Here is a 121896-nt window from a genome sequence, read left to right as displayed (position 1 = left end):
GATAATCAAATTGAGCATCTTCAAACTCTGGAAAGTGAACATGTGATGTATCTATAACACTTGCTTGTGGTTTTACAGGAAACCTGTGAGAGTCAAGCTTTCATTTTTATTTCTTAACTGCCAATGCAAACGTCCGCATTCCTGATGAGACAAAAATTGCAATTCTTGCACACTCCCCATCCCAGCAGCACTGAATTTCCCAAAAAAACCCCAAGATACACCAGGGATGACTATAAGAAAAGTGACAAGTGGCACTGTTTAATTTGGAGAGAGAGAAAAAAGAAAGACTGTAAGAAAAGCAAATGAGAGAACCCATCAGAATTCCTTTACCCTGGTTGAGCAAGTTTGCTGCTGGGCTCATTAGGGATGTTAATGCCCAACATCATGCACAGCTTTGGAGCAGACACAGGGCCTGGATCTCCCCGGCAGGAGGAACCAGGCACGTGCTCTTTATTTTTGATCTGTTTTCCTGCTCTTGTCTCCTCTTTAACCCAGCTGAGCTGGCACTGAGCAGGGACAGCTGGACCAGATCACCTCCAGGAATCCCTTCCAGCCCAGTTTTGCTGAATTTCTGCAGTGATGTTTCTGCTCTGTAGATCTTGGCATGAATTGGAAACCAAGGCTTTGAAAACCAGACACATTTTAGCTCTGCCCCAAAGACTCTCAACCGCAGAGGAAAATGGTCTTGACTGTGGAGGGAGATCTTCTGTCACAAAAAAATGTGACAAAGGAAGCAAAGTATGAGGTTGCTTCCACATAGAAATTTGTGCCTCTTCACCAGCAAAGGGCAGCCAAAGCTGACAAAAACTCACACAGAAATTCCTTTACAACAAACTCAGCTAAAACTCACCCCAAGCACAAATCTCCTTGGCTGTAAAGCACATTTCCCACTTACTAACTGACAAGCTGCCACAATATGAAATTCTGCATTTAACAGGAAAAAATATTAAATCAGTAAATAAGTGTATGCAAACAGTCTTAAATAAAGAGATGTTCTGTAATTTCAAGTTTATTCATTAATTTATGAATAAACATCTACAAAGTCTCTTTGTTCAGGTTTCTACTTTCCCATGTTGACATCTTTTTTCTCCTGCTGAATCCATGACTCCTCCTTTTAGTTTTGCATCACTCTCTATGATGCCCAAAACACCATAATATTATAAGTTTAGTCCTATAGTTATTTAGAAAATCCAAGAAAACAAGAGCACTGGAACAAGTGAAAATTTGATTACCCACAGAGATCTGCAAGAGGAGGCAAAATGTTGAGCTGCTGCCATTATCAAGCTTGACACAGATTTGTGAGTGTTTATATAATTAATAATATATTAAAATACCAATTCTTTTTTCTCCTGAAATTGCTTGTCACAGGGCCTTGTCAGCAATAACACAAAACTGTATTTCTAGTCCCTTAATGAATATTCTTTATCAGCTGTGCTTTCTGTGTTGAAAACAAACACCTACAAAAAGTTTAATTTGCATGATTTTTTATGTATAAGAAAACAGAAGAGCTTTTGTATTAGGTTTAGTTTTATGTCTCAGCCTTTAATGTGGTAATCCCCTTAGATCAGTTAATTATGTTTTATGTATCACTGAAATTTAATATTTTAAGAGGAGAAATTAGTTTAGTTTCAACCTCTTTAGAGCCAGCTGCTCCCCAAAATTTAAGATTCTGTTACAATAAATGAGTTAATTTTCAGATTAAGGAGAGAATGGACAAAATCCCTGTTCAGAGGGGGAATGAGGCTCCCAGAAAGAATCTCTTGGGCTTCATAAACTGCACAAGGATACAGAAAAATGCAGGGCTTGGATGATTCTTAATTAATTTCAACCATTTTCTTGCTTCTAATTTTCGTCTCTATGAAGAATTTTGTAACAGCTTCAAGGCCTTGTACACAATTCAATATTCTTGCTCAAATGATGTTTCCTCAATGAAACAGGGACTGTTTATTCAGAGTGATTGTTGCAAAATTGTTTTTGCACACACAGTTTGGGGATGTTTGCTGTTCCTGTCCCCCAATTTCAAGGCTGTTATTACCTCAGGTTTTGTGGTGAAAGAAATCCCTATTTTTTTTTTTTTTTTGTTTTCCTGTAAGTGAGAAGTGTTCATAAAATCATAGAACTGAATTCCTCCTTTGCATTTTCTGGTTTATTTCATCTAGCTTTTATTTTCCATTATTTATACTTTGCCATAAGGTATTTTCATTAATCATAATTTAGGATAGAAAAAAGTAAAAGCACATTTGTTGTCTCAGCTATCAGTGGATGTGCTCAGGATGAAGGGATTCACTCAGGACAGGGACACACAAAAAAGAATTTGGAATTTGCTCAGAAGCAGTGGAAAGCAGAGATGCTATTTTGAACACCAACAGAGCTCTTGAAAGAGGTTGTTGCTCCAGATTTCCATTAAAAGGTCAAGATATTTAAGCATGGAAAAGATTTTTATCATGGTCTCCATTTCTTAGCTACTCTTGGTAAAACACTTTCAAGACTGAAGCCCTGAAGAGGTTCGTTTATCCCTCAAAAAATTCTGCACATCACAAACTTTGACGTTTTTCCCTCTGTGGTTTTGCCGAGGAAAATTAAAATGAATATAAAAGCCTCTAACGTTTCACAAAGGCTGAAAAAATCCATCCCAGATAAACAAATGTTGTGAAAGTTTTGCTTCAAACATTCAAATCACATTGGCTGGAGCAATCTGTTTCCAAACACTCAGGAATGAAGAGAACTGGGGAAAGAAACTTTGTTTTGCTTTTCTTTTAGGACAAACAGTTTTCACAAAGAATTTTCCCAAAAAGAGTTAAAGTAGATGAAGAATAAAATTAAATTATATTATAAACCAAGCAGCTGCCCTTGGCATCGTTGCTGTTCCTGGTGAGGACACAGGGTTTGGGAGACAGAAATAGGCTGGAGGAATAAATTAGGCATTGGGAAAGCAGGTGGGGGTAGCAGAGGTGGGAGTGCTTGGGAAGTGGGCAGGGAAAAGGGGAAAAACCAGCCTTGGACATTTGGCAGTGAAGGCAGAGAAGGGTCGTGGGGGAAGGAAGGATGTGGCCACAATCTACAGGTTTTAGATACTCTGGTGCACCTCAGGACTGTGAAAACAGATGGGTTTAGCTGGGCCCATTTCATATTTTCCCTCATTTTCAGATCTTCTCCTGGGAATTTCCTTTGTACTTAATATTTACAGCAAATATTAAGTTTTCCAACACTTACAAAACCCTTCCTGGGGAGTTTAATGCCTTTATGCACGACCTCTACTTCTAATATAACATTTGCCTTTCCTTCCCCCTCCCCACTTCTTGTAGTCTTCCTAATTTCAGCTTCCATCTCATCTTCTTCCCAGCAGTTATTCCTCCCCAGAGGATTCACAGATTTCTATGTTACTCATTTTGCAAAGCAATGTCAGGCTGTATTTTCCCATGAGGTTATTTAATCTCCAAACTGGCCCTCACTTATCCCTCGGCCTGTCTCCTGCTTTTCCTGGAATTCCAAAGACGATGCTTTAAACTCCAAAGCTGAGCTCTCAACTTGATGCTGGGGTGGCAACGACTTTGTAATTTTGTGGGGGAAGAGAGACAGGAGTGTTGGGATCATCAGGCATTTGCATTTTTCATTCTTTCACCCACGATTTTGTTCTGTCTCTCCCTTTTCCCTAAGCAGTGTTTGCTCCAGCTGCAGCTGTAACTTCTGGAATTATGTCACTTTTTACACTGCAGGGAATTCATGGCAGTGAAATGTGAAATATTCTGTGGGTGTATGTGTTTGAAGGAGTCCTCTCACATCAGAGCTGGTGCAGAACTGCAGCCCTGTTTTGGTTAACAATGTTTTTTTCACTCCTCTTTAACCTGTCAGGTTCATGCCCCGTCACTGAACCTCATTTTTTATTTTTTTTTTCTGTTCCTCCCACCTCATCTTCATCATAACTGTTCAGAACAACACCATCACCTGCAAATTCTCTCATGGAGCTTTGCACTTCTTTTTTTCCAGGTTATTTGGGAATATTTTAAGCCCCACAAAATCTCAGCAGACCCCCACAAAGGTCACCCCAGCACATTCACCTTCTATTTCCTCTTTCAACCAAATATTCATCCATGCCAAGAGAGATTTTCTGTCCATATTCAGGATTTCAGTGGAAATTTGCTTCCTTTAAAACCTGGTGAGGAAGAATCTTGCCCAAAGCTCTTCCTGCTCACCCAAGCAAACCATCAGCCCAGTTTCCCCAGTAAACCTTAACACAAAAACCAGTATGGACCAGCGGGGGAAAAAAAACAGCACTGCAGCTTTGTGGACAGAGAGGTTCCTGCTAGGAGTGGATGGTGAGGAAAAAATGTCCCTCTCCATGACCTGTTCCTCCATTTCTCCTGCTTTATATGCAGCATTTCTCATGCATGCCTAGGAAGAGGTGTCAGCAGAACACATCACTGCACCCAGCTGTGCTCCTGTCAGCAGCTGGATTAGCTCCTGCTTGTTGCATGGATGCTGAAAGACCTTTGATCTTCTGAAGTCAGGGCAGGAGCTTTAGTCTTGGGGTTTGGGCGGATTTTTCTTTTTCTCCTTTTTCAAAGTTTTCACCCAAAAATAAATGCTGCATTATTGGCTGCATAAATTGGGGTTTTTTCTCTGAGAAGCTCAGAGGCTTGTGTCAACTACACTGTGTAGCCCGGAGTAAACATGGAAAACATGTACAAGCTGGAGTTTGAGCTGATTCCATTTAATTCCATGTAAAACCAACAGAATCCGTTCCAATCAAAATTCTAACTCAGGGCAGCTCTGCCTGCTGGCATTAGGAATCAAAAACAGGTGAAATTCCGTGTTGACATGTATTGTAGTCTGACATTTCCAAAGAAAAACTAAAACAAACCGAAGTCAAACAGCCCCTGAGCTTGGTTTTTGGTGTGTCTGATGTTTCTGCACTGAACCCATCCCTGCTCTCTGAATCAGCCAACCAAAAGGGGTTTTTTGTTGTTGTTGTTTTTTTCTTTCCTGTTTTGTTTTGGGGTATTTTTTTTTTTGTTTTTTTAACATCCTCATCTTACGACTGTGCTGAGTAATAATAAGATTCCCAAATCCATTTCTCAGATCAAATAAAGGTAATTACAGAGCTTACTGTGGGCGATTCCCAGTGGGAGGGTGGGAGTGGCCACGGGTGGGGCTGTACATGCACAACAGAGAAAATGGGAATGTACCACACCCGTCATAAAACATGCTGCCACAGCCAGCAACAGAAACCATTAGGGTGGATCATCCTCCACACCTTCTCATAAAGACAGAAAGATGGCATGAGATCCCAAGATGAACTCTCAAGTCCCAGGGAGATGAGCGTGACTCACCCGGGGAGAAAAAGGAACCTAAAACAAATTAGGAGGCTCCCAAAAGTCCTTCCCCTGTGTGTCCCCCCCCTACACCATGGTCCCCAGAGAGGATTAATGGGGTGCACGGTGGCACTCAGAGCCCTTGAGCTATCAATAGGCAATTCATGGGAACTGCTGCTCATTAATCATCTTTTATTATGCACAAGGAGCAGGGCCACAGCTTGTTGTGTTTTGGGGCTGGAGGAGCTGACAATCCCTGACCCACATTATTTGTGATATCATTCAGCGCTCCTCACATTTTTGGAAACGTTAACCAGTGTCCACTCTCGGTCCAAAACCAACTGGTATTTGCATTTTCATTCAAATAGTGGTGGACTCTAAAAAAATAACCTTATCCATGATATTATGGATATAGAAAACATTGTGGCTAGCCCATAAACTGCTTTGGAAACTGGGAACCAAAACAGACACAGAAAGGAAAGTGATAGACTGGAATACATTAAAAACCTTTATAATGTGGTAGAAGAAAGCAAAGTGACCCAGACTGTCATTGCAGGGAGAGGAAGGGAAAGGATGGATGAAGGAATACGTGGGAGACAGCACACATAATTATAGGAGAAAGGGACACTGAGGCTCACAAATGATGCTGTGAAACAGGGCTGTAAAAAAGGTAAGAGTGAAGCACAGGTGCAGGGGCTGTGAGGGAGGCCTGGAGAAGGACAAGGTGCTGCACTCTCCCAGCTTTCAGCAATCTGCAGGTGATGAATTTCTCAGCCACAGGAGGCACCTCCTTATCTCCCGTCCCATTTTTTGGCTGTAGCTGCTTTTAGCCTTACTTCTTCCTAGGAATTGTTTTTATAGGTCACGTGGTTGTGGTGATGGCTTTGCTCTGTCTGTGGTATCTCCTCACTGGCACTCCCCAGACCCAGAGTAAAACTCTGAACTCAGCCCAGAGGATGCAGTTACAGATTTGCTGCCATCAGCCAGAGAACGCCGTTATCTCCTGTGCTGGTTTTTCCTGCCAACCCAGCTGGTTATTCATGACAGAATCACACAGTTTCTGTATCACATTAACTGCTCCCAGCCCTTGGAACCGTGTCTGACTTCGTGCTTAGATGTCTGCAAGAAAGCAATGAAATTTCACACCCCTCCTTCAGGAAGCAGCAGAAGCATTCATCCAGAAAACAGGACAGGCTATGCAAAGGATTGGGTTTGAAAATACTGCCAGAGCTGCAGGGCTGGCAGGGAGAGCTGACATCTATTTTACAGGTTAACTGGTGGAGTTGGAAAGGTGTTTTAGTGTTTGGGATGAGGAGAAAAAAGGTGAGGGGAAAACCAAGTGCACCTGACAAACTCATTCCCCTTCTCGGCTCCATTTTTCCATGCTTGGTTTCTGTTCAGTGCTGAGTTCCCTCTTTGCTGGGCTAATTGTGCAAGTTCAGCACCTGTCAGGGACTTTTCTCTACTTATAACTCCCCAGATGATGAGGCTGCCCAGTCTAGAAGTCCTTAGAGTGTTATTTCAGCCATAGTGTGAATTTTTGTCAGGCTTTCTACTTCTGCATAAATTAACACTTTAGAACTAGAGGTTAAATCCATTCCCAGAACAAACAGAAGCTGAGAAGAAGCCCTATAATCTGCTTTTCTCTATTTCGAGGGAATTTCTGTGTGCCTGGAGAGCAACCACCACGGTGTGCCTACATCTCAAACACCACAGCTGGTTTTGCCTTTCCAACCCAAAAAGATGTCAGCAGAGCTAGAAATCCTTCAGGAAAGGACAAAAGTATAGTCTAAGGTGTGGAATGGCTCCAGAATGAGAAATTACTGCATTTCATCTGGGAAAAAAAGAAAAATTTAATCATTCATAACGTTCTCTGCAGGGACAGACTGTCCTCACTGTTGGTGTCAGAAGTAAAAGGTGCAGGATAAAATACAAGTAAAGATGCTGATGTAAGGATGGGAATCTGGACCAAATATCACAGTGAAACATCACCTTTATATTTTCTGCAATGTGAAAAAATAATCCTGGTTCTGCCTCTAAAAACTTTTTTTTTTCCCATAAAATAGACTTGGGATAAATACCTTTTGAGGGTTTATTTTTTACAGAGAGTTGTAGTTTTTTATAAATGTGTTCCTAGAGCAGATTAAAAACCTGCTGCAAACACTGTCCCCACCTCATCCTGGAGGCACCTGGATGTTCCAGAGTTCCCAACCCCTCCTGCTGGACAGCACACCTGGACGTGGTGGCAATTAGTCCCCAGTGCTCACCTGGTATTCAGCCTTGCCTACAGGTAGCTCTTAATGAACAAACCCTGATAATTCAGGAATGATTTAATTAAAAATGGCATCCTTCTCTTAGAGGAATTCAGTACTTTGCTACTTAGCTGGCAGCAAACACATCCCGTGTCACTGGATGCAGAAAGGGCCTTTTAATTGCAAATTTTCTTTACTCATCCTTGAGTTTGTCACATTAAACTTATTTTTCTCTGAATGTGCAGAAGGTAAATAAATATCTAAATATCCAGAGGTAGTGAATTATGGCCAGCAATCACAGCTAACTGTGGGAGAATTGAGCTCAGAACCCTTGAATAAGAAAGCAAAACCAGCACAGTTAAATTAAACAATTTCACAGGCAGATTTAAACCCAGAAGAAAAGAAATTACAGTCCTTGGAAGCTGTGTAAAGTTATTCAAGTTATCCTGTAATCAAGGTCCTGTACGTCCTGTAAAGAGGAGCAAGGAAGCAATGAGGGATTCATGTGGCCAAACCAGAGTTTAGTGCTGGGCTGTGCAGGTTCCAATCCTGTTCCTGAAAATGTCTCCTAAAAACAGGGCAAGCCTTGGTGGCAGGAATGTCAGGGATCAACAAAGCAGTGACAGCTCTGATGAGCCACCACAACCTCCAGTGTCAACCTGGCAGAAATAACCTTAGAAAAGTCTTGAAATCATTAAAAGCCTTTTAAAAAAATGCTGATTCTTATTAAAAATCCCTTTTCTGAACGTTTTCCATAATTAATTATGTGTAGAAATATTCCTGTCTCCATGACAAGTGCCAGTCACAACATTCTGGGCACTTTGTGATATTTGGCACACGACATCATTGACTGGCACGCGATGGATTTTTAACTGTAAAAGGAAAAATGGAATTCTGAGACCTCGTGGTTCCTATTTTCATAAAAACTTGAGGGGGGGAAAAGACCCCATGGGGTTATTTGGGAAACAGCAGATGTGGAGAGGAGAGTGATGATTTAGGGCTCTGGGCAGAGATGGGAGCAGGTCACACAAGCTGGGGTCGAACCGAGCTCAGGGAGCTGCCTGGAGCAGGCACGGAGGATGGATTGGGAACTGAGGAACATCCAAACACCTCTTGTGAAAACCAATCCCAGCCCCAGGGGCTGCGCAGGGCACTCCCAGCAGCAGCCAGCCAGTTCAGGTGGCTGCGAGAGGCAGAGGAGACACAAACCCAGGATTGTTCAAGCCGTGGATTCCTGCCACGGGGCTCAGTCATGCAGAGCTAATAGATCAGCTGTGCTGCCTTGCTTACCCCAACACCCAGCTGAGGTTACAGTTTCTCACTCTTTTCTGATTTTCGAGGTAGTTATCTTATCACAGGAGCCTGCATGGTCACGCAACATTTACAGCAGCCAAAATGACCTGAAATGGTTCCAGCTGCAGCTGGGAGAATCAGATACCTCTCTCCAAATCAAAGCAGCATTGTTTGCTTTAGCACATCCTACATCCAGGCAACCCACAACTTCCTTAAGCTCTGTCTCCCAGGAACATGATTTATTGTAATCCTGATTATTGGCAACCTCCCCTGGCTGTAATTTCTGCTCCTTAAGAAGATTTGTCAGTGAGTGTTGTGATTTCTCTTTGCTAAAATCTATGTTAACAATGCAAAGTGGTTTTGAGTTGGGTTTTTGTTTTGGTTTGGAGGTTTTTGTTGCTGTTATTTTTTGGGGTTTTTTGTGGGTTTTGGTTTGTTGGTTGGTTTTTTGTTATATGTTCTTTTAACAAAATAGAATGTCTCTAAGGGACATTAAAAGAAGATTTAATGAACAGTGGCAGCAAAAAGATTTTTCAGAGTGTTGATTTGGCAGTTTAAACTGATCTGCACTTGCAGCCTGCTGTGAGACACATCAGCGAGGCTGAAGTTGCAAATGGCTTCTGAAGAGAAGTTTGGACTCTAAGAATAAAATGAAGATCAGGAGTACGTGGCCAGACGTTTTTCTCTCACAGCAAGACACATCCACAATGTGCCAGGATGAGCAGAACCTGGAGCTGCAGCTCTAACTGAGCTGCTGGTGCCAGTGTGAAAACTGAAAGCAGCACTGGGATTGAAGCCTTGGGATTTGTCCCCTTATGGGAGACCCTCCAGGATGGATTCTTGACAAAGGCATTCCATAACCACCACTGAACACAGACACCAGCCCAACATTGTTAAGGTGTAAGGCTGCTTCTCATTTAACAGTAAAAAAAGAAAAATACTTCCCCTATGGCTGCTTTTCATTGAGTAAAAAGAACACAGTTTCCCTACCCAGGGGGAAATTTTTATAGTGTAAAATGTGACTAAGACTCCTCCTTTCCTACCAAAATGCAATTTATCAACAGAGCCTGGCAAAGGTCTCAGAATTATTTGGTTTTCTGAACTTTTTGTATTGATTTTCCAAAGAACCCTGACAAATTCACTTTGCTTTCAGAAAGGATTTGTGAAAATTTCTCACAATGCAGAAGCCACCGGGCAAGAACTGTACCTGTGCAAAAGCTTTTCATAAAACTCTAATGCTCCAGACCACAAATGAGGCAGCTGGGCTGAAAAATTGCAGTATGAAAGAGAGGTCAGAGACAGCTTTGTGTAACCTGGAGATAAGTGGGGAAGCAGCCCTGGGAGGGCAGCCAGTGTGCAGCACTCACAAATTACAAAGAGACACTCACATCTCTTTCCCTGCTGACATTTTTCACACCTGCTTCTTTCAAGATGAGGAATCTCTCTCCTCATCAGCCTCCAGTTAAGCCACTGGGAGAAGAGCCCGTGCCTGAGACATTTCTGAACTCTATCTCACATCATTTTTTTTCCCCTGATGTACTACTACAGGTCTCCTGCTTGATTTCCAAGCCCCATTGTGCTCCATCCCCCCGAGCAGTGCAGTTTTACTCATCATAAATACAGATTTCTCTTTGAACTAGAAAGGCAAAAAAAAAAGGTTTCCACATTTTTGGGTGATGTATCTTTGTTAAGCAAACCTTACAAACCCCTTAGATATTTACCTAACAGCTATTTCAACACGTGGCAAAGACCTGGCAGATTAACTCTTGAATTAAAGTGGCTTTTTTCCCCCTGATTTGTTCACCTGAAATCGAAATTATGAGCATGAACACCTTCCTGTAGCTGCCAACTTGGTGCATGACATCAAAGGATGAGTGTTCTGCTTTTGTTTTACTCTAAGGTTACAGGGAACAAGGAAAACAAAAGACCAGTAAATTAAATTTCTTCCTTTTAATCCAAAGAGCACCATCAGATATGGCTCCTATATCCAAAGATCAAAGATTGGGAACTTGAGAGGAGATCCAACTAACAAAACCAGGGATGGAATGATGAAGTCATTTACATATCTCAGATACATTTAAGTCATGCAAAAGAGAACAGAAAGGCTGAAGGGATTGGGACTAATAAAAAACAAAAGTGAAAATACAAGTGTGTTGTAACCATCAGTCTGAGTAATGATAGAAAAATATCCTTTTTTTAATATAGTCCCTCTGAAAACAGCTGGGCTGCATTTATATCCCAATCTCTCAATAAAGTGGCATTGCTGGATCTGCATAACCACCAAACAATACATTTTCATTAATTTATGATTCTGTAGAAAACAAAGAAAGTGCTTTTTTTTTATAAAAATTATGTGGTGAATCCATAGAAACCCCATACCACATCTTTATTGGAATTGCATCTCCAGAACCTTTCTTCAAGAGCTAAAAAATAATTCCACTTTATCAGGAATTCCCTCAGGATGGCTCCAGCCACGCATCCAAGCCTGTGCAGTCACCTGCACCCAGCAAGGGCTTTGTTCCACAGTTCAAGTATTAAAAAGTGCTTATTGTAATTTGATTTTTGCCCTGGCAGGATTTCTGTCTGACGTGGGTTTGGTGATGGTTTCGCTACTCCAGGACCAGTCCAACATTAAATTTTCTCCTTCGGACACTCTGGAAAGGGACCAGCAGGACCTGATGAAGGCACAGGGGGATTCAATATCCCCAGTTCAGCAGAGTGTGAGTAAAACTGGCCCAGGCCTGTTCTCTTTCTTTAAAAATCAGAATCAACATCCAGCACTTGCTGAATCTCACCAAACCTACTGGTGACAGAGCAAACACTGCAGCTTTTATTCCTGAAGGGTAGAAAGCTGAGTTATCCTGCCCAGCTAATCTTAAACTCCAGCTGAATGTTCTGTTCCATTCCTTAAAATGACTGGGGAAGCTGGGCTGTGCTCCCCTGCAGAAGGAACTGGGTTTATCCTGATTTTCCTTGTGGGATTTCAGGCTGGTGCCCCAGTGTTGGCCAGCGCGTGTGGCTGCCAATTGAGACCATTTTCCATGGAGAAGTCATTCCCCAGGGTCTGGGTGTCAGAGGTGGCACTTGGGGCTGCAAGGTCATGCTCAGTTCCCCTTGCTGGAAGCATTCGTTTTGGAGAAATCCAGCAAAGTTTGGAAATTTTCTGCTTGGTACCCCAGGGTCAGCCAGTGGGTGTGGCTGCATGTGGAGACCATTTTCCATGGTTAAAAGAAGTCCTTCTGCAGGGTCTGGGCATCAGCTCAGAGGTGGCATTTGGGGATCTGAGGGCTTGCAGGGTCCTAGTTGCTGGTAGCTTTAGTTTCAGAGAAATCCAGCAAAGTTTGCACATTTCCAGCTTGGCTTCCCACTGTCTACCAGGGCAAGAGGCCTTAAAAGGGGGGTATTTGTTGCCTTTCTGGCATTTCCCTTGGGAAAAAGAAATCATTTCCTCAGGGTCTGGGCATCAGCTCGGAGGTGGCCAGGTTTGGAGAGGGAAGGGAGCACTCGATAACCTGCTCTGCCTTTTTGTGGAGCACAGGGCATTCCATCTGCCCCCTCCCTGAGCACAGCACCCTGCTCCAGCCTGATGCCTGTCCTCTCAAAGGCTTCCCAGTAATTACCCGTCCCTGAAGTCAGGGAAATATGCATATTTTCAGTGCCAGGACCAGACTGCAGCCCTGCTCCAGCCTTTCCCCTCCAGATGAAAGAGTATTTCAGGAGCTGCTGGTTTCCCTTTGCTGAGGAGCAGAAGGGAGGGGAGGAGATGACACAGGGAGCTTGGGGTGTCTGCCCAGAGCCTGTCTTGTGTCTCCAAATGAGCGCGGCCACCTTAATGAAGGGAAGTGATGTAACCACCGACAAATCTGGAAGCCCAGCAGGGGATGAGATCAAGCTGCTTTGACTAAACTCGCAGGCGACAGGACTTGCACTTATCACATTCCTGTCATTTAATCTTTCATCGCTTGATCTTCCTCAGCTTTTCCCTGAAATGGGCCGAGCAGAGAGTCAAGGTGTCCTTGTTTTTCAAGGACAGTTCAGTTTTCCCAGTGGTTTGGGTGGGAAGGGACTTAAAGATCATCGAGTTCCGTGCCACTGACTGCACCGGGCTGCTCACAGCCCAGTCCAACCTGGCCTTGCTTTTATTAATTAATTGCTGATTAGTTTTGGACACCAAGCAACCAGAAGACCCTTGAGATCTTTTTAGGGCTTCTCTGCATGAAGGTGGTTAGAACTGGTCATTTCATACTTACCCTTGAGATCTTTTTAGGGCTTCTCTGCATGAAGGTGGTTAGAACTGGTCATTTCATACTTACCATTAAAAATGTATTTTTAATGTAATTAAAATATCATTTTTACACTTTAAAATTTCTATAAAAAATAACTTAGACAATGAAAATAATAAAATATTTGCTCAAACTTAAATAAAATTCTAACCTTAAATAAATAAATGTCAATATACACTGCATATTACATTTATATTTTAGTGCCATTAAAATATATATTTAAAATTTATATTTAAATTTAATTAAAATATAAATGTTATATTTTAAAATTTCTATAAATAAATAACTCAGGTAATGAAAATAATAAAATATTTTCTCAAACTTAAATAAATATCAATATTCCATCGCAGCTTTTAGTGTAATTAAAATATAAATTTTATCTTTTAAAATTTCTGTAAATAAATAACTTAGACAATGAAAATAATGAAATATTTTCTCAAATTTAAATAAATAAATATCAATATTCCATCGCAGCTTTTAATGTAATTAAAATATAAATTTTATCTTTTAAAATTTCTGTAAATAAATAACTTAGATAAGGAAAATAATGAAATATTTGCTCAAACTTAAATCCTAACCTTAAATAAATAAATGCCAATATTCCATTGCATATTACATTTATATTTTAATGTAATTAAGATATAAATTTTATCTTTTAAAATTTCTATGAATAAATAACTTAGACAATGAAAATAATAAAATAACTTAGACAATGAAAATAATAAAATAACTTAGACAGTAATAAAATAACTTAGACAATGAAAATAACTTAGACAGTAATAAAATAACTTAGACAATGAAAATTACTTAGACAATAAGAAAATAACTTAGGCAATGACAATAAGAAAATATTTGCTCAAACTTCAATCCTGCCCTTAAATAAGTAACTCTCAGCATCCCATCGCAGGATAACCCCAGCTACAGCTGCCAGCCCTACGAGCCAGACACCAGGCCGGAAAGGACGAGCTCAGAATCCTCTCCCAGCCCCAGCCCTGCTTCCCCATGCCAGGACCCCATCCAGGGGAGGTTCCCCGGCAGCCAAGGCATCCCCTGTGGCAAGAACAAGTTCAGGGCATCCTTCAGCACGGAGAAATTCCGGCGGTGCAGCTACGAGGAGAACGCCGCCGGCAGCTACGAGCGCTTCCTCAGGAGCAGCAGGAACCCCTTCCACCCCTACAAGAGGCAGATCGGCGAGGATGTTTTCCAGGAAGCTCACCAGGCCCTGCCACCAGAAGCTTCTCCCTTCAAAAGTCACAGGAGCATCGATGGCTTCGAGGCCCTGCCGGGATCTGCGGGTGCAGAGGAGCCGGAGGCGTTTCCCACCCACATCCCAAACATCTCCGCGGAGCAGCCGTGGTGTAACAGCCTCCAGTACGGCACCACGGGGCAGGAGCACGGCTCTCAGGTCATGGTCAGTGGGCTTTTGGTGTTGTTTGCCCTGTTTTCAATGGGAGAAATCTGCTTTTGGAAGGATTTTCTTATTGGAGGGACTGTATTGGTGTTTCTCGCTCTGTCAAGATACAGGCGAGAGCTCGGGGAAAGCAGATTTAGACATATCTGTGTTTATTTGTCCAAATTCTCTGTTTTCTGGTCTTTTCCTCAAACAATCCTCAGAAAGAGGCACAGGGACAAATGATCTTCCATCAGACGGGGTACACGAATCCCAAATATCCAAATGCTCCCTGACAACAAGATTTGTCATCAGCTGGCGTTTTCTAGAGACAAAAGTTCACAAAACTATAATAATAATAATAATAATAATAATAATAATAATAATAACATTTTCAAGCATGAGGATGTGGAGCAGATTTGGTCCAACAGCTCACCTGCACTTTTCTCAGTGCAAATAGAAGAGAAACTCCAAGACATCAGTGCCACCACAAATAAATACCAGCTCTGATATTTATACGTGCACTGCAAAGTTACCTGGGCTGATTTCAATACTAGATAGAGGCAACTGCCTATTTAGGGCAGCAGAGATCCCTGAAAAGCAAATTAAATTACCCTCCAGTGTCTCCACAATATCTCTGCTGTGATCCAAGGTGTAAAGTGCATCTTGATCATCTCCTGCAGCCAAAAAGAACAGCTCCACCTGCCAGAGGAGAGCCCTGAGCTGGTTCTAAATGGCTGGGAAAGAAAGAAATCAGGGCTACCAAATGAAAAAAAAAAAAAAAAGTCTTAATGTCTTAATTGGATTAAGACCAGGGGAATGGAGAGATGTTGTCAGGGAACATACCTGGGGCTTGAAGCCATCCAGGTTAAGGAGGAAATTGATCTAAATCTCTTATTTCCTGGATAAACACTCATCTAGGTCAGAGGAGTTCAGTGCTGCAAAACCTATGAGCAGCTGATGGGAAAAAAAAAATAATTTCCCGTTTTCTTCCCAAATCCCTGGGCTGCAGGATGCAAAGGGAGCCCTTTACAAGCACTTGTAGCTACTCCCTGTTGGGTCCTGCCAGTACCCAACTTCCCACTTTTAAATCACTTCCATGCTGCTGGGAAGTTGGAATTTCAGAAAATCTTCATCTGGTGGTCACCAAGATGACCCTGATGTTTATTAGTGGTGGATGTCAAACCAAGTCTAATTTGTGCTTCTAATGATATAACATAAAAATACTGAATGTTTTTATATTTATTAGATATATTGCATGCATGATATATAAAATGTATATAATATAAGAAATAATGTGTGCATATATTTATTTATTAATATTTTTAGGCAGATTAAAATGCCATAAAAACTCACCATGTTTTATAGCAGAAGGATAAGTGCTATTGGATTATTGGGAAAAGTTTCTCACTGAATTCCTCCATTTTTACATATTTCCTGCACCTTGGTTGGACCCAGTAGCCAGCCCAGTGTGATTTTTTTCTGCCACCTCTTTCCTGTACATTACAGACCTCACCCTCCAGCTAATGCCAAAATTCCAGAGGCAGCTGGAGGCACTGCCAGCCTGCCAGATAAAATCAGGGAGAGTGAAAAACGAGGGAGACACTTGTGCACACTGGGGAATGAAAGCTGGAGTGTGTGGTTTGTGAAAAAAAATAAAAATATAAGCAGAGCCTGAGGTTTTCTGAGTTGCTCTGTGCATGGAATGTGGGCTGGGATTCCCTTTTTCCAGGCTGTAATTGTGGAAATGCAGGAATTGGTTCGTGTCTCGTGGAATCACGGAGTGGTTTGGGGTGGAAGGGACCTTGGAGATGATCCAGTGTCACCTCCTGCCATGGCAGGGACACCTCCCTCTGTCCCAGGTGCTCCAGCCTGGCTTTGGCTGCTCCCAGGGATGGCTCACCCCCAGACTTGCACCATTAAAACATAAACTCCTATTAACCCCTACCAAAACACAACCAAGCCCCAAAAAACTCCACATAACGAAGGCAAACTCAGGCAGTGGCTAATTATCCTGTTTTAAATTCGGCTGCTTTCTCTAATTGCTCCTTCCCTGGCTGTTTTGCAGCAGGATTCAGACATGAAGCTCAGGACATCCCCCCTGGAAGGGCAGCCTGGTTTGTATTGCTACCAGCCCCAGGTGCAGCAGATGTATTGCTCCTCACACCCTTTCCAGCAGGTCAGTACAGCTGGATTTTAAACCCCGGGACTTTTAGCACTCAAATGGTACAAAAATTGTGGTAATAATAATTTTTTGAAAGGATTTTAAAATATCTTTAGATTTACAGATTTACAGGGCCGTGTTTATGTGCCTACATTCTGTTTATGAGAATAAGACCTGAAAAGAACCACAGCTAAATGCAATTTAAGATGGTCATTAAGAAAAAGAAGGGCAAAAAAAACCAACCAAAACTTGTGGAAGTGGAATCTTAGTACTGGATATTTACATTTTCACTGGATATTTATATTTTCACCATTACACTCAAGAAAATTTGCTTTGGAGCCAGATAAATGATTAACATAAGTCTTGATATTTCAGGATCTTAATTAACTGTGTGTCCTAGGGTGACACACTAACTTCCTTTAACTTAAGTTCCTTTAACTTCAGGAAATAAAAACCTAAATAGATTGTTAAAATTAAGACCAAACGTAGAAAAATATTTTAAAGTAAAATTGGAACAGCAAAATTATGTTCACTTTCCTTGTGCTTGATGGCACACACATCTCTTTTGAAACCTTTTGCCTCTTACATCATCCCCAGAGAAAGATTATTCAGCTGAGGCAGAATTGACAATAATAAAAATTAAGATAACTGAAAAATTAAAAAAAAACTGTAAGTCTAAATATAAATAATATAAATATAAATATACTTTAAATAGAATAAAAGGAAAGGTGATATTGCACTACTATCCTAACTTACAAATCCATTATTTTTATTTTAGAAGAAAATGGTCCCAAAATGGTGCCAAAAAAAAGCTCTGCTGCAGATATAAACTATTGTGGATATGTCACAGCTCCATATATCCCAGTCACTATAAAAATGCCATTTCTGCTTGCAGAAACCCCACTTAGCTTGTGAATTCATGGAATATTCCTGATTTCTTTATCCATTCTGCAGCAGGCACCTTTCCCCTGTCCCTGCTGATTTGATGGCAGTGCTGTTTCTGTGCTGATCACATTCCAAACACCTCCAGATTTAAAGCTCCTGGGAGCTGCCAGGCAAGATCCAACAGGCACCAAGAGGAAAATCCTCCATCCACCTGCAGCCTGGCACTGGGACAAATCCCTGAAGCGCAGCAGGTTTCTGTCAGACTTTTCAATACCTGGGCTTCATGTTAATATAGGAAAAGTCTGGCAACGTGTTCTAATGCTCAGGAATAAAATAAAATAAAAAAAGAATTTTAAAAGCTCTAATAGGTAAAAGAGGTAGAATTGCAATCCCTGTGCCATAATCACACGCTGGAAAATGGAAAGAGCTGAGATGCAGCTGAGAAAAGTGGAATAACCTCTCCTGCATGGAGCAGCCCCATGATTAGCACTTTACATTCCCAGCTGGAATGGGGCAGTGCAAGTTCAATCACTCCCAGGAAGTTCCACGCTGGAGAAGGGGCCCTGGAGTGAGGGATGTTCCAGCTGAGCCCCAGTTTTCATTAGAGGGATGAGAGGATTCAGCCCCTTCATTAATTTTGTGCAGATGATAAAACAGCCTCACCTTCCCCTTGGCTGGACACAACAGAAGTGGTGACTCAGAGGAAAAATGAGTTATTACTGACCCTGAAGAGCAGCAGGCACTGGCTGGAGTCACTCACCCACCCACCATAAAACACCTTTCATGCCATGGGAGACTGTAAAAGCAGCTCCAGCCTGTCATTCCAGCCCAGTCCCCAGCCTCCCTTCCCTCAAAAAGGACTCATGAAACCAATAAAACAGAAATAATCCCTAAAACAGCCCGCTCTGGCCTTTCATGGTGACATCAAAACCAGCCCTATCTTAGGGTTGTTTCCTTTCAAAGAGCCACCAAAACCAATAAAAATCAGAATTATTGTAGGAATTGCCTGGTTTTCTGCTCTTGGGGGGAAATCTGCAGCCAGTGTACAAGGCAGGGAGCACCACAGTGCACACAAAAATTAGTTCACAGCTGCTCTGGAGACTCTAATTGTGCCCAATATTTAGTTTAACGAGGCAGCACATGATTAATTATGTACATTTCATTTCTTTCACCATGCAAACAACTGAGTCTATTCAGTCTGGTTTTCCACATTCCATTTCAGGCAGTTCAGTGTTAGGAGGATAAAAGCAAACAGGCAAGAGAAACTCCAGCAGCCAGCATAAAATTACTGAGAAAATGACATCAATTATTCAGAGTACAGAATAAATAAATAAACTGTGAATATTTTGCTGTTTTAAGGGGACAAAGACCTAGAGCAATCAAAACTATTGATCCAAAAAAAAGAAAGGAATTAGAATTAGAAGCTAAGGAGATGTCCAAGGGATTTTTCCCAATGAGTCTTGAGAGCTACAGGATAATTTTCCAGAGGAACCACACAAACCTCGTGGCACAGAGCTGCTGGAGCTGAGCAGTGAAACACCAGGACAGGGCTCAGCAACCTTTGAGTACCAGGGAAGGCATCCAGGTAGATTTTTTAATAGCATGTGACAGGACTTCTAATTTTGGCCATGTCCTCACCCCTGGCATCTGCAAAGATTCAGCTGGAAGAGGCAGAAATTCCTCTCTCCCAGAGAGCCAGCTGATGTTATCTCACCTAAGCTGCATCGTGTTCCTTTGCTCCTGAAAGTCTCTTTGCAGCAGGTTTAAACTGCAACTTGAGGAAGAAAAAAGTGGAATATTCAAAAAAGAAAAAGACCAAGTGCTGTGTTAAAAAATTGAGCACAAATCTATGGAAGCTCTGGTGCAATCCAGGCTGTCTGTGTGGATGATCTAACCTTTACTTGGTCTTTTATCCTGGCAATCCCATCCCAGTAGTGTGTCTTGGGACAGGCTTAGAGATCTCCTGGAGAGATAGGTCAGCATTCCTCAGGGAGCTTCTGTGGCTGGTCCCAGGGCCAGAGTGGCATAAATGTTGTCTGATTTTTGGGGTCTTGGCTATTCTTTTCAGCTTTCTGATAGAGAAAAGGGAGTGGAAAAGTCACTTGAGGTGGTGGTTAACAGCACGTGTGCTCCTGGCCCTGTGGAGAAGCCTTTTCCTTGGATTTGACTGTGAGGGAACAGACAGGGAGCAGCCCAAGAGCTTCAGCACGAGGCAGGCAGTGTGAAACCACCTCAGAAATGTCTCCTATGCTGCTCTCCTGAGCCCTGGAATGACATCACTGACTTATTCCATAATAATACATTTATCTGAAATCTATTCTGGTGCATCCATTAAAGTTCTTGTTGTTTGTTGGGTTTTTCCCTGCCTTGCACAGTAACAGTGATTTTAACAGAGATTTTGGGATGCTATTCCCTTAGCAGCAAATGTGATATGCTTTCAATTTTTGCCTTTCTGTATCCTCTCCACCTAAAGAAAAAAAAGCAAAAAGAAAATAGCACAGAAACCCAAACAAGGCTCAGGCAAAACTTCCCTGTTTCTTCCTACACTTTTAGCAGCTTTGCTTCCTCAGCTGGTTTTTATAAGGTGAACACTGAAGTTTTTTATTCTGGTGGTTTGGGGTTTTAATGTCAATAAAATGACATCATTCACTATTTGTGTGCATGTCCAGGGGAGGCTGAGCAGGCTGAAATACTTCAAAAGGGATGGCTGCAGGGAGATAAGCTTTAGTTTATAAAATTAAAAATTATCTGGAGACAGTTAATAGGTCACAGCTCCTCACAGCAGGCAATAAAGAAGAAAATACTTTTTCCCATACAATATCCTCAGAAATAATGCTGTTATTAGGGAATATTTCTGGGAGTTTGTTGCTAAAGCAAATAACTTTTCTGCTTTCCCCCCAGTACCCCTCAGGGAGCAGCTACCCCGTGACTTACATCGCTTCCTCGCACTACCCCTACCAAAGGATTGCTCCTCAAAGCAGCCAAGAATCTCAGCAGCCTCTGTTCCCCAAACCCATCTACTCCTACAGGTAATCCAATATTTTTCCAAGCCCTCACCTTACAGGAAATACCCTGCTCACCCCTGGCCTGTTGCCAGCATCGTTTGCAGCAACACGTTCGCTCTATTTGTCTTGTTCCCGGGGTGTTCTGTCCTGTCCCTGTGGATCACAAAACGTTCCGGGCTCTGGGGCCAGGCAAGGCACAGAGAAATTAAGTGTTGTAAAGCAGGGGAATAGTCTTGATCACTCCCCAAAGGAAAAAAAAAAAAGTGAGACGTTTCTCTAAGGAAAAATTTAAGTGTCGCTTAACGATAAAATTTCATCAGCACAAGAGTGGTGTTACTTAGTTGTCTATTCTGTATTAAAACTGATTTTTTCCTCAGTTACTTGAGCAAGGAAATGCCTTGAAAACCTATCAGCTATGGCAGCCACCACATGGGTTTAGCCCCCAAAGTAGATCAGACAATTACATTTTAATTATTCCTCTGTCACTGCCAGTTTGATTCCCTTTGTGGCCTCCACCAGTCACACAAAACCTTCAATAACTACACACCAGCAGGATTTGAAGGTGTTGATTCTACTTCCTATGTTCTTTTGTTTTAAACCCAGGTTGGACCTTCTAGATGAGCTTGGAGAATTAACCTGTATGGGTTGAGGACATTGTTGTAAACAACTGAGCGGAAACATAAAATCATCTTTGTTTTTGTGCTATGACAGTGGAAGTCAGAATAATTACACACAGTGCAACAAATGATCTATTTTTGGTTGTGAGGAGTCAGGCAGAAGAGGCTAAAATGCTTTTTTTCTCTCCCTAAAGCATCCTGATCTTCATGGCTCTCAAAAACAGCAAGACAGGGAGTTTGCCAGTCAGTGAGATTTACAATTTCATGACAGAACACTTCCCTTACTTTAAGGTGAGTTCCACAGGGATGGGGAGGGGAATCTCCCTCTAAGCTTGTCTGTCAGCTGAGGGAGTAAGGGATGGGATTCCAGCTATGAAAAGGGATTATTTCTTAGGAGATTAATACCAAATTGATTACACACCACATACTCCCATGATCACAAGCTACCCAGCCTTTTGCACCGAGGCAGAAATGTGAAATGTGGTAATATTTAACTCAAGAAGATATTCAGAACTGTTCCAGCTGTGAGCTTGGGTGTATAACAGTGACCATTCCTCACCAGCAGCCCATAAAAAGGGTAAATTATTTTAAAAAACACATTCACTGCTTCCTCTCAGATCTCAAATACAGGCAGAACTGGTCTTGTAGCTTCCTCTGCCACCAGCAGCACCTCCAGACTGGTGTGGAAGCAGAGAATTCCAGGTTATCTCACTCCATCCTGGAGCTGGGATATTCATCTTGGGCAACAGCATCCCCTGCATGCCCTGCACAAAGAAAAGTGTCAGGTGTGATAATGGCACTAAGCTGATAATGACAAGGTGAGCTGGGCAGGGAAAGGGTGGATGGTTTGCAGCAGCACTGCTGAAATTTGGATCCCTGCTAGCAGGGAATGGCTCCTCACACTTGGAAAGGCAGTGGGAAACGCTCAGTCAGCACGGGCACCCAGGAGCAGGAGGATTAGTTAAGGTTTTTGAAAGAGCTGTGATGGAATCATCAAGTGCTGCTCCACTCAGGGCTTTTTTTTTCTGCTGATTCTTCAAAAGCACCTCACTGAAGCCCACAGTGGGTGAGCTCAGCTGTGAGCAAGGCCCAAAAATGAAAATAAAGCCAGTGAGTCTGTCCTGTTTCCTATTGCAAACAGCCCTGCAGCAGTCAAGGCAAATTTAAAACAGCCACAGCAAGGCAGTTCAAACATTTGTAATAAAGGAACACTGAGAATAATGAAAAATAAATGTTCCAATACAATTTTACAGTGGTTTTGGACACTGAGGATAAATACAGAACACGCACACGCAGAAAAAGAAGATTGAATATGTCAGTAACCAGACAAAAATACACATTATCACACAGGAAGAACTGTCAGGATCCATCACACTCCTGCACTCCCAGATTTCCTCCCAAAGGAATCACTAACTACTCCATCATTTGTTACAAGCTAGAAAAGGGAGAAAAAAAAAATAAATCTACCATTAGAAATCCCAGGGGAATCCACAGGAAAATAGCAAGAGCTTCAAGCAGAGAGGTGGGAATATTATTGATAATTTTTACATGTGCGTGTTTTTTCATCAGATCGAACTGGAATTAATTCTTTGTTGTCTTACGGTACAATTTATTATAAAATTAATCAGCAGCTCTAAACCAAATGCTGCTGCTGCCAGAATCCCTTGGACTCAGGACTGTGGCTCTGGCAGGTGTCACCACCCTGGCCCTCTCTGGTTTTTCAGAACCTCGTGTCTTTTTTTAAAATTCATTTAAAAACTGATGAGGATGAGGTTACTGCTGTAGGAAAAGAATAGAGCAGGGGGTGCTACCCAAACATTCCCTATTTTGCAGCAGCTTTATTTTTGCATTTTACATACAAAAGCAGCCAAAGGTATTTGACTGTAACATCCTTAAAATAACCAGGGGAGAATGAGCAATCAGATATTACATTTACAGTCATCAATCCCTGTCTGCTTCTGGTCTTCACGGCAGAGAATTACCAATATATGGCAAAAATTTAATATCCTCCATCCTCCCTGCTTTTGGAGAGTCTTCAGCAAAATAAAACCACATAAAAACCAGCAAAGAACATTTTGCTGCTGCTACCAGTGCTCACTAAAAAGCAGAATACAACAGGGAGAGGAGAGGGGAAGCAATTTAGGTTGGAGAAAAAGAGAGAGCAAGTGCACACAGAGCCTTGCTGGGAGACATGGGATGATACAAGCAGAGTCAAATTAACTGGGATTCGCTGCCACAGCAAATTTAGTTTCTATGATGCAACAATCTCATTTCTAGTTGAAACAGAGCAATCCAACTCCTACGTCCTAAAAAAAAAAAAAAAAATCTACACAGCTAAAGTTGAATTAGTCTTTGATGTACCTCTCCCTTCTCTTGAGACCTAGATTTAAAGAGGAAGGGTTTTGCAAGATCACTGAACTCTTTAAACTTCAAGAGCTGGTCAGGATCAGTGGGGCTGGACAATAATTTTCTCTCTGTTTTTTGTAGTGATTAGTGAGTCTAACAAAAAGCTTTAATCTTTTTAATTGGGGTTCTTGCCAGTGGGCTGAGAGGGTGGAAAGGTCTGTGGGGTGATGGAAGGGCTCAGGTGTTGTAGATGTGGCACCTGGGGACATGGATTGGTGGTGGCCTTGGCGGCGTCAGTGGTTGGACTGGGTGACCTCAGAGGGCTTTTCCCACCTCAGTGGTTCTGGGATTCCCCAGCTGATTTTGTGATTCTCCACTTGCATCCCCACTGTGCTGAAAGCAGTGATTACCAAAATCAGCCACAGCAAGGAGATTCCAGCTACTCAAGAGCAACCCCAGCAGCCAAAGTTTGTTCATTTATCAATCCCACCTGCTTTTAAAATTGGTGTTTTTTCTCTTGTTACACTCAGGGTGTTAAGCCCTACCTGGGCAAATAAATTCTCACAGCTCAGCAATCCCAAATTTAATGCAAGAACCTGCTCAGCTCCTGGCAGCAGCCTCCAAAATCAATCCGTGTACTTTTTGCTTGTACAGTTTCTAAAACCATCTCCTAATTTACACCCCCACACGTTCTGAAAGCCTCTGAGCAGCCCATGCCGCTCCCATCTGAGCAGAAACACCAATTATCCTGTCTGGGTACACAGGGGTGTGTGGAGCCTGTGTGCAGGGCAAGAAACAGGAATATTCTTCCAGGTCAGCTTGTTCAGTAGCTAAATACACAATTTACCTGGGAGGAACAGCTTTGTTCACTTTTGGAACTCCCAGAAAGTTACTTGAATATTATCTGCAAGGGAGAAAAAACTGATTTGTTGTGTTTAGTTTGACCCCGTGGCAGAAAAGGCTTTAAAGGTTTGGGGTTTTCTCTTCTCTTCTCTTCTCTTCTCTTCTCTTCTCTTCTCTTCTCTTCTCTTCTCTTCTCTTCTCTTCTTCTTCCCTTCTGTTACAATTTGTGTTGTCTCACCCACGAGACAGAATAGTGAAATGCTGACATCAGGTGGGCCAAAATGGAAGAAGCTCTGCTGCTCTGAAGGGAAAATAGTTTCTCTTTCGTTAAATAATATGTATTTAATTCCACACCTATTTATTTTTAATGACGAAAGTGAGTATTAAATTTGACCCTCATCTCGTCAACAAAGCTTTGAATGCCTTAATCCACACAAAAGTTCTTTACAAGCCACTGAACAACAGGTTTTACATTCCTTACAAAAGCAGGTGCAAAAAATTAAATCCTGATAAAATAATGTCATCAAAGTATGTTCAAAATTCACAGTCTGCCTTTTGAAAGCCAAAATGCGCTCAGATCCATTTATGAAAGATGGTCTAAGAGGAAGTCTGGTGGACTAGCTAACAGTTAAAGAAATTATCAAACTATCAAAAATCTGGCTTTTTGTGAGAGAAGGATCCTATTAATAAAAAAAAATTTAAATGGGAAAACAAATTTAATGAACCTAAGAGGGAAATTCTAATTTTTAACTTTTTAAAAAAAGACTGTGGAAATCCATTTTATTTCTCACTCAATAATTCTCTGCTTGATATAAACAGTTATGATGACAAATATTTGCATCCATGAATATGAATCAAGAGCCACGGACAACCTCCCCCCATTTCAGAGAGCTGTTTCATTTCCTGCAATCCCTATGAGAAATTGAAAAGAAAATATAAAGATTTTTTGACCAAAAAAAAAAAAAAAAATCATTATAATGATCCGGTTTAAAGAACCTTGCAGCTTCTACTGCTGAGTTAAAAGTAAATGCAAAGCACAGAGATGAGTGATCAGCTGTGGAAAGCTGTATCTCATCTGGAGGGCTGGTGATTAAACCATTTGGTTACGTAATTGGCCAGCACACGGAGTTACACCTACAGCAGCATGAGAAATGCCTTTGAAGTCTGCCTGGACACTGAATTTTAGCCCAGGTAGTACTTTAATGAAGAATTGGAAATATTTCTAGGTGTTCTAAAATAGAATCTGATTTCATATTAGTTCTAGAGCATTGATTTTTGCACTCCTAATTCTTGTGATGCGCAAATTCACTCTTAAAAATCCAGCAGGTCTCTGACAACCTTTTTGCTTGGAAGATCAGTTACTATTTTATCTGATCCCTCTCTTCCCACACAACATGACTGTAACATTTTTGTGGCTTCCCTCTAACGTACAAGTTTCTCACTGCAGAAGGCACAAACTTAAACAGCATTTCTTGTAACCTCACCAGTCAAAACACAGTTATATATACACACAAACGTTTTTAATTTTTTAATTTTTTTTTTTTTAGCTTTTAATTTATTTTTTTTTTAGCTTGCTCTTACATTGGGTTTGTTTCTCCAGACAGCTCCAGATGGTTGGAAGAATTCCGTGCGCCACAACTTATCTTTGAACAAGTGCTTTGAGAAAGTTGAGAACAAGTCAGGGAATTCTTCTCGGAAGGGCTGTCTGTGGGCTCTGAACCCAGCCAAGATTGACAAGATGCAGGAGGAGCTTCAGAAATGGAAGAGGAAAGACCCAGTTGCCGTGAGGAAGAGTATGGCAAAGCCAGGTCAGTCATTTGTCGGTGTTTTAGCTCTCAAACAGCTCTCCCCTGGATTTTTCTTTTCACCAAGATCCGTAAGAGAATTTAAACCTGATTTAGGAAAGTATTTAAGGGTCTTTCCTGGTTGGCAAAACAAGTAAAAAAATTAAAAAGCAGAATTAAAATAGACCTGGTTTTGTAGGTGTTTGCAGATAAGCTCAAACAAGCTTCCCCAAGAAAATATTCTCTCTTGATATCTCTCTAAACTTTAAGATAAAAAGCAGGGTTGGATGGGGATTGAAACCTGGTGTGGTGGGAGGTGTCCCTGTCCATGGCAGGGGGGATGAGATGATCTTCAACACCCCTTCCAATCCAAACCACTCTGTGACAGAAAGAACGCTGAAATGCGAAATATCAAAAAAAAATCTGAGATTACTGCTGAGTATCCAACCTTTAAACCTAAAAGTGGAATTTATTACATACTCACTTGGCAACAATAATTTAAAAGCAAACATCTCAGTTGATTGCAGCATGGTGCTAATATCACTGAGGTTGTGAGTTCAATCCCTCTATGGGCCACTTACTTAAGAATTGGACTTGATGATCCTTGTGGGTCCCTTCCAACTAAGAATTTCAGGCTCTGGAGGTTTTCACATGCAAGAACTAGCACTTCTCTTGGCCATTTCCTGAATGACACCGTAATTCCTGCTGCAAGCTCTGCAGGGATAAGTCAGCCGTGGATTTTCCCTTGCCATTTCCTGAGTAACGCCACAATTCCTGCTGCAAGCAACGCAGAATAAATCAGCCGCGGATTTTCATTTTCCCCTTGTTTTCCAGAAGAGCTTGACAGCTTGATAGGCGACAAGAGCGAGAAGCTGCGCTCGTCCCTGGTGTCGTGCAGCCCGACGGGCGCTGCAGGTGCCTCCCTCTCCAGGCAGATGGCAGCGCAGCCCCATCCCTTGTGCGAGCCCTCGCTGTCCTCGGGCATCCCGCAGGGATTACACGGCATCCACGCCCCGGCAGCCCTGCACGCCAAGAGCCCCCTGGGGGGGCTGGGGGGGCAGCAGCCCGGCTGCTACACATCCCCCCAGGGCTTCCCCCCCATCCCCACCGCGCTGCTGCAGCACACGCCCGACGCTCCGAGCCTCTTCCCTGCTGGGGAGGCTCAAAGCCAGCTCCGGACTCAGCCCAGCATCCCTCAGGATTCCCCCGTGCCGGCTCAGAGCCCCCCGAGCTGCGGGATGAAGATGCTGCCCGAGCATTCTCCTGCCAGGACGGTGCAGGACACGCTGCTGCAGGAGGGAGACCTCAGCAATGACATCGATGCTCTTAATCCGTCCCTCACCGATTTTGATCTCCAAGGTAGGTGTTGGAGGTGTTTTTATCTTGGAGAGTCAGGTTTGTTACCCCCCATCCCATCCCATCCCAACCCCTGGATCCCATCCCACCCCATCCCATCCCATCTCATGGATCCCATCCCATCCCATCCCATGGATCCCTTCCCATCCCATCCCATCCCATCCCAATCCATCCCATGGATCCCATCCCATCCCATCTCATGGATCCCTTCCCATCCCATCCCATGGATCCCTTCCCATCCCATCCCATCCCATCCCATCCCATCCCATCCCATCCCATCCCATCCCATCCCATCCCATCCCATCCCATCCCATCCCATGGATCCCATCCCATCCCATCCCATCCCATCCCATCCCATCCCATCCCATCCCATCCCATCCCATCCCATCCCATGGATCCCATCCCATCCCATGGATCCCATCCCATGGATCCCATCCCATGGATCCCATCCCATGGATCCCATCCCATCCCATCCCATCCCATCCCATCCCATGGATCCCATCCCATGGATCCCATCCCATCCCATCCCATCCCATCCCATCCCATCCCATCCCATCCCATCCCATGGATCCCATCCCATGGATCCCATCCCATCCCATCCCATCCCATCCCATCCCATCCCATCCCATGGATCCCATCCCATGGATCCCATCCCATCTCATGGATCCCTTCCCATCCCATCCCGTCCCAAGCTCCACAAGATCCATTTCTCTCCATTTTCCCTCATCTCCACGCCGCTGTCCCAACCCCGCCTTCCCGGGTTACATTTTCTATAAACACCGTGCAATTTTGTGCTAAATCTTTTAAAAGTTTCCCAGGGAAGCTACAGATTTGCACCCGGGAATGTAAAAAACATTCCTACTGCCCCCCTGGCTACAATTCCTGGTATTTAATACTGTAATACATTTTTTAGAATGTGTTCTTTAAATTCAGACCTATTTTCAACTGGGAGCTACTCAAGCACAACTATTTAGTGCCATTCCTACAAAGGAATTGTCGAGTGAAAGGCACCAAGAGAAATAAATTTGATTGAATTAACATGTTAGCATTTTTTATCAATATTTATTCCACATCTCTGCTAAAAAGGATGCTCTTTCCCTCTTCCCAAGGCAGTAATAGCATCTACACCCCAAACAATTACATTTTCTGAGGTGTCTCCTTATATTGTTCATAAACATACATCTCTAACAGAATTTTAGAAAGAATTTTCTCAAGTTAACATTGTTTCCTCCCAGATTTAAATTTATGGAGACAGACAAATAATAACCATCTAAACAACCTCCTCCCTTCCTCACTTCCAAGAGATTAGGATCACCTCCGCACAAATGTTTAATAACCAGCATCTCCTGCAACACAATGATTCAAAAAAACAAATATTAAAAAACATATGGAGAGAAAATATAAAGAAATCTGAATCAATCTGTGTCGATTTTTTAACTTCTTTCCTGCCTCTGTCAAGGTCAGGATTGAAGATGGTATTTTGTGTTCAGGCTCAAATGTTTATTTCTCATCTCTACAAGTTGTGAGTTCCACAGCATTCTACTAACAAGCTACAAAATGCCTCACTATCTTTCTCTACAAGGTCTTTTAAGGCCAAATTATCCAATTAGGAAATGACACCTAAATTATTTTTTACTTTTAACCCAATAACCAACCACCCGAAATCCGCGATGCAGAGACTTTTCTGTCCAATTACACAATACCACCCAAAGCCATGGAGAAGAAGGTGAAGGTGAAGAAGAACAACCAGCCACCACCCTAAAACCTCCATCTTACCATATTTATATTTATATTTATATTTATATTTATATTTATATTTATATTTATATTTATATTTATATTTATATTTATATTTATATTTATATTTGTGTTTATATTTCTGTTTATCTATATCTATATCTATATCTATATCTATATCTGTATTTCTGTTTATATTTATATTTATATTTATATTTAATGCTATATATATTGCTATATTTAATGCTATATATATTGCTATATTGCTCTATTGCTATATATATAGCAATATAGCAATATAGCAATACATATATATAGCTATATTATAATATTATAGCAATATAATATAGCTGTAATTAGATATAGATATAGATAGATATAGATATAGATATATAGATTTAGATTTAGATTTAGATATAAGACATATAGTTTATAGATATAGATATAGATATAGATATAGATATAGATATATAGATATAGATTTAGATTTAGATTTAGATTTAGATTTAGATATAAGACATATAGTTTATAGATGTAGATATAGATATATAGCTATATTATAAACCTTAAACTCTAAGTTTAAGGTAGCATCACCCTGTGATATTACACACTTCTATTCAAGCTCCACACCCACATCTCATTTCTATCACTCAGTTTTGGAAGCCTTCTCCGGTCAAAGGCAGTGTTCTTCTCGGGTGGGTCTGTGCCTTTCAGCACAGAAAGCTGGGAATTCTCAGCATCCAGGGTCCCACCAAACGCGTAAACCAACGTGCGGGTTTTTGTTCTTGTTGTAGGGAATCTCTGGGAGGAGCTGAAAGACGACAGCCTGGCCGTGGATCCCCTGGTCCTCATCTCATCGTCCCCGCAGTGTTTTCCCTCGCCCTGCCAGCTGGAGAGCGGCGGCCCCGGCGCGCACGGGAGCGCGCACGGGAGCGCGCACGGGGCCGCGCACGGGGGCGCGCCGGAGCTGCAGCTCACCACGCTCTACTCCGCCTTCATGGAGCTGGACACGGTGTCCCCTTCCTACCTGAGCAACCCCGGCTCCAAACCCATCGCCCTGATGTGAACCGCGGCCCGAAGGCGTCGCCCCGACGCCGCTCCCCGCCCTGGCTCAGGGACGGCAGCGCCCACGGGAACAGGAATTTTATCTCTTTTTTTTTTTTCCCAGAACTCACCCGCAGGATATGTAGCTTTACCACGATGATTTTCTACAGACTGATATTAAAAGAAAAAAAAAAATAGAAAAAAAAATGTAAAATATTATTTAAAGAGAATATGGTTAACAGCTGAACTTGTCAGCACCATTTTGTCAAGCCACTCATCTTCGTCTTCCAGAAATAAGAGGAAAACAAATTCTTGACCTTTTTTTTTTCCATTCCCTTCTTTTTTTTCTTTAACAAAAGCTGCTCGCAAATGAACACAGAATTCACAGCACACAACAATTTAACTTATTTCTTGGAGCCACTGATGGCAACAACATCCACCACAGAGCACTCAAAATACAAAATCTACCTATTAAAACATTTATAGACCCCTTGAAAGAAGTTCTGAGTTTTGGTAAACTTGAACTGAAAATTCTGCAAGTATTAGAAGATAGAGGACAAGCTGCTGACAGACTAAACCAAAGCAACAAATATACTTCAGTGGAAAATATCAAAATTTTACTGTATTTAAAAAGAAATTTTAAACTCTGCTTTTTTAATAAAAAATAACAAAACTATTTAGTAGAATTTTTACTTGGCTGGAAATTATTCCCATTCATGCCTCTTATCTTTTATCTCATAAACCAAGCATTAATGTGAATTATTAAGCCATATTTTTGTAATGGTAATAAAAAAAGAAGAGAGAAATTGCAGTTGGCCAAATGCAGAGAGCATCTGTGTTCTAACTGATCCCTCCAGTGGGGTTTCTTGTGATGCTGAACCAAATCTTGCAGCAGGTTCCCACTGTGAGCTAAACTTCAGGCCAGTTTTTCAGGAACAACCTTCTTCCTCTGATTTTCCACCAAGCTGGAATAAAAAAGTAGAAAAAATAGAATAAAATAGCATAAAACAATTTTGGTTTAAGTGATGCAATATAAACCCAGAGTGAGCTGGAGAAGGAACTTAACAGCACTATGGAAATAGTCTAGAAACCCCAAAAAAAATCAGGTAGCCTGGAGAAGCTGTGGCTGCCCCATCCCTGGAAGTGGCCAAGGCCAGGATGGATGGGGCTTGGGACAATCTGGGGCAATCTGAAGGTGACCCTGCCCATGGCAGGGGGTGGCACTGGGTGATCTTCAAGGTCCTTTCCACCCCAGCCCATTGTGGGATTCTCTGATCTCTATTCACAGGTGATGTAAACTCAGACTAAACCAAGGAGGTTAAAACTTGAGTCAGCTTGGGTGATTGAGCCATGAAAAAGCAAGGATGGAACAAAGGAGATGGAATTGTTGAAATAAAGACACAGAGGTTTAACTGGCCGCTGTCTCCCAGCAAGGAGGGAGCTCTCCCCAAAGCAAGGCCTAAAGCTACACCCTCACCCTTTCCTACTAGTCCAGACTTAAAATCAGATTAGGGGCAGACGGATGAAGGCGACTTAGGAGGAACACACGTGATGCAGCTTTGTAATCCCTCACGCAAGCACCAAGAAATCCTCACTTGACTCCGACTCCTCTTCCTGCAAAGAGAATAAGGAGCAGAAGAAATGCAGCCAGGAAAAAAAAAAAACAACCCAGCAGGATGAGAGTTATGCAAACATATTAGAGCTGGGGGAATCAGGGGTTGGCCGTCTTAAGGTTTGGATAAAGACCTGAAGAAAAAGTTAAGTGTGACACATTATTAGAAATGTGAATATTATGGTAAGTCTAAAGCATGTAGTGAGTATAAAGCTGCTAAACAGTATAGAAATAGAAATAGAAATAGAAATAGAAATAGAAATAGAAATAGAAATAGAAATAGAAATAGAAATAGAAATAGAAATAGAAATAGCTCTAAATATTTCTATAAATATAAAGCTAAATAGAAAGCTAAATACATAGAAATATTGAAATAGAAATAGAAATAGAAATAGAAATAGAAATAGAAATAGAAATAGAAATAGAAATAGAAACAGAAATATAGTGTGTGTATATATTTGTGTGTAATATATATACAATGTATATAAAGCACAGTATTTGTATATAAAACACTGTATTTGAACAGGATATTATATGTACATATAACATTGTATGTACGTATAAAATACTATTTATAAGCAGTGTATGTGCATATATATAACACTAAATATATATTAAAAGCACAGTATAAATGCACATTTATATTTTAATGCAATTTAAGAGTCACCAACTTATGACTAAATACACAGTATTTAGAGTAGATATTATGAGAAGGATATTATTACCCTAAGTGCTTTCTTAAAAAAAAAAATCACATTTTAGTCAAATAAATACACATTTTAATACAGACATGCATTGAGGAAAAGCAAAACCAGAGCAGCCCCTGCCCTGAGCTCAGGCGCTGTTTTTGTGCCCCTGTGGCTCTTGAGCACACTGCTACTCTAATGCCTTAAAAATGTGTCACCACCACTCTTACGCCAAAAATAATAATTGGTAAATATTGTTCTCTAAGAATATAGACACAGTCTGGCTCATGGGAGAGGTGGGGTCCCTCGGCTCTGTGTGTTCGTGAGCTCTGACTTCAACAGAAGATCCCAGTCTCAGACCAGGACTCCCAGTGCTGGGCAGGACCAGGTGTCCCAACCCTCCAAACCCCTCCAATTCATTTCAGTTCCAGTGGGAATTCTGCACACCTCCGTCCTCAAGGAATTTCCGGATAAAACTCTCCTTTTCAAAGCTTTTCTCTGCAAACACCAAAGAGTTGGCACATGGATCTTCTGAAACATTTTCAGCACCCCGAGGGAGTGAGATGCTCAGTTCTCCATGACTTTCAATCACTATTTGCACCAAAATCTTATTAAATCCTTTTTAAACTCCTTACAAATTCCCCTCCTGAGTCACACACAGTGAACCACACCATGGCCAGAACACCACGGGCCTTTGCAAGATATTCCTGGCAGAATGAGCAGCATTGCCAGTGTTTTATAGCTGGTAGAGGGAGACAACAAAAAAAATGCATGAGAACACACCAGAGGAAGTGCAGTGGGATGGCTCGTTGCTCTAAAAACACAACAGAAATGTAATAAAATATTTATGATTAAAGCACATCCATGGCACGTGAAAAAAAATCCATCAAAACTGACAGCAGGAATCTGGACAACATCATCAAGCTGAGTTAAATATCTGTGAAACTCCAAATTCACAGCTTTGAAAGCGAGAAAAGCAAAACTGCTTTTTCTGGGTCAAAGATGTATAATTTATGGGCACAACAACCTATCCATGATTTGTTAATTCCTGTGTGTCACTTGTGTCCTCTGTGGCCTCAGGCTCAGCCATTCCCTCGGAGGCACCAATATATTCCATGCTTGTGACCACACACATGATCACAGGCTGGAGGGGGAGGAAGAAATAGAGAAGAAATCAAATTGTCAGACTTTATTCTATTTTTTTTTTTTTTGGTAGTGAGTCTTTGAAGAATGATCAGACATAAAGAACAAAAGGGGGAAAAAAGCACTTTAACATGTTTTTTCTTGTGCTTTCTGGAGTTTTTTGTATCCACACCAGAGGTTTGTGCTCCTCTTATGAAGTTCTTTATTCAAAGCACCTAAAAGTGTTTTCTCCAATGCATTCCATATTTAATAGAATGAAATTAATGGTTGGACATTTCACAGAAGTTATAAGAAAAGTCCTGTAATAACTTTTATTAAAAAGAGTTCTGATTAAGATAAACAAACAAACAACACTGCAAGTTATTAACTAATATAAATTGTCTGAGTTTGGGTTTCCCTTCCTGCTCTACTTCAGGCTCCTACATCTGAAATTTTGTTATCTTGCTTCAGTTTAGCATTAGTGGTTCTGATAGACACAAAACCAACTCATTGAAATATGGGTTCATGAGGAAAGAGTTATATTATAAATTACAATTCCAGAACAATTACTAAAAAAAAGTTTGAAATTATGTTTATTTAACTACTTGTACCAAAGTTTATATACAAGAATGACCCTCAGCTTGTGCAATCCTTATTTTTGACTTTTGAAATAACTTGACATACTGATAGCACATAAGCATTTCCTTAGAGCTGGTGACACCTGATTTCATACCTACCATAAAATCAGTATTTTGCACACACTGCAAATCTATTTCAGATACATTAGCATTAAATTCCATTTTAAGCAGCACTCTGAAAAAAGGGGGAGAAAGAAAGGAAAGAATGAAGTTTTCCCAGTCCAAGGCTAATGCTGTCTGCTTAATCAGCCTCTTCCAAAGAGATTATGCAAACCTGTCTAGGAAAAAAATAACCTTAAGTGTAATTACCATAAAAATATCTTATTACCAAATAGAAAAAAGTGCTCACAGCTGCCCTCTCCAACATATGATTAGGAAAAATTTGCACTCTAAAGTTTAGGATTTATTAGCTTAACCTTTTTTTTATTGCAGGTTTCATTTAAACTTCAAAACATTCAAATAACCATTTATATTGGAATTATGTTTTGAAGCTCTTTTCTCTTCTCATGGGGCCAAATAATTACAAGATTTCTGCCTCCCATATTTGCATGTTCTTGGTATAAAAGCATCACCCCTGAACATTCCCTTGCTTTTGTTGAGATAGGAACAGATCTGAGGAGAATTGTCTCTGCACAATCTTTCAAACCCCTGGCACAGCACTGAGCTATTTAAACCCAGCAGTGATTAACTGGAATTATGGAACAGATAAAACACTGAATATCACAGCAGCTTTATTGCACACAAAGCTTCAGAAGTGCAACTGACTTAGTGGCACTTTCAAACAAATTTAAACTACTGGAATAAATATTTGGATCCCAGAATTTAGTTTACCAGGGCTGCTGCTCCATTTTTGTGCTTCAAGCTTCCAGATTTGTGTGTAAATGTTTGTGTTTAGGCTATTGAATATCAAAACCAGCAAACACTTTTACATGAGCTTTTCCTGACCTCCTAATTCATTCCCAGTCTTACACAAACAAACCCAAAACCCTCAGTAGTGGAAGATTAACTCTCTGGTTCACTGTGCATTCCCTCCCTGCAATGACATAAATGGAAACTTTAAAGAAGAATTTTCCATCTGCAGTCACAGCAAAAATTGAATTGAGAGCTACTAAAATAATGAATTATGGAGTTGTCATAAAACAGGATTTAAATGCAGTCTGTGTAGAAGCAGAAAAAGGCTATTTTTTTAGTTCAAAGAAATAAACACACACAAAGAATATTTGTTTGCATGGAAAATACTGAAATTACTGAAAATTACAGCAGTGGGAAGATCATTAATGCACATGGCATTTATTTCACCCAGGGGCTCTTATTCAAGCAGCACATTGATGACAAATACCAGGTATTGGGTATAATCATAATATATATATATACTGACTGAAGTATGAAACTGATGATTTTTAGGTCTTTTTTTACTCATAAAACCACAGAATGGTTTGGGTGGGAAGGGGCCTTCAAGACCATTTTGTCCAGCACCTTCCTCTTGACCAGGTTGCTCCAAGACTGACGCTGAGCCACAACTTCCATGTGCTTCACCACCCTCACAGCCAAAAATTTCTCCCTCATATCCCATCTAAGCCTCTCCTCTCTCAGTTTGAAGCCATTTCCCCTTGTCCTGACTTCCCAAAATCCCCATCCCAGCCCTTTTGGAGGCCCTTTGGACGCGTCAAGGCCCCGATAAATTCCCCCCGGAGCCATTTTGCTGCTTGGATGAATGGGAGCATCGTGCTCTGGATCGATCCAGCTGTGACCTGGGCACAGGAGAGGACAGAGAAACCATTAAAGATTTATTCCTGACAAAACTAATTGGGCCTGGCTGTGCAGCAAAGGCCCTCGTTAGTCACAGGAATTAATTCCTTACTCACGCCATCGGCACCAGGAAACTCATTCCAGCAGCCCAGGCTGGGTGGGTGAGGGAAGAAAACCCACTGAGAGCTCAGGCAGAAGCACATCTGTCCCAAAAAACCACTGGAGAAGGGAATTCACATGATTTGAACATAGAATTCAAGATCTTGCCTGTCCAGGAAGCTGCTGGAATTTAATTTCAAGCAGATGAATAAGCCCAGCGTGTTCAGGCCTGCTGGAGGCACCAGGCCCGAACGATCTCTTAAGGCTTTTATTTTACTGGCCTTTCCCTCTATACTTGCCTTTCCCCCTAGAACTACTTCAGAACATTAAAAAAAAAAACCTCCTAAAATATACAGAACATACAGAAAAACCTACAGAAAAATATTTTCTACCAAATATCCTGTTGATCTAGGAGAAAACTGCAATGCTTAGCTGGCGTTAAAGGCATGAAAAGTGCAAATTTTTGCTTTGACTGGAAATTATCTTTCTCATCTTAATATATCTTACAGAAATTTAACTATTGGCTGAAATAACAGCTCTTAAAATTATCTGAGTGGTGACACTTGTGCTTGTTTCCTCCAAGCATCTCTTGCCACACAGCCACAGGAAGCACAGCCCTGTGTTTGTCAGCTGCAAGGAGTATTTCTGCACTGTTATTTCAAATTTAGGTGATGAGCAATGCCAGCTGCTGAATTCCAGTGGGGAAATATCTTTAAAAATCTGACATCTCAGTGCTGAAGAGCCTTGGTGTGTCTGGAGCAATGTTGTTCCTCTGAACTTTGTGCTCAGGCCTCTGTGCACACTTTAATTTTAAGGGTTACAGTGAACCCTCTGTTCTCCTGATTTAGGAACCTGTGCAGACATCAAAGCAGGCAGCAGGTTTAATTAGACACTTAATTATAGATCAGGCTGGTAAGGAATGCATTTGGGAAATAAAAACATGATTTTCAACCCCAGTCAAATGCCAGTGGACAGAGTAACACTGGCACAACATTGGCGCACTGTGCCCTTCAAGCAACTCATGAAAAACAAAGTTTGAGTTGGAGTTTTGGGTTTGGAGCTTGGCTGTTTTTTGGGTTGTTTTTTTACCAAAATAGATTCTAAATATTTTTAGCTTTCAGGTCTGGCACATGTAGTTCTCTGGGCAACCTCTGTGAGGGACTCACCGCCCTCACAGGGAAGTATTTCTTTCTCATATCTAATTTAATCCCAATTGTTATTCCCCTCTCATGGATTTATCCTCTCATTCCACAGGAAAGGAAGAACTGAAGGTGTTTGGAACTCTTCTCTCCTGTCTGTGTTATCTCCCTTTCATAAAGTAAATTTAATTATGTGTTTTCTCTATTGCTGTTTATAAATTCCCTGCCTGTTTTTATTTCTTGCTACAGATTACTTTCATATGCAGCTTCATTACCATGGTTTACGCCCTCCACTAGAATAATTAAATTATTATTAAATAAAACAGGCCTTTGTTTTATAAGGTCCCAAGTCAGTTTTCAAAATAAGGGCTGGGAATCATCCAACTGCAATTATGTTCTACCTACCTAAATTCTCTTTGTAGTTTTAATTAAAATACATTATCCAGGATGATTTCACCTCCTATTTTAAGTTCTTGTACAGCACTGATGAAGGGGAAAAAAATCATCTCTGTAAATGAATTGCTCTATTTTGTGGACTCAAATAGGGAGAATAAATGGTTTTGGGTTATCCTAGCAGGCAATGAGAGATTTCAGTAATCTCTAAAATTATCTTTAAAGTAAGATCCATTGCGTTAGAGGGAGAAACTGGGAGATCTGGAGTACTTCATCACTGAGAAGTGATCATCCTACAAGTGAATAATGTTAAGGGAATGCGAGTCAGAGATAGATGAATGCCCTTGAACAATGACAAATAAAATAGAAACATGGGGTGAACACATAAGACTTGCCACAATAACTCAGCAGCTGAGAAATGCCAAAGGAAATAAGAATGTGAGGAGAAGCAGAGAACATCTCCAGAATGATTAGGCATATTTATTAATAAATGAGACTGACAAGCCAGCTAAAGGTGAGGGGAGCACTGGTAATGCAGGGTATTTTTGGCAGACATTTAACACTGTGGAGTTTTCTTGGGAATAAAATGGTTTGTTTATTTTCTTTTAAGGTTCTTTGCAATCTCAGAAGATTTCTAAGCAAGTCCAGGTAATCAGAGAGGCTGTTTAACCTGCTTTATTAGTTATTAGCACTGATTTTGGTCTTTTTTTCTTTTTTTAGGTATTCTGTGAATCAGCATCCAGTCCTCGCAAGAATTCCAAGTCACAATCCAAAAGGGAAACCCTTGTATTAACAAATTCCTCACTCAAATTCCAGCACACAACGATGTCCCACAGGATATCGTGGCAGTGAGGAGTCCCCAGGAATTCTGTGGAATCAAAATGAGTTTTAGAAGAGATTTTCAAACAAAACCATCCTACTTCTCTTCTTCTGAGAGTTGTTCTGCTCCCAGAGAAACGCAGAGGTATCCCCAGGAATTTCTGAATAAAATATCAAAGCCACCAAGGTGGAATTAGCACAGTAAAAATCACTTCAGCCTGAGCAGCTGGTTCAGTTTTAGTCAATAAGGCAGAGACAGCAATTTTCAAATTAATTTCAAAACTTGATTCTCCAAAGTGCAGCCAGAAATTCTTCAGAAGCCCAACCTGGTGCATAAGAGTGATCCAAGGAACTCCAAGGTTCTGTTAATGTACTTTGAAACTAATTTATTTTTCACATTTTTCATTTTTTCAAATTCTCAAACTGACATTTCAAGCTTGCAAATTTTTTTAAATCCCAACCTGATACACAGCTGTGATCTGTGCAACTCCAAAGTGCCATTAATGTAATTGATACCAATTTATTTTAATTACACCCCAAGACGTTTTCCCAATCTGAAAGTTAAATCCCACTTGAACCCTTTTAATGTGATGGTTTTACCCACAGAACCACCCAAACCACTGCAGAGTCTTTCCATCAATCACCACAAAATGAAGCTGCTCACAAACATTTGCACAAAAACTGGAGTTTGAGTATTGATGGAAGAGACCTGAAATGAAAGTTTGAATGTTTTTTTTTCACAGAAATATTTAAATAAAATAGACAAACAGCCTTGTTTCTAGGATCAATAATTTATTTATTTCTCTTTTTTTTTTACATTTTGCAATTTGTTACAGGAGAAGAAACACTTGCTAATGGAAGTGACATGTTTTTGAGCCATTTTCCAAGGTAATGGAAAAAGTTAAGCATATTCCCTAGGATGCACATCAATGACTAAGCTGCCAATATTAAACCAATTGAAGCAAGTGCAGTCCCTATTTAAACCTTGTATAAATTAATTTAAGGACTCTCCTTCTCCTACAGGAAGACTAAATTGTAGCATCTAATTTTCTTTTTTTTCTTTTTTTTTTTTTTAAATCCTGAAGTCTCTATCTTCTCTCTCTCTCTACTTAATCTGCAAAAAGTCAAACAGGCTGAAGCCAAAGCCACAGAACGGATTCTGTGCCAAGGTTCCTTCTGTTCCTGGTGATCTCCTCAGTTCCCTCCTGTCCCAAAAAGGAAACAAAGGACTCCCAGTTTTCTGAAAACCAGATTCTCTGCATGACAGTGCATTGCATTGCCACAGGATGGGCCACAGTGGATGTTCTCCTAGCAAACAAATCTCTACCAAGGTACAAAGAATTAGAAATTAACTCAGTAAAAATGCTCCTAACTTTTTCCCAGTGGTATAGTAACCAGAATCCTACTCTCCTTCCACAAAAAATAGATTTTTTTTATAAATACATTTTAATACAGACAATTTTGTTTCTATGCCAAGAAAAAAAAAAAAAGAAGTCACATTCAAACAGGTTTGCTGGGTGTATTCAGATACAAGCAGACACCAGAGCAGGCAGGAGCACAGGGGGTTTTTGGGGGGCTGCAGACACACAAACACCATTTCACCCACTGACCAGTGAAGGGGAGAACAACTGAGCTGCAAGGTGAGACCTGGAGCATCAAAGCCCTCAAATAAATCAGTAATTTCCGTGTGGATTAAATGATATGAACTCTCAATGGTATTTCACATTAACACTGAAAATCCTCTATAAATTTAGGCAGTGTTTGGGCTGGGGGTAGAGAGAAGAGCCATGAGCAGGAGCTCCCAGCTGCCTCAGACCCAGGAGAAAATTGAGTCACTCACCATGGCCTTGAAGTCCAAATAGCTGAAATTAATTCTTTTTCTGTCCTTGTTCTCCTTTCCCTCACTTTTCCCCCCAAAATGCACAAAAACCTGCCCAAATTCTGTGCCTCACACACAGTTCCAGCTGCTGCCCCACAGCCCCAAACGACAGCAATGATTTCTATGGTTTCCTTCCTAACCAGATCTAATTAAAACTGAGCTGTTAACCATCTTTTCCAGGTTATGAATAATTAATAGACCATTTTTATAATACTTACTAAATATGACAGTTGGGTATTAGCATTTTCTTACCTTAAATAGCCCCAATCTTTGCATAACTAAAAGTTCCCTGCAGCTTTTGTCTTTAAGATTGGGGTTTATTTTTTATGGGTTGATATGTAGGATAATTCTCAGTATACTTCAACAGTTTTTTTCTCAAACTGAAGGGATTTCGGAGGTAGCCTGCATGTTTCACACACAGCCAGCCACCACTGTGACACTACACAAGATTTTGGAATAAAACTCACAGGACAGAGATGGAAAACAGAGCATCTTACTGACCTGCTGAAAAAAACACGACATAGAGAGAGATTATGAGCAAGAACTAAACCCCAGCAGATTGTTTTCAACCCTGGGGAGACTTTCTACATTAAAATAAATAAATAAATAAACTCTTCTGAGTCAGGAAGGGTGGATCATTCAGTTATTTCAGAAGTGTCACCACATAACAGATAATTCACAGAAACAATTTTGGCTTCTGCCACTGAACTGAGAGCAAAGTTTCTAGATTTTGAACCACAGCTGATGTGTTAATTATTTAAAAAAAAAAGGTTCTCTCCCTGCCACAGAAGTGTGAGTTATTAGAGCATGCAGCTCACCACCAGTGTATTGCTGCTTTCCTTAAAAACCCTGACTGTGAAAGGAATCCAAGGCTGACAAAGTGAAGAAAATATGTCAAATTATAATTTCCCTGAAAGAATGTGTTGAGCTGTAATTTCCCTGTCTCTCAGAAAAATTATGTCACCATTAGCACTCAGAGAGACTTAGTTTCTTTTTCCAAGATTAAGTCACTGTGTAAAGCACACGCTTAATCCTGTTTTATGACAGGAAACAGAGGGCATTATTAGCAGATAATCTTGGTTAGCTCTTGGATGTTTTCTTTCACTTTCAAAAAAGTCAGATCCCAAATTGCCAGGCTGGCTTGTTAAAACAAAGCTGGAGTGCTAATTAAAGTCATGTTTAAAATGAGATCAAGGAAGAAAATACAACAATTCTTTTCTTCCCAGAGCCAATATTTGGTGATTTCACAATGCACTTCCAAAGTAAACCCAATAATGATGGATGTTAAAATACAAAATAATAGCTAGTCAAGAAGATTAACAAATTCTTCTGTGAACAATGCTGCTAAGACTTCATTCTCAACTGGTTTATAATAAGAACCAGCTGCCAATTTAAGGGAAAAAAATGTGGGTTTCACAACTGAGCTGCAAACTCAGCTCCCTCTCAGAAGGAAGTTGAAATTATTGGGTGCAGCACAAAGTTTGGTCTTTAGCACTAAATTTTGAAGGTGGTTTTTAAGCAAAACAAGGACAGAAGTGGCATGAAAACAGCAACTCCACAGCCAAAGTTTTTAAAGAAACATTCTTTTGGTGCTGTTTATGTGCCTCATGTCAACACCACGCATGATGCTGCTGCAGGAGCAGGTGGGAAAGGAACAAAATCTTTCTCCTGGAGAGTGATTCCCACGTGTTTGCAAAGATTGTGGATGTGGATGGCCTTGAGGAAATGCTAACAAATCATTCCCAAGTGAAACAGAGAGATAACAGTGATAACTGCTTCAGTGGGACACAGAAAAAAGCATTTTCATTGCACTTCCCACAGAAAGTTCTGTGGTTTGCCTCGGTTTAGGAATCAGAATTTGTTACTTGTGGCAAACTCTGGGGATTTTTAATAAGAGTAAAATTGTCCTAACTGAAATGCTAAAGCTAGAATTGGTTGAAATTGATTTTACTGAATTTATTTTATTGATTTTGTAGAAAATGGATTTTATTGAAAATCGAAAAAAATCTTTACTTCTGGCTTAAAATATTCCTAATAATATTTAGGCAACAAACTCACTCAGTGTAGTATCTCCCACATGATTCACACTACATTTTCTGTGAGACTGGAATTATTACATATATAATCTGAATGATAAAAGATTTCATAGAGGAGCAGATGATAATTCATCCTCTTGTGTTTAACCTCAAACCTACACTAGAAAAATGTCAGAAATTCCATCCACACTCTGCACTCCTGGGAACACAGTGACTTTCTCTTGGTTCTTCCATAAGGGGCATGTCTACCACTCAAATTTCCCTTGATTACAGTAATATTTTTATGGAATTACTCTTTTTTTATAAGTCTTGAAAGGAGGTAGCATAAAAAAGGAGCAGAACATGACTATTTCAGAGGAAACTCCATCAAATGACCCAAGAGTCCACCCCAAAGTACAACTGATCTCATCACAACACATTAAATAGATGACTGGTAATTCTGGGCAAATTCAATTCCTAAAAGTCTTTCAAAAATCTTATGCACTGAAGTGACTGTTATGAACAGCAGGTGAAAAATAACCCCCCCAAAAAACCCTGTACAGGGTGGTAATTATAAACATTCACTCCATTTTGTCTTTAAAATAGCATTTTTTTTCTCCTGCAAATTGAAACAAAGCTCAGAAATACTTAAAAACTTGCAAAATGTCATTGGAGATATGATTTAACAGTCCTGATTAAAAAAAAAAAAAGAAGAAGAAGTTGTGGGAGGAATGAAAACATTTTCGAAACTATTTCCATCTTTAGTAATTATTGTGCTATAAAATGAATGGTCAGTAGCTCAAAGTACTGCACAAATAATGAGGAAATCCTTTGTATCTCTCAAACTGGTCAGCTGTAGGCTACTTGTATGATTTAACACACTAGAGACAAAAATAGTGATAAATACAAGTCTCACTGTGATAAGAATTACTACAAGCTACTACTTGTGTAAAATCAGTGAACTTGACACACTTTTGTAGCTACCAAGGTTAATAAAAACTGTGCTGTAACCTAAAGTCACTGTTTTTTGGTTTTTTTTTTTTAATGCCTCCTCTCTCAGCAGTCAAAAAAGCCAAGCTAAATACAAATGGTGACACATTGAAAAGTGACCACAGCCCCAACAAGAGCACAAAAACCTCCCTGGCCTTAGGCTACACTTGGAATTGTTTGTCCTGTCTGACGTAGGCTGCGACTACAGAGATGCTCATCACGACTGGAAATGGTATTTTTATAAAAATTATTACAATTATTACACCTATCTGAGGCTAACGTAGAATGTTCCACTTCAACTCACAGAATTAGACATGGAGACATCAAGTATTTATAGAAATATCTACAGGCTGCAACTGTCTTTTATTTTTTGTTTGTTTTTTTCATTTTTTTTAAGTATCAATTAACTGACCTTCAGAGTAAGGGTTTCATGACAACAGGTCACCCCACACTAGTTTATTCTTGGTGTTGCTATTTCTTGGGCTAAATTGGTGTTAAACTTCTTCCAGAAGAGAAGAGAGAACTCTTGCTAAATTTTTTGCTGTGTGGTAAAGTTGTAGATTATTAGATTTAGCTTCACCTGTATTATTATCTGATGAGAAACGTTTTTAACAAAGGGGAAACGCTGTCTTAACCTCCTTTAAATGCAGATACACATGGAAAATTGGAAATTCCACACTCCCCAGCTGCCCTAGACAGTTAAAATGTTGCTCTAACAAGCAGTGCTGAAGTCCCTATCTTGGTATCGAGCAGAGATGAAAGAAAATAGACACGGGAAATGTGTGGCATGAAAAGGCTGAATGTTAAATAAAGCAAAAATGTTAAATAAAGCTAAAATCCTTCTGTTTTTCCTGATTATTCTGCAAAAAACTGAAATCAATGGAATGTACTTATGGAGGTTCATAGACCCACAATGCCATTTTACCTTCATCTGAAATGTAAAAGGAATGTAAATGTAAAAACACCCAATTAACACAGCTCTGCCACTGAACCTGCTCTTCATTGCAGGGTTTGGTGTTTCCAAGGTTAAACAGAGCATTACACAGAAGGATTGAAACTAAAGGATGAAATACTCATGGAGAGAGCCAGTCTAAAGATGAAACTTGCCTTTGTGAGATGTTTTGCTCGATATTTTCAACAGGCTGGACAAGTTAAATTGGCCTTTGAAGCATTCACAAAGAGAAACAACCACCCAAACCTCTGCCTTTGCATCCATCCACTCCCATGGTTTCTCTGATTACATTCTTGGGGAAAGCAATCCTAAAAGATACTCGAGGGCAAGAACATAAATTCACAGAATTAGGGCAAAACCCCTCAGGTCCCACAAGGCCATTTTCAAAGCAGACACTTAAAGAACTTAGGGAAGTGGTATCCAAAGATCATTTTTAGCTTAAAACTTCTGAAGAACTGGGTCTGCTTCAAAGCTCAAAAGAGATGTCATGAAACTCCTACTGTGGCAAAGAGTCCTTGGTTGGTGGATCCTTGTCCAGGTGACACTGCAGGAGCTGGAGGTGTTGGGATCCCTGACGGCTTCCAGAGGGAAGGGGAGGCCAGCGCGGCTGGGGCCGTCCAGCCCACGCTCAAGGTCCTCCACTGTATGAATAATCTGCCTTGTTGTGCATCACCAGCTTGTTGTCTACAAAGTAGAAACTGTCCGACTGTGTCTCGTAGGGGTGCAGGATCATCTCTCGAACTGCGAGGGGGTAAAAAAGCCACAATTAATGGGGAAGTATAGGAATGTGCTCCCTGTTGATGGAGTGACAAAACTATCCTTTGTCTCCTCAAAAAGGAAAAGAGCCCAGAAGTTTCTCTCCTCAGTTGGGTGAAAAGACACTTCACAGGACCTTGGGGAACTTCACCTCAAACTTAAGGACAGCAAATTGGACAGGAGCCAAAAAGTCCAGCCTAAGCAATTGACAAGAAAAAGAAGAGAACAAAGAAACCAATGGCTTTTGTGAGGTGTTGTACCAGGGCAGGAGGCCTCTTGCACCTGGCTGGGTTTTTCTCTGTAAAGAGTTTTGTTATTTTGCTTTTATTAAAACTGTTTTGTTTCCAGCACTACCACAGAAGCTATCCTGCCGATTTTATGCCTTCTAAGGTAGCTGAGCTATCCTGGGTGTGAAATAGATCTCCAAGAGCTTATGAGACCTGGCTTGAGGAGACCCTTATCTCAGGGACAATCCACACTCAAGCACTGTTCAGTGTCCCCCAAGCAGCTGCAAAATCAGGTGAAAAACCAAAACCCAAATGGGAATTGCCCAAACCACTCCTTGTTGGTATCTTTTAAAACTTTCGAGCATAATCATGGAGTTTTTATGTTGGAAAAGCCCTCGGAGGCCTTAAAATCCAACCTGAATTCACTAAACCCTTGTGTCACATCCACACTTTCTTTGAACAATTTCAGGGATGAAAAATGTTCATAATCCAAATATATTATGGCACCACATAAAGGGGACCTCAGAATAAGAACCCATTACATTTTGGGCTGGGGTTCTTTTTGTTTTGTTTTTAAAAACAGTGATAAAACAGCAAATTCAAAGTAAATTTGTTCCAGCCTGACAGCAGGGCCCCACTGTACTTTCCACAGACTGCAATATTAGTGCTGACACACACAATTAGGGGTTGTAAAGAGGAAAATCACACAGATTTAGTGCTTGTGCTATTGTGTCTTGGGAGAGAGGAGAGGAAATAAAAGTTATGTTCATACTAAAACCTCTCAAGCTCACAATATAGCACATCAAACATTAAAACAGATCATAACATTTAAGTTATCCATTTATTGGATGTCTTTTTAATCTTATTTTTTGCTTGTTTTATAACACAATTATCTTTTTTTCGCCCTGATACTGAAGCTTCTCTTTTATGAATTAAAAAAAAAAACAACAAACCCAAGCAAGTGCCTGGCGTGTGATGAGATACATCCTACTAGAAAGCAAAATCAGTGTTAACACAGATATAAAAGGATGAATTATGCTACCCAACCCACTCTCTAGAGACAGTCTTTAAGAAAGGGCTCCCCCAAAGCACCTCAGATGAACATGATGGTGTGACAACCCAGAAGTGAAAGTTTATAACAAAGAGCTTACTGAGATCCTCCGAGAGCTGGGGGAATTCATAGATGTGCTCACAAGTATTTTTACTGCTGGGGATGCAGAAGCCAAATTCAAAATCAAAACTTTTCAGCAGCTGGTCACGGAAGTAGTGCCGCTCAATCATACGGAAATTATTAATGGGTTTGTCCCCGACTGTGAATTCCACCCTGAAAAAGAAGGGTAAAACTGATGTGAGCTTGCATGCTTCAATAAGATCTGCAATATTCCTGAAAGGCAGAAGAGAGCTCTGAAAAAAAAAAGAGAAAAAAAAAATATAAAGCAACAGCACTAATCAAATTGTTGTTTCCTCTTTCGCTTAAAGCATTCCACAGAGACACACCACAGGATTAGAGAAACATCTTAAAGCTGCCATGGGCAGGGACACCTTCCCCTATCCCAGGTTGCTCCAAGCTCCATTCAGCCTGGCCTTGGGCACCTCCAGGGATGGAACAGCCCCAGCGTCTCTGGGCACCCTGCGCCAGGGTTCAGCATCCACAGGGAACAATTTCTTCCCGATATCCCATCCAACCCCGCCCTCTGGCACTGGGAAGCCATTTCCCCTTGTCCTGTCACTTCAGGTCCTTTCCAAAAGTCCCTCTCCAGTTCCCTTGTAGTCCCTTCAGGCACTGGAAGGTGCTCTAAGGTCTCCCCAGAGCCTTCCCACTTTATTTTGCCTCTTTAAGCACCAATCCCTTCAGCACCAGGCCTACCCCTGACTAAACCTAAAGTGCCAGAGATTTGGAGATCCTCATAATAAATTAAAAAGCCCCCCGTTCAATCAACTTCCTGGCAGGATGAACATGGAAGAGAGGGGTTTTTTTCCCCTAAGATTTCAGCTGTTTTCTGTGGCAGGCCGAGGAGCAGGGGGGTTACTCACGTGGCTCCCACTTGCCGCAGTCTGAGGAAGGCCGGCGTGAACTGATAGCGCACGAAGCGTCCGGCGTTGGGGTCCACGTCCTTCCTGTCATTGTGCTCCCGCTCTGCAAAAGCCCAAAGAAAGCTCGGTCAGAGCTGCCTGAGAACCAGAAACTCAGGGCAAATACTTGTGGTGGTGTTCTTGAGCCACCTAAGCCAGGAAATCGCTCTGGTGCTGAGCTCACCCTCCTCCTGTCCTGAGGCGTCCACCCCTGGTCACTCAGAGGTGGAATGTTGTGAGATGGCCCTTTGGTCTGAGTAATTCTTATCTTCTGGATTTCTATTCCTCATTCTGGATAGAAATCCAGAAGATTTCCATTCCTCACATCAGGATTGTAGAGTGACTCCGAACAAGCCACTTCCCCTTAGCATGCTTGGTTTGCTACCTATAAGCTACAGAAAACTTCCTCTCACCTGCAGGGAGGTGGGGAAGGGTTAAAAGTGCTTGGCCAGATAAAGAACAGCTGCCCTGGGTTTTTATCACCACTGGCAACAGGCAACACTTGGATGCTTACAAGTAACACCTAAAAATTAATCAAACATAAAAAAAAATGGCAAATGTTCAGTTTGTTTCATTTGCCTGTTGGCAGTTTCTCCCCTTTGGAAATACCATTTTCCTGACTCCTCAGTGAGAGATGTTAAACTAACAGCTAAACTATGTGCAGGGGGCACAAGCTGAATAACAGCCAAGAAAAAACCACCCAGCGATCTCCTCCTCCTCCTCTGCTCCTGTTTACAACATCCATCTGTCCCTTCCCATCACAGATGGCAACAGGAAGAGCACAGCAGCAGCCAGCTCTGCTCACCCTGTTAGTACAAAGAGACACCTGAAAACCATTCCTGCTGCAAGATGGGGCTCCAGCCCTCCTGCAGTGGACAGATTCTGCTACTTTTGGGAAATGTATGGAGTAAAAGGAGTGGGGAAAGGCAAAAAAAAGCATTTGTTCAAGGAAACCTTGTTTTGTGTGTGCACTCACCTGAGGCTGCTGGCTTGGTGATTTCAAACAAGACTGTGCCAGATTCCATGTCCCGGATTTTGAACCTGGTGAAGTCTATCTTGTAAACATTTTCCTCAGGAGTGCACAAATAATCTGCAGGGGGAAGCAAATTTAAATGAAGGCTGCCCTGAAATACCAGGAATTTCTGGCTGCTCTCTGGGGGCCACACCAACAGTGAGAGCAGCCCAAATGCATCTCCACTACTGCCTGTTCTAATTCAAAACTGATGTCTCTGAAGACAGTCTCAGTTCTGGAGGCTCACACTGCCCTGCTCAGACAGGACAGGGGAAAGAATTCTCTCCCCCAACACACAGAGGTCATCACCTTTTCCCAACCCTGTGCCAGCAACTCCGGCATCCACTTCCTCCCAGACTAGTCAGCACCTCCATCAAATCCCAGCCTTTCCAGGGTTAAGAGGCTTTGCCTGTTTTAAAAACTGCCCTGTGGCAGAACGCGAGGGCTAAGCAGCTTTGGGAGCTAAGCTGACTGCACTTAAATGGAACAGGAGTGTCCTCCCCTGTGCCACCTCCCTGCTCCAGCCCTCTGCAGACAAAGGGTGGCCTCTTCCCCCACACCAGGCCTTGTTTTCCTCAGCACTGAAAATTATGTTGAAGCCTTTCCCTGTGTTAGGAAAACATGAGCAGAGCCCTTCCCTGCTGTGAGTATCTTTGAGAGAAAGTCATGGAATCACAGAATTGTTCAGGTTGGAAAAGCCCCCTAAGATCGTCAAGTCTTTTCACCCTGCACTGCTGTGTTCACCTCTAAACCATGTCCCAAGTGCCACAACCACAGGCCTTTTGAACACTTCCAGGGATGAGGATTCCTCTACTAAAATCCCCACAGTTTTGGCCTTCGGCCTTGCTGTGCCCCGAGCCAGCTCCTGGCATAGGAATCATCCTCCTCCCTGGGGAAGGAGCACGTACAGCACAGATTGAATGCTGCTCCAATAACTCACTTCACCCTGACAAATCTAAAGAAATGCTCCGTGTAGACAAGCCAGGTCAGCTTTCAAACAACAGCACGTTTGATTGATGTAGGAGACTGGTTCTGAAGGTTCCAAGGTGAAAACAATACTTTAACATTCTAATTCAAAACACTTTCTCAGCTACTAATTCCTGCTGTTAATCTGAGCTAATCACTTATTTCTGTCTGCTTGCCTATTTCTGAAACTCCAACAAATCCATCCACCTGAGGCCTAGTCCCTGAATACAGAAAAACAAGCTACAAAAGTGCTCAGAGCTCAGACCTTCCCATGCCAACCCAACTTCAGCACAGGTCTAAGAAATCCAAGACCACTGTGAGAGACTTCTGAGCTCCCGGGCATGAACACCTGGCACCAGCACTTTCCTAGAAGCCTTTTATTCCTTCCAAATCTCCACAACTTGGAGAACTGTCCAAATAAGCTCAGTACAAGGAACAAAGGTGTTAAATGTTCTCCCTGGCCAGTTTTACTGCTCTCCAACAACCCCATATGGTGAATACTCAAAGGAATGCCAGAGAATTTGTAGATGCCCCATCCCTGGAAGTGCTCAAGGCCAGGCTGGATGGGGCTTGGAGCAACCTGGTCTAGTGGGAGGTGTCCCTGCATGGCAGAGAGGATGGAAGTGGATGATCTTTAAGGTCCTTCTTAAGCCAAAACACTCTGAGTTTCTACAATTCTATAAATGGGTGTTCAGGGAGAGGACAGTGTTCAAAGCATCCCTGGCATTTGGCAGGGATTTTCACTTCCCTATCAACAGAGCACAAGGAAAACTGACACCAGCACCCAAACTGTCAGGAAGAACAAGCTAAAAGCTCAACCTTTTTACTACCACAAGAAAACACAAGCCTGTGTTAGGTCAAATATCCCAAGAACTGCACAAAAAAATCTTCCTTTTGTGTCCTTAACAGTAGCCAAGAAGACAGGACAGGAATTTAAACCCAGCCCTTGCTTTAGGCCCTGATGTTTAGCATTCCTCAGGGAGATGTCCTGCAACTACACTGTGATTTTAGGCTCTGACACATCAGCCACCCCAACTCCTAACCCGTCCCACAACTTCCCAGCTCGGAGCACCAGCATGCAAAACACAAACTGATGGAAGCAGGCACAGCTTCCCGCAGCCCAGCTTCCCCTCCCTGGGCCCATGGCCACTGGCTGTTCCCTGGGAAGGTTGTTGGCAACAGGCAGCAGTCACCCAGGAGCCCAGGACACCTTCCCTGGAGCACGCTGGCAAATCTGAAGCCGCGTTTGTCTGCAAGTTAATTATTAAGTGTTTCTACTCCTGCAGAATTCCTGCCCATCCAGCACCATGGCAACAGCTTTATCCCCCTCCTTGGCAGCAGCGTTGCTGCAGTAACAGTGTCCATGACTCATCTGGAGCAGAGGAGAGCCAAGCAGAGCCTCCAAAGAGGAGTAAACCCGGGTAGAATCCCCACCAGGCTCCTGCTCATTGATGCTTGCAGACCTACACTGTTATTTTCCAACTCTTTTTGCCCTGATAATATTTTGAAGCCTTTTTTTTTTTGGTTGGGTTTGTTGTTTTTTGGGGTTTTTTTTTTGATCAGCATGCCAATATACAACTGGATGCCATCCGGGAAGATCAGCTGCCAAAATACTGCAATCAAGTGGGTTTTTTTCCTCCTCTGGCAGTGCCCAGTCTCCTAGAAAGAGGAAAAAAAAAAAAAACAAACAGAGGAATATATATTCCTCTCAGACTGTATTACATTTGTTTCTGCCATTCCTGTTCAAAAATCAATCAAAGTAGCCATGTGCTGTTTTTTCCCCCGACACGCAGCAGGAGCCTGCGGCTGCACTGGAAGGTCTTATTGGGAATGGGCTGCTTGCAATTGGCAGATCCTTCTGCTTAGCTGAGCACTGTCAGATTTGCTAATCTCATCCCATACACACTTATTTTTAAATTACTGTAGGGCCCAGTTGCCCACACTTCCGTGACTCACTTAAATGTCTCATCTGCCTCCCTTATCCTAATTCACCGTCGCCATGATTTGGGGAAGGGAGGCAGCAGCCGTGGGTATTTCAGCTGGGAATGAGGCAGATCAAACCTCCATGGAGGGGATTGTTACACAGAATGGTGGGTTGGTCTCTCAGGACAGAATATTGTTTCTTCCACTTCCCCTGAAGCAGGTTGTGCTGCTTCCCTGTTAACACCAGGAACCATCATGGTGTGTCCCTGAGCCTTCAGAACTCACCTGATTTAGGGATGAAGGCATGGACACAGCAGCACTGCCATGGAAAACCCATCAGATTGGTTTTTATCCTTAAGTACCCACATTTAGAAGTGTAAAAAAAAAAAAAGGTCACAAAAGAGTACTTCCTACCCTTTCCCAAAGCCCAGGGAACAGTCATATCCCAGACCTCCATTCCCAAACCCTACCTGAAAACACTTCACCTGGTATAGCAGCCACTTCTCACTCACACATCACCATTCCTAGTGGTGCCTCTCCAGCTTCTTTCCCATAACCTCTGGATCATGCCCAAAGATCTGCAACTGCACACTTTCAGAGACAATTTCTATCTTAAAACCTATCACAGTTGTGAAGAGTTTGGACCACAACCAACACCACTGTGGTGGTAGTGGTCTGAGGAAGCAGCAGAGGTGATTGGCTTCCTGAATCTGGCTCAATTAATTCCTTCACAAATTCTCCAATTCCCTTTGTAGGAAAAAGTGATTCCAAAGTGACCCCAAACAGTTCAGTGGTCTCCAGCTTTGCTCTCAGAATCAGCAGGTGCTCCTCCCCCTGGTACAGTTCTGAGGTGGTATCTCCACTGCCTAATCCAGTTTTTATCCAGGAAACCCTCCTGCCCTCCCAAACCCAACCAAAATTACAAAATAAACCAGCAGAGCAGCCTGGACAATGCCAGCAGGCACTGCCTGTGAACACTGGCACATCCTGAACCCTGGTGCACAATTCCAGGTGTGTATTTTAGCAGCTGGGCGTTACAGAGGAGCACAAAGGGTGAGGGATAATGCAGAGCTAAAGAACATAGGAAAGCAAATAAAGGCACTTTGTCCTCTGGACCTCTCCCTGTCATTTAAATGCATGAGATCAGGTTTGCTCCTCATCACAGAAAGCTAAAATTTGATCCTATATTTCCAAATTTCCTTTGCAACCACCCCACCAGGCCCATTTTATCACAAGCTCATGAGCAATAGGATTCACACTCTTTGTTGTGCTCCTTTTCAAGATGCCCTCTCCATCTCTGCAATCAGGAGGAAGCACGTGTCCCCTCTCACAGACACCAGGGATATTTCTGTGCTCATCAGTCTAATCTCAGATGGGGCAGCTCCTATTTTAAGGCTTTAAGAGCCCACTAAGGAAAGCAGAGTGCACCCAGGGTAAGAAAAAACTGAAAATTTGGTCCTGGAAATGGGTATAAATCAGGAGGATGCTGAAGAAGAGACTGAGGCAAGAGCAGTGACTTGTAACAGGAATTTCTCTGCCCAACACAGCCAACAACAACAATTTAGGGAATGGATGAGAAGGCTCCTGTAGTTATACAGGCCTATTTCCTAACATGCATTAACCAACAAGGTCAGGAGCTATTTTGAAGCCAACTCCCAAGACATAAGCCAGGTATAAAGCCAAGACAACTGCAGAGGAATTGCCAGGAGCTGGAGATTAGGAGATTATCAGATTGAAGAGTCTCAGGAGGAAGCAAAAATAGCCCAGACCCCACGAAGAGGCCGAGCAGTGACGCAGGACACGAAGCAGGACCTGAGGGCAAGGCAGGGCAAGTTTCAGGTGCTATTGATACACCTGCCCAGACAACCTGGGTTCAGTTCAAGAAAAAAATAAACCATTTCCCTGCCCTCTGCCTCAGCAGTTCAAGCCCCGTGACACCAAGCCAGCCAGGAAACAGGATCTACTCCTGTAAAATAAACCCCTCCAACCCAAACCATGGGCTTTGGAGAACCAGAGACCAGGGGGGTTGCACAGGGAGGGAGCAGCTGCCCTCTGACCTAGCACTGGAATTAGGCTGCTGCAGTGCCCCAGAGGGAAAATCCTGCACCAGAAGGATCCCACAGGGGTTTTTCCACAGCAGCACATTTATTGTCAAGGAAGCAGAGGGATTTAGGGCAGGAGGCTCCAGGCTGAGGCACTTCCCAAGGTCCCCAGAGCCCCTCATTTGCCAAGTCCTACTGCACAGCTCACCAGGCTCTGATTTTTGTGGCAGCCTGCTCATCTCTTTTTTCTTTTTTTTTTTTTTTTTATTCTAGCTAGAGCTTTCCAGACTTCACCCTCTCACAATTAATTTGATCACAGCCTTGCAGCCCGTGGATGGAGCTGCTCTTCCCCCATTTCCAAGGCACCCAAACACTTTCTCCTGCCCCCTTTTCACTATGACTGCATTCAAAGTCTGAAACCACGTGCACAACATCAACTAAATCAGCTATTTTTGGGCTCAGCCAAAGCTAAGCTCTGCCCAGGCCCTCAGGCTGACTCCCTCAGCTTTCCTCTTACCTTTACCACTTCCATCAGGGACAGCCCAAACCCACAACCCTGAGAGAAGGAGGAATCCCACACCACACACACCCCATGTGTGCTGCCCTTGGGAATCCTAACAGCTCCTATTGTGCTGTGAGACTTTGGGAAACACAGAGCCCTGGAAAAGCTCACAGCCTGTGTGGGATGCTGAGGGAAGGGTCGTGGGGAGAGCAGCTTGGCACAGCTCTGCAACAAGAAATCAGCACATCAAAACACAGCCACACATCACAGGCCTGGACAAGGCAGAACAGGGATTTATTAACCTCGCAGACACCCACAGCTCCTCAGAGCTCCTAATAAAATACATTCTCCCCATTAATTGGGGAGGGAAGTCATGGTCCAGGAGAAGCTTTGAAGATGGATTCACGCACATCTGCCTCACATTCCTGTTAGTGCCTCCCTCTCTCCTTGCCTATGGAAACCCCATGGATTTAGAAATGGATTTGAACACAGATCCTGGATGGTTTAGCATTACAGGACTTGAACTGCTGAGGCAGAGGGTATGGAAATGGTTTATTTGGGTTTTTTCTTTAACTGACTGCAGGAAATTGGTATGGAAGTCCCCTCAAGAAGGGTCTGGCCTGCCTAACCCACTGAGGCAGCCCTGTGCCAAGCTGGCCTTTAGCTAAAGCTGCTAGAGAAGTCTCAGAGAAATCCCAAGTGACAGCTCGAGGAAGAGATTACTTTCAGAAACGATTACGTGTGTGCTCCTTATTTTTAGGGTTTGTTTTGAAACTGTTTCCAAGCATGTAATCAATTATTTAACCCCCTGGTTTCCTAAAATAAAATCACCATTAGAATAAAACTCAAAATGTAAGATTTAATCTGGTATTCCAGGCAAAGTGTGTAGGTGATAAGCAGGGCAGCCTCAGAGGCTGGAGCTTGTCTTTTGTTACACATCTGACTCCTCTGATGCTCTGGCTGCCTCAGTAATTAATTGCAATTTGAACTGAGCTCTGCCCCACTCCTTTGCTAATCTTAAATTAATCACGTCATGAGCTTTTTCCGCTTTTCCCAACCACAGTTGTGTGAGCGAGTGACAAATCTCACTAATTGCAGAGGAAATGGTTCTCCAGCCTTACACCTGATCCAGCTGGAGCAGTGCCAGAACCAGCCTGGCCAGGAGGCCCAGATATCCCAGGGCAGCATCCCAGATCCACCAGGCTGGACCCAGCGTGGCCAGAGACGTTGTGGGCTCAAAGCTGATGGGGAATTTAACACTGGAAGGACACAGAATGTGCAGGGCAGTTCACACAACTCCCCGGTTAAGCATATTAGAAGCACATTAAGAGCAGAGCCCAGCTGGCTCCCGTGGCTGCCCACAGAGCCACATCCTGGCTCGCCACCCTCCCAGCCCAGCCACCTCACATTGGGTCAGCTGCACGTACTGGGAGAGCAAAGTCCAGCTGTGCTGCCTGATGGAAAGATGATTAGGGAGGAATTCTTCCCTGTCAGGCTGCTGAGGCACTGGCAGGGGTTGGGCAGAGAAGCTGTGGCTGCCCCATCCCTGGAAGTGTTCAAGGAAAGGCTGGGTGAGGCTTGGAGCAACCTCATCCAGGGGAACGTTCCTGTGCTCCTGCTCTCGGTGAGGCACTCGGAACAAGGTGGTTTTTAAGGTCCCCTCCAACCCAAACCATTCTGTGCTACAGCCAGAATTCCACCTCCCCCTGGAAACCTGGAAGGCTGCTCAGAAACACAGAGCCTGCTCCTGGTGTGAACATTCCTAAAACACACTCTCCTGTGGTACCAAGCCCTGCTGGGCTTTGGTTGATGAAGCAGCCCTAAAAGAGAGCCAGCCCTCCCCAGGTCCCAGGCAGGACACAGTTCAATGTGTGAGCTGAAGTGCTACTGGCCCATGAGTTTGGATAAAGATGGATTATCCTCTCTCTGGAACAACAAAGGGCAGCCAGGGCACCAGGACATTTCTGTTGCAGCCCCACCACCAACTCCTCCTTCAACTTCAACCTGTCAAAGACAGAATTGCAGCAACAGGGTGTGGTGTCTGCCCTGACACCCAGCACGTCCAAAAGCTTGGGGCAGCTGTGAACTTCTCTCCCACAGCCTGGTCCTTCCTCCTCCCCTACCTGAAGCAGAAGAGTGGAACAGTTTCACATTGCTATTTTTGGCCGTCTGTTTTTAAGGGTGTAGAAATTAGCAAAGGCCATAGAATGCCCCAGATAATCAGTAGGTGTTAAAAATCTGAAAAATATTCTTTGCTTTCTGTTAAACCCACCAGGATGAAAACTGAGCTTGAGAAGGGGAGTTGCAAAGTGTTCCTGGGTGATAATATAGAATATGCTCAACATGGGTGTACTGTTTACCTGTATCCCCAAACTCACCGAGGGTTTCAGGTGTGGGGAGCATTTCCTGGCTCCCACACATCCAGCAGGACAGGAAGCACTTCCCATGGTAAGCCTGGGACATCATCACAGCGCCTGGCTCTGACCCTGCTAGCAGCAAGTCTCAGAGCAGAAGGGGAACACAGCATTTTCATGCATTTCACATCCCCTCTGTGCTCCAGAGCACTCTGACCCAGGGCTGGAAGAGGCAGACAACAACCAGCTCTGCTCCAAGCCTGGCTCACCAGCTTAGCAATCCCTGCTCCCTGGCAAGGCAGGAGCTTACCAAGAGCGAGCACCATCCATCCCCACTGATGCCACACGAGGTGACAGCAAGGGTGAGGGGTGGCCGTGTCCCCTCCAGACAGCGCTGGCGAGGGCAGGGACACGGAGGCTGCCATGAAGTGAGCACACAGAGCTTCACACAGCCATGGCTGGGATTCACCATCCAGCTGAGGATGCTGGCAGGATGCTTCAGCGCCTGCTGCGTGCTCTCCCTGCTACAGGCAGGGGATTTCTGGGCAGTGAATCACGCAGCTGCACCAGCAGAGCAGCTCAGCTCGCAGAAGGCAACCCAAAGGTCCTCAGCAACAGCAGCCCCTCTCAGAGGAGCCTCTGTAAGCCCTTCCTGAGGGCTGACACAAGTCCCTGCCGGGCTGTCCTCCTCCCATCCTGCTCACACAGCAGCCCCACGGGGCTGCCTGCACGCAGCAGCACCCACAGCCGCATCCTTCCTCTCCAGGGCTCGTCACAGCCCCGGCCTGTGACACAGAGCTGGCTTTGAGGCCACAGTGCTGCGAGGCACAGGGAGCACAGCCAGACCCCTGGCCAGCCCCTCCACCCTGACAGCCCAGAGAGACAACCCAAAGGTCCTAGGAGATGGAAAAAGGACTTTTTGGGACACCAGGGCAGATTGTCCCCGGGCATTGCTGGCCTGAGGCACACACAGTATCATGGAATGGTTTGGATTGGAAAGGACCTTAAAGACCATCTGGTTCCAACCCCCTGCCAGGGGCAGGGACACCTTCCACCAGCCCAGGCTGCTCCAAGCCCCATCCAAGCTCATCTTGAACACTTCCAGGGATAGAGCAGCCACAGCTTCTCTGTGCCAGGGTCCCATCACTCTCCCAGGGAGGAATTTCTCCCTAATATCTAATCTAAACCTGCTCCCTATCAGTGTGAAGCCATTCCCCCCTGTCCTGGCCTTTCCCCAGCCCTGTGTGCTGCTGTCCCGAGCTCTTCTGCCAAGCACAACAGCCCCTCCAGGCACACACTCCCACCCACCGCCTCCAAGATGCCCTCAAGACCACGGGTGCTATACTGGAGAGGGGGAAACTAGGTTGGGGGGCTGCTCTGAAGTCCCCCCATGCTGTGCCCAGGCATCCAGCCCATCCCACAGGGTGGGAGCAGACACAGGGGATGGGGAGAGCAGCGAGGAGCATCCCAACACCGACCTTCCACCAGAGTTGGGGGGCTGCATGCCCAGCTCCGGGCACTCCCCTGTTCTCCCGATGGTCCCCAGCCCCCCGGGTGGCACATCCCGATGCGGGCTCTGTCCCTGACCTGCTGCATCCCCACTTCTTGTCCCCCCGCAAGGGGGGACCGCTTCCCCTTTTCCCTCTGGGTTAGCCCCCGTGAAAGGGCGAACGGCTCCTCTTTCCCCCCTGGTTTAGACCCCTCGGAGAGGAGAACCGGCTGCCCTTTTTCCCCCAGGAAAAGCCCCACGGGGACACGGTCCCCATCCTCCCGCCGCGCCATGCCCGGCACGCACCGCTGGTGACCCGCTGCAGCCCCAGCACGTCGTCGGGCCCGATGAGCGCCTTTCGGCCCAGCTCCTCCTCGGTCCTGGCCGCCGCCGCCCCGGCCCCGCCGCTCTTCTTCACCTTCATGGCCCCGCCGCCGCCGCCGCCGCCGGTGTGAGCGGCCCCGGCCCCGCTGCGCGCCGCCGCACCGGGAGGGGCATCGCCATCGCCGCCCCCGGCCCGCCCCCGGCCGCGCAGCACCGCCCGGCTCCGCGGGAAGGGGGAGGAACAGGGCGAGGGAGGGAAGCGGCTCCTCCACGCTGCTCCCAGGGGGTCAGGGCGAGCCCTTTCTGCTGGAGGAGACTGGGGTCTCCCCTCCTGCGAACCACCCCCGCCATGGGGGTCAGCCCCCCGGGTGAGGTGGGGACAGACCCCACACCTGGCCCAGAGCAGGGGACAGCCACCCTAAGCACCCTCAGACCGACACACGGTGGAGGAGCTGGAGCCCGGGCTGCCCCCGGGGGCTCTGCGCCCATGGACGGGATGGACTGCAGGAACTGGAGGACACAGGCTCAAGCTACGTCAGGGAAGGTAGAGGTTGGATATTAGGAAAAAAAAATTCACCGAAAAAATAATAAAGCACTGGATTTGTCTTCCCAGGGAGGTGGTAGAATCACCATCTCTGGATGTGTTTAAAAAAAGACTGGGCATGGCACTTGGTGCTATAGTTTAGTTGAGGTGTTAGGGCAGAGGTTGGACTTGATGGTCTTAGAGTCCCTTTCAACCTCATTATTCTGTGATTCTGTCACTGGCCCCCCAGGAACTGTCCCCCCTCCCCAAACAAGTATTTTTGGTTAAATACCCATAAGGCAGGAGCCAGAGCCCATAAAGCAATGGAGTGGGGGCAAGAAAGCTGGGCCAGGGGAAGGCAGGGCAATAGATACCCCCCAGAAGGCTAAAGGAGGGTCACACAGCCCCACATCAGCCCCCCAGAGAACAGGGGGTTCTTTATTTACACAGCAGCTTCTTCTGAACACAGCACCAAGCTGGGGGTGCACAAAGAGAGCACCGTCCCTCCCCTCTCAGCCTCTGTGGGTGCAGGAGGGCTCAGCACCCAAATTGAGACCCCTTCCCACTTCCCAAAGCAGCCTCTCTTCCCACTCCTGCATCCTGGCCCTGGCACACCCAAGCCAAGCAGCCAGGCCTGGACCCTGGGGTGCCTTCCTGGGCCATGAGTCTGTGACACCACCACCCCACGGGGTGGGGACAGCCCCCAGCCAGGGCACCATCGCTCAGTCCATCTTGGTGGGCTCCTTCTTACGCAGCCTGGTCTCCCGGACAATCTTGGCCAGGGACAGGAGAATTGGGACAGCCATGGGCAGGAAGAGAGGGATGTAGATGGCAAACTTCTGGTCGTCGGGGAAGTAGAGGAGATGGAGGAGAGATGGGTCAAAGAAAGCCCTCTCTGAGCAGGTGACAGCCTCCTTGCTGGCCTGGAAAGCTGCGAGCAGGTGGCCCAGGGACAGCTCGGTCACAGCGCTCTGGACCGAGGCCACGGCCCGGTACACCTGTGTGGGAACAACACCAAGGGTCAGTCCCTGGCCAGGGAGGGACACAGGGACACTCAGCCCCCTCTGCTCCCCAGCTCAGGGTGCCCCAGCTCTACCTCAGAGGCAACATCATCCTTGATGACGATGTTCCCGATCTTGTCCAGGAGCTGGGCCAGCGAGGTCAGGGTGGTGGACACGGTGGCGATGTTCTCCACGGTGTGGGCCCACAGCAGGTGGTCCAGCTCCCAGTCAGCCAGCCCCTCATTCCCTGGGCTTTCCAGCAGGAACTCGGGGGGCACCTCTTCCCGAGACAGCCCAAAGAGTAGCCTGGGTGTAGAAGGGATGGTCCCAGCCCACATCAGAAGCCTTCATTCCCATGAGCTCCCTGCTCTCCTTCCCTGTTGTTTAGTCCCAGTCCTGCCTGTCTCCTGGATGTGTGGCATGATAAGCCAAGCCTCCTATCTGAGGAAACGGGAGATGTGCCAGCATTCCTGGTTCCTGGCCATAAACAGTGATGGCCAGCAGCCAGCACCTCGAAGGCCACAAAGAGGCACCCTCAGCCCCCCAGAGCCCACGGAAGGAGGAGTGAACAAGTTGTTTGGGTACAGCCTATTCTGACCCCACTGATTTCCACAGAGGCCTGGGGAGGGAAGAGCACATCCTCACCGGAGCTGGGCCAGGAAAACCTCCATCACCCGTGCCATGTCCACATCCACATGCAGAGGGAGGGAGGCTTGGGGGGAAGCAGGGGCTTCAACGTTGTAAACCTGCAGGAGCAAGGTTAATGAGGCATAGCCAGGGCCTCAGGGCCAACAGGGTCACCAGCTGGGAATGGGGAGCCCCACCTTGTCCCAGCACCCCCGTGGTTCCCATACCATGATGCCACCCCAGCGAGGGCTGTGGAAGGCGTTGGTGCTCACTGGGGCTCCATCCTTGTCCTGGATGTACAGAGGGGAGTGGGAGCGCTCTGGCACATAGAGCAGGAAGTTCAGCACGGGGTAGAGTGAGGCAGCACTGGAGCCTGCAGTGGGACAGAATCACAGAACTCTTGTGGCTGGCAGGGACAGCAAGAGCAGCCCACAGCCCAGCTCCTCCTTCACAGCCACCCCAGCAGCTCTCACATGGGCTGAGGGGAAAGGGAGCCACGGTGCCATGAGACAGATCCCAGTGAGGCACGAGCACAGTGCTCACCCAGTCTGGCCTCCACGGGGTTGATGACGTGTGGGAGGCTGTGAGCACTCAGGAGGAAGCTGGAGGACTCCTTGTCATAGCGTGGTGTCACTCCAAGGACGGCGTAGTACAGGATCTGCAGGCACACAAGGGACATACTGCTGGCAGAGAAGTGCCCCCCAGGGAGGTCAGGGCTGGGCTTTCCCCACCATCTCTCCCAGCCCTCACCTGTGAATCCACAGAAAAGTTGGCCACCAAGCTCAGTTTGTCCAGGACGGGCTTCACAAAGCGGTTCACAGCCCCCTCGATGTCCCAGTCCACGGTGTGGGACTTGGGGTCAGGGTTCAGCAGGCTGAAGGTGATCTCATACCCTGCAAGGACCCGCAGCCTGTGAGCCATCGAGGCTGTGACAGAGCTCCCAAGAGCAGCAGGGCCTGTCCCCTCCTCCCTGGCCCACCCCAGTGTGAGGTGACACCAACAGAGCAATCACAGCACAGCCGTGGCCAAGAACAACAGCTACAGGCAAAGGGGTCTGTTAGCCTAGAAGACATCCAGGGGTGCCTCAAGTAGAGCAGGAATGGCACCCTCCCCAGGAGCAGAAGGTTTCCTGAGGCCTGGGAACATCTTCCCCAGAAGCAGGAGGTTTCCTGAGGCCTGGGAACATCTTCCCCGGGAGCAGAAGGTTTCCTGAGGCCTGGGAACATCTTCCCCAGAAGCAGGAGGTTTCCTGAGGCCTGGGAACATCTTCCCCGGGAGCAGGAGGTTTCCTAAGGCCTGGGAACATCTTCCCCGGGAGCAGGAGGTTTCCCGAGGCCTGGGAACATCTTCCCCGGGAGCAGGAGGTTTCCCAACCCAGGGAGCAGGGATGGGGGATCCATACCCAGGCTGGATTTCAGGTTCCGCCGCGCGTCGGGGCCGAGCTGCCCGTCGGGCACGCGGTCCGAGAGGGCGGCGGCGATGGAGCTGGCCGTGAAGGACATCACCTGTGTCACCTCCCGCAGCCGGGCCTGCAGGGCAGCCAGGCTCCCCCCAGCCCTCACCAGGGCGCTGCGGTGCTTCCCCACGTAGACACTGGTGCCCTGGGGATGGCACGGGGTGAGGGCTGGGAGCAGCGCCCTGAGAACAGCACAGTGCCACCACCTGTGACAGCCACCTGTGACACATGCCACCTCCCAGGGGTGAAGCACGCAAAGGCTGGCACCACAGGGTGCTGCTCCCTACCTGAGGCAGGAGAGAGGAGGTTTCAGGGACCACGTACATGGTCAGAGAGCCCAAGGTGGTGTCCTGCAGCGGGTACAGAGCAGCATCAGCCTCTGGGGAAGATGGAAGCACTGGCAGGGTTGGGAATTTCACTCCAATCCCTGTCTCACTCTGACACAAAGCCAAGTGTGTTCTCTGCTCTGCCAGCCTCAGGAAAAGGAGCTCCCCAGCAATTCCCTGCTCCAGTACCTCGTGCAGTCGCTGCAGCCAGTGCTGCCTCCTCCTGAGCCGTGGTGCTGCGATAGCGCATCTCATAGCGGGACGTGACGCTGGTTCTCACTGCGGGCAGAACACCTGAGTGAATCTGCTGATCCCAGGCCCCTCACAGGAGCCTGGTGCTCACAGGGACAAGGGACAACCCTAAGGGGACACACGGCACAAGGTCCTTTGGGTGCCAGTGGGATGAACCACTATGGGATGTGGCACTACACTGGCAGCGAGACAGCCCCACACCAGCCAGACACATCCCACCCTCCCAGGGCTCCATGTCCCCATCCCCAGGAATGGAGCTGGCCCCTTCCCTGCAGCACCCTGAGACCCCATTGTCCCACCCCTGCTCCCCGCACTGCCAGCTCAGGACAGGGTGATGCTGGTGAACGGGGCTCGGGGTCCCGGGAGCTCCGGGCTGCCGGGGAGTGAAGCCACGGGCAGGTTGGGACCCCCACGAAAGGACGAGGCCACCCGTGAGGAGCAGACGGGGCAGGGACAGACAAGAGGGTCTCTCACGGTTGACGGAAATCTCCATCTCCTGCACGTCCCTGAAGGGCAGCGGCCTCGGCAGGTCCCCGGGCACCGATCCCGGGGCGAAGACCACGGCCATGGGCACCACCAGCTGAACCTGCACAGGGCCAGCGTCAGCCCGGGCTCCCGAGCCCCCCGAGCCGCCGCCCCCGGGTCCGCCCGGCGCTCACCGGCTGCTGGCCGAGCCCATCGATGTCCGCGTAGGGCAGGGCGGCGCGGTAGGTCTCGGTGGTTTTCCACCACAGCGGCAGTCCCAGCACCACGGCGATGGTCGCGAAGGACAGGGCGGCGCGCCGGCCCCGCGCCCGCTCTGCGGGGACAGCGCTCAGCACCGGCCCCGCTCCCCGGGGACCGGGGTCGGGGAGCCGGGAGACAGCGAACAAACGCTGAGCATCCGCGCCCGCCAGTACCTGCCTCATCCGCCGCCATCGCCGCCGCCGCCGCCACCATCTTCACTTCCTGGCCCCGCTGGGGGCGCGGCCTGAGCCAGCTCGGCCAATCAGAACTCAGAATACCTAAAGCACCCAATGGGCGCGGCGTGCGAGGCGCGGCAGCACAGACGGGCGGGCAGCGGAACCAATCAGAGCACGTATCGGCCGTGAGGCGGCGAGCTTTGCCCGGTACGAGGTCCGCGGAGGGACATGTGGCGTCTCCGCCCGTGGGCACCGGAGCAGCGCAGAGTACCGGGACCGGGCGAGAGACGCGGAGAGAGGAGACAGGAGCTCCTCACCCACCCCACCGCCCTCACGGGGAGCCCACGCACCCCCTGCCAAGCTCACGGAGCCTCACGACGTGTATGGGCGGGCTGAGACCCAGCACAGCTCATTGCGTAAGTGAGCACAAGACGGTGATGCCCGGAGCGTGAGGGGGGGCCAAGAGCTCCCGGGTGCCCCGCGGGGCGAGGAAAGAGGCGGCACAGCGCTGTCTCTACCATTTATTCGTTGTTAGGCTATTTGGTACACGGGGTGCACACGGCGAACACAACACAGGCGCCCCAAGGGCGGCAGCGACCAGGACTGCAAAGCTACGGCAGGGCAGGGGCACCCCCAGGCCTCCCCTCCCGCCCCCCACGCGGCCTGCCCTCCTCCCCTCACGGCCCGGCCGGAGCCCCCGGCCAAAGGGGCACCCGGGTGGCTCCCCCCAGAGCCCGGCTGAGCCGGACCCCCCATTCCATCTGCGGACATCCCGCGGGGCGCTCCCCCCTTCCCCTCCCCGCGTGGCGGCTCCCCTGGGCGGCTGGGGTGGAAGCGGGGTGTGAGCGGTGGCGGGGAGGGGCCGGGGCGGGGGCCGGGGCCGGTGGGGTGCCCGGCCGGGGCTCAGTACGCGTGGTTGGCCACGTAGAGGGACTGCCCGGCGGCCCCCGAGTCGTCCCCGCTGCCCTCGTACTTGCCCAGCGCTGCCAGCCCGTTCACCTGCGGGGGAAGGAAAGGTCAGCGGTCACGCTTGGGGTGTCACTCAAGGTCCCCAAGGAACTGGGGACACAGCCTTCAGGTCCCCCAGCTCATGGGGACACCTGGGGAGCAGAGCAGGGATGTGGCCCTTGGCACCCCTCACTCCCCTATAGGAACACAGCTCTCAATGTTCCCCCCACAGAGACAGAACTGTGTCTCTTCCATGGGGACCATGGTCCCTGGCATCCTGCAGGCTGTTTTCTCTCAGCCTCTGGGACATGGTCCTCAGCCACCCCTCCTCCCATGGGCACACAGTCCTCGGTGTCCTCACCACCCCAGCCCCTGGCACTCCCCTCCCAGGAGAGCCACCCCCATCACCTCTGCACGCTTGACAAACTCCTCGGTGGCAGCTTCAGCGTTGTCCTTCTGCCCGCGCCAGGCGCTGAGCGCCGACGCCTGCAGCGCCCGCCCGTAGGAGAAGGTGAGGGCCCATGGCCGCACCAGCGGGCATGTGTTGATGGCATTGAGGTTGATGGAAGCCTCCTCCTCACTCTGACCCCCAGACAGGAAGGTGACACCTGTGGAGAGCAGGGTTATGGCACGGGAGGGGACACAGGGTATCGCTCTCCTGGTCTCTGCCACATGCCAGGGCTGGTACCTGGCACGGCTGGGGGCACGGTGCGGCGCAGAGCGGTGACAGTGGCCATGGCGATCTCCTCCGGGCTGTACTTGGTGGGGCAGGAGTGCCCAGGGGTCACCATGTTGGGCTTCAGCAGGGTCCCCTCCAGGTAGATGTGGTGGTCGCTCAGTGCCTTGTAGACAGCTGCCAGCACCTGGGGAGGACAGGCAGCGTGGAGTCCCCTGGCATGGCACGGCACGGCACGGTGCCCGCCCTGCTGCCACCCCACCACTCACCTTCTCCGTCACGTACTGGCACCGCTTGAGATCGTGGTCACCATCAGGCAGAATCTCCGGCTCCACGATGGGCACGATGCCGTTCTGCAAGCAGCACAACAGCAGATGCCATCACAGTGATGTCCCTGGGCACCCCTCAGCCCCATGGCTACGTGGGACAATGCTCAGACCTGCAGAGCAATGCTCAGCCTCGAGCTCAAGGCCACCCTTGGTGGTGATGCCCAGCCCCATGGGGGGATGCCCAAGCTGGGAGGGTCAGTTCCGGGCCCTGTGGGGTAATGCCCAGGTTTGTGAGGTGCACGTAGCCACCCTGGCCCCACGGATTGACACCTGACCCTACGGGTGATGCCCGTGCCACGGGGCAATGCCCCATGTCCACCCACGTGAGTGTTACCCAACACGGTTATGTCCAGCTGCTGGGGATGATCCCCAGGGATCATCAACACTGCACAGGCGCAATGCTGATCATCACAGACGTGTGCCCACCCCCATGGGCCAATACCTGCCCACACAAGTCAGTACCCATCCTACAGGTCACTGCCCACCCTGGGGGCGATGGCAGCAGGCATACCTGCTGGCAGATGCTGGCGTAGCGGGCCAGGACGTTGGCGTTCTCCATGATGGCAAGCGCGGAGGGAGTGTGCTCGCTGATCTTCAGCACGCAGCGCCACTTGGCAAAGTCTGCCCCGTCCTTCTTGTACTGGGCACAGCGCTCCCACAGCCCATCCAGACCTGGGGGGCAGCACGTCAGCCCCACAGCCACAAATCCCGTGGCTCCAGCCCCAAACCCCCTGGCTCCACACCTCACAGCCCCTGCAACACCTACCCTGCGTGGTGGTCTCGCCATCGGTCCCGGCCAGAGGCACAACACCCTTGTCCACCTGTGGAATGAGAGGAAGGCTGAGCCTCACCAGCACCCCCCAAGCACCCTCAGCACCCCACAAACCCACCAGGACACCCTCCACACCTTGATGCCCACAACGATGCCCTTGTCCTTGATCATCTGGACGAAGGGGGGTGCCGTCATCAGCCTTCTGGTACATGGTCTCATGGAAGAAGATGACGCCCCCGATGCATTTCTTCACCCGGCTGTCGGCGCTGAAGAGGATCTGGCGGTACAGCCGGCGATTCTCCTCCGTGTTTTCCACCCCAATCTGGTTGAGGCGCTTGGCCATGCTCCCTGCAGGCACCCAGCACTCTCGTCAGCCTCCATCCGGAGCGGGAAAAAGGGGTGGCGGGACAGATTTCCCCCCCCAAAACTGACCTACGGACTCATCGGCTGCCAGGATGCCCTTCCCCGGGGCCACGATCCGCAGCGCGATGTCCGACAGCTCCTTCTTCTGCTCGGCCGTCAGCGCGGGGTGTTGGTGCGTCATGGTGGCGGTGGCTGCGAGCGGACGGGGACTGAGTCACGCACCAGCCGGGCGACACCCCGAAACCACACACAGCCCCTTCCCCGGGGAGCGGGGACCCCCACGGGGCTGGCAGCCCGACCCCACCGGCCAGGGCACGTTGTATAAGCCTCGTGGCAGGGATCGTGGAGGATGCCGGGCAGCTCCCAGCCATTTTGCTGCCTGCCAGCCCGCCCCCAGCCCAGCCATCTTGAGGGAGCGCAGCTCCCTGGGGACCCACGCAGGACACGAGGGGACCGGGATGGGGGTACCCTGGGGATGGGAATACCCCGCGAGGAACGGAAACAGCCCGGGGATGGGGGTGCCGGGGGGGGCGGAAATACTCCGGGCAAAGGGGAACGAGAAACCCCAGGGAGGCACTACCTGAGTCTGGAGTTTCCCGGACTTTGGGGTACCCCGAGACGGAGATACTCCATAGTCGGGAATAACCCGCGGGGAGGTTACGTGGGCCATGACGATAACACGGGGATAGGGATACCGGGGGACGGAAATAGCCCGGGAATGGGGGACGGAGCCGCCCCAGGGCGGCACAACCCGGGGATGGAGGTACCCAAAGTTTGGGGTACTCCAAGGATGGCGATACCCCGGGGCTGGCGCCGTCGTGGGGCCGGTTATGCCCCCAAAAGCCGGGGCGCTCGATTCCCCCGGCCGGCACCGTAGAAACTCGAGCTCCGCCAGCGCAGGAGGAGGATCCTGGGTCCCCCCAAACCCCCAATACCCCCATGCCCGGGGATCTCTCTGCCCTGGAGCCCCCCCCAGCGCGGACCGACCCCCGGGATGCCGCACGGAGACACCCGGGAGGCTCGGCGGGGCTGCCGCCTCCCGCCGCCGGGACCCCCCGGCTGTCCCCCCAGCAGCTTCCCCCCGGCCCCTCGGCTCTCCCCGACCCCCGGCTCCCCCAGTACCGTGTCGGGCGGCGGCGACGAGTACGGACTGCGGGCTGCGCGCTCTGGCCCCGCGGTAAATGTGGCTGCGGTGCCGCAGAGCTACGTGACCGGCGGGGCGGCACCGGGCAGGACCGGCCCCATGCCCCGCCCCGGCCCGCCCCCGCCACCGCCCGCTCCCCCCGCCGGCTGCGCCCCCCCCCCCCCACCGGGGTCGTGCCCCACGCTGGCGACAAGCCCCCTGCTCCTGGAGACCCTAAGGTGACAATCACAGGCTGGAGACCCCACTGTATCACACGTTTGCAATGCTTTTCTGGTGATGGGGACCCCTCTGTGCCCCCCCTGCCACCGCCCAGGGACACAGCTGAGTCACACCTTGTCATGGGAAGGCCCCCTCATGCCACCTAGGCCATTCCACTGTGCCATCTCCAGTTGCTGCTGGAGACCCCTCTGTCCAACCACCCCTGCTTGGTTATGGGCAGGGACCTCTGACACCCCCCTGTTGCTGATGGGGACCCTGCTGTGCCCCCCTATTGCTACTGCCAACTAAGGACAGTGACCCCTCCAAACCACCTCCAGGCTGTGCCCCCTATTTCCACTATTATCTAAAAAGAGACTTTCTCTTCATCACTCCTGAGCCAGGGACCCCCTTATTCCACCTCCAGGCTGGGGTCACTGTAACTGTGCAGGATGCCCAAACCGTGCCACCTCTGTGCCCTGGAGCAGCACTGAGCCCCAGACCCTCCAGGACAGGGTGGGGACACTCACAGGAGACCAACCCCCCCTAAAAAACCACCCGCAGCCGGCACAGGGACAATGCTAGTGTCCCCACTCGCCCCACGGGGACGGCTGCCAGGGCCCCGCTGTGCTGAATCCCGCCGTAAAAGGAGGCTCAGCCGCCCTGCGTGGCCCGAATCCAGGGAAGGGAACACATTTCCCTGCATCCCAGAGCCGGGGCCCCCCGCTGCTGGCCTTGCATCTCGGGAGGCTGTACCCGACCCCACGGGGTCACAGGGCAGGGAGGAAGGCAGTGGCAGGGAGCAGAGAGCACTGCCACGAGCCACCCACACACCCAGGACACGGAGGCACAGCCCCAAACATTTCCCGGGTAGATAAATCGGTGCCAGCGCCCCACGTGTCACAGCACCCGCCCCACACAGAGCGGCAGGGCTGTGGCAGAGGGCAGGAGAAGGTGATTTCCATCCCCCTTGGGCAGGAGAAAGAGGCCATTAAAAACCAGAGCACTTGTTGGAGTGCTGCTATTTTGGGCCCTCGCAGGGGAGGGAGGGTGCCGCGTGGTCCCCATGGCGGTGGGGAGCATCCTTGGGGTCAGGAACACCGGGAGGGGGATCCCGCAGGAGCTGCCCCCGCAGGGAAGAAGGGAGGTGAGGTTGGAGCTGTGCTGGGAGCTGGGGAGCCCCTAAGGGAGCCCCCCCTCCATGCAGCAGCAGCGACCAAGGGGGGTTGGGAGCAGGAGCTGGCAGAGCTCCCAGCGCTGGCTGAGCCATGGGATGCTGCGTGCTGGAGCCAGCCTGGGAGGGGGAAACATCCTCGTGCAACAGGCGTGTGCCCACAGCCCCGTGATGGGGGTGCAGGATGCAACCTCTGGAACCATCCCTGCGATAAGGCGAGGAATCCAACCTCTGGAACAAGTCCCACGCAACAGGCTCGTGCCCGCAGCCCCAGGACGGGGTGCAGGGTCCAGACAAGCCCCTGCAGAGCAGGGCAGGAGGGAATCTAGGGCAGGAGGAGGAGCAGGGAGCAGGGGAGGGAAGCTGGCTCAGCCCGGGCACTCAGGCTGCTGCCGGGGCCGCAGGGTGGGAGCCTGGGGAACGCGGGCCCTTATTGAGAGCAAACACTGGCAGAGAGGGGGGGACGATGTGTCCCCCGCCAAGAAGGAGAGGCCCTGGGGTGGCAGGGAGCTGTGCCCACAGCCCCGTGACAGAACAGGAGCAACCGGCACAGGCTGGACGAGTTGTCCCCACCCACAGCACCAGGAGCTTCCTGAATGCACACAGCAGGCAGGGTAAAAGCCAACACAACTTTATTCAATAAATAATTACAACATTAACAACAGGAAAGGTTTCAGGCTACAGGCTATAGCGGCTCAGCAGCTTCCTTGCTGGCTGGCTTCAGGCCCAGGTAGTGCAGCAGGCTCTGGAGCTCCTGGCAACCCAGAGCCACCTCAGGAACAGCCGACAGGACCTGGGGACAGCAGCAGCAACAGTGTTTGGGTTGGTGTTGTTGCAGTCACAGCAAGGGTGAGAAATAAACTGTAACTCTCACCTCTTTTATCTTCTCCTGCATCTCTTCATGGGTCCTCAGCACTTTCTGGGTATGATGGAACTTCATCTCCAGCCCTCGGACCTGTGGTGGTGGGAGATGCCCGTCAGAACTCTGCTCCAAACTTGGGCAGGGACCAGCCCAGAAGGGAGAGAGGACTCCTGCCCGTGTCAGGAGGGTTGGAGCTAGGTGACCTTTATGGTCCCTTCCTACCCAAACCATTCTGATTCTATGACTGGAGCCAGGGCAGCCCCTTGAGGCTCCCCATACCTGCTCCAGGTACTTGTCAGTGAGCCGTATGTTCTCATCCTCTTTTTCCACCAGCAGCAGCCGCAGTTTATCCACCTGCAAAAGGAGCAAGCCCTGCTGAAGATCCCTGCGGGGGAAAGCTCTGAAGTGGGGTCAGGGTGGGAGGAGCAAGGTCTGAAGAGGTCTCCTTGTCCATGGTGGGGTGACATGAGGAGCCCTCAGCCCTGCAGCTCCCCGGCCTCACCTCCCGCCGCAGCATGACCCGCTCCTGGACGTAGGCAGTGTCCACCTGGTGCTCCTTGTCCCTCATCTCCTCCCACAGCACCTTGGCCTCTGTCTCTGCACGCTGGAGCAAGCGCTTCAGCTCCGAGACTTCTGCCTTCAGCCTCTACAGGGGAAAAAAGGGATGCTGGGAGGGGTCCTGTGCCCAGCAGCACCCCAGGGTGCTGCCCACCCATGCCCCCATCACACACCATGACTTCCCCACTCTTGTCGATGAGTTGCAACATCTTCTCTTCCTGCTGTTTCACCACGTCCTGCAGCTCCTTCTCATTCTGACAGGGAGGAAGAAGCGGGGTCAGGCAGTGCCCGACCCTGGCCACCCCCAGGACCCAGAGCGGGTTTTCTCATGTTGGAGGTCAGACAAGCCAGGAACACCCATGGGGCATCACCAGATTTCTCCATGTCCTAGATCAGCGCCCGTCCCAGTTTGGCTCTGCCCTGGGGTGAGCGCTGGCCCACTTCTGGCTTACCTCAAGCTTGGTCCTCAGTGCCTTGTTCAGCTTGGCAATGGTGGCAGCTTGGGCATCCACCTTCTCCTGGCTCTCAGCTGTCACTGTCTCCAGGCGGAGCTGCAGGTCAGAGCTGGGAGAGCACAGTGGTGGTGAGAGGGTGGGGACCACAGCCAAGCACAGCACCAGGTACCAAACCCCCTCCTGGGCGTGCCCCTGGGCCCATGGTGAGAGAAGACACCTGGTCCAGCCCAGCCAGCTGGAAAAAGCCCATCTAGCCATGACAGGAGAAATCTAATCCAGGGCTGGGCAAGAGGCAGACCCAGGCAGGCTGCCTGCAGGAAAGGCCATGCCCAGGACAGTGATGCCCGTGCCCAACCCTTGACACGAGCCCGCTCTGAACTCACATCTCTGTCTGCAGTGCCCTGAACTCGCTCTGCTCCAGTTCCTGGATGCGGGAGCTCAGCATGGCAAGGTTGGAGACCACAGCTCTCAGCTCCTTCACGCTCTCCAGCAGAGCGTCCTCGGGATCTGCAGGCAGGAAAGAGCCCCATGAGCAACACCGAGGGAACATCAGCCCCAGGGCACACAAAGGAAGGCGTGGCTGCTCATCCCTCTGCACTGCAGCCCTGCAGCTTCAGAGCAGGGTCCCAGCCCCAATACCTATTGCCTTTGACACAGGTGCAAGTTTGTCCTTGGCAACTCTACTCCCACTTCTGGTGGTTTCATTGGCATCTGCAAGAGAACAGCGGCTGTGCCCAGTCCTGCGCATCCCCCAGCACGGGAAGGAGCAATCCCCATCCTGGGACTCCCCAAAACCCAGAGAGGGGGTTCCACTCACCTTTCCCTGCCACGGCTTTCAGGACGCTGCCCACGAAGGAGCTGGTGGCGCGATGCGGGGTGTGGCACGCCGGCGTGTGGAAGGCCGGGGTGCGGAAGGCCGGGGTCCAGGCACGGCGTGGGGTCTGCCAGCCCGGGGTCCGGGGACCCGGGGTCCAGGCTTTGCTTCTCGATGGAGCATCATCATCATCCTTCAGAGGGGAAGGAGAGTACAGCACCAGAGTGCAGCTTGTGACTGTCCCAGCAAGCACAGTGTCTCAAAGCCATGCCACGGAGAGCCATGAATGTGTGACCTCCCCCAGGCCATCGTGTTGTCCTTGTCCCCACAGGGCTCCTACCTGCTCTTCCAGAGCAGCCTTGAGGCAGTCAGCAAGCTCCTGCAACCGCATCTTGCTCTCCATAATGTCCGTGGAGCACCAAGAAACTTTGTTCCTCTTTGTCTGCAAGCTGAGGAGCTCAGCCTTGGTGCTGTCCAGCTCCTTGCTGAGGGCAGCCTGCTCTTCCCTGTGGGATGGCATCAGCCTCAGCAGGAGCAGCATTTCCCTTCCTCGATGTGGGATGGGGACATGCCTGCCTCTCACCATGAACCAGCAACTGCGCAAATACCACAGATTTAGGCAGTTTCCCTCAAGATGGGATCTGTTGGCCTTCCCCACAGTCTCTCCCACCCACCTGGACCACTACACTTGTCTGGAGCAGCAGTGACCATGGTCAAAATGTCCCCTCTGACACCCAGGAAGGGCTTGATTTCCCAAAAATAGAGGGGTTTGAGTGGAGCTGGTGAGTGGGGCAGTACCGCAGGCGTTGGTGGGACTCCATCAGCTCCTTGTGCTGCAGGACACGCTCCTGCAGCGTGGCCAGCGTGGAGTTCAGCCTGCCCTCCACCTCCAGCAGCTGCGTGCGGCACATTTTGTTCTCCTGATCCAGGAACTGTAAGAGGGTGGGGGGACACAACCATGAGCAACCAAGCAGAGACCCGAGGGGGCTCATTGGGACCCCCAGCACAGACCCTCCCATGCCTCAGGGTGCAGTTTCTAATCAGGGGCAGCTTTATCCCAGCAGCCCAAACCTTACAAACCAGTTTACTTGGGGACATAGCACAGGCTGGGGGACAGCTCCATGCCTGCGGGGGAAATTTATCTCCAAGAAAATTATCTCCAAGAGCTGCCCAGCCCCCTCCCTGGGAATCCCTGCCGGGCAGGATGAAAAGCTGCGCTACGTGCGGGATGTCAACCGGCCTCACGAGCTCATCCCCCTCCGTAGGAGGGCTAATCCCACTCCTGGCCATCTGCCAGCCTTCCCAGAGAGGGAGAGGCCGTGTTGGGGGCCGGCAGCGCGTGACGGCGCAGGCAAGGTCAGGCAGCTCCTACCTCCCGGCACTCGGTGGCCTCCCTCAGCTCCTGGCACAGCTCCTTGCACTCCTGCTGCAGGGAGTTCCTCTCCTGCGCCAGCCTGAGGGGAGGGGATGGGATCAGGGGGTGCTGGGTTTTGGGGGCCAGAGGTGGGATGGGGCTCAGGACATCAGGGCTCAAACCCACTGGGCCATCTCCTCCCACTGCTTCTCATTCTCCTGCTGCAGTGCATCCCGCTCCTGCTCCATGCTGGCCAGATTTATCATCACAGAGCTCAGGTCTGCGAGGGACAGAGTTGTCAGCAGAGGGGGACAGGGGTGGTGGGGAGGGGGCAGCTCCAGCCCCCACATCTCCCACCCCTACCTTTGCCCAGGCGTGAGTTGGCCACTGTCAGCTGCTCCAGCTGAGCCTCTGTGTCCTGCAGCGTCACCAAGGTTTTCTCCAGCTGGCAGGATGCCTGTGGAGACACGGTGCTTGCTCTATGGTGCTCTTCCCCATGGGGTGTTCTCACACCAAGGGGTGCCCCAAATCACCCCGTGCCTCAGACTCCTCAGAGCACTGAGGGGAGGCACCCCTGTACCTCCTCCTTGGCTTGAAGAGCTTCCTCTGCTCGTTCCCGCGTGGCAGCCAGCTCCTCCAGGCAGCTCTGCAGCTTGCCAGGCACACGCTCCATCAGGGCATGGGACTGGGACACCAGGGCCCTCATCTGCTCCCGCTGGGAAGGGAGACAGCACCAGGCAGAGCTCAGCGTGGCACTGCTGTAGCACTGGTGGCACTGTCCTGCTGTGTGACCAGGGAGAGGTCATGGCACCCAGAGCACAGAGCACTGGCAGGGCAGTGAGGAGCTGAGCCCCCACGGGACACCCCTCACCTCCTCATCCAGGGCCCTCCTTTCTTTCTCCAGATTTTCAAAGGTGGCATCTAAGAATTCCCGGAAAGACTGTGCCTCGGCAGACAGGGATGCCTGTAGGGTAGGAGGAATGAGTCAGCACTGCTGTGGTAGAAAAGCCACATTTAATGGCCATGAAGGGAGGCAAGTACCAGCCCTGAGGCCAAATCTGCAGCAGATTCCCAGCAGCAGCACAAGAAAACCTCTGGTGCACCCAAGCCCATCGCAGAGCATCACCCAAGCTCAGGATTTTGCAATGCCCTTCCAGCCCCTGATCCAGCGTGGGGTAGCTGGGGATAGCACCACACTCAGTACCTGCAGGCTGATGGCTTGGGCCAGCAGCATGCTCAGCTCTTGCTGGGAGGCCAGGCTCTGGTCACGGGCACTGATCTGGGCGCTGGCGTGGGCACAGAAAGCCTCCAGGAAGAGATATCCCTGCAGAGGAGAGGATGCTGCTCCAGACACGCTGTCACACAAGAGGAAACTCCCAGGAGCCATCCCCTGCACCAGCTGAGGACTCCTGCTCCCAGGGGGGCACAGCCCGCACCAAAAATACATCCAGAAGGCTCCATCACACAGCACTTCTTGCCTTCCACATTGGGATTTTCTTCCTCTGGGATGCCAGGGAGATTCTCATCCCCAGAAATGGGTAGAGATGCAGGATGCCCCACCAAAGGCATGAGGACAGCTGAGACTGCCTCAGTCTCACAACAACTGCTCCCTTACCTGATCCTTGGCTCGTAGGGCTTCATCCACTCGCTGCCTGATGGCATCCCGCTCTTCCAGGCAGCTCTGCACCTTGCTGGGAGCACTCTCGGGCACAGCCTGGCACTGGGACACCAGGGTCCTCTCCTGCTCCCGCTGTGGGAGGTGACAGCACCGTGAGGCACCAGGTACAGCTGCTGTGAGTGCCAACAGGTCTCCCAGAAGCCAGGGGAAAGGGGAAACAGAGGGATGTGTGGGAGCTCACCTCCTGCGTGAGGGCTCCCTGCTCATCCTGCAAGCTCCGAAAAGCAGCATCTGCAAGGCCCTGGAACAGGAGGCTCTGGCTGCTCCAGGCTGCTTCCTTCTGGGGAAGGGACAAGGACACTGGTCTTACGGCAGCTGGCACAGGCAGCACCAGGGGGATACATGTGCCCTGCGTGGCTGAGATCTGGCACACTCATGGCTCGTGACAGCCACTAGGCACCCAGCTCCAGCTGCAGATTCCACTCCCCAGTGCCACTGCACAGCCTCTGTTTTCCTCCCTGCTCGAGGCAGAGCTGCCAGTAGATCTCCTCCTCCCAGGGGCATCCACCAGAGCAGAGGGCGCTTCGCACCAGCCCCGCTCCACCCAGGGGCCAGCGAGAGCTGGCCAGCCATGACAGCTCCCCTCCTCCTGCCACATGCACCAGGGATGTTTCCCCCCACGAGGGTTCGAATCCAGCAGACTCAGCAGGTTGATCGGGGCGTGATAATGCAGCACCGGGCGCGTGATGCAGCAGCCGCGCTTTACTTCCACTCCACCAACCCAGACGGGGTCACTGTCTTGCCAGCGGCACAAGGACACTGTCACAGCACCGAGGCTGCAGGGAACAGGATGGCATTGCCTCGGAGAGGACTCTTACCCCTTCGGGGTGGGTGGTGTCCGTCTGTGTGAGCGCGTCCCTCTGCTTGGCCGGCCCCACGCCGGGCTGCGGCCGCTGGCTCTCCTGCCAGTCCCGCAGCTGCAGCGAGAGGGCTTCGATGATGATGAGGGTGCTCTCCAGCCTCCCCTCCAGCTCTGCCCGTGGCAGGGTCTTCAGCTGCTCCCGGGGACAGCTGGGGACAAAGAGAGGGGCTTAGGGCAAGGACAGCCCACAGGTGCCACAGCCCCGTCCAGGGTGGCACGTCCTCATACTTACTGCCAGAGCAGGGAGTCTGTTTCCGCAGCGCTGTCCTTGGCACAGGGCAGGCTTCCCCTGGATGTGTTCGTGCTCCTCTCCCACACCTCCGGAGGGGTCATGAAGGTGCCGGTGGCCGTGGAGAGCACCGGGGTCATGCTGGTGCCCGTGGCCATAGAGGGCACCGGGGTCATGCTGGTTCCAATGGCTGTGGTGGGCACTGGTGTCGTGCTGGTGCCAGCGACCACAGTTGGCACTGGGCTCGTGCCAATGCCAGCAGCCACAGTGGACACAGGGGTCGTGCTGGTGCCAGCGACCACAGTTGGCACTGGGCTCGTGCCAATGCCAGCAGCCACAGTAGGCACAGGGGTCGTGCTGGTGCCAGCGACCACAGTTGGCACTGGGCTCGTGCCAGTGCCAGCAACCACAGTGGACACAGGGGTTATGCTGGTGCCAGCGACCACAGTTGGCACTGGGCTCGTGCCAATGCCAGCAGCCACAGTGGACACAGGGGTTATGCTGGTGCCAGTGACCGCAGTGGGCACCGGGCTCGTGCCAATGCCAGCAACCACAGTAGATACAGGGGTCGTGCTGGTGCCAGTGATCACAGTCGGCATGGGGGTCGTGCTGGTGCCAGTGACCATGGTGGGCACTGGGGTTGTGCTAATACCAGCAACCACAGTGGACACAGGGGTCATGCTGGTGCCAGTGACCACAGTTGGCACAGGGGTCGTGCTGGTGTTGGCAACTGTGGTGGTCACGGGGGTGACACTGCTGCTGGCATCCTGCTGTAGCTTGCGGAGGGGCAGGCTGTGCCGCAGGGATTCCACCAGGAACGAGGTGTTGAGGGTCTTCTCCAGCCACACCAGTGGTAACGTCCAGGACACAGCACCCAGGGTGGATTCAGGCGAGGTGACAGGGGTGACAGTGGTTTCTGACCCTGCAGGCTCCAACCCACTTGCCTCGATGGGAGGGAGGCCAGGTGGGCTGTGTTCTGGGGGGACAGGGGTGGGGAACTCAGCTCCCTCAGGGGTGCCTTGGCAATGCAGATGATCAGCACTCCCATTTGCAGATGGGGGCTCAGAGGCCACAGAGCTGCAGGAAAAGTCTGGAGGTGCTGCTCGCCACCTGCGGAAAGGAGTCTTCTGCGGAGTGGAGCTGGTGCCAGGGGGCCCTGGGGTGCAGGAGGCTGTGCTGGCATTGCCAGGGGACCCAGAGCTGCAGGGGGGTAGAGCAGAGCTGCCTGGAGAGTTTGGGTTGCAAGACACTGAGCTAATAATGTTGGGGAACCCTGGGGTGGTGCTGCCAGGGGATTCCAGAGTGCAGGGCCCCAGGACAAGGCTGCACATGGTGCTGCCAGGGGACTCCAAGATGCTGGCCACTGGGATGGAGCTGCACGGGGAGACTGGCACAGGATGGAGCTGCAGACTGTTGCCAGGGCACTCTGGGGTGCTGGATCCTAGGATGGAACTGCACGGGGAAACTGGAATGGTGCTGCTGGAGGGCTCTGGGGTGCTGGGTACAGGCATGGAGCTGCACACAGAGGCTGGCACGGTGCTGCTGGGGGGCTCTGGGGTGCTGGGCACAGGCATGGAGCTGCACACAGAGGCTGGCACGGTGCTGCTGGAGGGCTCCAAGATGGAGCTGCACACAGAGGCTGGCACGGTGCTGCTGGGGGGCTCTGGGGTGCTGGGCACAGGCATGGAGCTGCACACAGAGGCTGGCACGGTGCTGCTGGAGGGCTCCGAGATGGAGCTGCACACAGAGGCTGGCACGGTGCTGCTGGAGGGCTCCGAGATGGAGCTGCACACAGAGGCTGGCACGGTGCTGCTGGAGGGCTCCGAGATGGAGCTGCACACAGAGGCTGGCACGGTGCTGCTGGAGGGCTCCGAGATGGAGCTGCATACAGAGGCTGGCACAGTGCTGCTGGGGGGCTCTGGGGTGCTGGGTCCCAGGACTGGACTGCACAGAGGGGCTGACACGGCGTTGTCAGGGAGCTCTGGCATGCTGGACAGTGGGACAGGACTGCCAGGGGCCTCTGGGCTGGTGCTGCTGGAGGTCTCCAAAGCACCAGGAATAAGGGTGGCATTGCTGGGGGACTCAGAGGCACCAGGCTTAAGGATGGGAGTCCCGAGCTCATGGGTGGATGTCCTAGGGGACTCCAAAGTGGTGCTGCTGGGGGGCTCCAGGGTGCAAGGCACTGGGGTGGTGCTGCTGGGGGGGCCCATGGTAGCACTTCGCGGGGATCCTGGCATGGAAGGCACCGTGGTGATGCTGCTGCGAGGGCCCCGGGCACAGGCCGCTGGGGCGGCACAGTCATGATCCTACAGGACATTTTAGGCGGAAAGGGGGGTCAGGGCAGCCCTGCCCTCTCCCCCTGCACCCGCAGCCATTTATCCCAGTCCCCCCATTTTCCCCGTTCAGGAAATACGCCTGTCCCCCCATTGCACCAGCTGCCCGCCCAGCATTCCCGGTTCCGGGGCACCGCAGCCCTCCCCGTTACCCGGCCCGTCCCGTTCGTTATCCCCGCACACCGACCTTGAGCCGCAGCCGGCGGAGCAGGGGGGTCAGGCTGGTCCGGTCGGCGCCCGACTGCAGCTGCAGCTCCTGCAGCGGGGTGCGCCGGGGCCGCTTCTGCGCCTGGCGGGGAACCGGGGGGTCAGCGGCGGCAGCACCCCCCCGCCACACACACAGAGATACCGGAGCGCTGCACCGCACCGCACCCGCCACCTCCTCGGAGACCCTCCCCGGGGCTGGCCCGCCGCCCCACCGGAACATCCAAACCCAACCCCACTCACGGCGGGGGTCTTGGCGCGCTGCATGGCCCGGCAATGCTCCCGGCCCCGCTCCCGTTCGCGACTACGGCTGCGGTAGCTCTCAACCTCGGTCCTGCTCCCGGTCTGGGCTCCGGGCCCGCCGGGATGGGGCTGATCTGGGCCCTGGTTCCCGGTCCGGGCCCGTGGGTCGGGGCTGGTCTCGGTCCTGGTTCCCGGTCTGGGCCCTGGTTCCCGGCCCGGGCCCGCGGGATGGGGCTGGTCTCGGTTCCCGGTCCGGGCCCGCCGGGATGGGGCTGGTCTCGGTTCCCGGTCCGGGCCCGCGGGATGGGGCTGGTCTCGATCCTGGTTCCCGGTCTCGGTCCTGGTTCCCGGTCCGGGCCCGCCACCGCCCGCGCGCCGCCGGTTTGAAAACACGCGCGGCTCTGATTGGCTGCGCCGCGCGCGCGTCACCCCGCGGGGCGGGGCGACCGTTGGGGCGGGGCCACAGCCGGTGGTGGGCGTGTGCATAGGCGTGGCTTCGTCCATTGGCCACGCCCACGATGCGCCGTTGGAACGGACAGACGGGTGGACGGAAGGATGGACAGAAGGATGGGCAGCCGGACTCAGCTCCTCCCGCATCGCCTGCCTCGGGCAAACCACCCCACACGGCCCCCCAGACCTGCCCCACCCCGCCCCGCGGGAGGGGGTCCAGCCCCGCGCCCCCGGCCCGGCGGTCCCGCTTTGCCCACCACGAGTCAGGGCAGCACCCGCAGCGGTGCCCGCGGCTCTCGGGTTTATTGCTCCCGCGGGGAGAGGTACAGAGTTGAGGTACCCGGGGATGAGATCGGGGGGTACCCGGGTAACCCCTTGGGGGACCCGGCCCAGCAGGGTCCGACCCGCTGCCGGGGGAGGGGGATGTCCCTGAGCGATGCCGAGGGTCCCAGCCGTGGTGGCTCAGCCAGGCCAGGGCCGGTCCGGGGGGGCAGCGAGGTCGTAGTCAAAGTCGGCGAAAGTGGCGGGGTCGGGTGGGGGCTGCTCGGGGGGTCGCGGGGCCACTGCCACCACCACCGGGTCCTTCTGCAGCAGGTCAGCATCGAAGGCCACCCCGCGGAAGAAGGGGTGGCCCTGAAAGTGGTGGAGGTAGCGCAGGCGGTACAGGGGGTTGTGGCACAGCAGCTGCGGGCAGAGAGAACAGTGAGAATGGAAATCTCGGCATCCAGCCCAGGGCCCAGTGGGGACCCCAAAATCCAGGCAGGAGGGTTACCTCGGCGAGCAGCCGGGCCAGCTCGGGGCTGAATTCGGGTGGGCTCTCGTAGCTGCTCTGTTTGACACGTTCCAGCATGGCCACATGGTCCCCCGCTGGAGCCACAGGGAACTGGGGGAGCACAGAGTGAATTCAGGGTCTCCCTGAGGTGTCCCTGTCCCTCCACCCTGTGGTCCTTACCTCCCCACTGGCCAGGGCGAAGAGCAGGACTCCCAAGGACCACCAGTCGGCTGCATGGCTGTAGGGCCCCCCGCTCAGCACCTCTGGGGCTGTGGGGACACTGGGTGAGCACCTGGGGGTCTGTGCCCCCCAGCACAGCCCCCCAGCACAGCCCCCTTACCCATGTACTGCAGGGTGCCACAGATGGTGTGGGCTCGCTCGCCCCACTGCAGGTACCGGGAGAGGCCGAAATCAGTGAGCTTGAGGTGCCCTGTGGGGCCAGACAGCAGTGGGAACCCGTAGAGAGGGTGTCCCCACTGACAGGGTGTCCCCGTGGATGGGGTGTCCCCAAGGCAGCCCAGGCTCTTACCTCTCTCATCCAGGAGGATGTTCTCCATCTGAAATGAGACAGGCACTGAGGTGGCCTCTCCATGCTGGGGGTTCAGAGACCCCCCCCACCCCATCCTCCAGCCCCCAGCCCCACTGCCACCCACCTTGACATCTCTGTGCATGATGCCCAGGTCGTGGAGGTACACTGGGGACAAGACAGAGCCATCAGTGCCGTGTGTCCCCTCCCAGCACAGCTCCCACTGCCACCCCAGGGGTGGCTAACCCCGCCTGCGGGTCCCCGCTGGTGGGGGACACCGGTGGCTGTCCCCAGCGTGGCGGGTCACTCACCCAGCACCAGCACCAGCTCGGCGGCGAAGAGGCGGACGGTGGCCTCGGCCAAGCAGCCGGCCGCGCGCCACAGCGCGTGCAGGTCCCCGGTGCTGCAGTAGGTGCACACTGCGGGGACAGGGGACACGCCTTACTGATGGGCTGGGCTGGCATGGGGGACACTGGGGTGGCGTGGGCACAGGGGTGCAGAGGGGTCACTGCAGCCGTGCACCGAGGTGGTGGAAGCGCTGGGGTTATAAAGGCAGCAGGGTGGCACGAGCAGCCGGGGCACACCGGCAGCAAGGTGGCACGAGCACCTGCAGCACACCGGCAGCAAGGTGGCACAAGCAGCTGGGGCACACTGGCAGCAAGGTGGCACGAGCAGCAGGGCAATACGGGCACCAGGTGACACAGGGATGAGTAAGGTGGCACGGGAACACACAAGTACTGGGGTGACATCAGCACCAGAGCCCTGTGGGCGCTGGGAACACACAAGCACCTGGGACCTCATGAGGTGCCAAAGTGACCAAGCGGTCCTTGGGGGTCACACGGGCACTGGGAACACACCGACTGCAGGGGCTGAGGTGACACAGCCACAGGGCAGAGCAGGCAGCAGCACTGGGGTGCTCTGTTCACCCCCACACTGCTCCCTGCCCCGCTGTGGCTTGTCCCCACCCGTGTCCCCCCCCGCAGGCCCGCGGTGGGTGCGGGGTTGGCGGCGGCAGCGGCGGCGCCCGGATGGCCCCGGGGCGGCGGGGGGAGCCGCGTGTGCGGGGACACGTGTGCGGGCGGCGGGGACACGTGCGCGGGCAGGGGGGGCCGGGGCGGGCCCGCGGGCAGATGGTCACTCACTGATGAAGAGGTGGCGCTGGCCCTGCCAGCTGTCCCCCAGCCCGTGGACGAACGGGTGCCTGACCTGTCTCTGGGGACACAAAAGCGCAGAGTGAGCGGCCCCCGGGGCAGGGGCGGCGAGGGGCTGGGGACCCCGCTTCTGCCATCTGCCATCCGCAGAGCCCACGGCCTCTGGTGTCCCTGCAGCCACCCTGAACCCCTTCACGGGCTGGGGACTCCGCTTCTGCCATCTTCCATCCGCGGCGCCCACGGCCTCTGGTGTCCCTGCAGCCACCCTGAACCCCTTCACGGGCTGGGGACCCCCCCTCACCTGGATGCTGACTTCTTCTTTGCACTGTTTGAGGGTGTCACGGCGCAGCACCTCCACCTTGGGCATAACCTGGGGGGTGAGGCACTGTCAAGGGGGGGGACAAGGGCAGGTGGGGGCACCCATGGGCCCCAGGGGCCAGCACCCACCTTCACGGCGCAGACCTTCTCCCTCCCACAGTCCAGCACTTTGAGGATGGTCCCGAAGGAGCCTTTGGCCACGAAGCCCAGGATCTGAGGGGAGAAACGGGCTGAGCACGCCATGGAGCTGGATTTGGGGTGCTCAGGCTGGGGTCCTGCATGGGGTAAGGTGAGAGAGCACCCAGAGCAAACGCTGGGGACACATGGGGACCTGGAGGACCCCACAGAGACCCCAGCAGGATTCACGGGGACCCAGTATAGGGCACAGGGACACGGGGGACAGGGACACGGGGACCCCAAGGCGGCAGCGGTGGATTTTGTCAGAATGGACAGGACCCCCGGGGGTACACGCGGGACCTCGGTGGGATGCCACGCTGCGGTGGGGTGCGGAGGAACCCCGGTAGAACACACCGAGACCCGACACGGGCACCCGGCGGCGGCGGGGATGGAAGGGGACCCGGCGGAACGGCCGGGGACGCCGGTAGGATGCGCAGGGACCCGGCAGAGCGTGCGAGGGGAGCTCGGTAAGGCAGTCGGCGGTGCCGGGATGGCGGCACGGGATGCACGGACGGCACGGGAGGATGCTCAGGGCGCTGGGGGACCCCGGTAGAGACGTGCAGGAACCCCGGTAGGACGAGCAGGGACGCCGGTACAGGGTGCGAGGGGACCCGTTAGGGCGCCCGGGACTGCCGGGGCGGGATGCACGGGCAGGGCGCGCCCGGGGGAGGACGACCGGGGATCCCGTTCGGATGCAGCGGGACCCCGTTCGGAGGGTGGGGGCCCCGGGACGGCACCTTGAGCTGCTGCTGGCGGGCGGAGGGGCGGACGGGGAACTCCGGCAGGAACAACGAGACGAGCTGCGGCAGCGGCCACCCGGGCAGCGGCGGCTCCTCGGCGGGGCCCCGCGGGGCCAAGGCGAGCCCCGGTACCGGCACCGGTACCGATACCGGCACCGACCCTGCTCGGCTCAACAGCGCCCGCACCCACGACCCCACGGCGCGGCCCTGCGGAACCGGGGACAGCGTCAGCGAGGGGAGCCCGGGGCGGGAGATGCCCGGGGGGATCCCCGGGGCTGATGCCGCCGCACGCACCTGGGGGGGCCGCACCGGAGCCGGGGTCGGGCCGGGGCCGCTGCTCGTCGCTCCCATCGCGGCGCCGCCCGGCCGCGCCCCGGGCCCCGTCCCCGGTAATCGCCCGCCTTACATAACCCCGCCGCCCCGCCCCGCCCCGCCCGCCGCGACCACCCCCCGCCCCGGGGCTCGGCGGCGGGGCTGCCCCTTGCACGGTGACACCCACCCGTGACCGATCCCCCCCCATCCGGGACCCCCACTACACACCTGGGGGTTGCTCACCCACCCGGGACTGATCCCACCCCAGCACCCCCGGGACTGATCCCAGCCCCCCTCCGGGACCCCCTCCTTGCACACTCTGGGGCTCCCCCTTCAGCCTTTCCTTCTCTCTTGGCACCCCACGTGCTGCAGCCCTGAGGGGGTGCCTGCAGTCCCTGCTGAGCCCCGGCACGGCCCTGGGCTCACAGAGAGCACTGCAGAGGGGCAAGGGCACAGGCTGAGCCCAGGGGTGCCCTGAGCCCCAAATCGTGTGCCCTGAGCAACTGCTGGGGAAGGGCAGGGGGTGAAGCCCCCAAGGAAGGGGGCTGCCAGGCTGAGGTGGGGCGTAGTGCTGAGCCCAGCACTGCAGGGTGAGGCAAGAAACAAACCACTGACCCGAGCCCGTTCCAAATTAAAAACTCTTTATTTAAACTCTCTCCCGTTCCCCTTTTTCCCAGCCTGGAGCTATCCTGCTGCTTCACCAGGCCCAGGGGCTGGGCCCAGCACCCGCACAGCAGGGAGGGGGGGAAGCTCGCAGGGGCCCTTGGCACGAGGGTTCTGCACCCCACAAAGAAGCCCCGGAGCACCCTGTGCCCCACATCCCCGCGCTGCTCCAGCCCTGCCCCACAACAACGGGGCTACCGAGGGCCTGCACGTGGCTGAGCCTTCCTCAGGGACCACGGAGCAGCACAGCCCCCCCTGTGCCTTCGGGGTGCCCCCCCAAGGGAGGAGCACGGGGCACCCCAAGTCCCTTCCCGGCCTGCCGGGTGCTGCCGTCATTTGCGCCTGCCGAAGATCGACTTCTTGCTGGGGTTCTTCTCGCCCACGCTCAGCCCGATGAGCAGCCGAGCCTTCTCGTCCTCCTCCTGCTGCTGAATGGTCCCGTCGGATTTGTTCTCCAGCTTCCCCCGGGCCTCCGCGCCCGCCGCCGGCTTCAGGCGCAGCTTCTCCTTGATCACCTGCCCCGGGAGTCAGGGGGCTCAGCCACCCCCCGTGGGCACACCCCGGGTGACAGCCTGAGCTGCCGAGCCAGTGCAGCTGCTTCCCACGCTGGGGAACGTGCCACCCACCCTGGGGTTACCATCTCCACCCTGGGCAGAGCAGCTCTGGCAGCCTCCAGAGCTCCAGAGCGGGGAGAGGGATGTGGTCCCACGTACCTGTGCCACCAAGGCTTTGCGGCTGTCCCTCTTCACCGCCATGGCAAAGTCCAGCCATGTCCACGTGTTGTTGTGGTACTCCAGGCATGGCAGCACCAGGTTCAGGTCACCCCAGTCCACGCTGTTCTTCTCCCCCTGTGTGACAGAGGTGTCAGGCAGTGTGGGGACGATGGGCCAGACCACCCCAAGCATGCCCTGTCCCACTGGTGCCACACCTTGTAGCTCACACAGAGTGGCACCTGCGGGATCTTGATGTAGATGAAGGAGTTGTTCATGGCTGCACGCTCCTTCATCTTGTCGATGTCATCCACAGGATGCTGGGGACAGAGCAGAAGCCGTGAGCAGAAGGGAAGGAGAAGGGACACAGCCAGGAACCAGCAGGGAAGGGACAGCCGGGCACTAGGCCACCGCATTGCTTCATCAGGGAGAGGTGAGAGCTGCTCTGGCACGGTGTTGGAAAAATGATACAGGGATCACATCAAGCGTGCAGGCGCCTGGTTGTAAAGGATGCAAATCCTCATGGTGGGAGGGAGCAGGAGAAAGCAGACAAGCGTGGGAGGGAAGTGTGGGAGGACATGGCTACCCAGCCTTGCAGTTAAGGGAAAACAGACTGGCACCACAGCAGGGCTCTCAGATTCCCCCTCAGGGCAGCAGGAGGTACCTCAGGTGCTTTTCGGAAGGATCTTCTGACCCCTGATGTCCGGTTTAGGCCCTGAGCAACTCCCTTCCCTGAGCCCAGCGAGTCATCGGCCCCAATCAGCTGCCGTGGCTTCACCACGGGGATCCCTGGGCAAACAGGGTGCAAGGTGGTGATGGTAGTGTCCAGCCAAGGGTTAGTCATGACCCCAACCCTCCCACCATCTCCCTGTCCACAGGGGAGACCACAAATCCCTGTTCCTCAACTCATGGCTGGACAGCAGCTGCCACAAGCATAATCCTGGACACGCAGCCAGAGCTGCTCAAGGACATCCAGAGAGGGGGATGATCACGAGCCTCTCACCTGTTGTCACCAGCTTGGACTTATCTTCCTCATCCCCCACCTCCTCCTCCTCCACATTACGGCCAGGGAAGAAGAAACCCATCATTCTGTGGAAGAACTGGTGGGTGAGCTGGATGGTGAGAGGCACCACGTTCACCTGTGGGAAAGTGACATGTCAGAGCCAGGCACACACTGCCTGTGCCCCACAGAGACCCTGGCACCTCCCGGCCCAGCCCTGGCACCTCAAAATGCTCCTTGATGGAGATGCCTCCCACGGGAGGCCGGACCTTGCTGAAAATCCTCAGGGCCAGCTGCCGGCCGGACTGGCAGGAGCTCTGGGGACGCAGCACCACCTGCAGGGAAGAGGACGGGCGGCTGGGGTGAGGACAGGCCACTCTGCCCACACCACGTGGGTCCCCAGGATGCAGAGCTGCTCCCCCAGCTGCCACTTGCCTTGTACACAGCGTTGGGCAGCAGGTTGTTCATGGTCACCCAGCCCAGTTCCAGCAGATGCTCGGCCGTGTCATCAGACTTGTTGACCTGTGCAGACAATGCCATCAGCTCCCAATGTCCCCATCCCCAGCTCAGGGGCTGTGGGCACTGTCCAGCTCCACACCTTGCTGTAGAGGAAGCGCTGGAGCTCCAGCTCAGCAATGCCCAGCTGCCCATCCTCCTCTGTCAGGCGCCAGCGTGCCTGGGCGAAGTAGAACTCAGTCCTCCGTGCCACGCTCACGTCCTCCGGCTGCTTCCGCAGCTCCATCTTGTTGGCTCGCTGCAGCTGGAAGTCCTTGAAGCACCTGCAGCACAGAGGAGAGAGCTGGGAGTCCTAGAGTAAAGTGGACACAATGCTGGGGAAGGCTGAGATCATAGAATCAGAATGGTTTGGGTTGGACACCTCCCACTGTCCCAGTTTGCTCCAAGCCCTCTCCAGCCTATCCTTGAATACTTCCAGGGATGGGGCAGCCACAGCTTCTCTGGGCACCCTGTGCCAGTGCCTCACTGGGAAGAATTTCTCCCAAATATCCAATCCAAACCTAGTCCCCAGTCTCAGTTTAAAGCCGTTCCCCCTTGTCCTACCTGATCAGTATGTTCAGCTCCTCGCTCTCCAGCTGCAGGTCAGCTTTTTCCTGGCTCAGCTGCTGCTGCAGCCGGTGGTTCAGGTCGAGCAGGACCTCGTTTTTGCTGTCATCCTTCAAGGACTGAAGGACACACAACCCTCAGCACCCTCTGCCCTGGAGCAGGGATCCCAGGGAGCCAGGGATGGGGGCTCACCTTCATGTTGGAGTACATCTGCTTCTCCAGCTGCCGGATCTGGGCCACGTGCTGCCTCACAGCTTCTTGCAGGTGTAGGATACTGCTGCGCTGCTCCTCAGGGTTGCTGGAGATTTCCAGCTGGAAACGCACCCGCTGCTTCTTCTCACTGTGCTCCTGGACACAGGAACAGGGCAAGGTTAGGACTGCCTGGGTGCAGTGAGTGGCACGGACACCTGGAGCCCCGTGGGTACCTTGCGTTTGGGCTCCACGTGCAGCAGCAGGTTGTTGACGATGTCGAGGATCATGGCATACTGTGCGGGGTTGGTGGAGATCTCCAGGTCGTGGTGGATCAGGGTGAAGGTGTCCACAGCTCCTGCAGGGGCACAAAGGGCAAGTGGGGCCTCAGCACGGCCAGAAATGTGTTGGGGACCCCTCCTGTATGCAGCCCTCTGACCTCAGCAGGGCCAAAAGAGATCACCCCTGCAGTTAGCCACTGGTCAGCCCAGAGCTCTAACCCCCACAGCACACTGCCTGGCTGCACCCACCCTCCTGCTTCTTCAGCAGATCCTCCTTCTCCTGGTTGGCAGGGGTCTCAGGGGGCTTTATCTGCGTGGCCAGCTCGGGGTCGATGTCGTGGCTGTAGCTGATGTAGTACATGCGGCAGCTGCAGCGAGAGATGATCCTCTGCACCTGCTGGGTCTGCTGGGCTTCCGAGGGCTGATTCCAGTCTGGGGACAGGCAGAGGGACCACAGTCAGAGTGCCATGTCCCAGCACAGTGGGGCTGCACACTGCAGGGCTTGGAGCATCAGCCACCTCCTGGAGCCACACAGGGACAGGTCAGGTGCTCTCAGCTCCACCAGCCTTGGGGTGGCACCCGAGTGGGACTGGGGTAGGCACAGCAGCCAGGGCTGTGGGCAGTACCTGTGGTGGTGCTGACCATGCCCCCCACTGCCTGCCCGCTCTCCATCAGCTCCTGCACCGAGTCCAGGCTCCGCTGACGATGCTCCTCAATATTTTTCACCTGGGGAGGTAAGGAGGCACTGCTGGCTGTCCCCACGTTCCCTGGCTCGGCCAGGGCACTGACAGCACTGCCTGTCCCCCACATAGCTCACCCACCCCACGCTCACCTCCAGCCAGAGCTGGCCATGCTCTCCCTCGGAGGGGCTGCTCTCTGTCGTGGCAAAGTACTGCATGCCATCCAGCAAACACGTCCAGGATGTCTTCTGCTTCAGAGTGTCCCCGTACCAGGCGGGATGGTGCTGGCACTGCAGCAGCTGTGCCTTCGCAGCAGACACGATCACACAGCCCTCCGTCTCTGCACCACGCAGAACCATCTGTGGGGGGAGAGACCCCAGGGGTCTGCTGGACCTTTCTGGGGCAGGCACAGCCCCTGTCACAGCCAGGTGAGGGACGGGCAGGTACCTGGCAGTTGACCAGCTCGATGAGGCAGTTGCGGTTGTAGATGTCGTCAGTCTGGCAGGCGGCGATGCCGCAGAGCTGCTCGCTGGCCCCCGACTCCTCTTCTGTGAAAACTACAAACTTGTCCGTCTCCTCAATGAGCTTCTGCAGCATGTAGGCCCCTGGGGAAGGAGAAAGGTCAGTGCGAAGCTGTGGCGGGATGTCACAAACATACAGAATGAAAACAGGCACAGCTTTGAGCTGTGGGTTTCCCCTGGCTGCCCTCCCCCCTGTGCTCACCCCCTGAAGAGGCTCTCTCGGGCCGGCCACTGGTGATGGGAGCGGTCACTCTGGCAGGGATGGAGTGACCAGAGAGCGGGCCCCGCTTCAGCTTCTTGGCCTGCAGCTGTGTGTCAATCTTCAGCCCCTTCAGGGCCTCGGTGGACAGGTTACGCTTGAGCACAGCCGCTTTCTTGTAGCCATCGTAGAGGCCGAAGGCGATGTCCCGGTTCGTGGTGGTCCAGGACGCCCGCAGGTCCACCAAGTGCAGCTGATGCGTGTGGAAACCGTCGTCCCCATCACGCAGGGGCAGCTCCTGGGCACAGAGGGTCAGTGCCTCAGCACAGCAAAGCCACCCCTGGCTCTGCCCAGTGGCCTCACGCACTGGGACTAGGAGCCCTGCCAGCCCTTCAGGCAGAGCGGGGGGACTGGAGCCCAGACCACAGCATGGGCACAAAGTCAGGTGCTTGGTAGATGGGAGGCCCTGAAGTTCTCTCTCTTCCCCAGCCAAATCCCTTCCCCACTGCATCCAACAACCAACATTCCCTTGTCCTGGCGTTGCCACCAGGCCAGCACGAGCAGCTGTGCCCCGTTGGCAGTGGTACCTCCTCAGCCGTGCGGTTGCTGTGCCGCTGGTAGGTGAGGGAGGACAGGCTCAGCAGGTGGGTTTTCTTCACCAGGGTGTCGAGCTGGTGGTCAGCGCTCTCATCACAAGTGGAGGCCATGAGGTGCACGGTGACCTGGCTCAGGTCACTCACCATCTGCGTGATGCTCCACTCCGAAATGAGGCGCCGCATCACCGTGCCGGCTGGGGGACAGGGACAGGGGTCAGCCAGGGCCCTGCTGTACCTGCAAGTGCTGCTGGCAGGATTCCCACTCACCCTGTGGGATGAGCCGCTGTGTGCCCCGAGTGAAGATGTGTCCCTGGCAGCACTCCACCTGGATCCCCCGCTGCTGGGCAAAGGAGGCCCAGTAATGCACCTGAGAGGGAGCAGAGAGCAGGAGCTGAGAGTCCAGCAGAGCAGAGCAGGGAGGAAACACCGGATTCCCAGCCCTGGGAATTACCTGCAGCCGGGGGAAGAGTGCAGTGTAGGACAGCTGCTTGTAATGCTGCCCCAGCTTCTTCTTGCTGGGTTTCATGTTGTTGAAGAGCTTCCCACGGCAGATGGGCCGTGTCACGCTGGTCCACGTGGCCCAAAAATTCTGCATCCAGCGAAGGGTGCTGCTGTAGAGCAGGATCCGGGGCTGGGAGTACTCTGAGAATACACCCACCATCAGCCAGCACCATGGGGCCAGGACCCAACCCACAACCAGCATGCCCTGCCCTATGCCCCTTGTCCCCCAAGGGACCCCCAGGATGCTGTCAGCCACCTTTACTGGGCTGTGTCAGGTCCATCCGGATGGAGAGGTTGAGGTTCTCGGAGCGGAAGGCACGGTAGGAGTCATACTGCTGCCCCACTGGCACCTCGGGCAGGAACTCGGGGGAGCGCAGCACCACGCCGTGGTGGTCATGGGGGTTCCCATGGCACAGCCACTGCAGGTCCAGTGTCATGCACAGGTCAGGCAGGTGCAGGAAGCAGCAGTCATCATATCTGAATGCAGAAAGAGACCCCAGTCACCCCCCAGCACTGGTGAGGGCCCCCCATGCTCGTGGCCCCACACTCACTTGGAAGCTGTCCGGACGTTGATATCCAGGTTGCCCTTGAAGACAAACTGCCCGGGCTTCCAGTGGAAGGAGAGTTGGCTCCACTCCCAGTGCATGTTCTCCGTGGTGTTGTAGGGGTCCTGCAAGGGCAGGCGTGAGGAGAGGCAGGTGTGAGCTGACCCCACACCATGTTGTTCCCCAGTCCAGCAGCACCCACCTCTGTGGCCAGCTGGTGCAGGTTGGCCTGTTCAATGTCCATGTGCCAGTCTCCATGGAAGAGAAGGCGGCTCTTGTCCCACCAGGGCAATGGGGCGCTGGGGTCCTCTGAAGGCTTGGTGAGGAGATCCACACACTGGCCGATCAGGGTCCAGGCTGGGTCCCAGCAGGGCCCCCACACGATGGTGTACTGGGAGATCACAGCTGGGGACACAGAGGTTGGCTCAGCCATTTGCCCCGTCCCTACCCCACCACAGATTCCCACATTCCTCCAGGTCTTACAGTGAAAGTCATGGTAGAACTTCAAGGGTGGCATGTTCCTCTCCACCGTAGCATCGCCCCAGGGCAGCCCCAGCTTCAGGAGCTGGCGGCGCCGGGAGCAGGCCTGGCCACACTGCTCAGCCCCGAGCAGCCGGCCGGAGAGCTGCCAGTTCCGGATCTCAAACAGGTACCGGGGGTAGTCACGGATCCGCACTGCGGGAGGAGGAAGGGCTGAGGGATGGGGCAGCAAGGAGACAGGCAGCCCCCCACTCTGGGACACAGTAGGAGCCATCGTCCTGTCACATCTCTGCTTCCTTCCCACTCCCTTTGAACCTCCAAAAATTATCTTCCCTCCCTGGTTACACACCACGTGGTGCCAGGCCACACAGCCATCGTGCTGTCCTCCAAGGGCGCCCTCCCACAAAGCAACTCACCAAAGAAGCTGCCAACTGTGCCCTTCATCATGCGGCACCACTGGGTGACCATGTCCAGGCCCTCAGGGGGGAACGGGCTGACGTCATCCATGTCCCTCATCTGCTCCAACACACGCTCCGTGCCGTGGAAGGACTCATCGGCCATGGCCACCAGCTCCAGGTGGGCCAGGGTCCAGGTGAGGAGGGCCCTCCGCATGGGCGTGTTGGCGTAGAGGCGCCGTGAGCGCTGGATGTAGATCTCGATGTTCTTCTTCTCCAGCGAGGCGTAGAGCTCCTCGATCTTGCGGGCAGGCAGCAGCTCCCCGTGCTGCTTGCGCAGCGCAGCCACCTTGGCGTCCAGCAGCTGCAGGCGCTTGGCGCTCTCCTTGCTCTCGTCCTTCATCAGCTCGTAGTTGTCTCGCAGCTTGACCTCAAAGACGTCATCCAGGAAGACCCAGGAGAAGTGGGTGACTTTGAGTAGGAGGTCGGGGGGCAGGGCCGTGCTGGCGGGGCGCCGGGGCCGGTGCAGGCCCTTCAGCCACTTCTGCACGCCCACGGCAGCGTCCAGCGTGCGGGAGAAGTCGTATTGGTAGGGGAACTCGATGGTGACGCTGGCGAAGGAGAAGGCCCAGCCGCGGTTGCGGAGGGTGCGCAGGGTGGGGAAGGCGTCGCGGTGCCGGACGACCTCCTCCAGCTCCGGCAGCAGCTTCACCTCCACCTCCTTGAAGCTGAAGATGCTGTGTCCATCAAAGCCGGCGGCCAGCTCAGGGCAGTAGCCGTGCAGGGCACCGCCGTGCCAGCTGACCGAGGTCCGTTCCGCAGCCAGGCTGATGTAGTTGGCCTCAGAGACAAAGGCTGTGAGCTTGGCAGAGCTCAGCTCCAGGGACAGCGACAGGAGTCTTTTGGGAGGGGGCCCTTTTGGCTGGAGGGGCGCTGGTGACTCAGCAGGGGTGGCTGGGTGGGACACGGGGCTCTCCGGGGGCAGGGAGGGAAGCGTCCTGTGGCCGAGGGCGCTCCGCAAGGCTTCGTGGCACTGCAGGGTGGCCAGGGTGTGATGGTACAGGTGCATGTGGTCAGGTGGGCTCCACAGCACTGCCAGCCCCTCGCCGCACTGCACCTGCACCGGAGAGAGTGAGCAGGCACGTCACTGCCAGGGCCAGCACAGAACAGCTCCGTCCTCCCCCCAGCACCTTTTGTGCCAGCCAATCCTCCCCCTGCCCCATCAATCCCCAGAACAGGACAAAGCAGTGGCCCAACAGCCAAACCAACCTCCAGGGAGCGGATGCTGCTGTGGTAGGTGACAGAGAGCACGGAGACATTGGCCACCGGGTTGGGGATGGCAGGAGCTTTGCAGCACGGCTGCATCTTCTCAGTGATGCTCTTCACCAAGGCCAGCACCATGCCCTGGACGCTGAGCGTGCAGCTCTCAGCACTTCCCAGGACAGTCAGTGTGTCCAGCCGCAGCTCCAGGGCACCTTGAGAGACAGCATGTCAGTGCTGGAGGCACAGAGGAGGCACAGCACAACATGCCAGGTTCCTCTGACTGCAGGGTTATTCCAGGACAGCCATCTGGGATCAGTATGGATGCTACTTACCCACTATGGCTGAGAGTGTGAAAAGGTTCACATCCTCCACCTTAAGATCCACCTTCCAGAGCAGCCCCCAGGGCTCACTGGAGGCAGAGGGTGGCTGCTTGGCAAGTTCAGCCCCACCAGGCTGAGGGTAGAACAGGGGCAGGACCCTGGCCAGGCACTCAGTGCAGGTGTCAGACGACTCCACTTGCAGCCCCCGGATGGTGCAATCCAGGAAGAGCGTATCCGACTGGGCACTGGACATGCCCAGGGGCTGGTTGTAGCTGCCCTGCAGGACAAACAGGATGATCACTCTCAGGCTGCAGGACATCTCTGTGCCACCACACATCCCTGTGCCACCCCCATGGAGTGTGAGACTGAAAGCCACCCCTTGGTCCCTCGGCTCGCCCCTCACCTGGAGGTTGAAGGAGTCGAGGATGAGGGCTTCTCCCCACACGTGCATGTTGGGGGGATGTGGGGCACGCTGGATGTGGGAGTCGTTGCCCACTCGCCAGCACAGGTGGTCCACGGCCAGCACTGCTCGCTGGTGCACGCTCTGTGGCCGCAGGTGCTGGTAGTCTGTGGGCACAGAGGAGGAGGGAAGTGCGGGCAAGGCTCACCCAAACATGGGCACCCCAGACACAACCAGGCAGGGATCCACAGCCCCTGGCCCCACACACACACGGGCAGCACAGCGGCAGCACCACCCTCTGCACTGCCATCCTGCTGCCTCTCTGGCAGACCCCAGGAGCCCAGCACCTCCCTGATCCAGCCTGTACCTGCAGAGATGGAGTTGAAGCCCAAGGCGAAGGGTGGCGTGTCCCCCAGCTGCACAGACACATTGACGTTGGACAGCGAGGCACACAGGATGATGGGTGCTAGGATTTGGGGATAGCTCCTGCACAGGACAAGCAGGGATGGGCTGTTACTGGGAGCTGTGTGCCACAGAGCCTGGCAGGGAGCACGCCCAGAGGGGAGTCCTCTCTGCAGGGGCTCCCTGATCACCTCCCAACCAGCCTCCCCATCCCACAGGTGGTGCACGGATAAGGTGCTGAGTGCCCAGGCACGGTGCCAGAGCGTGGCCAGCAAGAGGAAACAAGCTGTGATACCAGCAGCTGCACTGAGGCCAAGTTTACCTTGCCTTGTGCCCTTGGCTGGGGACAGGCACTGCCTGGCACCTGTACTCCTGTGCCAACAGGCCCAGCCAGTGCGAAAACTCTTGGTGACGGTAGTGGATGATGCAGGTGTTGAGCAGCACAGCAGCCGACAGGTCAATGGCTGTGACCTAGAGCAGGGAGAGGGCCAGGTGGCAAAAAACTCATGCCAGGAGCCAAACCAGCCACCCCCAGGGGACAGAGTGTGCCCAGTGCTCACTCACCTGCACACTGGTCTTCAGGGAGTTGAGGCACACGATGCGCTGGCGGCTCTGGGACAGGAGAAGGCCATCTGGGGGACAGAGGAGGACAAATGAGGAGTGGCAGAGGGCAGTGATGGCAGCCCTGTCCCTTCAGTGCCCTCCTGGCTACTTGCCCTCCAGCTGGAGGTCTACACTCATTTGGTCCAGGTCTGAGGTGGGCGTGAAGTTGCGCAATGGGATTTGCTCCTCTTCACGCTGATATAGAAACTGCAGCAGCTTCAGGCTCCAGGTGAGGTGCCTGGAAGACACGGAGAGTCACTGCCAGGAGGGAACTGCACTGTCATGCCCTCCATCTCCCTGTCTCTCACCACCAGCTGACCAGCATGCTGGCATGGACAAACACAGCAGCCCAGCTGCAGCACAGCCCAGTGCTCTCATCCCATCGCCTGACGATCCTGTCAGCTGTCCTGCTGGAGAACCAGCTCACACGCCTTCCTCCCTCCCCAAGAGCCCAGCCCCAGGCCCAGCTCAGTCCTTTCCACTGGAGTGGGCTCTAGGACTCGCTCTCTGCAGTCTCGCAGAGCCAAGGGACAAGAAGGGAATGGCACAGTTGTTCCCAGGTCCATGTCCCCAGCATTACTCAGGACTTGGACAGCCCGCCCCTCACCTCTTCTGGCTGTTCATGGACAGCACCATGCTGGTGTTCTCCAGCTTCATCTCCACCCTCCTGGGGATGAGCTTCAGTGTGTCCCTGCTCAGCACAGACAGGGATTTCGAGGGCTCCCCTGGGCCTGGAGAAGGACAGAGAGAGTCACGGGAAGGACTTGCCCAAACCCCCAGACTCAGGAGCAGGAGGGAGTGATCCCACAGTCAAATCCCTCTGGCTCCAGGGCAACCATGGGGGCCACCAGCCCCTGCCCTGCCCCAAGCCTGTCCCTGCCCTTGTCCTGACCTGTGCTGGGCTCTTCCCCCACGCTGCTGTGCTGGGCCCCAGCAGTGACGTGGTGCAGGAGGGGGCTGCAGAAAAGCCCCTCGTGCAGCTCTGCCTGCAGCGTGCGGACGCAGAGCCGGACGCCCACCAGCTGCCGCTTGCTGCTGATCTCCAGGGAGAGGGAGAGTGCCAGGGCCAGCTCTGCCAGGCACGTGTCATCCTGTGCACAGGGGACACAGCAAGGAGCACACAGGGAGTTACACAGTGCCCTCCCAGTGCGTGCTGCGGGTGGAGGGCTGGGCACAGCAGAGAGCCCAGCACCTGGCAGCATCACCCAGCCTCAGGGACGCCCTGGGACAGGTCCTCAGCGTGTCCCAGAGAGCCAGTGCCCAGGTTCTGAGTGTGGCATTTCTCCCTCCTCCAGCACTCACCAGCTGGCTGCTCCGGAGGACTTTGCTGTTCACCTTTGTCAGGCTCACCTCGCACGTCAGGCTGGGGAGAGCAGAGAACAGAAGGAGGATGTGAGTCCTGCTGCTGCCAAAACAAGTTCCTGCCCTCTTTCCTGTGGGACACAGGGACCCCCAGGTCCCTGCTCCAAGTGCTCCCAAAAGCAGAGCATGCCCTAACTCCATGCACGCCACATTATTTAGAGAACACACAACTCAAGCTTCCTGTGACAGGAAAAGGAACCAGGCCAGCCTCAGAGGAGGCTAATGCGTCACACCACAGGTGACATGGGATGCTGCTGAGTGGGACAGAGAGAGGAGAGACGCAAGGCTGGGGTCAGAGGAGCTTCCCTGCCCTGGAAGCAGACAGGGGTAGGAGCACAGTATTACCTCTTCCCATTGCCATTCAGGAGCAGACGTGTCTGGCTGGCCTGGATGTGCCAGAGAGACTCTGAGGTGGCCACGTGCAGAACCATGATGTTGATGGAATCCATGTGGATGGAAAAGAGCTGGGGGGAAGGTGCTGCTGTGAGGGATACCCGACAGCAGCGCAGCCCACAGCAGCCTCTCACCGAGCCAGTGCCTCACCTGGCTAAGGAGCCTCAGCAGGGAGGGTTTAAGAGTCAGGTCTGTCCTGCTTTCATTCCCATCAGCTTCTCTGGGAGCCTCCGGGACGGATGGCTGGAACCCAGGGCCTTTCTGGAGATCCGTGCGGATTCGCACCTCGCCAAAACACAGCTCAAAGTAGCGCCTGGGGAGCAACAGCACAGGCAGCTCTGGCAAGAGCTCGCACTTGGCACACCTGGCCCTGGCACCAGGTATTTCCCCTACCCCAGGGACGTGCAGGACCAGCACGAGGGCACCCACAAGACACTGTCACCTCCAAGCGTGGGTCACTCCCTCACAGAGCTGACCACAGGGCAATAAGGATGGCAGAAAGGTGCAAAGGCAGCAGAATGGCAAGCAGGGCGAGGGGTGAGGCAGACCCCCAAAGGGAGCAGGCAGGGAGCTGGGGTGGGGGCACGTACGGCAGCTCCCGGCTCAGTTTGCTGGAGATCCAGACGTTGTCGATCTCCTGTAAGGACACACAGGTAGGTCAAAGAAATAACTTGGCTCTGCCTTGTGATGCTCATCTCAGCATTCCCACTCCACTCCCAGTGCCTGGGATCATGCAAGGAGCAGCCAAAACCCCGAGTCTGGCCATAGGAGGAAGGGCCTGGCACTAGCTGTGGGGGTGCTCAACAGGAGAGTGGCTCCATGGATTTACTGCCAGCCTGGAAATGACAACAACCACCCTCCCTGCCTTGTCTGCCAGCGACCACCCCTTGCCCAGGTACTCACCACAGTCTGCTGCTCCCGCTGGAACTTGAGGCTGATGTTCTGGGCCCAGAAGAAGCCAAAGGAGCCGATCTTCAGCTCTGCATGAAGCTTCTGCCGGCACCAGGTGACAGCCAGGCGACATGCCAGCCATCTGTGGGGACAGAGGGAAGGCGAGGGTCAGCCTCCCCACTGAGGTTGGGGTCTAGGGATGCTCTTTGTCCTTTGAGCACCAGCTCCAGCATCCACAGCTGGACAGGAGCTCCCAGGTGGGGAAGAGACCCTGCAGGACCACCCCCAACAATCCCTGACAGCCCCCTCCCAAGACCAGAGACCTCCACACCCCCCTGGCACCCTGTGCCCACCCCGTGAGCTCCTCTGAACTTTTCCAAGCCCCCAAGCCTCTGACACCAAGCTCTACAACCCCCCAATCCCCTGCAGGCTCCCCTCCACACCCGTCTCCCATCCCCGTGAGCCCCCCAAATTCCTGACACCCCTCCAAGCCCTCTTTGTCCCCCCTACCCTCTGCTCCCTCCTCCCAGACCCCCAACACCTCACCCTCAGCCCCACGGGCCCCCCGCACCCTTGACACTACCCCTACCCCCTCTGCCACCCCCAAAAACTCCCGCGGGCCCCCAAAACCCCCGCACCCCCCCACCGCCAGCCCCTCGGGCCTCCCCTTGACCCCGGCGAGCTCCTCCCAGCCCAGCAGAGCCCCACCCGCCGCGCCGCCACCCCCCAGCCCGCCGTCACCCCCGTGCCGCCGCCGTGCCCCCTGCCCAGCCCCGTCACCCCCCCGAGCCCCGCGGGGGTCCCCCAGAGCCGCCCCGAGCCAGGCCCTGACCGCGCCAGCAGCCCGGCGAGCAGCGCGACCAGGACGACGGCGAGGAGCGCGGCGGGCAGCGGCGGCGGCATGGCGGGGCACGGCCCCGGTGCCGGCCCCGGTGAGACCCCCTCCCTCCCGCCCGCCCCTGCCCGGCCCCGCCGCCGCCGCCGCCGCCCGTGGGGCCGCCCGCGCACCCCGAGTGGCCGCTGGGAGGGGCGGGACGGGGCGGGGCCCGGCGGCGCCGGCCCGGGGACAGCGCAGCGCCCCGCCAGGGCAGCGCCGGCAGCGGGACACGGCGACAGCGGCGTGGGGACGGGGACGGGGGACCGCACCGGCAGCGCGACACGGGCACAGCGGGGTGGGGACACGGGGACGGCGGGGTGCGGACACGAGGACAGCGGGACCGCACCGGCATGGGGACACGGGGATAGCGGGGACACCGGGATGGGGACACAGGGACAGCGGGAACAGCGGGACCGCACCGGCAGCGGGACACGGGGATAGCGGGGACACTGGCACAGGGACAGGGGGACACAGGCATGGGGACACAGGGACACCGGGATGGGGACAGAGGGACAGCGGGATCGCACCGGCATAGGGACAGCAGGGACACGGGGATAGGGACAGAGGTACAGCGGGGACACCGGGACAGCGGGGTGGGGGCACAGGGACAGCGGAATGGGGACAGAGGGACAACGGGGACACTGGGACAGTGGGATGGGGACAGAGGGACCGCACCAGCATCGGGACACAGGGACAGCAGGAACAGCGGGATGGGGACACAGGGACAGCAGGATCGCACGGCATAGGGACAGAGGGGACACGGGGATAGGGACAGAGGGACAGCGGGGACACCAGGATGGGGACAGGAATGCACTGCGGTGGCACTGGCATGGAGACAGCGGGGATGCCACGATGGCACCGGCACAGGGACACTGGGATGGAGACAAGGGTGACACTGGAGTGGCACCGGCATGGGGACAGCAGGGCGGCACCAGGATAGGAAGAAAGATGTCACCTGGGTGGCACCAGGATGGGAGAGGAGTGACACCGGGTCTGGCCCTGGGTTTGGCACTGGGATGGAGTGAAGGGGGTGGCAGCAGGTCCAGCACTGAAATGGAGTGAGGAGCAAGGGGAGTGACACCAGGTCTGGCACTGGGATGGGGCATGTGCAGATGACACCAGGTCTGGCCCCCAGTGCCAGACGTCCCCTGCATCCCCCACATAAACAACCACACTACAGGGCAGAGTTCAGCACTTTTATGGCCCCAGGTCCTCGCAGGGCATGAGGAACCGTTTGGGGTACAGCAAGGGTACAGCTCCCAGGGACAGCAGTCCTTTAAGGGCAAGGTCCTTGGACAGAGTGGGCTGCAAAGGGACAGGGTGGGAGCTTGGGAATTTGTTTTGGGTCAGGTCTGGATGCTGGGCTTGGCTTTGTGCTAATTTGGGATGTTCGGACCTGCTTTGTGCTGATCTAGGATGTTGGGCTCTGTTGTGGGTCAGGTCTGGGCATTGGGATCTGCTTTGTAGTGGTTTTAGGATGTTGGGAGCTGCTTTGGGTCAGGTCTGGACGCTGGGATCTGTTTAGTGTCAGATTTGGGACAATGGAATCTGCTCCATTTTGAATTCAGGACATTGGGATCTGCTTGTGGTGGGGCCCTGTGTCAGCGGTGTGTGTCAATGGTGTGTGTCAGTCCCAGGGTGGGGACAGGAGCCATCCCATGGGCTCAGCAGTCCCAAACACAGCAGGGCAGCGCCCAGAAGCTCAGCATCAGTCTGTCTGTCCCTCACAGCTCGGCGTGGTGCTGCTCCATTTGGAAGGCCTCGCTGGGCTGCATGAAGATGCCCTCCATCACCTTCCAGTAGTTATTCTGGCTGGAGGCGGCCATGCCGTGCACCTCCTTCTGCCCGTGGATGGGCCGCCCGTACTGCTCCCCGGTCACCGAGAGGAAGACGTCGGTGGAGGCGTGCTGGAAGCGCACCTCGTCGTCCCGCACCCAGTAGGTCCCACTGCACACCACTGTCCAGTCGTCCAGGTAGTCGCCCTCGCCGGCCTCCCCGAACGCACTCACCTCCTGGGGGTGAAGAACAGCTCGTTTGGGGCCGGGATGGAAAAAGGGGAGGGTTGAGATAAAGGCTCTGTTAGGACTTTGAGGGGATTCAGGCACTGGCAGGGCACTGGGGAGTTGGGAAGGAGGGGGGAGCAAGGTGGGACTGGCAGGGACCCAGCTGGGACCAGGGAACAAGGCAGTGCTGGCAGGGACCCAGCCTGAGCTGGGGAACAAGGTGGGACTGGTGGGGACACGGGGGACACATCTGGGGCCAGGAATTAGGAAATGCTAGTAGACATACGGGGGATCTGGTTGGGAGAACCGAGGAGACTGACTGGGGAATAAGGTGGGGCTGGCAGTAACCTGGGGCACGAGGGGACCCCAGGTGGGATGGGTAGGGACAGGACAAACCCAGAAAGGAATCAGGGCACCCGCCAGGAGCCGAGTGACACTGCAGGCCCAGGGAAACACACCGAGCCCGGGGGCCCGGGCTGGTGATGGCCGGCCGGTACCTGGTTCCCGGAGAGCGGCGAGGCGAAGCGGTGGCTGTGCAGGTTGCGGCCGGTGCCCAGGTGCGTGAGGCGGATGGCCTGCCCGCAGCGCACCGGCGTGCCCCGCTGGCACACGGCGGCCGTGCGGCCCCGCACCCGCCAGTAGCTGTTCCCGTCATCCGCCGCCGACACCCCGGTCACCGACTGCTGCCCGCTGCCTGCGGAGGAGCGAGAACCGCCATCACACCCAGCTCAGCCCACCGCGGGAGCCCGGGGGAGGGGGGGGGGCGCGCCGTTACCGGAGCCGTAGCGCACATCGTGCGAGTGCAGCCGCACGTTGTGCCGCACGTTGAGCAGCTTCACCACGGAGCCGCAGGTGACGGGCCCGGGGTCGCCGCGCCCCGCCGCGCCCAGCGCCGCCGCCAGCAGCGGCAGCAGCAGCAGCGGGAGCAGCGGCGGCCGCCGCGCCGCCTCCATCCCGCAGGAAGCGGAAGCGCGGCCGCTCCGCCCGCCGCGAGGTCGCGGCTCTGCCGCTCCGCCCCCCGCGCTCGCCGCCCGCCGCCGCCTCCATTTTCCCTCGGCCCCTCGGGTAAGGCCGCGCCGGGCCCGGCAGGGCGGCGGTGAACGAGGCTTCCTTACCGGGGGAACGGCGCACCCGCGTTTGTCCCGGCCGGGGCGTCACACCCGGCCCGGCGCCGCGGCGGCTCCGAGCCCCGGTGGGGGCGGCAGGGACGTGCCCGAGGTTGGTGTCGGGCTGCGCCGCGGGCCCCGGTGCGGGGGTGAAGCGGCCCCGGTGGTGGCCGTGGGTGGGGCCGGCGGCTGCAGGAGCCTCCCGGGGCGGCGGGAGGAGGCCCGGCGGTGGCCGGGGTCGAGGGTGGCTCCCCCGGGGCCGGGAGGTGCCGCAGCGCCGCTGCAGCGGGGCCGGGGCCGCGGGGTAGCGCCGGCGCGGTGGGAAGAGCTGTGGGTGTGAGGCGGTGGCGTGGGGAGCCGCGGGATGCTTTTCTTGGAGTGGGGAAAAGGGTCTGACCTTCGTTCCTGGCACACTGGTGGTCCTGGAGCTCCCTGCGCTGTAGGTGTGGTTCCCGGATCTCTGCTCCGCAGGGGTGATTCCCAGACCACCGCATTAGGCTTTCCAAACTTCTGGCGAGGCGCTCCCTGAAAAGCCGAGGGCCTGGGAAAGCCCTTTTCGGTTTAATAAATGACTGAAAGGTGGCAAACGATTGGTGCTCATAGGAGAGCGAGGTTGTTGTGGAGCTTCACGGTCATCTCTGCTGCTTTTTTTGTTTGTTTGTTTTTCCTGAATACGATGATGTGGAGAAGGAAGGTTACTCTTAAATTGTTTAGGATAACTAAATTGTAGGAGTCGCAGAGACCAGATAACACCGGGTGGGAGTGCTAGTGTGGTAAATGAGATATGGCAGAAGGTGTAAGGAAGGTAACAAACATCACAAAATTGGCTCTACATCAGCTCTTATTCAGGGAAGAGCAGAGGGTGTCTCAACAATTGTTTCTTTTAAAACTGCTTCAACACCCCATGGTAGCCTAAGAGGGATATTTTGAAGTTACTTTAAAGGAGGAGGGAATGAAATAGAAAACATTGTTATGCTGCTGAGTAAACCGTTGGTAGTTTGTGTCCTGGCAATTCTGGTTAGACCATCCCAAAAAGGGAGTGCTGCAAAACGCAGGGGCAGGAGCAGAGCAGGTTTTTGGGCCAACAGAGCCTTCGTGTCCTCACCTTAGGGGAGAAGCTTGCTGACAGGAGATATGATCCAGGTGCATGAAGTCATGGGCAGGTCAGAGAAAGCGAGGAGGGAGCATCAGTTTTCTGTTTCTGACAGGAAATTGTGATGCAGCAGGGCTAAAATAAACAGGCGGAAGTGCTCTTTTACACAAGGTGCTATTAAATGTGTCACCCTGCCACAGGACGTGCTGCCACCTGATAGCATCGGGGCTGGTGGGACCAGCAGGAGCATTAAAACCAACAAAGCAGGTATGGGAAGTTCCTGAGCTGTGGTGGCTGCCTGGACTTTCCCCAGTCATCACTTCCCCCTGTGTTCCTCCCACTGAGCAGGGCGGGAGTGTCGGGTTTAGATGCAGACTTCAGAAATCTGCAAAACAGCTGTAAAAGCTAAATATAAAATGATAGATTGCCGATGTCAGGGCTGGCAGGCCCCAGTGGCCATCACAAGTCCATGTGGATACCAAGAAATGCCTGTGAGGAAGAGCTCAGCATTGAGGTGCCTGTTAGGGTAGTTTCTCGTGGTGTGAGTGCCTTGCAGTGCTTCACAGGGGTGTTTCTGTTAGGCTCATAAGCTTCAAATCAAAAGATGCTAAAATGATTTCGTCTGAGTTTTGTGGTGGAACACAGCCTGAAGATCATTGCTTAGTTATTGGTGTTAAATCCACCCATTCCAGGTCAACCATGGCTTGCCTTTTTTTTTTTTTTAATTTTATTTTAAGAATACTGATATTGGTTTAACTGAGAAATTCACTGAGAGCTTCAGGGAGGTAAAAGAGAGCTGTTATCTTTGCAATTCATTTGGGTTTTTCCCAGTCAGACATTTGTTGTCAGTCTTGAACTCCTGTGGATGTACTTGGACTGTGCTAAAATTAATTTCATGAGAATTTAATTGGCAAAATTAATAGATTTGGCTTCCTTAGCCTCTGCATTTTGAGCCCAGTTCCTCAGCTCTCTTATCCTCACAGAGCTTTCTGAATCCTCTGCAGTTTGACCCTTTGAAATGTGGCCACGAGAGCTGATGTTCAGTGGTGGCTTTGGCAGTGTGGTTCCCTGGATCTGTGTGATCCTAAATGGAGTGTGAGTTGAATCATGAAGTGACAGAGGTTAGAACCATCCCTGCCCAAGCACTCTCCCCTCAAAAAAAAAAAAAAAACAAAAAAAAACACAAAACAAGTGTTAATGTGGAATTGATGTAGTTTCTTCCACAAAGGGTGGGGAGAAGTCAAGGGCTGTCTTTGCTGCACCCATGCTGTCCTGAAGCCAAGGTGAGCACCTGGCTTTGTTGGTTTGTGTATTCACACTGCTGTCCTGAGGTGGATTGCTGAATGATAAATATATCTTGCTCTGAGGACACTGCTTGGTTATTCTCTGGACACCAGTGAGGCCTCCTGCCTTAGGTGGCATCCCTGTAGCTGGGACAGTGTCAGGTGTTTCTGCTTCCTCTCACCCCACACCTGCTCAGGTGAAGCTCTTGAGGGACTTTTCTATTCCCAGTGTCTGAGTAGCCAGCAGGTAGCTGGATGTGTGAATGATTTCTGATATCCTCAGGCTCTCGCGAAGCAGCATTTGTTGTCAAGGCCCTGCCTCACCTCACAGGGTCTGCAGCCCATGTCCATCTTGGTCCTGCCCTGATCAGAACTCAACGGTCCCAGTTAAAAGGAGCTTGTGGACTCTGGATCAGTGCCACTGTGCCCTGGAGCTGAGCAAAGTGCAGACACTCCTGATCAAAACAGCCGGGCTAGCCCAGCACTCCTTGGTCCAGAGTCTTTAAACCCTCCTCAGCTCTCTCCCTGTGTGACCACACCAAGTTCTGCCTCTGCACCTCTGCCCACTTCCCTGGCTTATTTGTTTCAAAATAAGGCCTCCCTGGCACAGAAGGAGGCATCTTTAATCAATATTTGATTTAATATATTGCATCTCTTTTCCATGCTAAGTGACATCCCTGCTGTCCTGAGGTGAATTCTGCTGGAGCTGAAAGCACCTGGGTTTGTGGGTGGTTGGCTCGTGTGGAACCTGCTTGGCTGGATCATTAAATAAGATGGTTTTCTTGAGTCCTATTTGTTCCCTGTGTCCAGACAAATTTGAATTGACATGGAGTAAAATTGCTGGGAAATTTTAGAGCAAGTGATGAGGAAGAAAGTTGGAATAGTGAGTTAAACACTTCACTGGCAGAGAACGGTGAAATTGGGGGTGGTGCTTTGACGAGGTGGGTTTGTGTATTGATCATGGGCAGGAGATAAACGAGGTTATTAGACTTGGAAATGCTCTAGGAGAAGCCACTCAGCCTGCAGGTTTGTGTATGTTGATACACCCTGGTGAATACCTGGAGCAGGAGGATTGGTGAGAAAGTGTGAAGTTGACAGAATATTCATACACAGGCTGGTAAACATAATCCCTGTTTCTGTATTGTGCACTCACATGATTCATCAGTGCCATTTGCATCGGGAACACACATTTAGCTGGCATCAGTGCTGCCCTCTGAGGTGGTATTTCTGAGAGGGATGCTTACATACAAGTGTTTAACTTCTGAAGTGTCCTCATGAGGATGGGGATCCCACACTGAACCAGAGCAGCCACGTTCTGGCTGGATGCAGAGCAGTAGCCTTGGCCTGCTGTGATTTCTGCTGGTCTGGAGCATCCTGCAAAGAAATTGGCCACAGCCACATATTCTGCAGCCAAGGACTATGAGCTGCTCTCTCCACTCGTGTCTGAAATCTGGCAGAGGTCTTCCCCTCATCTTTGTTGTGGGTTTTCTTTAATGAGATACGGATGACACGTTCCTTCGGAGCTGCTCGTATTTTAAGACTTAAAAGATCATCCAAGATCAGCCTTGGACCTTTTAACTCTAACTGAGCACTCAGTCCCTGTTTTTCTCCGGGTTGTTGTGTTTGTGCAGCAGATGTGTGGCTCTTGGGGCAGAACAAGAAATCCTGCACACGAGAAGTATCATAGCAAAGCCTTGATCAGGTTGTCCTGGATGGGACTGATTTCCTTCAGTGGGTTGTTTGCAGTGGGGAAATAATTATGGGAATGTTCTAAAGCATGTTTGTTTAGATATCATTCCCTGCCATATGGAATTCTTTTCTCTTCTTTTTTTCCTCTGCTGTTTTTGCATGTTTGTGTGTTTAATTACACCAGATGTAATTTAACATGGAGCTTTTGGCTTTAGATCTGACACCTCTGAACTGCTTTTTGTACTGCTCCTTCCCAAAGGCCTGTACTTCTTCCTGGGCTGGCATTTTCATCCTCTCAGCCATTTGAGGAGTTCATTTGGTTTTCCTCATAGCTGACTCTTGCAAGGTTAAGTTGTTTTGACGTATGTAAAAGGGAGGTAAAAAAAACTTCCTTTGAAAATTTCAAAAATATCAATGAGTTTGTAACCACCAGAAGTGGCAGGCTCAGAGAGACACAACTTGGCAAACACTTTCCTTTGTGCCAAGCTTGATTTATGTTGTGTCCAGAAACCCCAATTGGGAAAAGCATCAAACAAAAGCTTCTGGATATAAAAAACACGCTGGTTTTGTAGTTTCCTTGTTGCTTCCTCAACTCTGGACGGAGGCTCTGGGCATGGAACCTCCTGGCTGTGGCTCTGTTTGTGGGCAGCCACAAACCCCCCGGCCCAGCCCGGGACCCCCAGACCCCTCTCCAGTTTGCTCTGTGGCCTCTGAGGAGTTACAGCCAGCGATCGTGGCTCAATCAAGGCCCTTTCCAGGGTCACCCTGGCTTCGTTAACTGAGTGAGGATTAATCATATTAAGATCCTAATTGGTTTGTGTGCCTGACACTGTGCAGCATCAGTGGGAGCCTTCCCAGCGCGTGGGAGGGATGGAGGCTCTGGCTGTGTGCACCTTCCAGCCGCAGCAGCCACGGGTGTTGCTGTGACAGCTCCTGCCCTCCTCACCCAGACACGGGCTGGCAGGAGCTGGCAGCTCTTGGCTGCTGCCTAATCTCTGGTGACAGGGATGTCCAGGCAGGGCGGACACGGGGTAATTCAGGGCCCCTGTAGCTAATTTGAAACCCTTCTTGCTTTAGCTGCCTTCTCTCCAAAACCTGAAGGGGGAAGTGCTTGTGTTCTGCTTGCTCAGCTGATGCCAGGGATGTTTCCTCTTTCCCCAGCTGCTGTGTGAGACGTTGCAGCCATGTCTGACTTTGTGGAGAGCGAAGCAGAGGAGTCAGAGGAGGAGTACAACCAGGATGGGGAGGTTGTACCCAGAGTAACCAAGAAGTTTGTAGAGGAAGATGAGGACGGTGAGTTTGCTGAATTGTCTGTGTTCATTGCTGTTCTATTCTGCATTCTGTGGCTCTGCAGATGGAGCAGTAACTGTGCTGTAACAGCAGGGCCATCTGTAGTCAATGATCTCAGCTGTTTGAGTGCTTCCCTTCCTCCAAGTGCTCCAAGTGGTATTTATAATTGGCAATAAAAATACGCTGCTTCATCCTCGGGGGACTTGCAGTCGCACAGTTTGATAGTAAATGGTAAAAGCAGAGGAATTCTCCCAGTGTGACCACTCCACCTGTTCCCTCTGCAGAGAGAGCACGAGACAAGAAGTGGGGATCTGGCAGGAGCAGCTGGCTGGGTTCTGTGTCAGTAGAAGTGTTCATTTAAAACTCTGTGTAGATGGTGTAGGGGAAGATGCTGCTTGCACAGGCCCCAGTGGATAACCAGTAAGTGTCTAACACGTGCTGCTCTCCATCCCAGATGAGGAAGAGGAGGAGCTGAACCTCGATGATCAGGATGAGCAGGGAAACCTGAAAGGATTCATTAACGATGATGATGATGAGGAAGAGGAGGAGGAAGCCAGTGACTCTGGAGACTCCGAGGATGACGTGGGCCACAAAAAGAGAAAGCGCAGTAAGTTTTGTGGTGATTGGTACTAGCAGGGCACGGGGTAATGCTGGCAGAGAGCACCCTCTGCCCTGGTCTGTGTGAGCTGGGTAAGCTGTACCCTTTTGGGTGAGTGCATTCCCAGATTAGGAAAGAGAGAGTGTAACTTAGCTCTGCTGTCTTCTCTAGCTTTTGATGACCGCCTGGAGGATGATGACTTTGACCTCATTGAAGAAAACTTGGGCGTTAAAGTCAAAAGAGTGAGTTGTGTTCCCATGCTGCTGGCGTGTTTTAGCACAGGGGAGGGTGGGCTCCAGCCTGGCATGAGCAGACAGTGCCTCACATCAGCTCCTGCCCTCTTGGAAAGGGAGAACTGAGTGCTCGAAGGAAGCAGGATCTCTCCCTGCCCAAGCAACTGGGACCTGGCTTCCCAGAGTTTGCAAAACACTTTTCTGGTGCCTAAAGTCTGCTGTGCTCCTCCCTTTCCACCTCTTCAGGACAGTCTCATCTTCCATCCCTGTGTGGTGCTAACCTCAAGGTCAGCACAGGCTGTTATGGGCTCTAAAGCTCTTTCTGAAACATTAGAGTCACATCAGCCAGGCCAGCGCTGGTGGTGACAGCATGCAAGTGACACAGCTCCCGAGGGGGTGGCTCCTCTCCCCTGTGTGCCTGGGCTCCATCCTGCTCCCTCCCAGGTGCCTGCAGAGCAAGTGCAGTGCTGAGCCAGGGATCGTGAGCACTAACAAGGAATTGTCCTTGCAGCAAAAATTCAGGCGTGTGCGAAAAATGTCTGATGATGAGGACGATGAAGCAGAAGATTATGGAAAGGAAGAACACGAGAAGGAAGCCATCGCTGAGGAAATCTTTCAGGATGGTGAAGGCGAGGAAGGAGGGGAAGCTGTGGAAGCTCCTGTTGCTCCACAGGAAGAGGAAGAGGAGGAGGAGGAAGATGAATCTGGTGAGTGTGGATGGTCATTTACATCCAATGTTTGTCCTAGGATTAAAGCACAGGAATGAAATTCAGACTTTCTCTGAACTAGAAGTATCCAAAAGGCTGTGACCCTGTCATGGTGAAGCTCTTATTGTTCTGATTAGTACAGTCCATAGAATTAAACATTTCTGGGTGACAGTTTTAGTTTGTCTGTCTGAACCACTTTGTGCAGGAGCACATTATGTGTGCTGAGGTCCTGAACACCTCCTCTAAGCTGCCTCAAAAATGAAAATGCTTCAGAGGAAGGCACTCAAGGCAATGTTTAGTGCCTCACAGCACAGTGCATGCCTGCCCTACCCCTCTTCAGCATCAGCCTCACAGTGCTGCTACCTTACCAAAAAAGTTTCAAGAATTCTTTTTACTGTCCAAAGCAGCCAGGCCTTTCCTGACTGTATTTTCAGTGCACTGAGCTGCAGCTCAGATGGCTTTGCCTGGAAGTTTGTCTGGAAGTTTGTTCCAGCTTGTTACTGTGGTTCAGGCTCCTGGACTGTGTGAGATTGGTGTAGGAGATGCTGTGGGGGTATGGGCAGTCAGACAGCCAGCAGCAGCCTAAGCCTGTGGTGGAGGCTCATAGTTGCCTTGGCTGAGCTTTGTCAGAGGTACCAGTTCTATATGTGACTTCCCTGACCACTGAATTGTTTCTCAATGTCCAGACATTGATGACTTCATTGTGGATGATGATGGACAACCTCTGAAGAAGCCAAAATGGAGAAAGAAGCTTCCAGGATACACAGATGCGTAAGTATTGATTGGAAATTGGCAGGGAGCCCTGAAAATAGTGCTCAACTTATTTGGATCTTGCAACTGCAGAGTGATTCAGCTTGTGGTTGGGTACTGCTGGTCTTTTTCCCAGAAGAAACCTGATAAATTTAGACACAGAGCTTTTAGTGTGTGATTGCTGAAGTGTGTGGCTCCTTCAGTTTTTTTTTTCCTTTTTCCCCTGGATTTTTTTAAAGGGATACCAAAACCAAGCCCTTATGAGAAATATTTGCAGTAGAGCTCAGAGTTTGTACTTGTCCATGATTTTTTAGCCTGGATGGAAAACTGAAGCTTAGCCAGTGCCCCTGGCTCGTCTGTGTGGCTGTGAAGGTGTTCTGTGAACTGCACTGTGGGGCTGAACAACAGGGGGGGGTTTTGTTTGTTTCTTTTTTTGCTTTCCAGTGCTTTGCAGGAAGCCCAGGAAATCTTTGGTGTGGACTTTGACTACGATGAGTTTGAGAAGTACAACGAGTACGACGAGGAGATGGAGGAGGAGTACGAGTACGAGGATGAGGAGACGGAAGGCGAGACGCGCGTGCGGCCCAAGAAGACGGCCAAGAAGCGCGTCAGCCGCCGCAGCATCTTCGAGATGTACGAGCCCAGTGAGCTGGAGAGCAGCCACCTCACAGACCAGGACAACGAGATCCGCATGACAGACATGCCTGAGAGGTTCCAGGTGAGGCACGGGGCTGCAGCTCTCCTGGCAGAAAGCATTTGGGCTCCCAGGCTTGGACCTGCAGGCTGGCAAGCTGCTGGATGGATTTTGGAATCTCTTTTTCCCACTTTGACGAGCTTACCTGTCAAATGTACAGGCTGAAACTGCATTCAGAAGTGTCAGTGACATGGGAGCTGTTGTACCTGTGGCAATCTCGGTTTAGCTCCAGTCACAGCTTCCCTGTGGCCACTGGGTGCCAGTGTTGCACTGCTGAAGTGCAGGGCTTGGGCTCTGCTGAGATGGCTTTGTGCTGGGTGATGTTAGGAATCCCTTGAGCTGGATATATGGAGAGTGAGATGCAGTGCCAGAGAAGACACGGGGAGGTTTCTAGCTTACCTGTATGCCAGCCAACACATAACTGCTGGAACCAACTTTACTCAAGGTGATAAGACTTACACTGCTCTTAGTACAAAGTGCTGTTCGTGCTGTGAGGAATCCTTCTGGTATCTCATGTTTTTGTCTTAATTTTATGATATATTCAGATTTTCACTGTAAAATCCATCTCCCTTTAGTGTATGTTAGTGTAATTTCATGCAGAGATTTTTTACCTTTCTCTGTGAAATGAGATGTCAGTTTTCCCAAGGGCCTTTTTTCCCCATGGCAGTCTGTGTCACAGAAGGAATTCTGTCTGTCATGGTGGCTGTAGGTGGCCTGTTCACACACATTGTCATCTTCATGGATGTCAGTGGTGATTAGAGCAGCACCTCTGAAAGAGAAGTGGCTGTGACTGAGTGCCCTCAGAGGCCTTGGAGCTGCTTTTTGTTACTCTGTGGCTGCAGCAACGAAAGTGGTAGCAAGGCACAGATAGATTGGAGCAGAGGATGTAACTGCAGAAAATTTGGGTGTCTGGTGGGAAGTGGAGATATCCTCACGTGATTTTCACAGCAGACTTTGCACCATTGCAGGCCTTTCCACAAGCCTTTGACAGGATTGTAGCTGCCTTTATCTAGTGTAAAGCTGATGCAGTTTCCTGTGTGCTCAGAAGGTGCAGACATTGAAGTGATATCCTTGGCACCCCGTAGGTGGGGGTCCCCAGAGGTAACCTGTAGCTCAAAACAATAATTTCCAGGCTTCTTGGAAACATGGCAGTGCCAGCCCTGGTGTTGCACGTGCCTGTGCTCATGGTGTTTTCTCTTCCCAGCTGAGATCCATCCCAGTGAAGAGTGCTGAAGATGATGAGCTGGAGGAGGAAGCTGACTGGATTTATAGGAATGCCTTTGCAACGCCCACCATCTCCTTGCAGGTAAAGAACTGTGCCTGGGGCTTGTTCCAGGGGTCTGCTGATAGGAGTGTGGTGCCCTGTCCCACTTTCATTTCTGGTTTTGAGCGGGTCATTTCACATGTGTGCCTTCATTTTTGCATCCACGAAACAGAGTAAAAAGGAACAAAAAAAAAGTTGAAAGAACCACAATTTCTCAGCCTTAACCTGGGACTGCTCTTTTAGGGGTTCAGCTCAGGAGCAGAGTGAACACAATGTATTTCTTTTTCAGGAAACTTCTGACTACCTTGACCGTGGACAAGCCAGCAGCTTCGGCCGCAAGGGGCCCAGCACCATCCAGAAGATTAAAGAAGCCCTGAATTTCATGAGAAATCAGCATTTTGAGGTAATTTGCAACTTTTCTTCATTACCAAGGTGTGTCTCCTTTTCCTGATAGGATTAGCAGGGCTACTGGAAACGTTTAGGGCACACAGAAGGGGCTGAGATACCATCCCTGGTTGCCTCTCCTGTGATGAAATGATGCTCCATTGGGAACTGCAACTCATTTTATGTGAGCTGTGGCAATGCAGGTTTTCAAGGGCTGTTTGACAGAGCTGCTGTCATTGTCTTTCCCTGATTGTGGACAAATTGAGGCCGAATGAGGTGGGGGAATTTCTCTTGAGCCTTGCTTGGTCCATCCAGTCTGTTCTCTGAGGTGTTCCCTGGTGTTGCAGAAGTATTTTGGCCTGTGTGGTGTATTCTTTGGTGGAGTAAGAGCTGCCTCATTAGTTTGTTGTCCCACATGGAGCAGGAACTCTGTCTGGGCTCCTGGCTGCCAGGAACAGCCCAGTCCCCTGCACAGGGCTGATTTCTGACAGAGTCTCATTTCTGACCCAGGTCCCATTCATCGCCTTCTACAGAAAGGAGTATGTGGAGCCAGAGCTGCACATCAACGACCTGTGGAGGGTCTGGCAGTGGGACGAGAAGGTGAGGAATGTTTTCATTTCTGGTTCTCCCATCAGCATTTGTCCTCCTACCTAGCCTGATACTTCCAGCAGTTTGTTTTGGCCATGCTTGGGGCTTTTACCCATGTTTTTTTGCATTTTTGCTGTTGTATGGTGGTAAAGGGATATCTGACAAAATAAGGTTCCAAAAAATACTTCTCCTTCACCGAGTTCCTTTTGTGTAGTGACATTTCCTGCCAGCAGTGCAGGTTGCTTCTCTGCTATCAGATCCAAACCTGAATTTTGGGTTTGTTCTGTTATTGTAATACATCTCTGAGATGAGACCTGCCTCATGTCACATTCGGCTCTGGCTGTGGATCAAGATTTTAATGATCATTTTAGATGACAAACATCCCAAAATCCTGGGAGTCCCTGTTTGGGATGGGAGGAGACAGGTAACATGCTGCAATGGGGTGTTTCACTGGAATTCTTTTGTTCCTGTGTCAGTGGACCCAGCTGAAGATCCGCAAGCAGAACCTGACTCGACTGTTTGAGAAGATGCAGGCCTACCAGTATGAGCAGATCTCTGCTGACCCAGACAAGCCCTTGGCTGATGGAATAAGAGCCCTGGATACTACTGACATGGAGAGGTAGGGTGCCAGGACTCCATTCCAAAATGACTTAAAATGCCCATTGACTTACCCAAACAGCACAGGCACTCCGGCCACTGCAGGGCACCCACAAAGCCAATCATGAGAAATACTTAAAATTCTTTTGGGAGATAAATCCAAGGGCTCCTCTTCTGCCTGACCTTAGTCAGAGCAGGTTCCTTGAGTGTTTTGAGCATGACCTAGCTGCAGGCAGGGTGTAACATGCTGGCTTTCTGTAGGCTGAAGGACGTGCAGTCCATGGATGAGCTGAAGGACGTGTACAATCACTTCCTGCTGTACTATGGCAGAGACATCCCCAAGATGCAGAATGCTGCCAAGGCTGCTCGCAAAAAGCAAAAGCGTATCCGGGAGGATGGTGAAGAAGAGGAAGGTTTGTCTCCCCACATTTGATAGTTTTCTCCTTGTGGGCTGCTTGAAAATCCTGGTTTGAAAGAATAGGAAGAAAGTTTAGTGAAATGCACAGTGCATCTCTGCTGGTCATTCTATCTCAAGTTAGTTCCAGGTCTTTCAGGCACTTTTGAAAATGTTTAAGGTTTGCCACACAAGGTGCTTTCCAGTGAAATATGAATGCCACCCCTTGTGACAGGGATGGCATCAGCAAACTTGATGTGTGTTCTAATGTGCAACCCAGAGATATTCCTGTTAAAACTGCAAGAGTGACACTGAAGATAGTGTTTCCAGGGTCTTTTTCCAGCCCGGAATAATTTTAAGGCCACTGTTACCTTTGAGATGCCTTTGTGGGATTTAAGGGCTCTGTTGCACAGTGTAGGTTGTGTTTAATCTCTTTATTGTGCTTCTGACACACTCCAGCTGTCTGGATGCCTCTCTAATGTATCTTTCCTCCAGGTGAAGGGGAGGATGCAGAGGATGATGAGCAGAAGGGGCCTGAGCTGAAGCAGGCTTCCCGAAGGGATATGTACACCATCTGCCAGGCAGCTGGGCTGGGTAAGGCTCTGCCCTGTCCTGCTGAGCGTGCAGTGGCCTGGCCCACATGCTCTGCAGGGTGCTGTGACTCACCTGTGGAAGGAAGACTGGTGGTTTTGCTCACTATTAGCTACAATACCCTTGTCCTCATTGCTTTTTGTTTGTTTTTGTTTTACCAGATGGCTTGGCTAAGAAATTTGGTCTGACACCTGAGCAGTTTGGAGAGAATCTCCGAGACAGTTACCAGCGTCACGAGACAGAGCAGTTCCCTGCAGAGCCCCTGGAGCTGGCCAAGGATTACGTGTGTAGGTCAGTGTGGGGGTGTCTCTGTGGAGTTCCTGTGGATGTAACACAAGTGAGAGGATCTGGGGACATTCTTCTAAGGCTTCCCGTTGCCATTTTGCCTGCAGTCAATTCCCAAGCCCAGAGGCAGTGCTGGAAGGAGCTCGGTACATGGTGGCTTTGCAGATCGCCAGGGAGCCCTTGGTCAGACAGGTCCTGAGACAGACTTTCCAAGAACGAGCTAAAATCAACATTTCACCAACCAAAAAGGGGAAGAAGGTATGGAAGAGCGCTCTGACTCTGTGGGTCACTTCAGGGAAGGATCTAAATAACATACAAATGCTTGTTCTCCCATGTCAGTGGTAACTGAATAAATCTCAGAGCAGCACTGAGCTGGGCTGTTGCAGAGCCCAGCTCAGCAGTGTGCTGCATTTTTAGTCTCAGCATTTTACCAGATGAGATGTTGCCTTCAGTTATTGAAACAGTCTCTGTTTCTCTGGGACTGGGAAGCAATTCCACTGTGTCCTGCTGGGGAAGGAAATGCAGACTGGCAGGCATAGGGCTGAGGGGATATTGAATAAAAACCATTGTCTGCTGTGGCTTACAGAAGGATCTTTCTTCATGAGTGCCCTGTGTGCATGCTGACTGTCTCTCCTCTTTCCCAGGATATTGATGAAGCCCACTATGCCTATTCCTTTAAATACATGAAGAACAAGCCTGTGAAGGAGCTGAGAGATGACCAGTTCCTGAAAATGAGCCTGGCAGAGGACGAGGCACTGCTCACCATAGATATCAGCATTGACATGAAAGGAGTGGAGGGGTGAGTTCCCACTGGCTGTGCCATCCCTGACTTGGCAGAGCTTATTCATGCAGTGCTCTTTGAGCACCTCTGTAACCCAAATTACTTCCTAAAGTCATGGCCTGGTAGTTTCCTGCACCTCAAAGTCAAGCGGCTTCTCAGGGTCTTGCTTTTTTTATCACCTTATTGAGAACTTTAGCAGACATCTGTCTTACTCACTTGAAAGCAAACTCTGAAACCTTGGGATGTTTGCAGATGATGTTTGTTTCCCAAGCAGCTTAGTTCCTTCCCTGCACATCTGAGTGGCCACACTGTGTAGTATGGCTGTGATCTGTCCTCAGCATCACTTCAGCAGGTGAAGCAGCGTTGGATGGGAGGGTTGGCTCTTCCCTAGTTTTTCCAAGCAGCTACCTGAATCTGAGTTGTGCAGGAATCTGCCAGTAATGGGTCCATGCAGGTGTCCGGAGCCTTTCTGTATCTCTTCTTCTCCTTTGTTGCAGTTATGGCAGTGACCAGACGTACTTTGAGGAAATCAAGCAGTTCTATTACCGGGATGAGTTCAGCCACCAGGTGCAGGAGTGGAACCGGCAGCGCACCATGGCCATCGAGCGCTCCCTCAACCAGTTCCTCTACGTGCAGATGGCCAAAGAATTAAAGAACAAGCTCCTAGTGGAGGCCAAGGAGTATGTCCTCAAGGTGAGATGAGGCAGAGCTGGGCTTGCAAACACTGGCAGCCCTGCAGTGTTCTGGGGATAGCTGCTGACAGCTCATACACAAGTTCTTGGGGAGGAGGAGGTGGCAGGGATTGAGTCTGGTTCAACTTCTCCTCCAGAGGAGGGTTATGCCAGGCCCCTGCAGTGGATTTTCTCACTCCTCTTTGTCCTTTCTCTGCTCTCCCAGGCTTGCAGCCGCAAACTGTACAACTGGCTGAAGGTTGCTGCATACAGGCCAGATCAGCAGGTGGAGGAAGACGATGATTTCATGGATGAGAACCAAGGGAAGGGGATCCGGGTGCTGGGCATTGCCTTTTCATCAGCCAGGTAGGAGGGAGGGAATGGTGTCTGGATGCATGTCCGGCTTTGGCAGTCGTCCATGTCTGAGTGATCTCTGTTTGACAGGGACCACCCTGTGTTTTGTGCCCTCGTTAATGGAGAGGGTGAGGTGACAGATTTCCTCCGACTGCCACATTTCACAAAGAGAAGGAATGCCTGGCGTGAGGAGGAGAGGGAAAAGAAGGTGAGCCTTGGTGCAGCTGTCACTGAGATGAATGTAGGTAGCTCAGAACAGAAACCCTCTAGCTTTTCTGTGCTGATTTTCTACTTTGCTTTCCAGGCCCAGGATATTGAAACATTGAAAAAATTCCTCCTGAACAAGAAGCCTCACGTGGTGACAATTGCAGGCGAGAACAGGTCAGTCTTTGTGCTGCTTCCACTTGCCAGTCTCTTTGCAGTCCTTTCCTTGTGCCTGTCTACATTTCAGTGTTTCCAGGAACCAGCTCTATGTTCTCCCCTCAGTCCCCTTGGCTGTCTCTCCCTAGGGATGCTCAGATGCTGATGGAAGATGTAAAGAGAATTGTTCATGAGCTGGACCAAGGGCAGCAACTGTCCTCAATTGGAGTGGAGCTGGTGGACAATGAACTGGCCATCCTCTACATGAACAGCAAGAAGTCTGAGGTGAACCTTCTGCTACTCCAGCTCTCCTTAAGTCTGTTGCTCATTCGTGCTGTGTCATCCTCCATTTGTTATGCTGGCCTTGCATCATCCTCTGTCTCATATGATCCATCTGGACAGTCACGTACTGATCTTTGGATCAAGGCAAAACATCTTGGGCTTCCCTGAAGAGATCAGCACCAGCAGATGCACAAAGTGGATATTGATGTAGTTGGAAATTAGTGAGATTGTTCCATTACTAATTGCATAAGAGCTCCTGGGAGCCTTTGACCTCAGCTTTCTTTGCCGTGAGCACCAAGTGCTTCCTTGCTGCAGTCCCTGTCTGATGTGTCTTTGCTGCTTGTGGTGCAAAGTGTGAAAGCACCACGAGGGTTTTCCCTGGTTCTGTGTCCTGTTGCAGAATGAATTCCGGGATTACCCCCCTCTGCTGCGCCAGGCCGTGTCCCTCGCTCGCCGCATCCAGGACCCCCTCATTGAGTTTGCCCAGGTCTGCAGCTCTGATGAGGATATTCTCTGCCTGAAACTTCACCCTCTGCAGGTAAATTTTCCTTGGGCTGGAAAGATCCTTCTCTGCAATAGAAAGCAGCCTGTGAGGGTTTGCTTTCAAAGAAAAGGTTTCCAGGTTAAACTTGTGCAAGTTCTGCCTGTTCAGTGCCATATTCTACACAGCACCTTCCTTTTTTTTTTTCTGCTTCTTTCTCATCAGCCTTCAGGCTGTTCTCAGGGGTAGCTGAGGTGCAACACAGCTCCTGGGCGCCAGTGTGTTGTGTTTGGCTGGTGGCAGAGGGTTGCACAGACCCATCTTTTCCAGGGCTAACGCCTCTTCTCTCTGCCAGGAGCACGTGGTGAAGGAGGAGCTGCTGAACGCGCTCTACTGCGAATTCATCAACCGCGTGAACGAGGTGGGGGTGGATGTGAACAGGGCCATTGCTCACCCCCACAGCCAGGCTCTGCTGCAGTACGTGTGTGGCCTGGGACCACGCAAAGGCACTCACCTGCTGAAGGTAAGGAGGCTTCTGCAAAAGCAGCACATCAGCAGCACCTGTGAGTGCTCAGGAGTGAGTCAGGGTCCGTGTGCCACGTGCAGCTGACAGCTCTGTTGATGTGTTTTTACCTCGCTGTGCCTCGCCCCAGAGCTACACGTGGACTTGTGTCCTTGAGAGACACAAACAGCTCAGCAGATCCATCAATCCCAGCCAGCTCCCAAACCCACAGGAATGGATGTGCTGTCAGAGTGTCGAGACACCTCCACAGTGTAGAAAACACGAGGCAAGAAGCCAACGCTTTTCCTGAGAGTTGGAGCCGTGATGATGTGGAATCATCATCTTTCACACAATGTTGAGACACTGGCAGGGAGCAGCAGCTTAAGAGTTGTGATGGGCGTGTGTCAGATGCTTTAAACACTGCAGTGTGCTGTGTGAATCCTCTGCTTTTTTCCCAGACAAAAACAATTTGGGTTGGAAGGGGCCTTAAAGATCATTTAATTCTAACCCCTGGTCATGGCCACAGACATCTTCCACTAAAGCAGGTTACTCAGAGCCCCATCCAGCCTGGCCTTGAGCAGTTCCAGGGAGAGAATGTCCACAACCTCTGTGGCCAATCTTATGTTTGAATAGCAGGGTTTATACTCTTGCCTCCCTCAAGGTTTTTATTCTTGCCCCTCTCTGCAGATCTTAAAACAAAACAACACCCGTCTGGAGAACAGGACCCAGCTGGTTACGATGTGTCACATGGGACCCAAAGTGTTTATCAACTGTGCTGGCTTCATCAAAATTGACACAGCATCACTGGGTGATAGGTGGGTATTGGGTTGTATTTGGTGTCCTAGGGGGTGTGGGGTCAGTGTGGGTGACAAGGGTGACACAGTGAGCTTCCCTGAGTTTCTGTGTGGCCCCTCTGACTTCAGGCCAAGTTCAGGTATTTCTGGTTATTAATCTGATTCTTATGGGCAGCTGAACCTTGCACAGCAGCAGTGTGAACTGCAGGAAATTAATTATATGGCTTGTCCTGGTGTGAAGGAGTCTTTGTGGTTAAGAGGAACTAAACTAAAACCAATTGTTTCCTAAAATAGTTGTCACGGAGTCATCAGTAACCCATGGGCACTTCAGCTTAGTGTCTGCCCCGTCCTTCCAACAGTATTTTATTTTTCTAAAGTTTCAAAGTTGAGAAATGGCTCAGCCATTTGGCTTCTTCTTAAACCAGCAGCAATACTGGGAAGTTTATAGAGCATTAAGTTGCTTGTAACTGCACAAGAGGTATTTTGAGGACAGCTGTAACCTTGTTTCTGAACCTGACTGACTGCTTTGCACGAAGGGTCACTTACTAGAAACATGCTTTCGCCAGGGTTTTTTGCCTTTGAAAAGCAATGTGAGAAAGAACACCTGCCTGAATCCCTACACCAAGTCATCCAGCCCTGCTAGATCCCTTGATTCTTGCAGGATACAAATCCCAGAGCTGCTGGGGGTAAAGTGTAGCACATCCAAGCAGCTCTTTGGCAACACTGAATTTATGTGAGGAGAGAAACTGCAGAGAGCTGTGAGCTCATGGAGCAGCTGTGGTTCACCCAGCATCCAAAATACCTGGCTTTGGAGCTGCAGACTGGAGTTTGCCAGGTCTTGCCTTGTCTCCTGTTGGTTTAGCAATGAATAATTCAGTGTCCTTTTTGGAGTACTTTGTTCCATGGAGGGCAGCAGTGCTGCACAGCAGTGTGCTTGATCATTGAGCTGCAGGAACAGCTCAGAGCCCTGATCTGAACATTGGTTTTGTTTCAGCACTGATTCCTACATTGAAGTCCTAGATGGCTCTAGGGTCCATCCTGAAACCTATGAATGGGCCAGGAAAATGGCAGTGGATGCCCTGGAATACGATGAGTCAGCTGAGGATGCAAATCCTGCCGGAGCTCTGGAGGAGATCCTGGAAAACCCCGAGCGCCTGAAAGACCTGGATCTCGATGCCTTTGCTGAAGAACTGGAAAGACAGGTGCACTGGGGGTTCCTGGTGCTGAGAAACACAGGGGAAGCTCTGCAGCCCAGCTGAGATTCTCATGTTTTATTGCTTTATCCTTTTTGGGAGCTGGGCATTAGCTGTGCTGTCATAAAATGTATAAATGGCCACAATGAGCAGTCAGTGTCTGACAATGGCATGCAGTAAATGCTTGCAGAAAGTACACGTGGGGCAGGGAACAGTAATTAACCATTTAAGCTCTTCTCCCTGGAAGTTTTTTCTAAATATGTTTGTCCTTTTGACCTCCTCAACATCCTGTGACCAAGTTTCACCGTTTGTTGGTACCTGCTGCGTTCCCCTTTTTTAAATTTGCTGTTTCATAATTTGCTTGAGTTCTTCCAAAACTTACACTGGATTCCCTACTGACCTTCTTCCTGCTGCTCATGCCTTTATAACCTCTGAATCCCACACAGGGCTATGGTGACAAGCACATCACTTTGTATGACATTCGAGCTGAGCTAAGCTGCAGATACAAGGACCTGAGAACCCCGTACCGTTCTCCCAACACAGAGGAGGTCTTCAATATGCTGACCAAAGAAACTCCAGAGACGTTTTACATAGGTACATCCCTGTTCAGATCCCTGCTTTCTGTCCTCCTGAGTTGACACAGGATGTGTGGGGCAAAGGGATCTTAGTGAGTGTGATGCTGGGGCAGTGCTGTGGTGGAGTGTGAAGCAGCTTTTCACGTACTTGGGTGACCTCCTAACACCTTCATGCATGAATAACAGCCTTAGATGCAGGGAAGTGCCCAGCTCTGCAGTTTTTCATTCTTTCCTTCCCGTCTGCCATCACCCCACAGGTAAAATGATCATCTGCAATGTGACTGGGATTGCCCACAGGCGCCCACAGGGAGAGAGCTACGACCAGGCGATACGGAATGATGAAACTGGCCTTTGGCAGTGCCCCTTCTGCCAGCAGGACAACTTCCCAGAGCTCAGTGAGGTGGGGCTGCTTCTCCTGCCTTGTCAGGGGCCTGCTATCAGCAGGAGTGTTGTGTAGGGTTCTTGGGAGACAAGAAATCAGAGCCAAGATTGTGTCTGCAGTGCCCCAGGATCCCAACCTGATGCGGCCTTTGGCTGTAAATAAAATCTGTTGCACTTCTGACTAATTGCCTCAGTATAGATTTGACAAGTCTTTTGTGGCTACATTATGGCTTTTAGAGTGAAATGGACCTGAGGCTAAGCTGACCAGTTCTTTGCAGACACGTAAAGCGTTCTTGTTTGTGGTCTGGGATTGTGTTTTATGCAGAGAAATTGCCTGTGACACTGAGAACAGAAGGCTCTGCCACCTTCTCAATTTTAAGAACTTATCTGGACCACCTGCTGCTTAATGCAGCTGTACTTTAGGTCCCTTCTAAACACTGTGAATTCCAGCCTGGGTAATCTGTGACTTTAAACCCCTTTAGTGTTCATTAGAGACCAGCCCTGGCTACAGGCTGGTGATCAGGGTCTAAAAATGTTCTGACCTTCCTGGTTGCAATGTCCCATAAGCTGAGCAGAACTGGAGGAGGAAGATTGCATTACTGGGTAGCATTTGTTGAAGTCTTCTGTCCCCTGCCCTTCCACAAGTCTGTTCTGGCTGCGCCGCTTTGCTGACACAGCTTTTGGACTTGTTTTGAGTATGAACTGCTGGGGCTATTTTGTTTCCATGCTGAATGATTTATTTACTTTTGCCTTGCTCAAGGTTTGGAACCATTTTGACAGCGGCTCCTGCCCAGGTCAGGCCATTGGAGTGAAGACACGTCTGGATAATGGTGTTGCTGGCTTCATCCCAACAAAATTTCTAAGTGACAAGGTGGTCAAGAGGCCAGAAGAAAGGGTGAAGGTATGAAAGCAGTGGATTTTCACACTCCCAGTGTGAGTTGGAAGAACCTGGAGCCAATACCAAAGACTCAGAGTTTGGTTAATAACACTGTTCTTAAATGACTTTTCCTACCTTATTTTCATGTAAGGACTTTAAATCAGCAGGAAGTTCAGGTTCTGGTTAGTGTCCTTGTCCCACAGTGCAAATCTCCCTTGGCAGCTGGTGGGACCCTGTTAATCAGTTAACACGTTGTGCTGCAGGAGGATTTATTGTTGTCTGGCTGGAGTCTGGGTTTAGGAGACCAGAAGGCATTCTAATGCAGAGCTGCCCTTTGTTTCTGGCTTTCTAAAGCGTTCACAGAACTGCTTTTGGGCAGGCAAGGGTCATTTTCCCTCTTACAGCTTTTTCTTCCCTCTCCATTAATTTGTGGAGGTCATGAGAGTTACTGGCCCTGCTCAGGACAGAGTTCTTAAAGAAATGGAATAACACCTTTTTATCACATAAAATAGTGGTTTAACATCTTTGCTGTCCTTTGGGGTCCCCAATAGGCCATGCAGGTGATGGATAATCCTGTAAGCTCAGAGGTCTCAGCATTTCTTTAAAGAGTTATTAATTAACTTCATCATGGTTAACTGAACTAAGACATTGCAGTTTTTGTGGGGGGATTTTCTGCCTCACATTTTATTAGAGCAGTCCTTTGGGTGTCTGCTTCTGAATAAACACACACACACACATATAACTGCTTTCTTGCACATCTTGAGGTCCAGTTTTGCTGCTCCCATTGTGAAAGATATTTGAAATAGAAAAGGTGATTGTCCTCACCCTCCAGACATGCAGTTTTCTGTGTGGTGTGGGTAATAGATGTGCTGGAGAGCTGCCCATTTTCCTCTTAATCTCTTTTGAATCTGGTAATTTTTAGGATCATTTGATCTCCGGTTTGTGTAGAAACATCACTTTTAAAGGTTGTATCAGTCTGAAGTGGCTGAGGTGATTTGTACCTCCTCAGTGTCAGCAGGTCCCACGTGGATTGTCCTGTAGCACAGGGATTCTGGTGTATCAGCCAAACCTGCTGCTCACCTTGGCCTGCACCTCCTCTGCAGGTGGGAATGACCGTCCACTGCCGCATCATGAAGATTGACATTGAGAAGTTCAGTGCAGACCTGACCTGCAGGACCTCAGACCTGATGGACAAGAACAACGAGTGGAAGCTGCCCAAAGACACCTACTACGACTTCGACTCCGAGGCAGCGGATCACAAACAGGAAGAAGACATGAAAAGAAAGCAGCAGAGGACGAGTGAGTTCTCTTAATTTCTCTCTCCCTTATAATTCCAACCTTCCCAGGCTGCTTCAGGACAATCAGCACAATGAGATACACTCGCATTCCTCTTGGAAGGCTGAACGTTCCCTTTGTTCCCCAGCGTACATCAAGAGGGTAATTGCTCACCCATCATTCCACAACATCAGCTTCAAGCAAGCAGAGAAGATGATGGAGACCATGGACCAAGGGGATGTGATTATCCGGCCGAGCAGCAAAGGGGAGAACCATCTGACTGTCACCTGGAAGGTCAACGATGGCATTTACCAGCACGTGGATGTCCGGGAGGAGGGCAAGGAGAATGCCTTCAGCCTGGGCTCCATGCTCTGGATTAACACAGAGGTAAAGCCCTGCAGAGCATGCCTGGGAAGGGAAAGGACTTACTTTACAGGTTGGCACAGCCCTTCTGTCCTTGTAGTGCTTTCACACTCTTGGAGAGTAACTTCCAATATACTCTCTGGATCCTTAGACAATACTTGTCTCTTTTTTTTTTTCCCCTCAAGCCTGGCTGTGCAGAGTGTATGACCAAATACACCCTAAACACCTCTTTAAATGTGTTTGTTCAAAGGAGTTTGAAGACCTGGATGAAATTGTTGCTCGTTATGTCCAGCCAATGGCTTCTTTTGCCAGAGACCTGTTGAATCA

General features: G+C 51.3%; 9 protein-coding genes and 1 long non-coding RNA gene across 13 annotated transcripts in view; 3 read left to right on the top strand and 7 right to left on the bottom strand.

Moving 5' to 3' along the window:
• Positions 1-11457: 11457 nt before the first annotated feature.
• On the top strand, positions 11458-30991 carry FOXN1 (forkhead box N1). The gene is made up of 8 exons (XM_038158077.1): positions 11458-11577; positions 14048-14551; positions 16599-16709; positions 20481-20608; positions 21396-21492; positions 25991-26198; positions 27009-27533; positions 30062-30991. Exons 1-8 carry the CDS (start codon positions 11458-11460, stop codon positions 30331-30333), a joined length of 1965 nt encoding a protein of 654 aa, XP_038014005.1. The 3' UTR covers positions 30334-30991.
• A 521-nt stretch (positions 30992-31512) lies between these two features.
• LOC119709868 lies at positions 31513-40061 on the top strand. The gene is made up of 4 exons (XR_005259432.1): positions 31513-32106; positions 37472-37535; positions 38470-38713; positions 39405-40061. It is a non-coding gene; the product is annotated as an uncharacterized LOC119709868 (long non-coding RNA).
• UNC119 (unc-119 lipid binding chaperone) lies at positions 39344-58254 on the bottom strand. Its single transcript, XM_038158149.1, has 5 exons — positions 58055-58254; positions 48437-48550; positions 47422-47524; positions 46539-46711; positions 39344-45145 (listed from the first exon to the last, which is right to left on the bottom strand). Exons 1-5 carry the CDS (start codon positions 58170-58172, stop codon positions 45033-45035), a joined length of 621 nt encoding a protein of 206 aa, XP_038014077.1. The 5' UTR covers positions 58173-58254; the 3' UTR covers positions 39344-45032.
• Positions 58255-59001: 747 nt separating this feature from the next.
• PIGS (phosphatidylinositol glycan anchor biosynthesis class S) lies at positions 59002-63301 on the bottom strand. The gene is made up of 12 exons (XM_038158251.1): positions 63157-63301; positions 62917-63056; positions 62732-62843; positions 62195-62284; positions 61967-62058; positions 61626-61824; positions 60974-61116; positions 60767-60881; positions 60451-60596; positions 60242-60342; positions 59692-59902; positions 59002-59593 (listed from the first exon to the last, which is right to left on the bottom strand). The coding sequence occupies exons 1-12, from the start codon at positions 63194-63196 to the stop codon at positions 59318-59320; spliced, it is 1665 nt and encodes a 554-aa protein (XP_038014179.1). The 5' UTR covers positions 63197-63301; the 3' UTR covers positions 59002-59317.
• A 363-nt stretch (positions 63302-63664) lies between these two features.
• Positions 63665-67501, bottom strand: ALDOC (aldolase, fructose-bisphosphate C). Its single transcript, XM_038158252.1, is given in 10 exon segments — positions 63665-64158; positions 64516-64715; positions 64796-64970; positions 65053-65136; positions 65624-65784; positions 65879-65933; positions 66020-66067; positions 66069-66232; positions 66317-66439; positions 67370-67501. Coding segments are annotated over 9 exon segments (1095 nt in total). The 5' UTR covers positions 66429-66439; positions 67370-67501; the 3' UTR covers positions 63665-64062.
• Positions 67502-67627: 126 nt separating this feature from the next.
• Positions 67628-77293, bottom strand: SPAG5 (sperm associated antigen 5). The gene is made up of 21 exons (XM_038158250.1): positions 75576-77293; positions 75300-75492; positions 74663-74761; positions 74419-74553; positions 74008-74127; positions 73675-73767; positions 73384-73518; positions 73167-73260; positions 72990-73083; positions 72822-72903; positions 72248-72381; positions 71790-71955; positions 71453-71642; positions 71275-71346; positions 71019-71142; positions 70633-70744; positions 70354-70434; positions 70125-70268; positions 69902-69976; positions 69635-69715; positions 67628-69553 (listed from the first exon to the last, which is right to left on the bottom strand). Exons 1-21 carry the CDS (start codon positions 77255-77257, stop codon positions 69446-69448), a joined length of 4014 nt encoding a protein of 1337 aa, XP_038014178.1. The 5' UTR covers positions 77258-77293; the 3' UTR covers positions 67628-69445.
• A 1613-nt stretch (positions 77294-78906) lies between these two features.
• On the bottom strand, positions 78907-83092 carry RSKR (ribosomal protein S6 kinase related). The gene is made up of 12 exons (XM_038157880.1): positions 82781-83092; positions 82484-82693; positions 81699-81782; positions 81553-81621; positions 81243-81312; positions 80412-80519; positions 80228-80268; positions 80104-80131; positions 79915-80004; positions 79755-79843; positions 79575-79685; positions 78907-79486 (listed from the first exon to the last, which is right to left on the bottom strand). The coding sequence occupies exons 1-12, from the start codon at positions 82835-82837 to the stop codon at positions 79265-79267; spliced, it is 1179 nt and encodes a 392-aa protein (XP_038013808.1). The 5' UTR covers positions 82838-83092; the 3' UTR covers positions 78907-79264.
• Positions 83093-83418: 326 nt separating this feature from the next.
• On the bottom strand, positions 83419-97174 carry KIAA0100 (KIAA0100 ortholog). The gene is made up of 39 exons (XM_038157876.1): positions 97087-97174; positions 96267-96396; positions 95954-96000; positions 95514-95676; positions 95316-95434; positions 94911-94971; positions 94501-94699; positions 94216-94339; positions 93722-93846; positions 93570-93637; positions 93328-93476; positions 92971-93089; positions 92607-92770; positions 92216-92480; positions 91890-92095; positions 90642-91737; positions 90229-90420; positions 89948-90150; positions 89752-89870; positions 89457-89677; positions 89151-89341; positions 88967-89066; positions 88691-88893; positions 88107-88401; positions 87831-87988; positions 87536-87742; positions 87330-87429; positions 86953-87135; positions 86659-86780; positions 86426-86581; positions 86231-86352; positions 85770-85950; positions 85607-85693; positions 85396-85506; positions 85175-85310; positions 84836-84960; positions 84390-84491; positions 84175-84309; positions 83419-83976 (listed from the first exon to the last, which is right to left on the bottom strand). The coding sequence occupies exons 1-39, from the start codon at positions 97155-97157 to the stop codon at positions 83794-83796; spliced, it is 6738 nt and encodes a 2245-aa protein (XP_038013804.1). The 5' UTR covers positions 97158-97174; the 3' UTR covers positions 83419-83793.
• A 1139-nt stretch (positions 97175-98313) lies between these two features.
• On the bottom strand, positions 98314-100877 carry SDF2 (stromal cell derived factor 2). Of its 2 annotated transcripts, none has more exons than XM_038157884.1 (3): positions 100638-100877; positions 99632-99828; positions 98314-99143 (listed from the first exon to the last, which is right to left on the bottom strand). In XM_038157884.1, exons 1-3 carry the CDS (start codon positions 100732-100734, stop codon positions 98856-98858), a joined length of 582 nt encoding a protein of 193 aa, XP_038013812.1. In that variant the 5' UTR covers positions 100735-100877; the 3' UTR covers positions 98314-98855. The 2 variants fall into 2 exon arrangements, with proteins under 2 accessions (XP_038013812.1, XP_038013811.1); XM_038157883.1 differs by lacking the exon at positions 100638-100877 and adding an exon at positions 99910-100106.
• The window catches only part of SUPT6H (SPT6 homolog, histone chaperone and transcription elongation factor), a 25880-nt gene continuing 4077 nt past the window's right edge, over positions 100094-121896 (top strand). The window contains exons 1-31 of one of the 3 annotated variants that reach the window (XM_038157878.1): positions 100094-100199; positions 105467-105598; positions 106050-106202; positions 106365-106435; positions 106938-107133; positions 107820-107904; positions 108328-108601; positions 109782-109883; positions 110131-110244; positions 110736-110825; positions 111290-111432; positions 111672-111823; positions 112300-112398; positions 112557-112686; positions 112788-112938; positions 113325-113479; positions 113959-114154; positions 114359-114498; positions 114577-114694; positions 114791-114867; positions 114996-115131; positions 115529-115666; positions 115965-116132; positions 116799-116926; positions 117900-118107; positions 118545-118692; positions 118931-119073; positions 119815-119955; positions 121035-121230; positions 121355-121593; positions 121820-121896. The exon at positions 121820-121896 is cut by the window's right edge and continues 37 nt beyond it. In XM_038157878.1, the coding sequence (XP_038013806.1) occupies positions 105490-105598; positions 106050-106202; positions 106365-106435; positions 106938-107133; positions 107820-107904; positions 108328-108601; positions 109782-109883; positions 110131-110244; positions 110736-110825; positions 111290-111432; positions 111672-111823; positions 112300-112398; positions 112557-112686; positions 112788-112938; positions 113325-113479; positions 113959-114154; positions 114359-114498; positions 114577-114694; positions 114791-114867; positions 114996-115131; positions 115529-115666; positions 115965-116132; positions 116799-116926; positions 117900-118107; positions 118545-118692; positions 118931-119073; positions 119815-119955; positions 121035-121230; positions 121355-121593; positions 121820-121896 (4277 nt within the window). In that variant the 5' untranslated portion in view covers positions 100094-100199; positions 105467-105489. Of the gene's footprint in view, positions 100353-101461; positions 101601-105466; positions 105599-106049; positions 106203-106364; positions 106436-106937; positions 107134-107819; positions 107905-108327; positions 108602-109781; positions 109884-110130; positions 110245-110735; positions 110826-111289; positions 111433-111671; positions 111824-112299; positions 112399-112556; positions 112687-112787; positions 112939-113324; positions 113480-113958; positions 114155-114358; positions 114499-114576; positions 114695-114790; positions 114868-114995; positions 115132-115528; positions 115667-115964; positions 116133-116798; positions 116927-117899; positions 118108-118544; positions 118693-118930; positions 119074-119814; positions 119956-121034; positions 121231-121354; positions 121594-121819 lie in introns of those variants that run through there. The other 2 variants (XM_038157877.1, XM_038157879.1) reach the window with 2 other exon arrangements.

The sequence above is a fragment of the Motacilla alba genome, chromosome 19, assembly GCF_015832195.1.
Source record: "Motacilla alba alba isolate MOTALB_02 chromosome 19, Motacilla_alba_V1.0_pri, whole genome shotgun sequence".
Lineage (NCBI taxonomy): Eukaryota > Metazoa > Chordata > Aves > Passeriformes > Motacillidae > Motacilla > Motacilla alba.
This window is presented reverse-complemented; position numbering and strand designations above follow the sequence as displayed.

Coding starts and splice junctions, on each gene's coding strand:
- KIAA0100 (XM_038157876.1), bottom strand. CDS start 97,157: ATGCCGCCGCCGCTGCCCGCCGCGCTCCTCGCCGTCGTCCTGGTCGCG. Junction 94,700..94,910: donor TCCTCCGGAGCAGCCAGCTG/GTGAGTGCTGGA, acceptor CCCTGTGCACAG/GATGACACGTGCCTGGCAGA. Junction 89,678..89,751: donor AACGTCCGGACAGCTTCCAA/GTGAGTGTGGGG, acceptor TTCTGCATTCAG/ATATGATGACTGCTGCTTCC.
- UNC119 (XM_038158149.1), bottom strand. CDS start 58,172: ATGAAGGTGAAGAAGAGCGGCGGGGCCGGGGCGGCGGCGGCCAGGACC. Junction 47,525..48,436: donor CACCAAGCCAGCAGCCTCAG/GTGAGTGCACAC, acceptor GGGCTTTTGCAG/AGCGGGAGCACAATGACAGG. Junction 46,712..47,421: donor CTGCGGCAAGTGGGAGCCAC/GTGAGTAACCCC, acceptor CTTCTTTTTCAG/GGTGGAATTCACAGTCGGGG.
- FOXN1 (XM_038158077.1), top strand. CDS start 11,458: ATGGTTTCGCTACTCCAGGACCAGTCCAACATTAAATTTTCTCCTTCG. Junction 20,609..21,395: donor AAACCCATCTACTCCTACAG/GTAATCCAATAT, acceptor CTCTCCCTAAAG/CATCCTGATCTTCATGGCTC. Junction 26,199..27,008: donor GAAGAGTATGGCAAAGCCAG/GTCAGTCATTTG, acceptor CTTGTTTTCCAG/AAGAGCTTGACAGCTTGATA.
- RSKR (XM_038157880.1), bottom strand. CDS start 82,837: ATGGGAGCGACGAGCAGCGGCCCCGGCCCGACCCCGGCTCCGGTGCGG. Junction 81,622..81,698: donor AGAAGGTCTGCGCCGTGAAG/GTGGGTGCTGGC, acceptor CTCACCCCCCAG/GTTATGCCCAAGGTGGAGGT. Junction 79,844..79,914: donor TGGCACCCTGCAGTACATGG/GTAAGGGGGCTG, acceptor GTGTCCCCACAG/CCCCAGAGGTGCTGAGCGGG.
- PIGS (XM_038158251.1), bottom strand. CDS start 63,196: ATGGTGGCGGCGGCGGCGGCGATGGCGGCGGATGAGGCAG. Junction 61,117..61,625: donor GAACCTGAAATCCAGCCTGG/GTATGGATCCCC, acceptor GGGTCCTTGCAG/GGTATGAGATCACCTTCAGC. Junction 59,903..60,241: donor GTTTTCCTGGCCCAGCTCCG/GTGAGGATGTGC, acceptor TTCTACACCCAG/GCTACTCTTTGGGCTGTCTC.
- SDF2 (XM_038157883.1), bottom strand. CDS start 100,087: ATGGAGGCGGCGCGGCGGCCGCCGCTGCTCCCGCTGCTGCTGCTGCCG. Junction 99,829..99,909: donor CGATGTGCGCTACGGCTCCG/GTAACGGCGCGC, acceptor GCTCCTCCGCAG/GCAGCGGGCAGCAGTCGGTG. Junction 99,144..99,631: donor CGCCGCTCTCCGGGAACCAG/GTACCGGCCGGC, acceptor CTTCACCCCCAG/GAGGTGAGTGCGTTCGGGGA.
- SPAG5 (XM_038158250.1), bottom strand. CDS start 77,257: ATGCCTGTGCCCAGCACCCCAGAGCCCCCCAGCAGCACCGTGCCAGCC. Junction 74,762..75,299: donor ACACCACCCACCCCGAAGGG/GTAAGAGTCCTC, acceptor TCCCTTCCCCAG/AAGGAAGCAGCCTGGAGCAG. Junction 74,554..74,662: donor AGGGAGCCCTCACGCAGGAG/GTGAGCTCCCAC, acceptor CACCTCCCACAG/CGGGAGCAGGAGAGGACCCT.